This window comes from Anabas testudineus, chromosome 16 (genome assembly GCF_900324465.2).
Source record: "Anabas testudineus chromosome 16, fAnaTes1.2, whole genome shotgun sequence".
NCBI classification, from domain to species: Eukaryota; Metazoa; Chordata; class Actinopteri; order Anabantiformes; family Anabantidae; genus Anabas; species Anabas testudineus.
The window spans coordinates 15,669,271-15,813,449 of record NC_046625.1 but is presented as its reverse complement, the minus strand read 5'-3'; the positions used below and the strand labels follow the sequence as shown (position 1 = coordinate 15,813,449).

Here is a 144,179-nt window from a genome sequence, read left to right as displayed (position 1 = left end):
GTGGCCCAACGATATCGATTTCCATATCATTAGCATAATAGTTTTATTGTGGTATAATTACTAAATAAAAAGGCTCCTACCTGGCAAACCTTACTGCATATCAGGGACTCTTAAATGAGCAAAATGTTGCCTCACACAAGTAACATGGGTCAATTGCAGCCGGGGATAGTCGGGGGTAATGATTAGATCATTAAAATTTAGTCTATGCTTCACAGAGCATAGAGAAAATTAACTTCCCCCCACCAAGCTCATTTTTCTGCTGAACATGAAATAATGATTTTCTGCCAGTATAATTACAAAGCTAACATCTGATAGAGTCAGCATCCAGGGGGGATTATCACATGCATGAGTATTAGACCTCATTACCAGCTTGACTGCAAAATTATTACATCTTGTAATTGGATGGCGAGATTTATACACAGATTGGGCCAGGGTTCCTCGGTAAGATTGTAATTACAGGCTTCGCTGGTTCGCTACTTATCACACTGCGTGCAGGAGGGAGGAGGGCCGAAAAAACAAGCGGGGAAGAGAAGGAGGAAGGAGCGTTTCATTAAGCGGGGCCTACCCTATCAATGGCAGAACGGCGTCGTGGCCAGGCTGCGAGGATGGCTGGGGCGAGTGGGTAACATCTTCCCTCTCCTTCTCTATTTATGAGGCCAAACAGTGGAGGTGTTTGCAGAGAGGGGGGCGTGGAGGGGAGCATATATTATTACCGGGGTTCCACTCCCTGACAAATGGGATTTCATTTATTTAACCTCTGCTGATCTATTCCAGTGAAACGTATAAACAAGCCATCCGTTTTTTTACGACCGCCGCAGAGTCAACGCCTCAATTATCTAAAGGCTAACTGAGTGTTAAAGTGAGCCATCTGCCAGTGGGAAGCCCATTGATTTAATTTGCCTTGTGGTTTTACCCCCGATGCAACCGGGGGCCCCCACTTTGTGCTTACAGAAAAAAAAAAAGGGGGGCGACAAATACACATATCCCTCATTGAACTTGAGTTCAAAGAGAGTGGTCATGGGGTGTTTGCGCGCACGCGCTTGTTGCCATGTCACTGCATGCTCGCTAGTGGCTTTGCAGTGCGTGTGCACTTCCACCGCACCTCATGGTCTTCTGTGGGATCCGAGTGAAAAAGCACAGATAGAGTGAGAGTGAGAAACACGTGGGGGGGGGGGGGGGGGGGGGGGGGGGCTTAAGGGAAATCAATAACTGAGCTGAAATTTGATGAGAAGGAAGTCAGGCTGCCAATGGAGGGGACACCTTTGTTCTCCTGTAGCCAGCTAATCTCTGTCTGCACGCTGAGTGAATATTGACACAGCATGTGCGTGCGCATATCTGTGCGTGTGTGTGCTCGACTGTGTGAATTTGTAATGCCTGCGTAGTCCGTGCATTTCTTTATTTCTTTATTTTTATTTTTTTACCCCAGCACCTGACTAGGAGTTGCATCTGTAAGAATGCATTCGTGTGCACGTGCATGCGCACGCTTGCATCCTGGTGGGCTCCTTTGCAGCTAATTTTATAGTCGGCCCCACACACTAATCAGTGTGCCAGCAGTAATTGAGTTGTTATTGGAGTCCATTACAAAGACCTAGGTTGGATCAATGCTGGTATCAGTGTTCACAGATGCAGCTAGTTCAACCGACACAGAGATTCAGAGGGGAGTGTGTGTGTGTGTGTGTGTGTGTGCGCGTGTGTAAAAAACCTGCACAATACAAGTAAAAGCTCACAGACTCAGTGGTTGATTTAGCATCACTATCATTAATGTTTAAGAACGCAGTAACGCAATAATAAAAATACTAATAACAACTTGTAGAGGATCTTTAAAGTAAACTGCAATAATAATAATTTTATATTTAAACAGTTAAAACGTCTCATAATTTAGAGCTTTAAGTACATTTCAGTAAGTCAGTTTTGTTTTTTTTCCCCCCACTGCACTTCTTCTCACCCCTCTTCTTCTTTTCTTTCACCCTCCTCTATCATTTACACCGGCATCTGTCCCTAGCCCACCCCGCCCTTTTACCCTGCCTCAATTATTCATCCTCCGTCCTCCCTCCCATCCTTCCTACAGCTTTTCTTTCTCCCCGCGCTCCTCTCCTCCTTCTTCTTTCCATACTTTTTCATAGTTAGTTCTCATCGTCTTTCTCACACTGCTTCTTCCTCATCTCTCGGCCTCTCCTATCCTCTGCATCCACTGCCACCCCAGCGCGGCTCAACCCCACCCCCTGCTCACTCTCCATCTCTGTTTCCCCAGAGTCATTCATATGGCATTTAAGTGGAATGGGGCCCATTAACCCTGCCAGCTTGTGTCTCTTCTCTCCTTCATTGATCAGAATGCACACTGGAGATATTTTATTACTGCTGGTTGTGGCGGACTGACATAGCCACTTAAGTAACTCTTCATTTTTAGTCGTGATGGAGCAGGATAATCTGGCTGTGTGTGTGTGCGTGTGTGTGTGTGCGTGCGTGTAGATGAATATAGGAGCGTATGCAGACTGAAAGGAAAGATGCTTCCCCAGGGAACTATCAGGGGGAATTAAGAGCACAGTTAGGCCACTGAAAAGAGCATTTCAGTTGTTGTCTTTGCTTTTATATTTGCTTTTTGTCATGATTCATTTTATCAGTCATTCATAAATGTTGCTTGAACATTGATTTATATTGCTGTAGCAATTAATTTTTTCTCCTGCCTTACATGTAGTACAATGTATTTATTGCAACACTTAATAGGTGGTATTTTCCCTCTATGCCAATTAGTTTGACTTTTGTAAAATCCATAATTTATAGAAATGCCCATTCTAAATCCTATAAGGATTAAGGTAAACAAGAAAATTAAATGTAACAACAGAAATGTGGAATTAACTCTAGTGGACATATATTCAGCTGGACAACATTTAAAATTTTATACATTTGTCCCCAACTGCAACAGCATAATCTAGCACAGTAGCTCAGTCCCTCCCCACCTGTCTATACATGCAGCGTATTCCAACAAACACACTTTTACTAAAATATGTCAAAGTTTTACATCTGTAGTTTGAGACTGACACAAGGAAGCATGCAAATAGCTGCCAGTTTTTACTTTTTGTTTTTTTTTTTTTACTTTTACTGATGAAAAATTGAGTGGACATAATATTGGAAACAACTCTAAAACCACACCACAGACTACAGCAAAATAATAAAAAAAAAAGAATTAAAAATGATAATACAGATCACAACCAACATGCAAGTAAAACCTAAACAACATTAAAATAAAAATAGTACACTGAGTGTAGGAGCAAGAGACCAACAGTTGAATTATTATTATTTAGGAGATATTTAACATTTGCACCATAGTCATCTTCCCACTTACAGTCTCACTACACTACTGCGGGTGGATCCAAGACGCCACTGGCTAGTTCAGCGTGCAGCACGTCTGCTGATGCTTGAGGTGCGATTCGGGTGTGAACTAACGTGAACTATTGTAAGTTTTGCGATTATCACAGTGAATGGCTGCAACTGCAGAGGGGAGGAACTGGCAACGGCAGAGACAGATAAATGAACAGCACGCAGAGAGATTGTTGGGGAAAGCTCTCCAGGTAAATGTCAAGGAGGCTCACATTCACCTGCTCATAAGCCTGTGCAGATAAGATTCATCCCTGGCTCACACTGCAGCTCACAGGGCCTCTCTTATGCTATGGTGTGGGCTACTTCACCTGACCGCTTCTCTCTCTTTCTATCATGCTTATTCCATACCCTTCAGGCAGAACGGCATGACTGCAGAGTGTAATTCTGGGTTGATGTGCCATTCATTTATTAGATATACCAGGATTCCAGCTCTTCCTCTGTAATATTCAGTTGTTCAAAGTTGAAAGCGATGGTATTATTGTAGGTTAACTCCTCAGTCTGTGTTTTTGTTGCTTCATATAACCAGTTCTTTTACTTCACAAGCCTGCGGTGGCTGCACATACTTTTGTTTTTTCTTTTTTTTATGACAGCTACTGAGATTGAAAGTGGGTGTGTAGTACTGCGAGCCACTTCGGGGACAAGAACAAATGAGGAGATAATGAAAGAAGTGAGCCTTGGGAGAAAATCAAAACAGAGCCAATGAGTTTGGTCTAATTTCTCCTTAGCTCAGCAGTTCTCAGTGTGTGAGTTTGACTTGATTCAACATGAGGATAAACGTCAAAATGCAGGGATTTTTACTGTAATAAGCAAAAGTACACACAGAGCGATGCCAAAGAACTGAAACGCGGATTGGGCAGATCAGGCGCCCACATCATACAGTGTGCTCGCAAGTCTTGGGGAGATGCAGGAGAGTTGTATGACAGCTGAGAGCTGAAAGTAACGATTTCACCCAAAATAAATAAGTCTAATAGTGTGATATACATTTCACTTTAATAATTGAATTCAACATAATAACCAAGGAACCCTCCAAAGTTAGTACAGTAACCCAGGCTCTACATAATAGATTGCATTGCACGCTGTACTGTATCCCTTTGTAGTGCATATTGTACGGCGCCAGAGCAAAGTGAGATCTCAATCATTCACACCGAGTGGTGTTATTGTTATTGTTGCTGGCATCAAAGTGTTGACACATTGTGAGCAAGGAATGAGAGTGAGAACTTTGGCAGCTCGGCTGAACGTGGAAAAAAAAAAAAAAAAAAAGAAAAATCGACTTGATGCGGAGTCGGCTCAGCACAAGGAACTGGCCAATTATTTCTGAAATGGCAGGGGAGTTTTTGAAATGTGAGAACGTTTCCCTGGATATATACCACAGACATAAACAAGACATTCGAGTGATGACTTTTTCCTTCTTCCTTTTTCCCTTCACTCACATACACACCACACTGCGCAAAAAGGACAGAATAGTTTTTCTGAGATCAAAATTATTGACTCAAAAGCTCTGAGCGCTCAGTAAACACATTCAGAGCGAGTGTGTGCTTACAGCCCCTGCGCGTGTTTTTCAGTGTGTTTGTTTGCGTGTGCACACAAATTCCATTCACTCGAAGCAGTGATTCAAAGGTTGGCCCGTGTATCATAAACCTGTGCTGTTTGACATTTGATTAAATAGCATTACTGCCAATCAGCACGGCGAGATGCTGAGTGTCAGGTCACAAAGGTTGTGGATTCTTTCCTCTGCTGTTGACAGGCTGCAAATTATAATCCACAAATAAAAATGTTCACAAGTCTCTCTCTCTCTCTCTCTCTCTCTCTCTCTCTCTCTCTCCATGCGGTTTATGTTCACAATCAACTGGTTATACATGATATAATGTGTCATAACCAAGACATTTTTTCCTATATGCCAGTCACATACTGGACGTTCTTAAGGGTTACACACATTACAAAACATATTCAACTAAAGCCTGCAATAAGGTTCCAGTGCAGCTTTCTTTACTTCACAATATTCATAATAAAATGTAGATATTATTGCATGTGATTTTGATATTGAATGTTAAATTTAACTTTCCATACATCTGAAATATTTTAGAAACCCCTCCCAAAATAAATCCAACCATGTATATATATATATATATATATAATATTATATATATATATATATATATATATATTATATATATATATATATATATATATATATATATATATATATATATATATTATATACTATACATGGTTATATAATATCTATATATATATATATATATATATATAGTCCAAACCATATTTTTTTCTGATACAGGTATGATGTGGAGTTTCAGAGGTCTGTAGAAGGACCATAAAAGTTTCAACATATTTGCGCAAAACAGTTAATTTTAATTATTAATTATTATTTTTTATATTTTTTATTTTTTGTTTTAAACACATTCTTTTTTGGATTTTTTTTTATTTTTTTCTGTTTATGCAGTACAAAATCACTGTCAGGTAATATAGGAAAAAACAAGCACAGATCAAAACTTAAAGTACATTAGAACACATGTACACACATGCAAGTGTGCAGATACATATTAAGATTGTTTTAATTTATTTTATTTTTTTATCTGAATTAGGCATGTTGAAAATGGTGCACACATGTACACGTTTCAAACAGAAACATGATACATATAAAACACAGTAATAGTTAGGAGGGGAGCAGCAGTTGGCCAAACCACTATTAAACTTGGTGGACACTGACGGAGCATATGGGCTGAAAGCAGAGCAATGCTGTTAGAGGGGTTTCTTTCTGCATTTGACAAGCCAAGCAATACCATATGCATTTTTACATTCTCAAATATCAGTTCGCCCAGTGTCTACCCAGACGTCATGGCCAGCTGGTCCAGAAATAGATCCCACTTTCCTTGAACTATTGACAGTGTGATCACAACACAAGAGTCAAGTATCCGACCAAAAGTACCACCAGTATTTATTTGTTTTCCAGTCAAGCTTCTTCCACAATAAAAGGTTGACCTGTGACCCCTCTCTCCATTAATCAATGTAGAGATGAATAAAAAAGTGGAATATATGGCAGCTGGTGTTCCAACAAGCTGTCTACAACTGTCCAAACCACTTCAGAGTCGTTCGCCAAGCAGAAGCCTATAGATCAGCCAAATGGAGTTTGAAACCTAAAGAGTAACGAGGGGATTGGAGAGGAGACGATGGGATGATAGCATGGCAATCTGCTACTGGTGTGTGTGTGTGTGTGGGGGGGTGTCACTGGAGAGGGAGTATACACAGAGAGAGGAGAGGACGTGGGGGAGTGTAAAGAGGAGAGACTGAGGAAGAGTGCTGGAATATTTTGGAGGGGAGGTGAAGGATGGGTGGGAGGTTGGAATGAGAGAGGAGACGATGTGTAACAAGTAATCAGACAGAGATACTGCCTAATCTGTTGCTGTTGTGGGTGGTCTGGGGGAGGCGGCGAGGCAGAGAGGGCTCTCAGAGACAAGTGATATGAGCGAAGGTTGTAATGGTGGAATCCAAGTTAAAGAATTGGTCATTTGTTAAAAAGGGAAACAAGAAAAAAATATATACAAGTATAATGAGTACTTGACTTTTGAAATTTTTCATTTGACTCAATCAGGATCTCAGTTATTTAGACATTTTATCTGTCGCCTGCATTATGCTCACTGACGCTGTTGCTGGACACTGAAAGTGAAAGTGAGGAGATGGTTGGAGTATACAGATATGGGCGAGCACTCTTCTCCTTCTATTATTGATTATGATTCGAGCCCACCAGAGGCACCAGATGTCAACCAGGCAGTTTAAGTTTCCACTGGCCTGTTTAAAGCTTCCACAACTCACCTCCTTCTCTCATCTCCTCTGCAGTTCCCCCCATTCCTGTTGGCAAAATCTAAATGGCTGTTTTGTTATGATAACCATTCATTGCTGTAAAATGTGGAGACCAGGAGGAAACCTAACAAATAATGTTAAAAACTAAAGCAACAGATGCAGATACATGTAGATCTGCAGAGCGCACAGTGGGTTCTACAGTTTCCGTTTCAAAGCTCAGTAGCCTCGTTCATTAGATGATGACATCATCAGGATTCATTTCTCCAATTTTAGAAAGCTCCCTCTGGAGACTAGATGCATGTGGGTGCTGTGTTTGTGGGTTTCTTCACTCTTTATGCACTCCCAACAGTAGATTTGTTGTATCTGTGTGTGTGTGTGTGTGTGTGTGTCTTCACTGTACCACACAGGTAGTATCTGTAGGACACATCAGGACTGTCCCGGTGACCTGATCCTGAACAAATGAAATAGTAACGCTTCGGATGGGAAACAAGAGCAGCCACATAATTCTATTTGAAGACAAAATCAATTCAACACCAAAACACAGGTCCTCCATCCACCACTCCGTGCTTCTTCCGCTGTGGTTGAAAATAAAGTCATTGTCCCAGTATATGTGTTGCTGTGTTTGTAGTTGCTAGTTGTTATTTTGCAATTTACTTTCAGCGACAGAGGGGCATGCATGAGTCTCTCCCATTTCAGACCATCGCTCTACTCTGATTTATAATAAAAATGACAACGTGAACAAAAAAAAAGTTCCCCAGCTTTTGCACAAAGCACCGGGACAGAAGACATGCGAGAGTTGATCCTACCCTGCGCCAACCTACAAACTCACTGTTTCTCCTCATGGAAGTGTTTCATGTCAGACATAATGTGTCCACTGACCAAATACTTACAGAGAGAAATAAAACATTTCAACTTCACCTCGCTCTCATCTCATCTCTCTCTCTCTCTCTCTCTCTCTCTGTCACTTCATTGATTTCCTGACAGAAATGAGGGGGGGGTGTGGAGGGTCATGCAGCCTATTACAGACCAGTGTCTGGCTCTTAAAGGTTAACTAATCAACCGCAATGGAAAAGAGTCAGACACTTTTACCTCACCACACATGCACATTTTCTTCATACCTAATTTTTCATACAAAACTCTATTTACATGCGTGTGTCAGGTTTATACCCAGCTGCACTAAAATGAAAATGCAACAATACATATATGGTGAATGAAAGCGAGGGAGAGCAATAGATATGCATTTTTTGTGTGCATGTGTGTGTGTGTGTGTGTGTGAACAGGAATCTATGTGTATTGCTTTTTCGTACACGTGCGAGGATAAGCGTTGCATCAGACGCTTAAGTGGTATTAAATCAGTTTTGGGTTTGCATGGTGCAGATGTGATGTCCAGGCCCGTGTTTAAATGTCGCAGCATTGATACGGTGTGACTGGACTCAGTCAGCTGTTAAGGTTTTGATGTCGCATTATAGAGTGTTTAGTTCTGCGTTAATGGGCTGCTGCACAGGAGAATGTTACATTTACATCAATCAATGTATACCTCATGTAGGACATGGAGATTTATTTTTTCTATGAAAATAGGCATTATGCTGCTTACAATGTGCAGTGTTTCTTTCTTTTTGATAATTATGTGGTTGAGAAACAACAAGAGTTACACCTGCTGTTCAACACTTCTTCTAACAATTTAAGATTTCTAAATAAAATGTCCACTCTCTTGAATGTCTACTACTCTTCTTTCTTCTCATGAGCGCCACATTTTTGACACTTTTATGGTCACTTTTATGTTCGGGTCTGTGTTTCTTTGCTGGGCTCCTACAACACTAGCCCACAATGAATCCGGCAATTGTATTTCCTGATTTTCAACAGCACAGTTGTAATCCTTTAAGATACCAGGAGGTGGCAGCTCTTATTCTGTTTCCACAAGCTCCTGATCCCACAACTGAGGAAGCACATGCAGCAGCATCACGTTGCGTTTACTATTAAATAAAATGTATTATTATTATTATGATTATTATATTAATTATTTAAAATAATTTAGATGTTGCTTTAAGTAAGAAGATTTTTAATGTGATCATTCTCCACATTTGCATTATTTATTCTTTCAAACTAAAACAAGAAATAAATAAATGAAAAATGAAACTTGTCAGCTCAAGGTCTTTTTCAAAGTGATTGACCTGACTTCCAAACCTCTGCACGAGCACCATCATCAGATTTTGTAATGTCCTGCAGTGACCAGGGTGCAGTTACACAAAGAAACAATCAGCCGTAGCTGCTTCCATATACCTGTTTTAGTTACATTATAGGAATTGAGAACCTTCCCAGGGGGTGTTTTGTGTCCATTTAGTCCTCCTTCTTCCTCCCTGAGAGGTCACACACCCGCACAGCCAGTTTACATTTCCTCTGTCACAAAAGCAATACACTGCAGTCTCCCCCAGCACGAAATACCCCCTCTGGTCACTACCAACAGAATGACCTTTTCTTTCTGTCTTTCTCTCCCCATCACGTCTTTCTTTCCCCCCCCCTTCATGCAATTTAAACACGGACAATCCATCTTCAAATAAATATACACACATGTTTTATAGTTTTTGTTTTGTATTTTTTTTTAAACCCACCAATCCCCCTCCATCCATACAGGAATGGAAGATAATCCTTCTGAAAGAAACATAAAGCTTTTAGGAACAGGAGCCGAGGAGGAGGAGTGTGCATCTAGAAAGCAAAACAGGAGGAATTCATCGCTGACCTGCAGCAGAGGTGTGGATGGGCAACAGGAGCTATTCCCACCTGACTTCACCCTCTCCTTTCCACACTTCTCCTCTCCTCCCACCTTTTCAACCCTTTTCCTCCATCTTCCCCTGGGTGACTCCTTGCCTTTTCATACCCCCCCCCCCCCCCCCCCTCCTTCTCTACTCTTTATTTTTCACCACATTTCCCCAGTTTTTCTCTCTGCTCTCAACCTTACTTCACTTTCCTCTTCTTCCTCTCTACTTCTTCTTTTTTCTCTCTCCTCTTTCTCTCTGTGGTCTTCTTGTCTTTTCTCTACTTTTTCCCCACTTTTTGCCTTCCTTATTTCTTTTCCCTCTTCTGCGTCTAGCGGCCATTTCTCTCTTTTCCCCTTCCTCCCTATCTGCTCTTTCTCTTTGCTCTTACTTCACTCCTTCCCTCACGCACGCCCGCACGCACGCACGGACACACATAGAAAACTATTCCCTCTTTTACCCTCTCTCAGAATAACACAGGGTCTTTCCGGCCCACTGCCTCTCCTGTTCAAATGTAACAATGCTCAGCGTGATTTGATGATGGTCTCAGTCCACCAGCTTGGTTGTGCACTGTATGTGTGTGTGTGTGTGTGTGTGTGTGTGTGCTGTATGTACATCCCCATCACTATGGAACAGCTTGGAGCAGCTTTATTTAACTTTATTTTATAACCCTTGTTTATTTATTACATATTTTTCTTCATTATATTTATTTATATTTATGTGTTTTATGTTATTATGTGTATTTTTTTTCTTCTTCTGTCCATTTCTCATTTTTATTATTTCTTTATTATCCATCGTTTTACATCTTCTGGCGTATGTACAGTATATCGCAGCATTGTATAATGATGTTGTATGCTGTTTTCATGGCCTTTTATTGTGTGTTTGCATGTGTTTATGTGACTGTCTTACTGTTTCTGGCGGTCCAGACGAGCATGTTTGAGCCTTGAACCTGTGAATACGCTGTATAATATGAAACATATACACGGATTAAAACAGCTACAACAACTTCCTCACGTAAGTGCAACTTACACCACAGAGATAGAAAGTTAACTTTGATAACAGGATCCTGTGTGTGTGTGTGTGTGTGTGTGTGTGTGTGTGTGTTTAAAGGTGTTGACTCTATGCAAGTGCCAGCATTAAAACACATCAGGAGGCGGAGGAGGGGGGGGGGGATATTGACTAGGCTGTGTCTCTCTCACACTCGTGTTTGGTCGGCAGGCAATCTACCAACCGTCAATCAAAGAGAGGCGACCCAAGTTGGGAACCATCAAACAGCCTGACTTCTGGTGTCAGTGCTGAGGGGGATCTATTTCAGCGTGACACGCCATCAGCAGCAAATCTAAAGAGGGCTCCATTGTCAGAGAGGGATACACACACATATTCATGAGCACCTACATGAGCACACACTTGCATACTACACCTCCATGTTTTATTTCAGTATGATATATTGTATTGTATTAAATCTTCCATGGTTTGATTGGTTGAATTAAGTGACATTAATCCATAAGCCAGACTAAAAATGAAACTTCCTTTCTCCTGTTTAGGTCACTTTGAATGAGCCTGTTAATAAACCATCGATGCCCTCCAGCGTTTATGATCATTTGAAATCGATTGATGGAAAATTACTTCTCCTCCAGTAATAAAGCATCACACTTTGCTTAACCTTTGAACTCTTACCACTTTTGCCCCTGGCTGTTCAGCAGCCATACATGGTAAAGTTCACACATGACATTTGGGCATATTTAAGTGCTCTCTGTCTTTGAATACAATTATGAGCTTGCTCTGTCTTTTTCCATGAGAGTGACTGATTTAAACCTCATGGGGTATATGAAGTCATTAATGAATAATTAAAGGCCAGTGAAACGCTGGGTGTTAAATATTAGAACATTTTTGTTTTCTCTCCATGTGCATTAACACAATCTTAAAGAGTATATTAAACCATACAGTTTAATATACTAAGTAACTAATAACTTTTGCAGATGGAGCATATTTGTCTGCATAAACTCATCCTATGCTTATGAGTTATTAATTACCTTTAACCTAAAAGCTCATATAAATTCCCAAAGCCTTACCACTCTTAAGCCTTTATACTAAAGTCATGTGTATATAGTCAGTATAAACTGTGCATACACTGCACCCACATTAGCTAGCAACCTGTCTTGTTAGCATAAAGTATTACTTAAGCAAAGCATATTGATCCTAATTTAAATGTACAACTATATGCATATTGATTATCTGAAAACCATTAACACCACAATTGAATAAGCAGAGGCATATCTTATTGTTAATTATTTCTTGGACATAGATAGCAGGATGGGACAGACAGTAAGGTGCTTTAGCCCAATAATTACGAAGGGGCCAAAGGAGAGAGATAACTGTATGTTGTTTATGATGCATGAAGCACTGTGCTCTTGGAGAGACCTTGTGGGTGATTTGTCAATTGTGTTTTGTACACGCTAGGTAATAAAAAGGGAGGGAAAGAGAAATATTGCATTCCTAATATATGCTGCCAAAGTTTGGTGGACCACCATAGTTGAGTTGAGTCGTCTCCAGCGAGCCTGAAAAGTGGTTAACAGCTGCCATCGATCTCGCACTCATCTCTCAAAACACAGAAGTTCTTCCTTGTTCTAAATGTCTGCCAGCTACGTGAAGAATTAGAAGATATGCAAAATCAAGATACTGTATTGTGCAACATTCTCACAATAAAAAAAAAAAAAAAAGAGCAGGAGGCTTACTCAGTACATCCCGCAGTAAATGAGCGAGCTTCCATCAGGAGTGAATGTTGACAGAATGAGACATTGTACTTTTGAGCCATGAAATTACACGCTGGTAAGCCCAAGGCAGTCGCCAGGTGTGACTGATGCAATTGGGGCCTGCTTGGACAAATGCAGCAGAGTGCAAAAACATTCCTACTTGTCAATCATGTTATAGATCTCTAGGATATAACTCCTCACCAGCGCCAAAGATGAATGACGAAGGTAATTGACCAACTGATGCATATGTGTTCATAACATCCCAGTGTAAAACTCTATGTGTACAAGAATAAGTTCTCTATGGCCAAATCCAGCTGGTCCAGTTTCTTGGAGGTATTTTGAGTTCATGGTAACCACACGGATTGTCAATATTTTTTTCATTTGAGGTGATTTATTTTTCCCCTGCTGCAATGTTGCCCTTGAAAATAGATGCGCCACATACGCATGCACGTGACTGGGGACTTCTACAATGGCTACAGCTGTAATCCTTTTGAGTCCACACGGGACTGGCCCCCCTTTATGTAGTTTAATGTACTTGTACAGTTTCACTTGTCCTCTGTGCTACTCTGACAATTACACTGAGAAGTTTATAAATCGAACTAGCGTCAGTGCAGTCGTGGAAGAGAAAGTAACAATAGAAGGCACTTTGGTTAACTTATTGTTCTTACTTTAATTGTTCAAAGAAGGTATGTTGTGCACAAATTTGACTCAACCTAATTGCAAATTAATTCCATTGAGTACGTTCTCTTTAAAGGGTACTTACGTGTTTGGACAGGGAGGGGTCTCTGTGGAGAGGTAACTGTGGTGTTCTCCACCGTACTGTGACAATTACAGTGAATCAAAGCTGCTGTGTGGGGGCCTTTAAACCTCTACCTCTCTGGTTCCCACACCAGTCCTGAGGGCACCAAGATTTATGTCTCTGTCCTGCCGATGAAGCACCGAGGTGCTCACTTACAATACCGCTGTCTGTGCCTGTCTAGTGTATGCCTGTGAGTTTCTATAGTATATATGTGTACACAGGTATGTGAATGCGGGTGATACCACTGGGAGTCCTATATTGGGAAAGTTAAAACTTTGAATTGACTAATACTAAACTCAGTGGGTTAGACTGGGCCTTTAAAGCCCAATTTGTGCTGAAAATAAAAACATTTGAATGGATGAACACATTTAAGTTTGCAGAGTAAACAAGGATCAAAAGATTTTATGATGATTATAAGAAGAAACATTTATAGTGTCAATCACAGACTAATAACATCACTAAAATCAGCATGAGCATAAGGAAAACATCTTTAAGTGTGGTGTTAAAAAACAATTTCCTGTCAATAACTTGTACCTTCCCTGATAGCGACCTGTGTTCAAACTTGGCTAACATCCTCTTCAGTGCAGGGGAAAACAGTGGCCACTATAGCGCGTTCTCCAGATGCCAGCAACAATTAGACTCATCTCCTCCATGAGCTTTTGTGACAGTCTCCTGATGGTGATAATATGCTGTCCTCATAAATATGACTGGCTCTTCAAGGACCCACAGGACGCTGCTTAAATCCATCTGAAATATGCATAATGCCGCCCCCCGCGTCTCTCTCTCTCGTGTTCTATATACTGTAACAGCATGCCACCAGCTCGTTTAGGATCATAGTCCTCATTCACTCTGATGCACATAAACTATTATTGAAGAAATTCAAAAGGTCGTATTTTCCTTTACTTGCTTTCACTTTGGTAAACATGCTATATATACTATTTTATTATTTTAGGTGAATATTGTACCATTAAATAGATCCAACCCCAAAACCATGCTCAACATATAAACCCTAATGACTGTACAGAGCTCTTCGAAACAGTAAACATTCAGCAAAAGGAACATCCATTATTAAACTTCTCACGACTTTAAATAGTGTACACTGCATTAATGATAACATACAAACAACTCAGCAAACCAGACTTATTTTTAATATTTCCAGCAATGTGGAAGTCAAAATAAAGTTCGTCAAAGCAGGATGGAGGCACTTCGGAGATAGATGCCAGGCTATCGAGGAACTCAGTTGAGAGAGGAAATAGTGAGCCTTAAACTGTAGCTTTTAAAAGGTAAATGGAGTCAAAATGATTCAACCAATAAATTTGCCCCCAGAGACAAGAGGGAATTCATAGAGGGCAGAATAATACATGTGGGCGAGGAGGTAATGAATTGGAAGAGATGCCGAAAATGTGCAGTGCTGAGCGTGGCCTTTTGAAATCGAATGGGAATTCTCCAAAAATCCTGCTGAAATGGCCTCTGAAACATCTTTATTCAAAAGAGAGAGGACTATCATCCAGATGATCCTGGTGTCATGACTGGGTGTGTGCACGAGATAAGGTCTTGTTGTATATGTACATTGTTTTCTAACCTTTTTAAGCAGGTGATATTTTCAGCAAGGATGGAGGTGAAGGAGTACAGCTATGTGTCTCACAGTGGGAGCTTCCTATGTTCAGGGCATTTTAATCTATTGACAGAATTCTCCTTGATCTCTCTGCAATAGTTATCCCTTTCCTCTTTGTGCACGCCAATCTAAAAGGCATCGCCATTGGCAGAGAGACTACAAGGATCTATTGGTAGGTTACTAACCCACTATTACTGTTGCAGCAAGTAGCAAGTAGAGGGTGTGGAGTGTTGTTGCAGTGTCGGGCTGCCTGTGCTTTGTGGTGCTTTTGTTAAAATTAAACACACACACAACTTTGTCATACAAATTACATTGGGTCAAATGCTATAGTGAAAATATCTGTACCTAGTTAGTACCTCGGTCCAGAAATGGATGAATGTTATCACTGCTATGAAGACTAAACATCAGCTTTGTCTCCACTTCTTTGTGCCATGGACGGTTGAGAAAGGACACTATACCAAGTTTGACAAGCATCTGTAGTAGATCGCATTCTCTCTCAAGGTCCTCTGAACTTTTTTCTCCATGTCAACTAGTGAAAAATCCCTCTTACATTGAGGAGAGTACACTGACTTCGATTCATTAATTTGTTCCTGTTGTGTTTTAGATATAAATTTGTATATTCTGTATTATTCTATATCATTAAGAAAATATTTAATTTTGTTGCTTTTTAGTTGTCAGGAATATTTTTTTGTTGTCACCACTGGATGGATATGAGATTGACAAAAATTAACCATACTTTAGCACCTTGGCAAATGTACATACCATGGCAACAAACTATACTGCAAGGAAGTCTCAAGAAGCACAAGACACATGGCCTCAGTTGCAGGATATGTGAGATTCTTCCTCTCAGTATATGCAAAGATTGCCATTGCAAATTTATGACAAAGAATCTGTGTTTACAGCATGAATTTTCTTGGCAGAATACAATCCAAGGGTGACTTTGGGAATTAAACTCTGCTTTTATTTCTTTTTCCATTGGAAGTGTTGAAAAATAGATGGAATTGGGGACAGTGCAAGGTGTTGTATTCAATATATGGGCTTTCATGTGATAAATTGAACGTTATTCATATATGAGTGCACACTGTTTTTTTTTCTGTTATTCTGGAGAGAAGTTGCTTCTTGCTGCCCAGGGACCCTTTCCCTTTTAACTGAGAAGCAGTTCAGGAGCGGTTTAAGAGTGGAAGGGGTGGGTTGGTGGATGGGTGGGGAATCTCTACAGACCTTGATACAATTACTGTGCCTTCCCCTCTCCTTCCACACCACTTCAGGCCACACTCTCGCCGTGCCGCTGGGAATAGAAAGGCCCAACTATCTGGCAGAAGATTTGGTCAGTCAGGCATCAAATGCAGGGCCCTCTTCTCACACTCTGTGCTGGGGGTGGGCACACCATGGGACCTGCATTGTGCATTTTCACACACTTCTCTCGGAGGGGCAGCAGGAATCCTTAGCCTTCAGGAGGAAAAGTGTGCAGAGAGAGCAAGCGGGAGAGACAGAGACACATAGATGGAGGGAGAGGGAGATGAAGGGGTGAAAGAGGGAAAGAGAAGGAGAGTAGGTAGGAAAATAGGTCCAGAGGCTAGACAAAAACACAGCATCACGGCTGCAGGCAACCTAATAGAGACAAACAATAGCTCATCGGACACTAGAAAGGTTCTTTCTTTCTGTGTGATTTTTTTTTTTTCCTGTCTGAAACAAATCACACAGATCACCACGCCACCCCCACCCCTCTCTCTTTGAAAGGTAGAAAACGTTTTATTCAGGGCTTTGGAGAGTTGACCATTTGTAGGTGTGCGACAGTAATGGCTGGAGGCTATAGGGCTTAGGGTCAGGGTGGAAGCCAGGAAATGTATTTCTATTCATGGCTTCAGAGCACTATACTTGTTCAAAGACTAATGTCACACAACGATTTTTTTTTTTTTTTTTTTGTTATTATTTTGGAAAAAGAAGGTGTATAAGAAGGGTGTAGACCCCCGAGCAACAAATCTCCATCAGAAGGCCAGGAGACCCTCTCTATTTCCCTCAACTATCTCCAAACAAAATGTGATTGTTTCTCATATCAGCTCAAACTTTTTTTGACATGTAGAGTGAAAGGTCAACACATATTATTTGTCTGTGAGCACTGGGGCAAAAAAAGAACACAGGAAGCAATGAAGTAGTTTGTGAAGCATATCACAATTGAAATTCCTTATCTCACGCCCTTAGCATGCAAATATAGGAAAGTTTAAATGCATCAGAGTTGCAAAAGTAAAGCTCAGTGCTTTTACCTTTGACACAAAAAAGGTGGATAAATGAAAAACAAGTTTTAACGTGCAATTGGCTCATTTTGCACTCTTTTTTAAGTGGTGGTTACTATAGAATAAAACAATACTAAACCACATCTGTGTCATGATGCTTCCCAGCGTTACTTAGCCAGGTCTCTGTGACGAGGAATGTGCCCTTTTATCATTCTGGTAATAACACATGTTGGGGCCCATGTACACTAATGAAAGAAGTTTATGATAACAGAATGATGTGACAACCTGTCTAGCCTACCGTTCGTGTATTTGTAATCCTATCTAGGTGTGTGTGTGTGTGTGTGTGTGTGTGTGTGGGGGGGGGGGGGGGGGGGGGGGGTTATGTGGAGAAAGGTATAATGTAATGAGGATAAGGAGTGAATTAATTTTACAGACCACTAGGAAGTTGTCCATTATCAAATAATGCAGCGTCTCTGTAAATGTTACTACTTTGTCTACTTTGTGTTACTTGAACATTGTCAGTAATTACGCAACACAAAAACATGCTTTTAATATCCAAAAGAACTGTTAATATATACTGTACATCCATACATATACATCTGCTGCCTTCACATAGATTTGACAATGCTGTCAGTGATTATAGGATATTCACATTCCAACTTGTTTAACTGGCTCTCCATTCTATCCAAATGTTATCCTTGTGTTAATACAATACCAAAAACAGACTAAATATCATTCACATTGGATAAATCTCTGCTTCTAACATGCACATCTTTAAAAAGATTATCAAATCAAACAAAAGACCCCTCTTCTAGAGGTGGCCAGTGTATGAATACTATTATTGTTGTGCATCTCTGTGAAAAAGGGAGTGACTCCTCAGCCGTCTTTATTGCAGTGTTAAGGCCCAGGTAATGCCTCAGAATAATGCATGATAAGGCAAACATAGGCACTCCTTTCAAAATATTCAAATGTGACCGGCGGAGTGGAAAATAAAGGAACGTGGATGGGTGGAATGACTTCCCACTTCTCCACACTCCTTCATAATATTCATATCACTGCTCATTTTCTCTTTTGCTCTGTTCTTCAAAGTGACCCTGACACGGAGGAACACGCAATCCTACCTATGTTTAAGGAAGCAAGTGACGCTAATAGACCAGATGGAAATGTTAAAATTGTCAATTTGCCAATTTTATCCAATCAACTTTGTTGATCAACTCTGGGCTTGTGGCACAAGTTGATAGAATTTTTTTTGTTTGTGCTTTCCTTTTTTTGTTGTTGTTGAACATTTAAATATGTGAAAAAAACACATTGGATTATGCTGCTTTCACCCATGTAATCTGCTTTAATATCCAGTGTAAACACTTATAAAACTTATAAGTGGTACTGTTTGCTTGCTAGCAACACACACACTTTTTCTCTGTGTGGTTAGAACGAATTATCTGCACCCATTTCCCTAATTAGCTGGGTTTCTACTTTTGTAATGATTTTCTACTTTAGACCTGTTAAGCCATTGTGCTGCTTTTAAGTATCTACACAAATTTGGAATAAGCACAGAAATGCTAAATGGATTGAAAGCCCTATGCATCCAATAAGAAGAAAATATTGGCTAGGTCCATATTATTGGTTCAAATTGTGTAGACACTCATGTAAAGATGCTATGAGTCCACAGCTACATTTAAAATTACATGTCAGTGATGGATCATAAAAACTTACTTACGTATAGTTTTAGAATTATCATTACAAATTTATTTTCATTACTGTTTGCTAAGACTGAAATGAACTGTTTTCTGATGAAGAGAAGTGCTCAGCTGAGGGGAATAAAGAAGTGAGAGCAAAGTACTTTTTGTGGCCCAAATCCCTGCTATTTTGGAATACAGCAAAGACAACAGAATAAAGAAGAAAGCCAGAATTAGACTGCTGGGAGAGAGCAGCCCACTCAGTGAGTAAGATCTTAATGCAGCGATTAAAGTCAGGGAACGCTGCAGAAGTGCCTGGTTGAAAAATCATGTCATGCCCATAACTGCCACAGTTACTCCTGCATTACCTGCCTGCATTTTATGCAGAACTGCAAAAATGAGAGGCGCAAAAAGCAACTGCATGTTAAATAGATATTAAAATTGTATAGTTTTAATACATCCAGGTAGAGAAAAATATTTAAATGCATCTGTTCCCTCTTGTTCTGGTTTTGAGTGATTGAAGGAACTTGTGATTGGGTTTCCACATAGTGCCCCCATCTGCACATGCCTGCCCTTATCCGCCTTGATATTAACATGGCTCTTTCATTAGAAACCCAGCCCATTTTCTGGTTTATGGGTAAAATAAGATGCAGAATGAGACAATAAAGTGCATTTGTGTTTCAGTAGATGCATTATGAATAAATAATTGTAAGTGCCTGCCTAGGCTGCATCATCTTCAGGAAGATAATCACTGCCCATAACACATTCTCTGCCCTTTAACGCAGCTATGCTCAGTGTACTAGTTCTATTATGTAGGGGAATATTGAAAGAGGATCATGACTTTATAATATCCTTGTGCTTCAGGAGAAGAAACAAATGGAAAGATGGTAGAAGAGGATGAAAACAGGTCATTCATGGACATTCTGTCTGTGGTTATTTTCAAGTCTAGAAGAAAATGGGAAGGAGATGATAGGAAACGAAATTTTATTTTTAAAAGGACAGCTAACCTGACAGACAGTGTTCAAGTTATACCATTATCTTAATAGGTGTACATTGTTGACATTGTTTTCAGGCTGTGTTTAAAGCATCCTCTCATGTTTCTTTTTCAAATACAGTGGCATGAAATATTATGTGAATCATGAATTTTAAGGTTTTCTGCATTCATTTGTCATAAAATGTGATCTGAGTATTAAAAAATATAATGAGCCTAAAATAATAACACTAAAATAATTTCTTATCTTTCATGTCTTTATTGAGAACGAGCATAGAACCATCAAAGTGCCGGTGGAAAAGTATGTGGGTGTAAATATAAATGTAAATACTCCTAGCAAATCTCAGATGGAGAAAATGTATTCAATAACTGGTGGCTGCACGGGGCGTTAGCTGGGCCCACTCAACTGATGGTGGTCACAGGTGTTGGGGGAGTCGACAGAGTCACTGGTCTGGTCCGGGGTCTGTCAAGACAGAGAGAGCAGCCACCTGGCCCCCGCTTGTATGTGTGTACGTATGTGTGTGCATCACACTATACGATCATGTCATTCCAGTGTCTGACATGATGGGTTTGGCTCTGGTAAAACATGCAGACACACATACACACACACACACACACACACACACACACACACACACACACACACACACACACACACACACACACACACACACACACAGAGACACATTCAGGCAGAAACATGACTGACAAGCCTCATTGTTTGGCTGCCCAGCCTGTTTGCATCTCCCTTCCTCAAGAGTAGGAGAAAAAAATTATATTTCCTTAAATCCTCAATAAGATCCTTTGCGTTGATCGGCTCTAGTATGTTCTTGCCATTTTATTAAAAACACTCAAAGGTTTTGAGAAAGGTTTGTAGTTTAAGTAAACCTTCACTCTGTGTCAGCACAAGCTTCATACATGTGTTGTAGCTGCTCTAAATGATCTTGATAGTAGGCACAGGACTTATATATTCAGAACAAAAGCAAATTCGACTTGTAAAACATGGTTATTTTGAATCAAAATGTGTGTATCATTAAAAAAATATAAGAGGGTACAACATAATTCAAGTTTTATATAGAGTAAAAATTACAAGAGAAAAAGTTTTGTTTGGCCCACCTTTACCTGAAGCTGGCGTTTCACTGATCGTATTATGTTGTGGTTTCAGTTCAGTAACTGTTGATTTAATATTAGAATATGTTAGTTGTACAGTACAGTAAAAGATCAAACCCACTAAAAATATAAAAATCTCTGCCAAGGAAATATTCCCTTTAAATCACAGTGATGACTATGAAGAGCAGGTGTAAAAACCGATGTTACAAGATTGATCATTGTCATCCATATCCTGGACTGTGTAATGGGCAGACATACATACTGAGTCCAAGAACACAACCAGTGAACAAGGGGCCAACACCACGCTTTACAAGATACAATAGGTTCACATTTTTGGGTCTGGGGATTCAACATACAGTACTTTGGTGTGTCAGTCCCTGGCCAGCTGCTAAGGGAACACCTGCAGATAGCTAGTTAACTAAGTGCAGCGAAGATGCTCCCGTCGTGGTGATCAATTATGGATGAGCTGAGAGAACTTTGACATGTTAAACCTCTTAGAGAGGCCGTAGAGGAGGAACGGTGAGAGAGATGGAAGTGAGAGGAAGACAGAAAAGTAGATGAATGTCAGACATATTGTGATGGTGCTGTGAAAAACTAGGTCCACTTTCATTGAATATCACCACACGGGCTGCAGACCCAGCCTTCTGTAACATGTGAGGCATAATGAGCATAGTGTTATAATTTAAGGTGTTAATGCAGCATGATCTGCATAATGCATACGAGCATCCGCCTTTGTAGATGTGTAATATAACTTTGAATCTGTTCTTTTGTCTGTGTGAATGAGAAGTTACAGTTACAGTAGATACTGGTATACAAAATTACTTTTACTTTTGTTTAATCAGATAAACAACAATCAAGAATGTCTCTTTTCTTCTTGTTTCTCACCAGACACTAGTAATAATAATAAAATAATAAAAATAATATATACATAAAAATAAAGGCACTACCCAAAAAACTCTGTTCCTTATGTCACAGCCTTCATAGGCACTTAAAAATATATTGATTAATTAATTTGAAATTAATGGTTATTATTCATAACAATAAAAACTAAAATAACAATAATATACTTATACTTCTTTAAAGGTTCCTATTTAAAACCTCTTGAATAAATTGTTAACAATTTGTCCCCTAACATCTTCCATTTTTAGGACTTAGTACCTCCTATACTTATCTTCCCAGTAAACATTTTATTGGTACTGTGTTTGTACTAAATATCTAGATTGTAACGTGACATGTTGGTGAGAAATACTCCACAACTTCAAAAGCAGCAAATGAAAGCAAGTCACCTCGGCTGGTATGAATGTTGACTGACACGCACGATCCACCAACCGAAACCCATTTATTGCCACTTGGAAGAACCTCAGACATTTTCAGCGACAACAACGCAAGTCACCATTTTTATACAGAATGCCTGAAGCAGCCCAGCCAACAACCCAGCTCATGCAAAAACCATTAGGGCTTTAGGGCCAAAGGAGAAGAAGTGCGGGGGGGGGGGGGGGGGAATCATTGTGTTGCTGAAGAGAAGAAATAAGAAATACATTGAGAAGATCGTTTGAGATCAATATTCCATTTGGCCACCAAGACTGTACTAGACAGTGGATAGGTTAATGTTTTTGCTGACTAAGCAATGTGTCTATGTGTGTAAGAATGCTTGGACAGTATTTCTATGACTCCAGAAAGAGAAACATGGTAGCTATTGGAAAGCCTGGGAGCTGCTCGGGGCTTCATGTCACACAACAAGTTGGCCTGTGCAGCTGTCTCCAACTATTGGGGTCAGGTTGGCTTGCTACACTGCTGCTGCGCGAAACAGTGGACAAAGACATCAGAGCACTGGAGCATTGTCTGCGAGCACGGAGAAGTAGCAAAGGACTATTAGTTGATAAAGTTGGGACAGAAAGCATAAGCACTCCAACAAAACAGGGCAGAAGCTTATAGATCATAGTGCGCTTAACACGATTAAACGTTTTAGTCGTAATAATCGTTAGAGGAGAGGAGAAGACCAAAGAAGTGAAAAGAATGAGGAAGTCCATTTTGAAGAAGTCCACAAACTGAGTTCTTCTTTCACCTGATTCTAACCCACACGGGGGAATTTGAACATGAGCAGAGGTCAACATCAGCAATATCACTGAACCGCACTTGATTGAGGCAAGTTTCCCGTCTCGATGCTCACTCAACCCTCAGCGCGGTCCTCTCGCTCCTGATCTTAAGATGCTTCAGTCTAAACCTGTGGAACTGCAGTGAACTGCTCATTCGAACACACAGTGACCTCACTGAAAAGTGTGAGGATAATAAAATAAATAATAAAAAAAACTTTGAGATGTAGATGTTTTTGTCTTTGTTGTTGTTGTTCTTTCTGTATAGTGGTAAGTAAGTTGTTAATGAGGTGAACAGATTACATACCTGTAAATCAAGTCATGTCAGTTTAACTGCATAACCTCAAATGATTTATTTGTTAGTTATTAGTTTTTACGAGCTGTACAACATGGAGGTTCAGTTCAAGTTGCAACCACACAGGAAGACACTTATGTACAGTAAGTGCCTCCAAAACTACCCTACGGCATAATGTGGGGTGGAATAAACAAAACTGCTTCACAATAAACACAAAAATATAACTTTAAACCTTGACCACCGCCCATCACTTGATGCATGGTTGATATTTATTTTGTCCACCTTACTTTAAAGTCAGCTGCCTGGATTATGGGGAGAAAGGGGTGTTCTTCTCCTTTCACCTCTTTCTCTCTCTCTCTCTCTATGGCAATGTCTCACACACACACACACACACACACACACATACACACACATACTCACACACCCCTGCTTGTGGCTCATTAATCAACTACAGATTATCAGGAAAGTGACACCTTCATGATTACAATGTTTCTGGGGAACTTTTTAATATGAGTTTAGCTGGAAAGGAGATGCAAATTAGCAGGCATACTTCAGTGTGCAACACGGTTATTTTTTAGATGGCAGCAGTTTGAGATTGATGTCATATGGCAAAAACCGAAACTTAGACGAACAAAAAAGAAATTTCAAGAACACTGCAAAGTCTTGATGCTAATATTTATGACATACAGTCATAATAACTGTACCATTAGTATAACATTACATCACTACCGAACAGTGCAATCTGTCCTAATGTATACAGTGGCAAGAAAAAGTATGTGAATCTTTTGAAATGTTATGGTTATTTGTGGCTCTCTTTAAGTTGATCTATAGCATCTCTTTTGGGTTGAGGTCTGGGCTTTGACCTGACCACTCCAAACGGTGGATTTTGTTTTTCTGAAGCCATTCTGTTGTGGCCCTGATGCATCAAAGCAGGCCCAAATCATGATGTTTCCTCCACCATACTTGTTGGGATGATGTTTTAATGATTATATGCAGTGAGCTTTTTAGCGCTCTGTGTTCTTTCCAAATAGTTCAATATAGTTTTATGAGTCCACAAAACATTTTGCCAATACTGCTGTGGAGTGCCAATGTGCTATTTGGCAAACTTCAGGCTTGCAGCAGTGTTCTTTTTAGTAAGCAGCTGCTTCCCTCTTGGTGTCCTGCCATAGTTTGTTCAATGTTTTACCTACTGTACACTCATGAACACAGATCTTAGTCAGTTCCAATGATGCCTTCATATCTTTTGCTGTCACTCTGGGTTGTTTCTTTACCTCATTATTGAGACTTTGTTGTGCTCTTCGGGTCATTTCGACTGGCCGCCCACTTATTGGTAGAGTACCCACAGTCTCAAAGTGTCTCCATTTGTAGATTATTTGCCAAACTGTAGACTGGTGAGTCTCTAAAGTCTTTATTTATGATACTGTTCAGCTTTTTATAAATATTTTTCTTCATGTGAATTATTGATTCTGTTTTTTTTAGGTCATTTTTAAGGTTATTCAACACACATACTTTTTGCCATTGGCACCATGAGGTTTTTATAGTGGTTCTCAATAGAGACATGAAAGATCTGCATTTTTTAACTTATTATTTTAGGTACATTATTTGTGTTAATACTCTTGACTTAGATGAAGATCAGTAATGTAAAAAAACGTCAAATTCCAGAAGGTTCACATGGTTTTCTTGCCAGTGTAAAGTAAAAATCTGCTGGATTATCATGTTCAATTGAAGAACTAGAACAGAGAAGAAGGCCACAAAAAGCCAGGTTGTCCTGAACTTGAATAGTTCTTCCACTTTAGAACATCTCTGCGTCTTCACATCTGTCCAAGAAGGAAATACAGCTTCTCTTTTAATCTTTAAACGCTAAACAAGGATGAACGCCCGCCGTCGCCTTCATTTTCCGTCTAAAAGCATATAGTAGTGCTCCTAAATATTTTATCAAAGGCGCCCGATGACACTGGGTAACTAACGCAGGGGATAATGAAAAGGTATGAGCTGAAGGGAGGAGGGAGCTTATGAGGGCGGTATAGTTTAGTGAATGTGTCCATCAGATTCTCCGCTGTCTGCAGCCTGATTCTGCACATACAGGATAGTGGAGATCCATCCAAAGGGAGACAAACAAAGTTGCCTGAGTCAAACTGACCATGCGGCATGTCCCTGTGGGGAGAATGCGCGCCACCTCTGTGTGTGTGTGTATGTGTGTGTACGCGCGTCAGGTGAGCTCCCACTATACACCCCCCAAAAAAAAAATAAATAAAATCACCGTGTCAGCACTTTCACTTTTCATCCACTGGGTGTGATGGTTAAGATAAATGGAGTGACCCACCCACCCTTAATCCACTGTGTGTCGCAGTGGGCCCAGCAAGTTCTGGGAAGAAGAAAAAAAGATTAAATTAATAAGACAAAAATGAAGCTGCGTGTGTGTGTGTGTGTGTGTGTGTGTGTGTGTGTGAGAGAGAGAGAGAGAGAGAGAGAGAGAGAGAGGTTGGAGTGAGCGTATGGTTGAGTGGCTCAGGCGGGTTGTTAATGTTGAGGTGGCATTAGAGTTAATGCAAATTAAAAAGCCCTGGCTGAGACCCCCCCCCCCCCCCCCCCCTTTCACAGCGTTAATGCGGCCATTTGCTTGGAGGTACTAACCCCCTATAATTCAATTTGTCAAAATGAATGAGAGAACAGACATATTATACAGCCCGCCCTCCACTCCCACCCAACTTCCTCCCCCCCCCCAAAAAAAAATAGCGCAGCAAATTGTAAGATAAAAGTTACTTAACCGAGGCCCAGTCCTCTCCGTCTTTCTAGCTCTTCATTACTTCTTTCATCCGTAAATGAAAGCGAGCAATTATTGCAAGGTGCCGGTATCATATTATTATGTTGGCCCCGGTCCCCTAGATAGTCATCAATCACTCTCAATCGACCTGTCACCGGCAGGCAGAGATCCAGCTGGAGAGGAGAGGAGTCTGAGGAGGAGGGGGGTGAGGAGGAGGAGGAGGAGGAGGAGGACGAGTACATCATCATTAATTTGAGGAGTGACCCCCGGGGCTATCCACATGCCTCAACCCGGGATTCTCCAAGCAAGGTTGCGCGCACCGGCGTTGGCGCTGTGGCGAGCCAGTTTCAGGACTTCACCCAAAAACACACGAGATACAGTAGATAGATAGATAGATAGATAGATAGATAGATAGATAGATAGATAGATAGATAGATAGATAGATAGATAGATCTTATTCCCTCGCTGGGGTAATTACAACACGCTACGGTCTCAGTTGATCCCCGTGGAGTTTGACAGTGATATTAATCCAAAAGATGACGTGTTTGAAGTTGGTTCTTACATTTCAAAATTTACAGGAGGCTCCTGATGTCTTTAAATTTGTAAAAGTTCTGTCAAATCAATGCCACTGCTCAGTTTAAAAATGCTCTTTACTAATTCATTTAAAATCAGTCCAATTAGGTCTAATGCATTTAAACGGACACACACGTCTGCAGATTCAGAGCACTGATCGGCTTCATTGATTAACTGGAGCTGCAAATTAAACTTAACTGCACTTATATGATAATAAATAACAAGTCGTCATCCTCTTGTTTCCTCTGTGAGATTTCATTTTTCCACTGCTCCTTCTGTTTTTTTTTTTTTTTTTTTGCCGTGATCCTCAGAAAGACAACGCATATTAAAGTTGGTCATTTTTAGAGTGGGAAACTTCTGACGTCAGAGTCACCGCCGTTTAAAACAACCTGCCTCTGCTGCTGACGTCTTTTATACTACTTTTTTATAAGGCAAAATATGTATCTGACAACAAAGTGATTATTCTAGCGACACTAGCTCATATCACCTTCATTTATTTCTTTCCAGTAGACTATTAGAAGGAAAAGGGATAATTACAAGATTTCCTTTTCTTTATTATTATTTTTTTTATTTTTTTCCTTTGAAAGGGTTTGAGTCGGGGGCATTTTACACAAATTAAACATGCTACTCTGCTTCGCCCTATAAGCATCCAAGGAGTCTGTGCTTACCAATCAATTGGTACAGTCAAACAGAGCTGCAGCCTGCGTTAGAGTGGAGACCTTCAGTCTCGCTTCATTTCTGGATATTGGGGGACCTCTCTACCATGTCATATCCACAATTTGGATATCCCTATTCGTCTGCTCCACAAGTAAGTTCGCCTAACTGCCTTTGCCGAGTTCATGTACTGTTTTTGTTTTGATATTGTTTTGTTTTTGATTGATTATCACATCGATTCGTGCTCGATCCTTTTACGCACTTTGGCTAAGAAACACGCAGGCTTTCAAAGCGCTTTTGGGGATCGGAGAGGCATTGCGTTACAGTCAGTGATACCTGTGCTAAATAAAAAAAAAGGGTAATCTGAAACCAACGAGACCCCCGACTTATCGTGCAGTGATTTTTTTTCCGAGATAGTGGCCATTCTGTAATGTCAACCATATGTTTATCTGTGCTGGAACACACACGCCAGCTTGCTGCACACGCTGTGTGTGTTTTGCGCCACAGCCCAGCTGCTGTTTTGTTTTTGGCTTTGAGCCATAAAAAATCATCTGGGCATTACTTTGGGCATTTACTGAGCGATGCTGGGGAAACATTTGTATCTGTTTGTAATGCGCGTGTTTCATTTGGATCAAAGCTAACAGACGCCTCGTTTTGGACGCGTTTTACGCGCACATTAGCACGAGAATATGAGAATAAGAGGCGTCATTTCTCAGTAAAAATCAATCCCACTGTAGTTTAGTGTTTTGTTTTTTTCATATAATGACATTTGGCACAATAAAGCTGTGAATAAGCATCAGTAACTTTAAACTAAATTACTTATATTGTTTTTACTTTATCATAATTTCACTGAAGTGCTTTTAAAATAAAAAAGTTAACTTTGAGTTAAGTTGTCAAGCTGAACACTAGTTTTTGTTTTATTACAATATCAAATAAAGCATAATAATCATCACTCTTTAAAAGATACATTTTCTCCCGGTCTCCACCCAGTTCCTGATGACAACCAACTCTCTGACCACTTGCTGCGAGTCAACCGGCAGATCCATAGCCGACTCCGGAGTAGCGGCGTCCGGACAGACACCAGTGTACTGCCCCGTGTACGAGAGCCGGCTGCTGGCCACGGCCAGGCATGAACTCAGCTCTGCCGCCGCGCTGGGCGTGTACGGGAGCCCTTACACCGGCGGTCAAGGCTATGGGAATTACGTTACATACGGCACGGACGCCTCAGCTTTCTACTCGCTGGTAAGCTCTTCATCTGATCCACCTTGGCATTGATTAATGAAGCCGCAAGGTGCTGCGACTTCAGGCACACCTCTCCTGTTAATACCAACCCTGCACTGTTAGTGATTTATCCACATCTCTGCCTTCAAGACAACTTTTGTTTGTTGGTCAAATATTTTTCAGCATGACAAGAAATGTTTACTTTTTTTACATTGTGTTTTATTTGTCTTCTGACACAGTTTGTTTTATAAAATTATGCAAAAAGGTGTTTGCATTCAACTCAAATCATTTTGTATATGTACTCTGTAGACTGTCTGGTATTTAAAGACATTCTATTACAAATTAATGGTCAAATAAACCCATAGCAAACAGACCTGTAAAGCCCAAAAATGTTGATTGTTTCAGTTGATATTGTGTCAAACAACATAAAGTGCTGTCACTGTTCAATTCAGATTATTATTAGATAATTAGAATATTATCTATATTCTTTAATTCATTGCTTCTCCTGTAATAATTTAACCAGTTGCCTTTAACCAATTGTGTTTGTCCAGAATCTGTCACTGAAAAAAAAAAAAACTTTCCTACTTTCATTTGAAAAGCTTCTCTGTTAAAGCTTCTCTGAAAAGTCTGTTAAAGCTTCTTGTCTTTTGTGTTACACTTCCTCTAATGTAGTTTATAGTCTTCCATGTTTCATTTAGCTCAAGATCATTTCTTATCTGATTTCCTAAACAGACAAAATTAATCACATATAAACGTAAAATGATACAATCAATACACACATGCTTTGTGTATGTCCATTGTCAACATCAGGTGAGTTGTTGAATGAACCAAAATGAACTTTCTATTTCTGTCGGTGTTTTAAACGCTTGTTTTCATGTATGATTGCAGGGTTCCTTTGATACTAAAGATGCCACAGCTTCTGCACATGCAGGAATTACCCAGGCAACAGCCTACTACCCTTATGATCCTACCCTGGGACAGTATCAGTATGACAGGTATGTTTGTTTCTGTGCCAGCTATCTGGGGATGGTATTTGGAACATTTACATTTAGTCATTTGACACTTTTATCCAAAGCGACTTACAAGTGAGATACAAGGTACAAGGCAGGGTAAGTGATCTTACCACTACACTAATCCAGAACATTAAACCTCTTCCAATGAAGAATAACTTATGTTTACTTTAACGTCACATGCCAGAACTGATCTTCAGCCATGTTAACAGAGGTTTAAAAGCTTAGTTTAACTGTTTTAAGTGAAAGACATTCAGTACTTGAATATAATTTATAGAAAATAAGGTCACTCAGAGTCTTGTATGTGGTGTAGGGTGAGTTTTCCTGAGAGGTCGAAGCCATTCTCATCATGTCTGGCAACACTGTGTGATCACCTTTGTCTCATGACACATTTCCTTTCTGATGGGGTGAATTGCTTCAGTGACTATGCCCCTGTCAGCATCCAGTATGATGGTCCAAACATGTCAGCAGGAATCCTAATACAGCAGGGAAACATAAAGCAAAAGCTTAAAGCAGAATACATTCAGTAGACAAACAATGCAGGTCTACAGCAGTACCACTGGTTCTCCCCGTCTTTCTCCTGAGGGCTCATTATTACACTCAATAAAGCATTTTTACTGTCTATTTTGTCTAAAAGACAACAACACTGTGTGTGGAAAGGTGACAGCGCTCCTCCTCTCATTTTGACTCCCTTAGCAGTGCTGGACCTTCACTAAGCTACAGCATGTGGAGCAATGGAGGCCTCATAAAAGCCTCCTCTGAGAGAATTTCTACAGCTCACTGCTTACTGAAAATCAGCAGTGTGCATTTTAATATAGGCCTGTGGTTCATATTTGTGAGAGAGGAGCGAGTACGGAAGTTGGAGGGACTTGATGTTGTGTGCAAAAGGGCACCTACAAACCTAAATTGTAAAGCATACTGCATATTGTGCATCATTTCACAAGGATCTCAACCCTCTCATGCGGTTGTGTTCTTCTAATCAAAAGATATGGTTCCATGGATGGGGGAACAAGGCGGAAGAACGCAACGCGCGAGACAACAAGCACCCTGAAGGCCTGGCTGCAGGAGCACAGGAAGAACCCGTACCCAACTAAAGGGGAGAAGATCATGCTGGCCATCATCACCAAGATGACGCTGACGCAGGTCTCCACATGGTTCGCAAACGCCAGGAGGAGACTCAAGAAGGAGAACAAGATGACATGGCCACCCAGAAACAAGGGCTCGGAGGAGAAGAGATACGACGAGGACGAGGACGGGTCTCAGGAAGAGCAGATCAAAAGCGAGAACAACGAGGACGGTTAGTGTCGAAATGTCTTGTTGCTTCTATGAAAGTAAAGGGAGACTGTGATGTTTTATGCTTTGTCTGTGTATCCGAGGAGTATTTAGTCCAAAAAAGTTTGTTTAAAAAACAGCCGATTGTGTATTTTAACAATAGATCAAATGCACTCTGAGGTATGCTGAGGATGATGATGATGAGTGCAATGCTAATGACAAATGAATGACGAGGAGGACAGTAAGGATTGTGACAGCTTCACTGCAGCCTCCCATCATAAGAAGTTGGCTGTATTTTAACCATGAAATAATAATAAGGCATAGACTCTGTTTATCACATTATTTGACTTCTGGTTCTTCTGTTGTGTTATATTAGTGTGTATAATGCTGTAATTATTGATGCATTGAGGTAAAGAATTTCAATGGGAACCCACAATTTGTGAAATAAAATATTTTAATTAGATTTATTTTATTCATATTTGTATCAACTTTGTAAAAGAAAAAAAAAAACACTTTTTATATGTGATGGAAAAAACTGAACCTGTCAAAGGAATCAGGTGTTTAAAGTTTCAACAACAAACTCTCTGCAGTGGCCTTGTACACAGGTACAAGCTGTGGAGTCAAGTCATATAAACTCTCTTTAGACACGTTTACAGTGAAGCACTCCTTCTTCAGATGGATTAAAGTAATACTGATGTATTATAGGTGGGATTTTACAAGTGTAATTACAGGTTTAATGTTTGATGAGTGACTGGCTCAGCTGTCATCGTGTGACACATCTAATGACTACACATCACTGACGTGTCTGCTGTCTCCTTTCTCTTCAGAGACCAGAAGTCGAGCTGATAAGGACCTCCAGCTCAGCGACTTGGACGACTTCGATACGCTGGAGTCGGAGAGTCCGGAGTGTGAGCTGAAGCACCGATACCACATGAACACGCACATGTCGACGACAAGCGACTGCCCCACCGATCACATCATTAAAGACGCCTCTCTGAAACTCTCTATCCCCGTTCCTCTCGGAGGGGAGCAGGACTTGAGCAAAGGTTGTCTCAAAACCAGTCCGGAGGACTTCCAACCGGACAGCAGGCAGCAGGCGAAGGCCTGTTATAATCAGCAGCAGCAGCAGCAGCAGCAAGGGCACCAGATATTAGACGGTAAACCTCGGATCTGGTCTTTGGCCCAGACCGCCACGTCCCTGATCCAGACTGAATACCCATCCTGTATGCTGAGGTGCCAGCCGCCGCCCTCCCTCACCCCATCCCCCGCCGCTACCTCACCCGTGGCCGGCCTGGACAACAGGCAGGACTCCCCAGTCACAACCCTGAGGAACTGGGTGGACGGGGTTTTCCACGACCCCTTGTTCAGGCACAGCACTTTGAGCCAGGCCCTGACCAACACCACCGTCTCTTGGGCCACGAACACCAAAGGCGCCATCCTGGAGGCTGACAGGAGCGCGGCGGCCTTGCAGCAGCACCAAGACTCCTCCAAAGACAGTGCCATGAGCTTCCCAAAAACTATCAACAAACTGTTCTGCTCCTAACAAAACCAAAAGACCCTTTTGTTTGAAAACGAGAGACTTTTTGTGACTGGAAGTCGTCATGTTGATTCGTTTTTTAAAGCAATGGTCGATATAAACTGTGACATTGGCGTTACACAAGTGAAACATCCGGATCAGTTTGGCTTATTTGATTCAACGCACGCACAAAAATTAATCGAAATGTATAACTAAAAGTTAAAATATTGGGAAAAAAAGGCCTAACGTTTACACTATTTCTTTTTTATTATTATTATTATTTGTATTATTTTATTTCCTATGCGCATGCAAATGTAATTGAATATTATTTAGGTCTCAGCAGTTGAGTATCACTGTTAAAAGAAGAAGAAGAAGAAGAAAAATAATAATCTCACAAATGCACAGCTCTCCTAGGAAGTGGATGAGAGTGTTTCAACTTTGTTCACTGAAAATAAAAAGCAGTCGGTTTCTGACGAGCGCTCCTGATGTTGGGTTGATGGTGAAAGTTGCTCTGTCCATGGTGCTGAATCGCTGCCCTCGCTCATCTGTCCTCCTCCTGCTTTTTTCTCCATGTTGAACTGTGTCCAGTCCTCAGACCTGGACACTTGGGGCCTGCTACACGGCTGAGCGCAGACAGATACCATTTTAAAAACGCAATCTGCTGACAAATAAAGCAGCTTTACCAATCCCATCCCTTCTTAATGAGTCTGAACAGGCGCCATCTAACAACACAAGCCCATTTTATTTTTTTAGGGGAAGAAATAAAAAAAATAATAAAAAAAAAACATTCACTCACATTTAGTGACATGGAGAAAATGAGGCAGCTCAAGCCTCAAGACAGAACAATATCAGTATCCAAGATCTGCCTCATTAATTCCCTCTAAACAGGCTGTAATTGGGATGTTCGCAGTCATATTTCATGTCAGGCTATTGATTTCCCCTCTCTGCTCTCTGATAATATTATCGAAACATCTCAACAACGTCCATGATGCAGCTGTCAAAAGGGTAAGTTATTCGCCATACGCCCATTAATGGGTTCAATACGGAGGCCTCGCGAAATCATTTGAAGTGAGGAGTTTTCGTTTTGACACTAACCCCTCAATTTCCTCGAGATGAGCCCCCCCCCCAGCCGGCTCGCTGGCTCCTCTCCTCTGAGAAGAAGTGGAAGGAGTTTACGGCAGAGGCGCGCACGTCGTGGAAAAGTGAAAAGGGCAAAGGAACTCGAATTAGTTGTTGTAGATAAAAGGGCAAAAAGAAAGGAGTCAAGGGTACTTGACAGTAATGGCGAAAGTGGAGATCTCGGGGGACTCTGTCCTGCGAGAGGAGGGAGGGAGGGGAGGGCTCCGGTGATGAATTTTAATGGGAAAAAGCACAAACGATTGAGACCCCCCCTCCCCTCCTTCCCCTCCCTCCGCGTCCCCGTGGAAGAAAGTGCTGTGGTGGACAAAGGGGATTTTCTTTATACCGTAGTGAGGGTGTATTTTCTTTATTTCTTTATTTCTTCAGTTGTATTTGTGCTTTCTTACCTCAGAAAACCTCGCCTGCAGCGTTTCCAAAAGCAAAGCTGACATGAGCGCAAAGTAGAAACTGAGGAGAGACGCGCACACTACCACAGAACAGGTATCTGACAGGTGTGTGCACGCTTATTTAAACCACTTCAAATGATGTTTTTTTTAAGTGACGTGGGTCTCTGTATTTGCCTGCACACGCAGAAAAAAAGTGGTACATTTTTCATTGCTGCTGATAGAAAAATTAGTCGGAGAGTTAAAGTCTCCGCTAAGAAGACAATATAGCCTCCACGTTTAATTAATTCAACACGAAGACAGATTTTATTAGACCTCCGAACCAAGTGGCTTTTTATTTGAGAGAAAGAGGCATTGGGGGGGGGGAGACGCACGGTGCGCAAGCGGGGAGAGAGAGAGAGAGAGAGAGAGAGAGAGAGAGAGAGAGAGAGATGGAGAAGTCAGCTATAACTAAATCATTCAGCCGTGGCAAATACGAACACACAGAGGGAGCGAGATGGTAAATTAACAGGAGCTTTTTACATAGAGACCAAATAAAACTGTAATCAGCGACGCGTTACTTTTCATTAAGCGGGTTTGACAGCGGCATATTCAGCCTCTCCGACGCAGGGAGCATGGGGGGGGGGGTCCGGGGCTGAAATGAACCGCTCTCAAAAACGGAGAGTCATAAGATAATTCCTTAAGCTCCATTAACAACTCTTAGCCGCAGGAAATGGGCTCCCCCTGAAAACATCTCCAAATCTAAAAGCTTTATCGACCTGGCAAACCTCTGCTGATGGCTTCTCTCTCTCTCTCTCTGTCTCTCTCTCCCTCTCTCTGCCTCCTCCCCCCCTTTTCCTTTTTTATTTTTTCAAGTTAAGGGACAGAAACGTCCAACTGAGGTAATAGACTTTGACACAACACATTAAATGGGAAATGAGAAAAGGGAGAAGAAAGGGCACTCTTAAACGGCTTTTAAACGTTACCAATTAGAGGTTTAAAACTTGAATAAGATGTAGGCCTTTGGCATATGCCTGACTGATGGGACATTTCACTGAATACTTTCCCCCATTTGGTGAAAGCAGCACGTCACTGAGCACACTGTGTCGCCTGTGTAAGATAGGAGTTAAGGGAGCTTTAGCTCACCACCTGGAAAAGAGAAGGTCCACCTGTCCTGTGCAACTGGATTGGCTCCGGGTTCTTGCTTTTTTCTCTGTCACTCTACTTTAACATATATCCTAAAAACAACAGAACATCTTAGCTTTTCCTTAAAACAAACATCCTGCCACACACACACACACACACACACACACACACATGCACGCATGCTGGGTTCACAGTGGTCGGCCTGAAACCAGAACAATCAGCAGCACAGGAGACTCCCCAGAGAGAACGAGAGAGCCCGGGTCAGGTTAATACCACTGTGACCCTGAGCCATAAATATATTTACACATCATTACACATCAACATACACACACTCGAACCCGACAGCAGAATTACACTGAAACACACACACACGCACACACAAAAGTGAGCACGCATCAGGCTTAATTGAATATTTAATCTATTCATTGACTAACATTAATATCGTGAGAATAGCACTAATGCGATCAGAGCTTAAATGAAAATATGAAGCGTGACCACACACAATGAGTCTGGGCGAGACGCCGCACACACACACACACACACACACACACCAGTGGAAGGCACAGTTGTCGCGGCCCCTTTTCAAGAATCAATGGAATGGCCTTTTATTCCAATTAAAACAAAGAACATTATTATTAGAAAAATATACATTCAGGGCCACAATAAACAAAACAGCCTGTAGGTGTGTAATCACGTCCTTCCAAAAACATTTTTTTTTTTCCAGAGGATTAAATTGCATCTAAATGTCAGATGATGGGAACGCGTGGCTTGGTTGATCTTAGCAAATGACTATATTGATATACCACCGAATAATAAAACACCTAGAGCTGCAGATACGTCTCCACAGTCAAGAAGAAAGTTGATGTCATTAGAGTGAGGTGTAAAATATAACTCTACTACTTTAAGATCTCAAGTGTCTCCTTTTTTTATGTCCTCCTCTACTTGGAGATATGCCCTTTCTCTATGTGTGTGTGTGAGAGAGAGAGAGAGAGAGAGAGAGTAAAAGAGAGATTGTGTGTGTGTGTGTGTGTGTGTGAGTGTGTATTTTTGGCTGTATTCAGAGCCCAGCTGCCAAAAGAACATGTCCAGGATGTGGATTTAGGCCCCAGTGACTGGCCCCTATCAGACCCTGGCTGCCATCACCTTCGTGCAGTTGTTGTGCAGGTCAAGAGGTTTTAGCCTGAGGGGTGTCACTTTTCACCATCTCAATCGTCTCCGTCTGACTCGTTGAACTTTGAGTGTGTTTCCTAAATTTATAATCGCTGATGTTATAGCTACAAATCTGACCAAGTGCTGTTTGTGATACGCTCCACTTCCACAGTTTCTTAGATAAAAAGACAGCAGAGCTTTCTCAACAGCTTTGTTAAACTGGATTGTCAGAGTTTGGTTTAGCTGGTTACTTCACCGTGATTATCAATTGTTGTAGAGACCAGGATATAGCATTGGGTGACCCTCTTGATGTCCATGGAAAGGTCAAGAGGGTCTAATCATGGGTCATCACAACACTCTTGCACAGTAACCAACTCTGTCAGGCAACGTGGACTGACTTCAGTCTGAGACTGACTTGTGGTTTTTAATTTACAGCTCGGTATAATCCCAGTATTTGCCAAGTTCACGAGATATCTAACAGAAAAGGTAGTAGCATTTCAAAAACACATGATAATCAGCCAGTCTTTGCTTGCTGGGAATTAATAACACCAAAGTTACCACAGTTATCAAGCATATCGTTTGGTGAGCAGCCCAATAACAGGTCAAACACATACTGAATAGTTATTTGGCATAAAGAAAAATTGTTTCCATTTGCTTGAAGTGGTAATTCTCTTTTTATGTGTGGTGACACACATAAACAACAGCATCAGTGAAATTTAACTAAAATTCATTGTCATGCACTCCGGCTGCCTTTGAGCAAAATGTTGATGAAGCTGCACAGAGGAAGGAAAAACACAACAAAATGACACATTGTTGTTTCACCTGCTGTACCGCTAAAGCCATGTAGAAGTAATTGCTAAAGGTCAAAAGAGACTGTGTTTTACCAACACATTTGTGTTTATCATTCAGGACAGATCAATACAGTATTGTTGTTTTAAAGAACAAAAGCCAGGGGAGACTTAACACTGACCTTTGCTTCCATTTTCCATTGTGTTCAGGAGGGCCAAGAAAACATACAAATGAGGCCCTCAGGTTTCTGTAGGAACTATAGGAAAGAACTAGATAGTTCTGTTCAAAGAATATTCTTTAAAGCAGCATGTATGGTTTACAGTAGAGCAATGTGCAACATGTAGCAGTAGCATTACCAAAAAAAAATACTTTATTAATACAGTTTAATCATTTGTTTCCCAGTGATCTATGCAACCATATATCCTAGAAATGTTGTTAATGAATTTAAATACAGTATGTACAGTAGGAGGTGTAGGTGTGGAGTGAGTCCATGCCCATTCAAACTTTACATTCTCCTTTATGTGAACCATAAAGATGCTTCATCCTTTCTTATGTATATTATGCATAATTTCTAGTTCATATTTTTATTCTGGCCACTAACAAAATTGCTTTGGTCAATTTACAATTGAAAATAAATGTTTTTTGTTATCTGTTTTAGCTCCTACCTCCCCTGCAGGTGTGAGGAGCTATGGCGATAACACACAGGCACTAAACTGAGCTTTCCTTGTTCAACATTTAAAATGTGAACATTTGAAATCTAGACAAACATGTTCAAGCTAGAATCAGACTCTGTACATTCAGTGGAGCTGGTGGCCACAACTGTGGACCACAAAACAGTGGACGTAATCAACAGGCCGTCCCATATCGACGTTCTCGTCTGCTGCAGTGTTTTCACTGGGGTTGCTTTTCACATTCTCCTGCTTTTCGTGCATTAATGTGTAACAGTGATGTGCCTTGTTAGACTGTTTGCCAATTAATTTTTCAGTAAATTATCTGTGTTGTTTTATCCGTCTCATATGAATGTGAGGGGTTTTCCTTTAAGTGCTGCAGTGACCTTTTGAGTCTCATTATAAGTAAAGGTTTCTGCATTGGCACTTCCATTATCTGAAAATGGTGTACTGGTGTCATCCGACTCAGTGTAATGTAGAAACTATTGTTTAAATGAAGAATGTTAACAGTCTTATGGATGCTCAGAAACTCTTGCTGCCGTAAGGCTTAGGTAAAGCAAAGCCAATGTGCACAATTTACTAGTGCAAGTGTACGGTGACTGTGGGGCACAATTCTATTAACTTTGCAGAAAGCATTTCCCATGCACTCTTTAGCAGCTTCTTCATTTACTGGATGTCTTTGTGGCCATGAGGTATCAACATCATTGACAGATGAGTATATATAACTAGTTCAGGTCTGTAGCATGATCATGAACTCAAGTGCAGCTTTGTGGTCATGCATGAAAATGATCTCAAATTTCATCAAATTCCCTCCGACTGCTTTCCACCAGGAATGAGAATGTCATGAAGCATACGGTGCATCTCAAGGTGTTGTGCAGCAGTGGCAAAGTGAAGGCGAAGAGGTTCCAAAATAGCCCCTCTAACAAGTCCCGCAGAGACAGGAGAGCAGACACCTTTGTGGGCCCATTGCTCCTGGGCTACAACATGTAGTGTGACGACTCAGTAACTCCAACAGGTCGACTTTAGACTATTTGGAGAGTTTTGAGAGACAGCCCGGCCAACTGTGAGGATGTGCTCTGACGCGCCAGGTGATTCTCCACCTGCCGTGTGTCTCAATCAAGTCTAATGTCTGATTCCCGGCTACTCTATCTTTTTCTTTCTATTTGATCTCGCCTCTGCTCAGGTGGAAGAAGGGGGATTCATTTTCCCTCCAAATTGTGATGAGTCAGCCAAGCGATGTGCCTTCCACCTTCTTCAGAAATAGCTGTTCGACTACCTACAAGCTGTACTTTCTCTTGACAATCCAGAGGGAGAAGACAGAGGCACTGTCTTTGTTCACAGGCTTGTAACTGCACTGGACTGGTTGTGACGGAGTTTACAGTGTCCACAGACTGTCAGGCTAACTGGGACTTTACGATGGACAAGTCTCTTGGTTACTCTTTCAGAGTAATATTTTGAGCTTTTCTTGCTTTTTTTCATTCACAGGGAGGTCATTATGTTTACAGAAACACAGCGGGGTTGCAGTTACATTGCCCAGGAATATGTTGCACTTAATTTGCATTGAAATGTAATTTTTAGGACATTGCACAGTCACAAAACATCAACAACATCCTAACTACCTCCTGGTGATTCACTTTCCATATAATAATAATAAACATGGTGCTTTATTCATTGAAATATTATAAAGTCCGATGACAGTTGGGATTGACTCCAGCATACTCGTAAGGAAAAGTGGTTGGGATGATGGATGGAAAATGTGCATCTCTTGCATTTAAGATTTACTTTATTCTTTATAATTGCAATACTGAGTGGGATATGTCAAAAAAAAAGTCAGATAGTAGCAACGGGAGCAAATCATCATCATCATCACCCACAGATATCAATGAAAATCGGTGAAGAGTAATAATGTGTGTGTGTGAGTGTGGGTTGATACTTTTATTTATAAATGACTCAGTGACTGAGTTTTGCATGAGGTCAATTTAATGCTGTGTTAAGAGACTTTCCTGCTGAAGAAGTCTACAGTTTTAAGTAAAAGACCACAGCAGCGGCAGTCAGTTTCTCCCCGGCTCTGCTCTGGGATGTTGAGGTTCGTCTCTGCATAAGCATTATGTGGGACTGGTACAGTGGCTACGGCTGACTGACCTGTCTGCTCATTAAGGCACTAGCGAGCCCATTTGGCCTGCTCCTGTAATAGGAGCCTGTACTGTGTCAGAAACACTTATTTGCTCCACAGCCATCACAGAACATTAACATTCACGACAGCCAGTCACATGAGGCAGGGCTGGGTGGGGGGTCAGAAGGGTGTCTGAGAGGGTTTGCTCACAGCCCCGGCACAGTCACACACATACACTTATGCACTTACACACACACACACACACAGGGCCTTGAGGCATGTCACACACACACACACACACACTTCAGATCTGCATATCATACATGCACATATGCACAAACAAAACTCAAACTGCACATTCTACTCACCTCTCAAATACACCTAAAAGCCACAAAGCTGCAGCTTGTGAAAGCTCTTAGGTAATGCGTATGAACATTTCGATGCACGTGCACACACACACACACACACATGCACTTAGACATTTTCATTTTCTTAACACACCCACATGCTCTCTTTCTCATACACACACACACACACACACACACCCTTCAAAACCCTGTGTTCTCCCACACACTTAAGGAAACATGCGATCAGCCCTATAAGTAAAGGTCACATTTGCAATGCAGGTGACTCAAGCAGAAGGCAGCAGGTAATTGGCTGACGGGACGGGTGCGCTAATACCCCGCGTCTGAAAGATAATGTGATGGATGGGAAATGCTTGGCATTGGGGTAATTAGATGTGTTTGGAGGAGACTGGACCAGGCCAGGGCCTCCACTTATGGAGAGTGGGAGTAAAGAGGGACGAAGGGGAGGGCAGCTAAAGAGACAGTGGTAAGGCTTGGGAACGGGGGGTCACACAAGGCTTCCACTAAATTTAAGAGACAAAAATTAGAGAGAGGAAGATAAAGTAGGACACGATATAAGCTCTCAACAAGTGATATTTAAGAGAACACAGTGGGTTTTATTGGTATTCAGACACTACTCACAGTGGGACAGAGGATTAGCCGTGATCTGCAAAACCTGTAAAAGTGGAATTAAAATCATGCGCCCCAGAAGAGGGAGCAGCTCATAGAAAAGCTTTGGTGGTGGCGTCTTTGAGCAGTGTATAAAACTGAAGTAGCGGATAGTTAAAAAAAAAAAATCAGTTTTATACTGTGTTGAACAGTGTTCTTACTCTGTGTGAAAATGGTTTTGCGTTAATACTATATTTGATTTGTTTTGATAAAAGCGCACATAAGAAACTGAGAAAAAAAAAAAAAAAGCACAGGCGAGAAAGGAGAGAAAAGATAAGTGCAAAGCGTTCTAATTGAAGTGGGCCAGCTGTGGTGGGGTGAAACCCTTTAAGACACATGCATTATTTACATAGTGTGTGTAGATGGGTAGGCTTGTGTGTGTGTGTGTGTGTGTGTGTGTGTGTGTGTGCGCGCGCGCGTCTGTATTCCATCACAGGGCATCCGAGTGGAAACAAAGACTGAACCATTCTCCATATAGTCTATCTACGCGGCTAGAGAGAGGAGGGTCGAAATGGAAATGCTGTCATTGACACTGTACATAGCTGGGGCAGGGCAGGAAGGGAAGTAGAGAGATATTTCAAATGGGAACCTTGTGATAATAGAGTAAAAATGTAGGTGAGGCCGTGCAATATTACATGACTGACATCTGTAATACAGCTGATTGCATACACATTTCACATCCTGAAGTGATGATCCATACAGGATGTTAATGGTTAAAGGTCACTGATGAACTTATAGAGAGTAATCAGATTACCTTACTGACTAGAGGAGGCCTCGAAAAGAATATTATTCCATTATTATCCTCTTCTGTTATTTCTTCATCTCCTCTTCCCCTCTCTCCTCTTCCCCTCACCCAGCAGGTTATTGCGGCTGTGTGCAAATAAGATTAGCAGGTTGTATTTTCTCAGGTCTCTGCATTGAAACAGTAAGCCTAGCTGTGTATATAATTAGTGAGAGATTATGGCAAGGCCACTGCCAGCAACCGCGGCCAACTAACATTTCGTGTGTGCGAGTGTGTATGTCAGTGTGAACTGGCTGTGGTTGTTTTGTCGCGGCCTCTACGTAATCTCTGTGTAATTGTGAGCACGTCCGTGTGTGTGTGTGTGTGCGTGTGTGTGTGTGCACAGGACCACAGGTGATGTGTGAAGTGTAGCAGAGCCAGGAGCATGTAGACCGAAGTGCTGATGATATGCAGAAAAAGCTTTATGTGGACTGCGAGTTGCAGTTGTAAGAATGGCAGAATGACTGAGATAAATAGTCAATATGGCACAAATTAAAGGCAGGGTTACCTTTCCTTGATAGGGACGTGTTAAATTGCTTGTCAGCGCTTGCCCTTTGATACTCCAGGCTTCAAACTCAATCACAGTGTAAACATGAACCCCCGTGAACTTGGCAGATGTCTATAGTTGGTATCTATCCCCCTGATGGCCCGTGTGTTTGACTTTGACACATCAATATCCTGTTTACTCAGTCTGCATAGAAATAATCACTTCAGTAAATGTGTGATATTGTGGCGGATTTCTAGGTGTGTTGGTCAGAAGTGCTGTCATACACTGTTGTGTGGCATTTCAACGGTTCCAGAAACATTAATAAAATATAAGTGTTATTAATGCGTAATATAGGGCCACAAATTGAACTAGTAAAACCATTATACACAAAATAAATACTACGTAGAAGGCATTGTGCACTTTCTGTGCATTTCAGTTTCTCAATATTCTTTTTTTTTTAGGTTACACACAGTAGTTAAGCACACACTTTGCAGCTTGCCTCAGTTTACGTTTAATTAAACATGATTAAATACTAACAAAGCTCAAATACTTTCCTTTACATCTCCACTTCTTCAAGCGTCCACTCTGCAAAAACTGCGACTGCAAAAGCACAGAGACAATACCTTTCCCCTTCCCTTATTTTCCATTTGCTTCCCATCACTCCACGTTGCCTGAAAGTTACTAAATAATAGAAGAATTATGGGTATTTTGTTCAGCCATTTTTTACGCACAGTTTCACACAAATTTGCGCTTAAAGCGCTTTTCTAACTGACTGAAGAATCTTCGTAGTGGTTTGCCGTCGCCTCTCCTAAAAGACGCCTCACAGCTCCCCACTCGCACCTCTCACAATTAGTTTTCATTGAATGCTATTGATTTTTACCCTCTTTCAATTACACACACAAAAGTCAACCACATAGATGTTTGTAGTCATTAGGAGCTGCTCTCTGTGTCTCCTCCAACACTAATTATGTCTGGCTACTGTTATTTGTTATTCCCACAGACGAAAGGGAAAAATAAAACCTCCAAGAGAGAAAAAAAAAAAAAAATAGAATCACTACATGCACCAGTGGAGATCTGGGGTCCTGTTGTGTGTGCGCATGTGAGCGAGTGTCTGAGCGCATGGCCATCCTGCCACCGTGAAGCCCATGGAGAATACACCTAATAAAATAAATATGACTTGGATAAAGAAAAGAGTAGAAAGTGTTTGTCCCCTGGCATGTCTCTTTCAGTGTGCGTAATGTATTGTGTTTTCAATGTGGCCTGGCGTTTCTCCTGCATTGTTAAAAGAAACGTTCCCTGAAAATGCCTTTGCTGTATTTAATGCGAAGTAAATCCTAACATTAAATGTTTATTTCCTTCGAACATGATTTGAGGATTTATATTGAAATCTGTTTGGAGACAAAGCAGGAAAGGAAAGGAAAGGAAAGGAAAGGAGAGGAAAGGAAAGGAGAGGAAAGGAAAGGAAAGGAAAGGAATTTCAAATGAATATATATCATTTATTTTAGTGACTTAAGACAATAATTTATCATTCATTCATGACTGCTTCTAGTTTTTTTTAATTGTGGGCCTTTGATGAACAGCACATTATGTTTGTTCCTTCTACTCACTGTCCCCCTCTCGTTTCCCCATGTCGTCAAAAATGTTGCAGATTAGCGTGAAAGGTTGCTCAGGTCTGTGTTTGAACTAACCTCTGTCCTATATTTACTGATCCTCTAAACAGGAATGCCATGCATATGTACAGAACAGATTTGGCTAGCGTCTCTGAGTCGAAGCTTCATGCCCTCTCTGCTGCATGGCAGCTGTTCAATGATAGCTCAGGCCATCCGAGGGAATGGCTACGTTATGGATAGAAATGTGTAGAAGCTAATTCTGGGGTGTAGTTCACCTGCTTCGGAAACCCACATTTTCTTTTGTTGTGTTTTCAGTTGTCTCAAACATAAAAATTGTGTTATGCAAGTTTAAATACCATGTGGCCTGTTAAATTTCCAGCCCCGTGTCCTAAAAATGACACATTGAGTAACGATAACAGTCAATATTTGTGACCACTGTGAAACGAGAACTTAGCCAGAGATTGGTTTTGAATCAGATGTAGGGCCGTTTCTAATTGTGCCCCAGATCTGACATGAAAAACACTATTTATTTAGTTTGGTCAATCCTCCATGAAAAGATCAGATCTGAATCACTTGGTGGCAAATACATTCTGATTTGCATCCTTTCATAATTTAACTGAAGAGTGCAGATTATTTAAAGGCCTGTGGTACATTTGTAAAATGGTACTTCGTGGGTCGTGGCACCAAACATGAAAAGATTACTAAATCGTTCCTCCATCGTACTCTTTCAAGAGCTCTCTGGCCTACTACCAACAACAAATTCCACTTGCGACGCACAACGCTTTGTTTCGCGTGCACTTTGACTTACTTTGTACTTTATCACTAAAGGTTAGCGTTTAGTTCGTTTTCCTTTGGCAGCTAATTAGAGTAGCATGTTTGACAGGTGCACCGTTGTGTCTCAGGTACAGCTCTAATACATCAACTTGAAAAAAAGGATTCAGGAGAAAAATGGTTATCTGTTGGATCAAAGTCAGAGAAATCCTCTAATTATGACGAGGTTCAGACTGGGTGTCTCACTCTCTCTCTCTTCCTTCTGCTCCCTTGATCTCTCAGTCTTTGAGTCCGCACATCTATCAGAAAGTGTTTCTTTGATAATTACACGCCAAAATGACTTAAAACTCCCCCCCCACTAGGTGTATGGCATTACAGCCTGAATGACATGCCAGCTTACCTCAAGGATTTTTTAACAAGGTAAGTCAGGAGTACGCCATGTAGTCACTCACTCTCTTGCCCAATCATTCAGCAACACCTAATTACAGTCTTTCATAATTCCCAGACTCGTTATTTGACTAAACAAGTTCACAATGAAAACCACTGTGGCAGTGTGCCATCTCTTTCTTTCTCTCTGCCTCTCTATCGCTCTGTTTGTGTGTGTGTGTGTGTGTGTGTGTGTGTGTGTGTGTGTGTGTGTACTCAAACATGCAGGAAAGGAAGTAAGGTAGAGACAGTCTGCCACTCAATGAAACAGATAATTAACTGATGTACAGCAGAGTGGTGGCTTATTTATTTATTTTAACAGATTCGGCGGACAGGGAGGATCCTGTCTGTGTATTTGTCAGGCGATGGAAATGACACTTCAGGAGTGAGAGAGAGATGGGCAGAGAGGAAATAGAATGTTGATGGGCCAAATGCCAAGTCACAGAGTCTCTAGTGAGTTCTACCCGGACATACAGTGTGTGTGTGTGTGTGTGTGTGTGTGTGTGTGTGTGTGTGTGTGTGTGTGTGTGTGTGTGTGTGTGTATGTGTGTGTGCGGGGGGGTGGTTGCAATCCCCCAGAACAAGCCAGCAGAGCCTGAACGTTTGGCACATGCAGTTCATGTGTTAAATGTGGGCATGGTTGTCAGCGTGTATAGAAGTGTGTTGAACTTGCTTAGCATGTCCCACGGACACCTGCACACTTTGTATACTTTCACACAGCATGTCTGGGTTATGGACACACGCTTGCCTGTCTGGTTGCTTCGGTGCGACTATATGCAAGCAGACTAGGTTGGAAGTGGGTTTGAGTGTGTGTGTGTGTGTGTGTTAGTTTTTAGTCATTTGCATCTTGTTTGTTTCCATCTTTTGATGTTGACTGACATACAGTCAAACGAAAAGTTTCATTTTGCACGAGACAATGGACCCTTATTTTAGATTAAAATTGGCAACTTACATCAGTGAACAGTAGTTAAAATATTTATGGCCGTGCTAGAAAATGTGTTTTATGACTGCTGTGTACAAGTGATCTGTTTTTTCAGGATGTAGTCTGACAGGTGAGGAGTACTGACACAGGTTTCCGCAGAGGAGCCAGAGACGAGTGTGAGCTAAAAATGATAGCCTAAAGCCAGAGCTGCTGTCAAGACATAAATTCCAACTTGTTTTTGGTCTTCAAAGAGACACAGACTTTGATTTGGACCAGTCGCCTTTTTTTTTCAAGATGTGATGAAAGATCTTCATAAGTGAGCTTCAGGATCTTCCTTTTAGTAAGTTAACTGTTGTCTAGAGTCACTTGGTACTAAGAACAAGTTAGTGGAACATCTGAACTACATGGTTTGTTTAGTTCTTCCCTTTTTTTTTCTGTTCCATTATTACTTTGAACATTTACTGCTTATACATCTGTGCATTTTGCAAATAAAGACTTCAAGGTCCAAGGTTTCTCTAATGCTGGCTAAAAAACTTGAGGTATGTTCATTGTAGGACATTTAACCACATCAAGGGATTCCTAAGTGTTTTCTAAAGTGTTCGGGGTTAGTTTGAGGTTACATTTTAAGTGCTTAAATTCCCTTACAATTTAGAGACTATCTCACGTATGCATGAGCCTGAATCTCAAAACCGCATGCAGACACTGACCTGTCCATATGTCACAGTGGAAGCTAAAATTGCATTTTTATGTTGTATATTAACAATGCACTAAATATTAAAACGTTGAGATCTACTGGCACAGCTTACCAGATTGTATCTTCAGAAGGCATAAAGAAGGAGAAATATGCTGAGATCATAATATCATTTAATGATAATGTAAGCCACATTTCAGTTTTATCTTTGTGCAACTGTGTAGATCAAGATACAGTACTTAAAAGGGGATAGAGGCAGGTTTACATTGAGCCAATCTGTTCTAAGTAGTATGTAAAGCAACAGTGACCTCTATGGTTTAAAATGAGAAGAGCAAAATTGGAAAAACTATGAAGTTTGAAAACTTGGTTTTTAGACCAAGAATGGGTCGCAGAGCTGGCTGAAGTGTTATTATAGTTAAATTTACCCCCCCAAAAAACAGATACTTTAATTAGAAAACATGAAAATTTGATATCTGCTGTATATCAACAACAAATTTGTATGATTTAAACAATTTAAGGCAGTCAAAGTCAAATATTTAAAATATATATATATATATTTAATTAAAATACTTTTGCAGATAAACTTATTCATGAGATTGTTTTAGTGTGTCTACCCTGTAAAATGTAACTTGCAATTTGTTCTTCTAACACAACTAAATACTTTCTTGATGAAATATTGTATGCTGTGCAAACGTATGTCTAAGTTTTGTTGATTTAGATTTGTTAGTTCATTGAACAAGTTAGATTGTTGTTCTGATTAAAAATCTATTTTCGTTTGAACAATCTGCTGTAAATACATCAGCTTTGTTTGACTTAATCATTTCTCAGTTCCTTTGAAGAAAGAACTCTTCAAATTGAGTTAAACAATCATGATAGTGCAGCAATAACATAAAATACTGGCTTCTTCTATAAACATCGTTTATACTGGTGTGAAAATAAACAACTGTGATCTTATATATGTGTATTAAAGACACATAGCAAGCAGAGTATTATATTGACAAATGCCTGCTAGGATGCCTACGAATATGCTCATTTGTTTTGTATTTGTCAAAATTATAAGTTGAATTAGCTTGAAAATATAAAACTTAGATATTTAGGTTAAATTAATTGAAAAATACATGTAGTCTACAGAATGTGTCTGTCTGTCTGGTCTGTCCATCTCTATGACAATTATTGTCTATGTATGTGTGCATGTGTGTGTGTGTGTGTGTGTGTGTGACAGAGACAGAGAGAGAAAGAGTGAGAGAGAATGTCTGAATGTTAGACTGTCTATCTGTCACCACTGATACTAGCAGTTTGCTGGAGGGGAAACATCCAGATATTTCTGCTTGACCGTACAGCTGCCCAGCCAGAGACTGCCTCTTTTCCTGCTTGGCCCCTCTGCGGACTGCTGTGAGTGTGTGCACGTGTGTGTGTGTGTGTGTGCATGTGTGTGTGTAAAAGTCAGACAAAGCAAGACAATGTGTGTCCAGTTGGACAGTGATTTTGGAATCTGTTTCACCCTCAGGTGACTGTCAAGCTGTCAGAAAAGCAGGTGTGTTCCAGCTCGAGATGTACCTCGCCATGTTTATATTTGCAGTTATTTTCCCCTTTGAGTGCTAACATCTTGTTGACAACGCTGTACACAGAGCAGCTGGACAGGTAAATAAGTCACACAACTCTCCTGATCTGCAAGAATACTTCAAGAAGCGGGATTTGTAAGACAACCGTGTCGCAAAAGTTTAGTTTTGCTTTCTTTGGGTTTTTTCCTTTTTTTGGTTTGATCTGCAGCTTCAAAAAAATAAGTCGTTCAACAGGGAGAGCCAGAGAACAAACGCTCTAAGCTATGTAAAGTTTTCATTACAGCGATTTCAGCTAAATTCTATGTTTGAATCCAGATCAATGTGTTCAGATTGAAGCACGAGACCATGAGCTGTATGAGCATTATATCTGAAGCATTCATGTGGTTTATCTCTACAGATAATAATGAGCCTCTTAGTTTATCGTCGTACACAAGACAATCTACTCTGTTCATTGTCTCCTCTCCCTGGGCGAGTGCACCCTGCTAATCATTCCCTTGATCCCTCCAGCAGCAAGGACAAAGTGATAAAGGGACTATTTCTCACAACACCTGATTACCTATTATGCTTTCATCAACTATAGGCCAGCTTTCATCTAGCAAAACCGCAAACAACAAAGAGTGAGTGTGGAATTCTGGCATGAAAAAAACGCGAGCAACAAAGAGTTTGCTCGAACAATAATCCCAAAAAATGTCCATTTTTATGATCCAGGATTGTAATGAATAAAAGCATATAAGATTAGTTTGGGATTTTGGTGAAGCCTGTTATCAAAGAGGAACAACAATGGTGGCAAAAGATGGAGCAGGCTTGTGTGAAACAGAAAGTTTTTGTGTTCCGGTTTCCAAAGCCTTCCCTGAGAGTCACTCAGGGAAACAATCACCCTGACACAGGTCCATTGTTTCAGGGCGGGTATAAATACAAGAGGCCTAATGTGTCTGTTGTTTGTGATTTCTGGCTCTCAGTACTCATCACTTCCCAGAAGATAGGTGATCAAAGATAAAGACAACAGGGTGCCAAAGAGATATCACAGAGAATGTGAGGATTTACATCTGCACTACTCCTAAAAACCGGGCACTTTCACAATGGAGCGCCGATAGGCCCACAAGGACTGAGGAGCGATGTGCACTGCAGTGCATGCGTGTGCACAATGAATTTCCAGCTCCGAATCAGTCTCCTGTTATTATCTGCTGTACGAGGAACACCTATGGGAACCTCAACAGAAAAGGCGATGTCAACTATTTCGCACAAAGGATCCGATAGCAGAGCAACGCTTTCGAAAAATCTGTCAAAACGGATGTGCACGCAGGCACAAACTTGCACAAGCACGCAGCCAGACACATGCAATCACAGACCACGGAAGGGATAACAATATTTCCCCCTCTGCCAGATTAGACAAGATCAAATTATTCCCTTGTCTCGTGCCAGTTTTCTGCTGTTTAATGCCGGCTTTTCAAACAACACAAGGTTTATTGTGGGCAGCGCATAATGCGGCAGATTTCAAATTCCTGTCAAATGCGGTGTGACAGTATACAGTAGCCCTTCTCATATTCAGCAGGAGGAGACCCACATAGGCCACTTACATTGGCTACAGCTAAGCTGTTTATGTCCCCCATTCAGTGGTTACACAGGCCAGCGAGTGTAAACACAACAGTATCTTTTTAATTGTGCTGTTTCAAGCCTCGCTTCTCTGTCGAATTAGAGAGCGGACCACTCTCTGTCTCCCCCCCCCCCCCAGTCTGGCAGATTAGAGGCCTCGCTGTAAGGAAATGCCGGGGTGGCTCAGTTCGGGCTGTCACCGAATCAGCTTAAACTTTGCTCAGCAAGCATGGCGAAGAGTGATAACAACCCGGACGCTTGTTTGCAGTACAGAGATGATGCAGCACGGGGCGGTTGAGCGAAGGCGTGCTTGTATGTGTGTGTGTGTGTGTATGTCCAGCAGACTTTTTCTGATTGTTGTCCCCTGTATTTGTTAGAAGGCCATAGAGAAAGATAGACAGAGTAAGCAAAAGAGGCTGAGACTGACACTTTGTGTGTGTACGTGTGTACTGTATTCATGAGAGCGTTAGAGACGCTGAGCTCACCCAGGTTTTACAGGGGAAGAGATACAGTTTGCAGAGCAGTATATACTGAAAGGCCTTGCACAAATCTCATGTAAACTAATTTTCTTAAACCTCAAATTTGTTTTTTTCTGTTTCTTCATCTCGACCATTAAAAACTTCTCCAAGGTAGTCGCCAATGCATTTTTCATTGCACCATGTGCTTTTGTAGAACGATCAGCTGGAGTTAAATTGGTTAGGACGTGTAGTTTTTAAAATTTTAAATGCTGTCTTTGAAAGATGGGGGCAGGGATATAACCCTTGCGGTTGAAACGGGGTCTGCACACACTGAAAGAATTAACCTTTTCTGTATTTAAGAGCTGTGGAGAAGAGACAAGAAAGTCTCTTTCTGTCACTTCTGGCATTCAGGAGAGAGGAGAGAAGCGGGAATGAGAAGAGAGGAGAAGAACAGAAATGGGGCAAGAAAGGAAACTGAAAGCTCATGAATATGAAGATGACAGTGGTTTAATTTTTTTTACACCAGAGTTATCTTACAATCCGAACAGACCTTGATAACTAGACGTGAGAGTGACATGGTACTATATTTCACTAATGCAGAAGGCTGTGTGTGTGTGTGTGTGTGTGTGTGTTTGTCGGTGTATGTCTATCTTATTGAAAATGATTTGATTATTAGAATGCATAGAGACAGTTTCCCTTGTCAATGAGCTCGGATCTGTCCTGTGCAGTGTTATAAACCTGTGAAAATCCGGGTCAGAAGGACAGAACTTGAAGTTAAATAAATAAAAGCAAAAGAGTGCCTCTGAATGTTGCCACTAACTCTGTAGCAGCAGCAACTGTACTTAGCTAACACCGTGAGTTCTCATCTGCTTAGAGCTACCTTTCATGACCTCATATTTCATTGTTTTCCTCAAATTTCAAATAGATATCCAGGGGGGTGGGTGAGAGTACCAGCAACACCAACAAGTCCCCTGAAAATGAACATGTGAAGCTGTGTGTTGCACTACGACCAATCAAATACACTGTTTCTATGTAAAACAAATTTTATTTCTACCTGAACCTATGAGTTTGACACTACAGTATTGCATTGTAAGATAGAAGTTTATTTATGTTATTTGTTTCATTCATTTATTTATTTACTTTAGGTTAACAAAATGTTGTATGGATGCACGTTACTCTCGCTCTTGCACAGTTCAGTGTCTGGAGCATATCACAGAAACTGAATCCAAATGTGAAAATTGACTTAATGAGTCAATGAAGACTCAATGAATCATCTGTTAAAACCCAGCTGGTGTAGATGAAAAGGAAGAACATTGGTATAGGTCTCACCTGTGTGGATCTCAGAAAACACCTTTCATCAAATTGATTGTTAAATGTCATTGGCACTGTATGCTCTTGGTCAGGAATGATGTTTTAAAATACATAAATTCAACAGAAAAATGAATTTATATTAATATTTTCAAAGGCAAGGGGAAGAAATTGGGTCTGAAGAGCACTGAGGTGATGCCTATTAATCCTCTTCTATCCGACAGCACCGTCGGAAAAGGTAGAATTGTGAAATGACAAGCCCCTAAAAAAAGTGTACGAGCACACTTGAACGATTTCGACTACAGCTCCCCTCAACCATGCCTATGGTTTTGAAAAGGAGGCGAATATGGTGAATTCTGTCTGTAGGCTGACGCAAAGCCGAGTGGACAGGCAGGTAATAGGAGGGCGAGGTGGTGAAAGAGAGACAGGCATGGAGCAATCATGAAAATGAATGCAAATGGAGGCAAGGCGGCTGTGGGAGGTCCAGGAGGGTGGAGAAGGATGAACTTGAAAAAGATCTGCACAAAGCACAGAGAGGGTCTAAGCTGTTCCAAATGTACAGCAAATGAATGGATGTATTCATGTTTTTGTCTTAATTTCAAGTACTTAAGCCAGATAAATGAATGTAATTACACATCAAGTGCAAAGTATGTATGTGTGGGAAATCTGGTTTTAACTCATGTAGTGTGAATTACTGTAAGTGAATAAACCAGAAGTGATGGTTATAAATAAAAATGATAAAGGAAATGTGCCACTGTGCCTTAAACTTTCCTTTCCAACCTGCACGTTGCACTGAAAACACATTTGAAAAGCAGGTTTGCCTGTAACTGGTTCCAGTTCTTTAGGGTTTAGTGACTTTCCAGATAACTTTGAAGCTGCTGATGGTGTGGGCTCCTGATGAAGTGTTGGCAAACATGCATACATAATTCCTCTCTCACTTATCTGCCCTGTTTCCCCGCACAACAGGTTCTGGCCTTCCTGCAGCTTTGAACATCTCAGCTTGTGGTTCCAGATTAATAAAACAGGAAATTAATGAATTTTGGATTAAATCATCTCAGCTGGGGGCAGGTTGCTCCTCATTAAGGCCTGTATTATTGATCAGATTGAAAACACCCAGTACCTCTGGACCCAAACTGTTATAACCAGACACCCACATCCCCTTCCTCCATAAAGAATGCTAATTGCACAGAGGGATAAAGGATTAATAGCTAATTGAGCATATTTTCAGACAAATCATTGTCATGGCTTGACACTAAAACGAGTGCCTTTAATATGCATGGTGCCTGTCGCACACAGTTAACATTACCATATTGTGGGCATAATGAGAAAAGGTGCTGTGGGCTGCAAACCATACCGTACCATGGAAGGCTCATATTTCTCTTAGTACTGCTGAATGAGGGGAAATTACTGCAGGAAGCTTAAACAGTTTGATGATGCCACATGATTTAAAAAGCATGTTTAAATCTATCAAGTGGTAGCTTTCAGGTACAGTTTTAGTGTTTTACATTTTTATTGCTTACATACTGTAAGGTTTGTTCAAAATATAATGAGCAGTTATGAGAAACAGTGAAACATCAGCTGGCAAAGTTTCGATTCTGCATCCTTGAGGTTAATGTGCATTTTATTTTCTACGTTTTTCTGTCCTGAATCAACGAGGAAACTCACACAACACAGTAAATAGCAATATGTTATGAGAAACTCCCCTGCCACATAGTTGTGTCTTCTATGGTTCCATTTTGTTGTTTCCTCTTTGGTGATTTTTTTTTTTTTTTCAAGTAGCTTGCCATGAAAAATTCAATGGATGCTAAGTGACTAATGCATTTTCTCAGTCATGTGTTGAGACAATAAAAAATTAACAATAGAAATAATTAATTTTGATTGGTGCCCGCAGCACTAAAAAACTTGTGTTGTGCCCTTATAACTAATTCATATCTCATGCAAATTCTCTTCTTTGCTTACATGCAAAATAATGTCGCTTCCATGTTATATAAATTCTGAAAGACTTTTAACTTATGTTCCAGCATGTTGTGAATGCAATGAGCCTCGGTACACCTCAGCGCTGCTTTGAAATTTTATTTGCTTTTATTTTGAAGTTCCACCCATCATCTAATATGCATTTAACCAGAGGTAAACATGCATCCCAAGCAAGATTTCATTTTGTAACTATTAATTCTTACCTTTCTCCCTGGCATGGCTCATTGTCACACTATTGTAAACATCTCACGTTTTGTTTTGCTGTCTGCTACTTGGCATATTGCTACCAGCACTGCATGTCCTTAGATTTAACTGTCATTTAGCCTAATGCGGCATCCAGTTTTTCTGTTTTACATGATGTTAGCCTCACTACTACCACTGTGGTTATGTTACTTTGTCTGTTTCCTAAAGCGATTTAACAAATAGATTCGACGTTAACGGAATACGTACAGTACAAATGTGCGTCAGCATGTTTATAAGAACACAGCCTCTAATTACCTCAATTAACTGGTTTGTTATTAACGTTGCTGGAATCATATAGTCATTACTTGTGCTGGGGAGTAAACTGCTGATGTAATCTTTCACAGCTGAGTACAATACTACAACTGGACTAAAGTAAAATATTTCGTAAAGCATCTGATTACAGCATAACAATTATATACATTTCCCTTTAGCCCTGCCACCATCCAACCAACACTTACAAACTTACATCCGGTCCCAGTTGATTCTGATTTTGGATCAGAGTGTTTATTGTGCACAATAGTGCACAGATGACTGGAGCTTCGGCCACAAAGACTGCTCAGCTGGCTGGTGTTTAAATAGATACAGTGAATAAAGTGCCATTTACATTACGATCTATGGGAAAGACATCAGTAAATGGGGCCAGAAAGTGGGGTTAACATCCACAGGCAGTGGATGATGTCAGCAGGAGTAGCCTTGACGATTACGGGGATATAGTTTAAAAGAACAGTGTTGCATATCTCAACTGGAATTCCAGAGACGTGTATGAATCTGTTCTGGTGGCACATAGTGACCCCAACATGCTGCTAAAATACTTTGCTGTGTATTATTCTTCCTTTAATTTGGCACCTGTCTGTACATAGACATGTAAAGTTTCCCCTATAAACACCAATGACTGCACACACACACACACACACACACACACACACACACACTCATCTCTGCCCCTGATCCCCTTGTTATCCCCATATGGCATCTGGCTGAATGAGTGAATCCATCCTGACAACAAATGGGATATAAGACAAAGAGTATGTTTCCCTTCACTTCCCTGTATTACTAATAGATAGACTGTTGGGTTGCATAGCATAAATACTTTAACCACGTCACCTTCATTTGTAAGTGTGTTGCCCAAACAGATTCAAACAGGAACATATGAAATATAAATTGGCATTTTATAATGGCCCTTTGTGTGTGTGTGCATGTGTGTGTGTGTGTGTGTGTGTTTGTGTGTATATGTGTGTTCGTCTGAGTGTGTTATACTGCAGTGATGCTCTGCAGGGACTCTCCAGCCCTTGTAGACAAAGTAAATTGAGAATGAAGAGAGAGCAAGCTTTCCTGTGGGGACTTGAGTTGTGATGGCAGAGAGCTGTAGCAGACCAGTACAGGGAAAATGTATTTAATCCAGCAACATGTCTGCCCTTATTACCACCCAAACAAACACACAAGCAAACTCAAAAATGCCCTCTCAAAACACAGGAAATGCTGAAGTTATAGTATCTAAAGTAGTAGTAATTATAGGAAATAGAAATAACAGAAAGATAGAATAGAGAATCTAAATGTGAAATATTATTAAAAATAATAAAAAAAAAATTGTTGAGACTATGTCAGAGAGGAGTTGATGCAAAACAAACAATAATCTAATTGTCCCCTTACTTTGTCCTTGTATGTAGCCTTGCAGATCATGACATTTAAAACTATATATTATCAGAAAGCAAGTTAAACAGTAATATAAAAGTAAATCTAAATAATAAAAAAAGGGTCACGTAAAAGACTTAAGAGAGGAAGGATGTCAGAGACGAAAAGAAAGCTGCCCAGGGGTGGAAAGTGCTGGTTGCTTACCACGAGAGGAAACCTAGTTAGTTGAGCAAATGCGGAGAGCGTGTAGACCAGAAGCAACATGGTTTCGTGGAGCTTGTACTACACTCCTGTTGGACATCATGTCAACCCAGGGCTGATCCATCACATTCAACAAAACACACACACACACACACACTCTAGTTTTGCATCTCAGACCGCAGATCTGTCATTGTAAAGGCTGTAGAACATCTTGTCTATCTAACACACACAGAAGAGCTAAACTGCTGTACTACAGCTTAAATCACGGGTCCATCATTGTACTGGGTAAAGAACATCCAGCCTGTCTTGTTGCAAACCTAAGACTGCAAATTGAAGCAATTATGGCTTTGTGGATTTTACACATGCAGCACACACACACACACACACACACACACACACTAAAATATCACTTTATTGACCTGATGCATCATTACGCAATGACTTAATTACAAAAACACAAATAGCTAAATGAATACATGAATATGCTCTGGCTGGGGGACTCTAAAAGACCATACCAGCTGTTGTCTGGCATAAAAAAACACACTCACCGTAGTTCATACAATAGCCCTCAAACTATTGCATGTGGGAATAAATAAAAGCTACTCCCTGCTAACACATTAGAAGCATAAACTGACAAGCACAGAGTCTGTTAGTTTTGTCCAAATGAAGCTGAACATGTTTACAGTCAAACACACTGCAGAGGAGCCACATGTAAACTTTAATCCCTTCAAGTCTCTGGAAGGTGCAGCAAAGGAATGTTTCTGTATGGATTTAAAACACTATTCATTTCAACACACGTGTGACTATTAGGTACTCTCACTCCACAAGACTTCATGCAGTTCTAATCAAACCTTCCACCAACTCCCTGGTGGGACACGCTTGAACTTGACAGATATACTAAGCTCTTCCAGGGTCCACTCAGGGTGAGACCTGTAAGTCATCTCAAAGACTTCAGCTGTCTGGGTAAGATTGGTGTTGAATATACTCAGATCAGAAGCATACAAAGCGAGGGAAAAATAATGAACATGAAAGGCAAAGTGGAAAGATGAACTGATAGAAAGACAAAAAGAAAGAGAAAGAGAAAAATAAGCAGAAATACAGAATAGAGAGGAAGTAAACCAAGGGGGTGGGGAGGTAGAGGAGGCCAAAAGACAGAGAGAGTGCCTGTCCATCTGGCTCAGTGGAGAAGCAGTACAGATAGCGCTGGCAACCTTTGATTAAGAGATAATCTCCTTAAGTGGACATCGGATCTATCTGGAGTGACTCGCTGCTGCTCTCTGTCTGTCAGCCTGACTGTCTGACACACACACAGCCCACATATCTATACACTCCTGAAGCCAGAGCATAGAGACAAATAGACACAAACATTCAGAGCCACACATGTGCAGCAATACAGATGGACACACACTCTTCCTGTCCCCTCGCTTACATGCACACACACACACACCACACACTCAGACTGGTGGTCCGCTGGAGCAGCCATGGGATGGATAACGTCCCATTTGAACACTTAACAGACTAACTGGCTGTCTTCGTGTATCTCGTGTCTTCCTCTCCATGCAGCTGCTGTAAGAGACTGATAGATACTGCAGATGTTTTTACTAATGGACCAAAAGACGAATGGGGCTTTAAAACCTTAGGAGCGGTGTGGTCTGAGGAGATATATTCTTTGCCTGGTGATTTTATCATTTGCTATTTGTATTAGCCCAGATGAAAATGTATTCGCCAACTGCACATGTGCAATGTATCACACTGTTTCGCGTGCTTTATGATGTGTGTTTGTACCCAGTGATCGTGGCTGATTGGAAAAGAATGCATGCGATTTGCAGTTTGTCTATACATTTTCAATGTTACATACAATTTATTTTTGTGGAGTGAAATTAAGCACCAAATTGTTGTAAATCTACACACACTTCAAGAAATATTGACTGGAGTTTAGCATCAGCTCTGTAAAAGTTTTGGCATCTAATTTTAAAATAATTTTAATCGTTTACTGAATCCCAAATATATGATTACTGTGAGTAAGTTTTATAAAATATACAGTCAAAAACCTAAAAAGCAACATTTTAAACGCTGATAACATTTCATCTTCTTTAGCTGGGGGAAATGGGGGAAAAGGAGAGGGAGCGAGATCGAGAGAGAGAGAAAGAGAGAGAGAGAGGGGGAATGAAAGCATTAGTCAAATGTTATTAATGACTGGCCCATATGCATGTGCTGGACAATTAACCATTCACAGGTGAATGTAACCGATAGGCGCCTTGCTTCCTCCGCAGCAAATCGAATGAACTTTGATAACATCAACAGCATCCCTCTTTTATTCCTGCACTTATTCATTCTGCTCTTTTTCTTTCTTTTTTTTTTTTTTTTTGTTTGTGTGTGCTGTGTCCACAGCATGCCGGTGTCCCTTTGGTGGTTATCAAACCATCACCAAAATTTGCTCACCCATCTATCGAGGTGGAAAAAGGGAAAGGAGCGCAGAAGAAGAGGAGAGAGGGAACAGCCTAATTACTTTAGCCTGTTCCACTGTCAGGTCATTAATAAAACCTAGTTATCTTCCAGTGACGCCCAGCCAGGAGCCTCCTACAACCTTATCTTTTCCTTATCTGCTCTAAAATATTTGGAATATTTTTTTTTTCTTAGAAAATAATTCAAGATTTTTGTCTTGGTTTGGATATTAAGAAAACGGGACAAAATATTCTGGCCATGCCAGAGATATTCATGTCATAATGGAAAAGTCCCTCTAAGTGAGTGTGCTTGTGTCTGTATGTTTCCATGTGCACGTCTACGTGTGTGTGTGTGTGTGTGTGTGTGTGCGTGTGTGTGTTCCAGCTGGATAAATGTGTAAGAATTACACTAGCCTTGGCCTCATAAACATTGATGGATCTGGGTAACCTGCAAATGCAGATAAGGACTGTGGAAAAATCACTCGGCCAGCTTTTTACTTCTTGGCCGTTGTATATTTAAAAAGGAGTCTATATGCTACAGGATACATATGCATTACTTATTCCTTTTGCACACATACATCACTGACAAGGAAGGAAAAATGAATAGTCAATAATCGCATGGTGGGGATGTCCCGTGGAGTCCAACCATGCATATTTTACACCCACCTCTATCAAACAGAAATAGTTACATGATACCGAGTTCATTTCCTGTAGTGTAACCTCTCTGGCCTCTTTGCTCAGGGACTCTGCTAGATAGAAAACAGAGCGCAGAGTTTGTAAATCACGTCGGGAACATGGGGTGACACTGTTTTTTACCTGCTATTATCTGTCTAGCTACAAGCCTGGAACGGAGTTTACATTTTTTATCCGTGGCCGGCCGTATCAAATCGGGCGGACTGCTCAGTGGAATGCGAGGTCTGGGTAGGACCACAACAGTAACAGTCAAAGTGATTATTCATGGATATTATGTTCACCTGAGAACTTTGTCTCTCTTTGTTTAATGCGTATGAACAAAGTAAGTTTGTATTAGTCGAAAAGCCTCGCTTCAGTTCCTAAACTTCATTGCTTTAAACCTTTCAGACACCCCTCCCCAACCCCCCACCCTGATGACAGGTCATTTCCAGCTGCTTTGAAACTGTAGCGCCCTCAGCTGTGTACAGGTCTCTGATCCCACAAGAGCTGTATTCAGCGGGTAAAGTGAGTCGCTGGAGAGCTGGATGTGGATTAGAAAAGATGCTCGACCACTCAAAATATCTCGTCCAAAGCATTCCTGTGTAACTCTACGCAGCAGCAGAAGGACGAGTAGTGGGCGAAAACATGAACAGGTGTCTTGTGGTGATTCCTGGTCAAAGAGAGTTAAGGAACCACAGTTAAAAACAGTGTTTATTATAGTATAATAATAATAAATTCAATTTTATTACTATAATAATAAATTGTATTTTATTGATATAATAATAAACCTTTTCTGTCAGTGTACGCCAACTTTTCCAAATCCTGCCTTTAACTGTGGTATCCTAAATTTAACCGTGGTCTGAAATGATGTCCTCCGATTAGATTTGATATAGTACTGTAGATGTAGTTCATTATATTGTTTCCATAGCATGCATAATGTAATGAGCTCACTCCTGATGGTTCTGTTGCTATATGTCTGAATAGAAGCTTCTGTCTGGACTGTTGGAACTGCTGATCCAATATTAAAACACTGTTGCATTAGTTTTCTTACCAGTACTCATGACCAGGAAAGATCAAGAAAACCAAGAAGCTGCAAACAGTGCCATTGTTTTTTCTTGCACCTGAATGTCCGTAGTGGAGCCATCAATGCATTGTACTAATAACTATATTCACGATAGCTTCAGTGCACAAATTAATAAAATAAGCTATGGCTCACACGCCATAGTAACCACCCCTGCCAGTCCATCCGTATTTCATTTTCCCCTTGTGTCTGGCTTGTAACAATAATTGGCTGACTTATTTGAATGGCTCAGCATGTTGCTATCCTGAGTTGTATGGAATCATTGTGCAAACTTTCAGTGGCACATGGGAAGAAAGTTGACTGTGTATGCATATTTACATCAAGACATAGCTGTCTCTCTCTCTCTACCATGATGAGCAGAGATGGGTGAGTCGGATGTGTTGTCATAAAGCAGTTTCCACAAAAGATCTCTGGAATGAGACAATAAGTCTGATAATGCAGTAACAGATGATCCAGCAAAGTGTTATTTAAATATTCTACTGATTACAAAATCTAAAATATAAAAAAAAAACAAGAACATATGCTTAACCCATAACAACACACCATAAACTCTAAACGTCTCTCTTTCTAAAACTTGTGTCTGCCTGATGAAAAAACACATTTTAGAAATAAAGATCGCATGTGTGCTCTGTTTATCTCAGATGGCCCTCCAGATAAAGTCAGCCTCACAGCTGGTGCCCTGAGTTTGATTCAATCGCACAGCTTTCATCTAACATCCTCACACACACACACACACACATACAGTACCCACAAGTGTAACCCACCCCCTATGAGTCAGGGTCATCCATGCCCATCTCCTCTGCTCTGCATTTAGGACTCATGAATAAGTAATGACATCTCTCATCACCTCACAGCACTGACAGTCAGGCCAAGAGCTTTCATCTGCTCCAGCCCATGTTCAATGTTAATGTTTTCCTTCCTTCCTGATCATGTGACAGACAAGCAGCTGACCCGAAACCGCCATAAACAGTAGCAACCTGTAAGTGCATGACGGTGAGGAAATGGAAATGTGCAGTTCGATTATTTGATTTTTATTTGAAGTCATTATCAAGCTGCGTCGGAGCCAAAGTTTTTGAAACCCTATAGTAAAAGTAAGACAACCTCCAAAAAGCAAATGGTTTAGCATAAGGAGACCACAGACAAATGCTCTCCACTTATCCTTCCTGACTGATTCTTCTCAGGTTTTGGTGTTTTGCCAGTGTCCTTGCAGCGCATGCAGCCCAATCTGGCTGCACAGCTAATCCAGTTACTCCAACATGGTATGTCCATGCATGTAGTCACAAGAAGGTTTGTGACTGCATGCATGGGTTCCTGACACGGTATCACAAATTACATCAGGGGACGAGCCATTACATTCAGGAGCTCTTGGGAAGGCTATAGGAGGCCAACAACCCAGCAGCGAGACTGGAGGAGCACTGTGGGAGTCCTACAAAATGACCTCCAGCAGGAGGTCTACTGGTTTGCATGTTTCTGTCTTCAAATTGTCAGAAACATCTGTCCACGAGGATGACATGAGGGTCAGACGTCACCAGAATTGGCAGGTCTGCCATTGACAGGCAGCTTTCACCAATTAAAATTCTATACTCAATATACCAAGCTCTTAATTTAATACTGTAAATATCTCAGTGTCAGTTTCTGGTTCTTTGCATTTTTACACTCTCAAAGCAGTTACATAACACTTGCCTGCCATAATGTGGTTGAACTTAATTGGCCGCCTTCACCTGTTAGTTTCTTGAATATTATGCTACTTCGCTTTTACTGTAACGCTGTTTAGTTTACAGATTACCTGAAGACTGACTGACCCTGTGATAGACCTGTCCAGGGTTTACCCTGCCTCTTGCCCAGTGATAGCTGGGATTGGCTCCACCACCAGGAAAATTAGTTTTAGCTGTAGGTGTCCCTAATAATATATGTCTATATGAAACAGCCCTGACTGAAAGCACTGGCTTAGGTTTAAAAGGAATGAAGAATATAGAAATCAGTCAGTTATTATTGTCTTTCTCTGCTGGGCAGGTAGTGAACCCGAGGAGGGGAGGGGGCTGGTTTGGGAATGTGGGGGCTTTTGTCTCAGACAGTGCCCACCAGAACTTGTTCAGTTTTAAGACGTGACAAATTAGGCTCAATGATTAGCACACATACACTCAGCTTTTACTCTATTTGCTTCTCCCCTGCTGACTTGAACCTGAAGCACAAGTTGTCTTACATGCACAAAGCATTGTGAGTGTTGTTGAGCTCTGTGGATTCATCTTAAATACCGTTACACTGCTGATGTAGCGGTGGTGTAGTATAGGAACAGTGAATTAATGTTGTGGTTTTGCTCCAGTAGAATTTTTTAATTTGTTTAGTCATATTGAAAAAGAAAACATGTGGTGATGGATTTGCCTTAAAGATGCAGTAGGGTTTGTGGAGGTAGCTACTAATAATACCAAACTCATTCTCATCTGTCACTCCTCTTCATTCCCCTCTCCCTTTCTTCCTCTTCCTGTACATTTATTTTTCCCGCAGTTGTGTCGTGTTGAAGAGGCCGCCCCACCACCACTTTTGCATATTAATTTCATGTTAAATTGATGGATTAAGTTATCCCTGGCTCCAAATCAAGCATGGCTTGCTATTCCTTATTCCTTTACACTGGACAACAATCCCAGAGAGAGAGAGAGAGAGAGAGACGGGGAGGGGTTGGGGGGAAAGACCGGGAGAGAGAGAGAATGCATTGAGACACAGATAAGGCTCAGTCCCATTATATGTCATTTTAAACAAAGAAGCAAAGCAGCCTGTGGAGACTCCCTATCAGCTATTAAACAGAGACGTAGCATGCAGCCTGAGATTGATGATTAGCATTTTCTCCTGCTAGAATAAATATGCCGGCAAGCACCAGTGATAACCGGAGAGACTAAAAAGAAACGCTTCTCTTTTTCTTTCCCCTTTCCCCCCTTTTTTCTTTCACTGATTCTTTTCTCTCTGTTCTCGAGCCCATAACCATCCATATTCATAAACAGAAGTCTTTTTTTAAGTCTCTTTTCCTCCCCCTTTGCTCTCCTTTTCTCCCACTCCCATCACCCTATTGTTTCCCTTCATTCTTTCCCTCAATCTTTACCGAGGCAAATAAATGCGCAGGCCGTGTTGCTGTCCTTTTGTCTTGCGTCCTTGTGTAATCTGTTAGGAGTGGACAACATGGAACTCCTTATGTCACAGCCAGAGACTTGTAAGTCCTGGCCAGATACAAGACAGAATGACACAGAATGAAAGCAGGGTAAAAGGGGGGATTTAAGTAAGAGTTTGATAGGAGCGTGTAGGGCCATTGTTTTCTTTGCTGCAAGACCAATGTCAACCATTGTGCCGGGACAGTTTTAATGGCTTGTAAGGGCTGCGAGACAGCTGGGGTTTAGATGTAAAGAAAGGATGTTTCTGCTTGATAATCTGCCGCCTGTTGAATGTCATTGTAGACCGACACATTTTTTTCTTTTTCAGTATATTTTCTATTATTGATCAAATAACATTATTTTGAGCGCATTAAGTTCCCGACTGCGACGCCACAGACCTGAGTTTGACTCATAGTGGCTGTTACTCACAAACCACAAACTTTCTCTAAATTTAAACAAGCATGTTAGTGATTAAACATAACCATTAAAAGGTTAAATGACACTGTAGTCAGACAAACTGGATGTAGTGCTGCACGATTTGATAATTTATATTTATATATATTTATATTTGGAAATAAATAAACCTTGTATAGGAACATTTTGTTGATATGTTCAGTATTTAAGCTAATGACAGGGAACATGGTCTGGTAGCACATTACATATAAATATATATATTTGTGTTTGCAGTTTTGTTGTATAGAAATGCAGTTTTTTGGAGAAACGGCTTCTATTACTGTTTTCTATTACCATCCAGATTCATAGTACAGTGGCTAAACTTTACTGATAGTTGAAAAATCTTGCTCACTTCTTTAGATCTACAAGTTTTCAACCACTTACAGTAGCTAGAATGTGAATTCCTGAACGTCCCAGCTACAAACTTGACCGATACATGGAGCTGCACTCCTGACACAATCCAGAGTTCTTATGGTTTTTTGACTCTACCAATCCCCGCTTGTTGTTGTTTGTATGTTATAGTAACTTACAGGTTATCTTTTCTTGCACTAAAGTCAAGAGACATGCTTGAGATAAAATTCTTGCTGTTGTACAATCCGTCAGTTTTACAGTTTTACAGGATTGTTAATCAGACTAGACTTAGAACCAACCAAACCATTTGTAGACAGACAGACTGACAGACAGACAGAGCAGACAGACCTGGCTTTATCCCCACTAAGAGAGAAACACATCACTGTCCTTGTGACGAAAACAGCAGCCATACTGTAACTACTGCTGATTTCTCATTTCAAACAAAATACATATGCACATATTAAACATGAACATAAACAGAGGAGATTTGAGAGATTTGATCCTTTAATCCAATTGTTGTACACACCCTCTTACAGTATGGAGGATGTTGGTGTTTACAAACAGGCAACAACTTAATGTTTGTCCTGTGGTCTTCCCAAGTGGTCAGAAGAACATCACTAGAGCTCCTCCATTAGCTCACTGCTAGTACTGCAACAAAGACAAAAAATCTGCTTTTTTTTTTTTCTTTGTAACACGCAGAGGTATTTATTTCGATTTTTTATTCAGAATTCAGTGCATATATTTAATGTGACAACAGCCAGGTCGGAAAAAAGAAATCCTCAGACTCAAAACTCAAAAAAGTTGCATATATTAACCTGTGATAATGAGAATAAATACATCAGGAGATTATTACTGTTTACATGTTTAGAAACAGAACCAACCATTGTTATTATGGTAGAAACACTGAAGACGTTTTGTTTTTTTCACTTTGTCAGCACAAGTGTGCCTGTTGCTGCTAAATCACAGTAGTGGTTGTACATTCATATTTTTACAAGTCTGAGAATTAGAACTGGCACCCACTTTTGTCGCCAAAGGATTTGAACTACAGTAGAAGTCCCCCGAGAGGCGGAAGGAAGACGAGGAAATGACAGAAGGAAAGAGACAGAAAAGTTCAACAGGGAACGGCAGCGTGAAATCCAAATCCCATCGCTTTGATACCTTTGTCATCACCATAGATGGTCAATTAGACTAAACAGTATCTGCCGTAGAACAGAACCAGAACAAGACATGATTGCAGCATGAGAGACCGAAAGAAAAGGGAAAGGACGCATCTGTTGTCGTGCTGACAGACGTGGAGACAATGAAGGCAAAAAAAAAAAAAAAACTTGCCAAGAACATTTGACACAAGAGTCTTTCAACAAACTGACAGCAAATCCATCCTCCCAGGCCCCCTGCAATTCCTTCTTTTCTACATTTCTACATACTTGTTCCCATCAAAGCGGAGTCATTTAGTTTTTTTGTTTAAAATGTTTCAGTCGTGTTGGCAGGAGAAGAATTAACCCTCAGTTTCTCTGCCTCACTCGTCCCCTCTTTCCCTCCTTTTCTCTCTCTTGTCTTGTCTATTTGAAATTTGTTGAAATGTCTGTGTTAGTCCTCTAATATGTCATCTAATTGAACCATTGATGCAATGCTGCTGAGAGAGTCCCAGAGTCCCTGAAACTCACTCCTCACTCTCTAGAGGAAAATCATTTGGATACCACTTTAAAGCTATTGTTCATGTTTGTTGTTGTAGTGTGTATTAAAGATTGGATTGGAATATATTCAGTTATTTAAATTAAATTAGAGTTATTTCATTCTTTTAAAGCAAACCTCTTGTGCATCTCTTCCTCTTCTCGTATCCACACACCCACACAGACATACACAGGCACAGGTCACCAATGTCCTTGTGCCTTATCGTGGTCTTAGCACTGAGGCAGATCGGTGGTTTCTGTCAGCTAACACTCGACCCCTGATGATAGCACAATGTGGTGCGTGTATCTTTGTGTACGTATGTGTGGGCAGCATCAAGTAGTTTATCTGTTTCCTCTTCCTGCTCTCTATCATCTAGTCACATTCCAAAGCCGTGACCTCCCCCTTTCATTTCCAAGCAGGCTCGCGTCCGTTTTTATCCTCTCTCCTCTGTCTTTCTTTTTGTTGTGGCTTTCTTTTTACTGTTGCTTGCTGGAACACCAGTTAACATGAAGCTTACAAGAATATCAAAGCATGTTGAAGATCCTAAAACTCATTCAGTCACTCAGCCCAGTTCTCTCTCAAGGTCAAAGGCCATGTCTTGAATATCTCGGCAACATTTTTCACAAGTGTCAAAAGTCACATTCATGTGTTCAGCGTATCAGTCTCACCTCCTGAGAGGCTGAGTGTTTCGAGGCGATGATCTTCTCCATCCATGACGACTGTTCCTTAAGAGGCCACTCAGCACCACTTAGTGAATTCTTTACAGAGACAACACACGGACGCAAACACGCGCCTGCGTAATCCCCACGTTTTACATGCCTATGTTTTTTTGCTTGTGTAAAATTACAGTTGTACAGGTGTCCGGCCAGCAAAGACACGCTGACAGACGGGCACGCAAGAGGACAGCCAAGCACTTGTGTTCACCACAAAGATTTTTCTTGTCTTACAACTGGCTGTCCTGCCCAACATGTGGCTTTGGTTACAAAACCCGACTCTTCTAGCAGGAACCCCCTTCATCTCCCCGAGGAGCACAGAGGACGATGGAAGGTGCTTTTTACCACATGAGAGGCGAGAGTGGCTTCCTCTTTCAAAGAGCCGTGGACGTACATGGCTCGCGGATTCCTGTGTTAGCTGCGAGATAGCGCGCACCTGGAGAGGCCGGGCAGAAAGAGAGGACAAGAGACGGGGAGGAAAGAGATGAGAAAAACAGCAAGAAGCTGCTTATGATGCTTAGATGCGATGCCAGGAAAGGGACTGACAAGTCTCTCCGATTTCAAATGTCCATTGTGTGAAATTGTGGTTTCAAATGCTTACAATCTGGCTGCTTTCCCACGCGTACCTCCCTCATTCTCCATTTATCACCAGCATATCATGAAACGTGTTGATTTGCGCTCTCACAAACGCTCACTACAGTGAATTCAACCCCTACCTGTTGGGCCTTTTGACAAAATCCCCTCCCTGGGATAAATCTACAGTATTATTCTTGCTTTTGAGCGTTTTTTTTTTGTTTTGTTTTGTTTTGTTTTTCATCTTAGAAAACAAACGTCTCTTTCTCCTCAAGCCAGATGTAAAACAGAAAATTCATGTGTTTATATCACATTCAAAGACAAATGAGACAAAGAGGAAATGCCTTTGTTCTAGAAGCTTGAGACAGGGGTAAAACAAAGGCCTTTGGTGATTGACACATCCAGAGAGTCCCCTGCCAATCTTTTGCGAAATCCATTTCCTCAAGCCAAAGTGTTCTCTTTGTGTGTTGAATATGTTTGGGAACATGTCGGCCATTGATTGACATGGGCGCAGAGGCTGGTAAAACATTTCTGTGGTGTGAAGCAAACATCGGTCCGTCTGTCACTCTGCCTCAGATGTTTGGCCTGAGGGGGTGTACTGGTATAATAGTGGTACAAAAATCTGGACATTCACTCTCTTGTTCTTGTTCGCTCTCCTCTCTTACCCTCCCACTGCTTCTAGCTGCTCGAAAATAATCATTCTCATTTGTATTTTTGTCTTTCCAGCTCTCAACTGCGGCCTTCGGACTGTCTTCTACGTCCACTTTCTCCACTAATTGGTTGCCTGTATTACTTTGCTCTCTTTTGTTTTACAGCAGGACACTTGTCCAGTGGACAATACAGGAAGCTGTTTCAGTTTTGGATCAGGGTTTGAAGGGCATGTTTGCCATTATGCTGGTCCCCAGGATGTTAGCTATCATACCCCTACCACCTTAGAGTGTAGACAATAAATCTACTACAGCAACGATCATGTAAATTCACTGATAATTATCCAATTCTATGTGTTAAACTATATCAAACACGTGGCTCTTGTGTAGACACTATGTACAACAATGATAGTAACATATTTACACTTGTTTGGGATATTGAAACTTCCTCTTTTCTCTTTAAACAGTTGGAAGGCATAGTAGTGACACCCAGCGTGAGTCACCACCTTGAACCTTTTCTGTTTCCAAATGAAAACAAGAGGGGGAAAAAAATGCTGTATATATAAAATGTCCTGATACTTGTATATTTCCAAAATGTCATATGGATTGATTCAACACCGGCATTACAATTTTAATCAGCGGTGTAGAACCAGGTGTTAAAACGCATGCAGCAGCCCTCCAGGCCATAAGAAATTGGACAAGGCACCAGGAAATTGTGTCTCCTCCAGAAACAAGTGTTTTGTGATTGTTTATCCCATGTCTTTAAATTGCATTTCTTCCTTTTTAATTTAAGCACCTCAGCTGCGGGATTGAAGGAGGGAACGGGAGAGGGAAGGGGTTGTGGGGAGGAATGGGGGAAACCTATTCTGCTATTTGTTTTTTCTCTCCCTCCATCCTCTCCAGTGTTAACCCTGTCTGATGTGATTCCTGTCAAATGCAAATGTCACGACCTGATACGGTCAGCCCACGGGGCACTTTGACTACATGCTCCACACCCAAATTAAAATATGAAGTTGAATGGCACGTGTTGGCGTGTCCGCGCCTGCAGAGTGTGCGCGCTGCATGTTTGTGCACATGTGTGTGTCTGACTGGCTGATCGTGACATACTTGCAATAAGCCAAAACATGATTGCTCTGAGGATGCCAAGAAATCAAATGTGATAAAGTACACCGTCCAAAATAGAACACTTTGTTTTTTTTATCACAGTATGCTTGAGTACCTACAGTACATGAACATGCAGTCCAATCAATATGTTTGTGAGTGGGAGACTTTAGAAACTGCTGTGCAAGCAACATTTATCTTATAAACAGTAAGAAACTGTTGTATAGTTGAATGATTATTTTAGCTTTTAGCACAGTTATTTCAAAACTCATCTACATTTGACTCCAAAAGTAGGATTTCCACCCTGTCCGAAACTTCATTTATATATTTTTTTTTTCATATTTTTCATAGACATTCTGTCTAAATACTTATCTTGTATTGATGTTTCATCCATGCTCACGCCCTACAGTACATAGTCACACATTTACACTACTCCAAAACACAACTTACATACTCACATGCCCTCTAATCGGGGAGGTCAAAGCTGAGATCTCTGATGTCATTAATGTTTAATTTAACCAAAGTACAGTATGCTATATTAGGCTGGCACATGTACATGTAATTGACTGACACTGGAGATATCATTCAATCATGCATCGTTAACTCATTAAACTTATTTTTAAGGCACATGAAGGACAGCTTCTCTCTTTACACTGAGTTCATAACCAACCATTTTATGACACACAGTATGTGACTGTGGCTATTTTCCAAGGTTGAAATACATCATAACTGTACTGTGACGTTTTCACCACTAGAGGGAAGCATATAATCAGCTATGAGGAGCCAGCAGAGCATAATGTTTTTTTACTCTTTGGCTGAATAATCAAATGGCAGGTAAGGTTTTAAAAACAACACTGGCAATCCCCACTACATTTTGTTTCTTCTACACATCATAACATAATTTCTATTTATTTTGCTATGGGGCAAAACATTTCAGCAAATGATAAAAGACAATTGTCTTAGCAATTGTCTTTTACTGTCCTTTTACTTAAAGTTGCTTCTCAGTCCCTTAAGTATTTCTTCAATGTTCACAACATCACATGCACACTTTCCTTTTTCTTTATATTTTAAGTGTATTGTAGATTTATTTTGAAAGTGCATTTTCAAAATACATCTGATGTTGTTGTTCTCTGCATGGAGATAGAAAGTACATGGTTATTCTATAGTGTATATGACAACATCACAGCAGAATCATGCAGCAGAGGGACATGGCACACCAGACAATTCTTCCCTTGTGGTGCAGCCGGGGAGAATATCAGGTGTGAGTTGGATGAAAATCTGTGGTCAAACAAACAGGAGCGACATGATGTTCTGGTATCTAGCAGTATCTTTAAGCATACATACATTTGGTCTTACTCACATCTCCTGGTTTGGTTGTCATTTAGTAAATTTTAAATAATAACTTTATTGCTCCTGACAGTGAATTAATAGTCCAGCCTAAAAAAATTATGCACATAGCACATAGGCCTACAACACCATTTAATAAATGTGTATGCAGTATTTAAAAAAAAAAAACAAACTGTAACTGCATTTTTTTCTTCTGCAATGACACTTTAATGAAGTGTAATTATAGGATTCATGGTTTCACAAAACCAATGGGGTCAGAGTGTTAAACCCACTCAGTTGCGTACTGTATATGTGTACACACACAAACGGGGGACAGAAACGGCACATGTAGACTGTTCAGGCCATTCTCACCGAACTATCCAATAATAAACACCAACTGTTAGGACTCCCACTCTTCTGCTACACGAGGAGCTGGACACCGGTTCTTGTCTGCCAAGTCTGCTAATAATAGTTTTAACATTTCCCTTTGTTCTGTGCAAAGCACTGAACACTGACTCTTCATTAGCAGTCCTAGAAAGATAGATAGATAGATAGATAGATGGATAGATAGATAGATAGATAGATAGATAGATAGATAGATAGATAGATGATAGATAGATAGATAGATAGATAGATAGATAGATGGATAGATGGATAGATAGATAGATAGATAGATAGATAGATAGATAGATAGATAGATAGATAGATAGATAGATAGATAGATAGATAGATGGATAGATAGATAGATAGATAGATAGATAGATAGATAGATAGATAGATAGATAGATAGATAGATAGATAGATAGATAGATAGATAGATAGATAGATAGATAGATAGATAGATAGATAGATAGATAGATGGATGGATGGATAGATAGATAGATAGATAGATAGATAGATAGATAGATGGATAGATAGATAGATAGATAGATAGATAGATAGATAGATAGATAGATAGACGGATGGATAGATAGATAGATAGATAGATAGATAGATAGATAGATAGATAGATAGATAGATAGATAGATAGAAGCACATATATTTGATAGATGTATGTAGTCTACAGCCAATGGCCCATGTATGATTACAGTAAATGTGAAATTTCTATTTTATTGAATAACTAAAAAATAGTTTAATTTAATTTCTATTTTCCCCCTGTGTCTGTGTCCTACATATGTTGGACATATGTCCCAGCACTTCAAGAAATGGAAACTTGTTGGGCTTATTTTGTTTAATGGTATTTATATTTTATAAATATGGGTCATTGTTGTGTCCACGTCCCTTTCCTAACAGCAGAAAAGTATTTTTCTACTCCTCCCTGCACTGTTTAAATGACTACATGTCTTGAAGGCAGCTTTGCTCCGCGCTATGGGTGGAATGACTTGGCCAGGAGAGGTCCCTGCGCATGCGCTCTGCGAGAGGAGTGGAATCGTGGCTGTGTTAGCATCCAGAGCTAACGGGCTGGTCGGGGAAACACGGTGTGGAGGAAGGTGTCCTGCGCACTGTTAGACTGAAAGAGACCGGCCTCTGTAAATATCCCCAGCTAATCCTCGAGCTAACAATTATCCCCCCCCCTACCACCACCACCACCACCCTCCCCTCTCCATGCTGCTCGGTAAAGGAAGATAACGGGAACGATAACAACCCTGCACTGCCACTTAAATTAGCCCCATCGTGCAAGACGGACAAGGAGCGCTGCGTGAAGGAGCGTCCCCCTTCAGGCAGAACCGGGTTTCTCCTTTGAATCACCAGATTAAAGCCGCAGTCCGGAGCGAGGTGAGGCGCTGTAAGGATGAGGCTGCCGAGTAACAGACAGTGTGCGGTGGAAGGAGACGGACTGAAGATGGACCAAGCTCCTCCGTTCAGGAACCCGTTCGTGCACGTCTTGAAATTCACCCCTCTGGAAAAGGCTAAGGTGAGACCACCGCTGTGTCTCTGCTGCCGGTGCAGATGCGTCGATGCAGTTTTTTTTTTTGAACACTTTGAGCAACATTTGCACTTGAGTGCGACACCGTGAGGCTGCCACCATCATTCAACTGAGCAGTTTTTTTTTTTTCCTGATTGCATGCAGTCAGCTGAGCTGCTGCTAGCTAGTCGGCTAACGCTAGCTACATACATGTTGCTTTCTCCCTTTCTTCTGTCGTCCCGGCTTGTTGCCTTGCTTTAATGTGGCTGTACAGGGATGGAAGCCTTTTTTAAAAAGGCCTATAGTTGTGGGTAGGGTGTGTTTTGCCCAAATGGGTACGTTTAACATGAGACTGAACCCGTATCACCCACGGATCCGCTACCGACCCACTAAAACGAAACAGTTATCCGAGCATGGCCGCCTGAGCAGGATGGGCCTAGCTTGTTGCTCTCCAACTGTTTCAGTGGCTATGCTAAGCCAGCACGTCTTTCATAGCGTTCATGGAGGTGTCACGACCAAGTGTCACACGTTATCTCACACATGGTGGCCTTTTTCTTTTTTTAAATCCAGCTTTCCTCGCTTGTTTCTCTTTCTTTTTCTTGCTTTGTTGGCGTGTCTCAGTCCTCCAGTGGGCAGCACGTGTGTGAGTGCAGGGTGCAGAGTGACATGGAAACCTGACAGTCATCTTCAGTTCCCCTTCTACAATTTATATATATATATATATATATATATATATATATATATATATATATATATATAGATTTATATTTCCCCAGCTGTCAAAGCTTGTCTTGTTTAAAATATACCAGGTGGCTAATTACATTGTACAGACATGATGCCCAGCTTTTCCTCTCTCGCCTCTGCTGATAATCAGATTTAGAGATTTCAGGGTTCTCTTGAAATAAGCTGTTAACTTGCAGGCTACTGGTTTGATATTGTTTCTGAGCTTCATTGCTCATAAGAGAATAAACGTTTTTTGAACAATGCGGGATTATTATGATTCAGCCTGCGCAAGACGGCACAAGACGAGGCTTTAAAAGTCTTCACAATCTGCTTTATTTTGGTCTTAGAACAGATTTGTGTCTTATCTGCAAATATTGCAACACATTGCATTATGCACACATAATAGAAACCTTCACTCAACCTGTATAATGCTGAGCAGTGGCAGCAGTTTAGTTCATTCAAACGGGGACTGCTTATAAAATTAGAAGCCTATGTGCAGCCTCATATGATCTCTTTTTAGTAGTTGGAGAACTGTGTTTGTGTGTCCAGCATTAGACATGAGTTACCATAAGCAGGACATTACCGTGAACAGGTCCTGGTTCATTTGTACAGTAACATATGATTGCGATTATGCTGATAGGAGGAAATCGTTCATGATCTGTCATGTCTACTAGATATACTTGTTAAACATACAGCGTGTCATTAGGCTCCTGATGTCACTAAATGTCAACTTGAGTCAGGTGTTGGCAAACCTGGACTCTAATCAATTAAAGAAGCATGGTGGTGTTGTTAAGCAATATGTTGACACTTAAACTGAGCCAATGTGCTCTCCACCAGCACCATCAGCTGGTTTTAGCCATGGCTCACAAAAAGAGATCTCAGAAGACCAACGATCAAGAGTTGTTGATTTGCATGTAGCTGGAAAGAGTTACAGTGTAATTTCAAAGATGTAAGATATTGATCAGTCCACAGTCAGAGAAATTGTCTATAAATGGAGACAATTTGGTACTGTAGCTACTCCGTATAAGTGGGTCGAGCCGAGATCACTCAACAGGCATGGTGTCCATGGCACTGAGAAGGCAACTGATCTCCAAACAAAGCAGAAGACAGTGGGAGAAAATGTAGAATATTTTGGGATGAACACAAAGCAGTATGCATACTGTAAAAAGAGAACTATATACTAGCATTGAAAAGTTATTCCACAGTGACGTACAGTTAAGGGAACATCATGATCTGTGGTTATTTTGCTAAGACCTGGGCTGCTTGTTTTTGTGTAGAGGAAAATAAAAGTTTATAAAAGTATTTTACAAGATAAGGTGAGGGTGTCTGGCTGAAGGCTGGAACTCAGAAGAAGCTGGTTGATGCAGCAAGACAATGATCCTAAACATAAAAGTAGATCTACTGCAGAAAATCCACTTTTGAGTGGCCCAGTCATAGCCAGACCTCAACCAAATAAAGAAGCTGTTGTGACATGAAGAGAGCCAAAAACACCAGACATCCACTGAATATGGCTGAACTGAAGCAAACCTGTGTTGAACAATGGTCCAAAATCGAAATCCATTAATGTAATAAATCTTGTTAAAAGCGGTCTTTTTCTTTTGAAACATTCCAAATTCAGAAATTTGCAACCTCTACCCAAAGTTGCAGTTTGAGTTGTCCGTGTATTATTTATTCATAGTGTGAAACAATAAAACCGGTTTGTCATATAAATAGCCAAAATGTTTACCACATAGATGAGTACAGATGATATTTTGGGTTGTAGTATTGAAAAAGTGTGAGGTATTTTAAGTAACAAGTTCCAGTGTTATGGGAATCAATTTCCTTATCACTGCTTCTCTGGTGTAGCAGGTATGAGAGAGTATCTTGTCACAAGAAAAAAAGGGAAGTTTATGCATTTCTGTTCTCTTCGCTCTTCTAAATGTCACAATGTCTGGTGGGTCAAAACCAAGAGAACACATGTTTTTATCGTATTCCTAATATAACTTAAAATCAAATCAAGTTTTTAAGTTTATTTTTTTGTAATAGTTTATTAGTTTATTTATTTGAAGTAAAAATTTAGATACAATTTTAATTAAAGAACATTACGTCAACTTTCTCATTTTAACCTACAGTGTTAAATTGACAAACAGTTTTATTTTTCATTTTTATGTATAGCATTTATGTATTCATGCATATTGTTACCTTCTATTAAGTCTGAGCAGTTAGACATTTCAAATATGTAAAAACTGAGGTCGTGAACCAGTGGACATTGTGGTTCTAATATGACTTTTCAGCACATTGCATTGATGTTCACAGCAACACTAGGAAGTCATAATGTGAACCGAAACCATGAGGAGTAGAGTTAGAAGCTTTGTAACAAAACAACTGAGGGCTTTCTTACTGTAATAAACCTAAACATATTTAGTTTCTTTTGTGTGTTTGTGTGCTGCAGTGGTTGGTCATAAATAATAATCATTTGTTAAAATTGTCTCAAAATTATGTTTTATCAGGATATTTATTAAATCCTTCATACGGACAAGTTTTGTTGGATTAACCCAGTGAAGGATGCTTGGTGTTAGCCCATTATTAGGCTAAGCACAGGCTAAAAGTCTGCAAGCTAACAGGCGGAAGCAGAATTTTTACCTGTCCCGTTCTTTTGAGCAGTATCGGTAACCATTTTAATTCTACAATAGCCGTAATCTCTAAATGTTGGTAACTTGCCAAAAGACAGGCGACTGATGTTGATGGTAATTTAATTCCAGGCTTAGCTTTGACAAGTCTAATTAACATTCCTGCGTGATTTATTTTGGAAACCTAAAAAAAGACCTAAATCAGTTTGGATCCTGGAAAAGCATCAGTGAGTCAATAGCTTATTCCCACAGTATTGATTAGGATTTGTTTTTTTTTTTTTTTGGACTAGTGTCAATACTGGGCAACTCATGTGTTCTCCACAGGAGTAGTTATCCCAATGTATCAGACAGAATTGGAAGTTTTCTTAAATATCTCCCAGTAAAGTGTCCGTAGCCAAATATTACAACTGACACCCAAGGGCGTGCATGAAGCAAAGACTATTTATCTACTTTTGGCTTACAAATGATCATTGTTCAATGCAGAGACAGTAAAATATTTATTATTGCCTGTGTTTTTGTTTTGGGTGCAAAAATTCCCTTTCTAACGAGTCTGTGGAATTTAAAGCTTTGATACAGGTTCTCACTGATCAACAAAAAAATAAGTTGTTTGCATATGGTGGCATGTTGTTGCGTTGCTGTGGCGCAAACTGCAGATGGAGGACAGGAAGTGAGTTTTGTACACAACAAGCTCTCAAAGTCTTTCTCAAATTGATCAAGTCAACAAAGCATGAGGAGCTTTTATTGAGTACCAAAAATAGTTATTCAGATGGGAGGGAAGCAAGAAATTGAGGTGGCGCTGAACAGCATTTTGGGATAACCCACCCTGGATAACTTCACGTATCCTTCACAGAAAAAAATACCTTCAAGTGGCTACACTGGTTAATTGAGCTCTCGTTTTAGATAAGCCTGATTTGGATACAGAGATTCCATGTTCATTCTATGCATTATGTACAATATTCTGTAGGAACACAAGGAAGGAATTGGCAGCTTTAGTGCAATTTCCAAGTTGCTTAACTTCAGATAAATGTTAATTTATTTTTTAACACTGTAACAAGCTATATTGCATACATTTAAACATGCCATGAAGTACAATGCATGAATTCACTTCAACCCTGAAATAACCCTTTCTGTTTCTGTAGCCTTTATTTTAATTCAAAGTGACATTCATGCATTTTCATGCTTGGCTTTGGATAAATCGTTTAACGATACTGTTGGGGAAAGAAAGTACCACAAGTTGCTGTGTTTGCAACTCCCTCATCCTATACCAATCAATTCAGATAATGTCATGTCAGATAATGTAAATGTTGTTTCTCAGACCAAGGGTATGTGTGGAGGGTGGAAAATGTGTTACTGTGTCATCAGAACTTGTTCACTGGTTTTCACTTTTTTGACACTCTTTCATTTGATTGATTATATTCTCAGACAAAGATGAGATAACAAGCACAGATAGACTATGTGCTCTCCAGTAGTGGTTGTTATCAGGACAAATATTGACTGAAGATAAGCCCTTGTGTCAGTGAACGATTAGCAGGGTCAACAATCACGATTAGCTCCAAAAGATGAAGTGCCAGTTATATTGCCAGAACCTTGAACGACATAGTCATATGTAACTTTTACGCAGTAATGTTATTTTATGCCATTATAAGGGCCATATTCTGATCTGAAGGGGGAAACACCATCACATTTAAATTGTCTTAATAATGACACAGCTCTTCATGGTACTCAATTTTCTTTACATGCATTCAATGTGACACTGTTATTTATATTTAAACCTTGAACTGAACGTCTTTGTGGAGCTCATGAAAACCCTAGACTGCAGCTAAATGCATCTTTGACTAAACTCGACAAACGCACTACTACACACAGCTTTTTTCATGCCTGCAATATTAAAATGTGCGGGAATCACAACTCCTTGATTTTAGAGGAAAGTGAGGCTGTAACTGTACCATGATGTGTGACAACACTTGTAATGAGATGTGTTTTCTTTAACCAATTTCCTTTTCTCATTTTCCCAATCTCTTACAGATTGCATTAATGACAGTCACGTTGTTCCCCATCCGCCTACTTATAGCTGCATTCATGATGCTGCTGGCTTGGCCTTTTGCTTTCCTGGCCTCAGTAGGACGCTCTGAGGCTGCAGTGGAACCCCAGTGCCTCTGGAGGAGGTGGGTGCCTTTTGTACTTTACTCCACAGTGCTTCTTTCAGCATGAATAGAAAACACATTAGTCAAAATGTAAGTTCACATACGAGTTCAAAAAGCACTTGTCAAACAACACCGTGTTATATTATATTGTATTTTCTCATTCAATTGGCCACCTGACTATGAGTTGAATCTGTTTCTAGTAGTCCTTTACACACAAATAAAACTATAACAAACTTGTCCGATGTTATTCAACATCATCCTTGAGCAACGGACTTCCTTATAGTGTGATATGCTTCATAAGAAACTCCCACATCAGCTACAGGTTTCCTCCTCTTAGACACTTGTCTCAAAGAGGCTGAAAATAATGCATTAAAGTTTATTAAATAAGCTGGTCAGTAATGTCAAATTTTATGAGACTTGGATCTAGATGGTGCTTGCAGTTGCAATGTGTGGAAATTTACTGAGTGAATATCAAGTAGTAAATAAAAATGAAGATGCAGTGAGATGCAGACAAGACAACCAAGACACTAAGAGTCAGGATGCATCAGCTTGCTGCTTTAAAGATACTGTGTTTCGGACATGTTTTTTTTTTCAGTGAGAACTAATGGAGTGCATTGGTGCTTTTATAAAATGCTCATATAAAAGTTGAGATTATAAAGTGATTTGTTCCCAGTACATATACCTTTAGTGATATCCTTCATATCAAAACCATGGCAGACATGACAGTTAAGCTTTTCACTCAAGTTGTTAAACCTCATCAGTAATGACAATGAAGAAATGGCCAGCAGGCTAAATAAGGCAGAGGACAGGCAGAACATAGTCTCAGTGGGACAGACTGCACTAATAGCAGATTGTACATAGTGCCTCATAAGGTGTTTTTCTTCCACTCAAATTACCTGATTAATTTTATTTATCAATTGATAACCTTTTTCTCATTTGGAATTTTCATATCTATCAAATGTCTGATGAAAACTATTATAGCAAAATAAGCTATGTCTGGTTTGTTTTATTTCTATATACATTTTTATAACAAATTATAAGACACATGTATCATCTTGTTTCCAGACTGGTGGACATAATTCTGAAGATCATCATGCGGGTCATGTGGTTTGCAGGAGGTTTTCATTGGATTACTGTGAAAGGGCAAAGGGCATTGCCAGCAGAAGCACCCATCCTTACCCTCGCACCCCACTCCTCCTACTTTGATGCCATCCCAGTCACAATGACAATGGCCTCAATTGTTATGAAGGCTGAGAGCAAGGATATACCTGTTTGGGGCAGTAAGTAATAACATCTTTGTGGCTTTATCTTATACTATGAGAGAGAGAGGGAGAGAGCGAGAGAGAGAGAGAATGTGATGATACAGTATCCTCTTCTAGGATTTAACTGACAAGTTTTTGAAATGTTGTGACCTAAAATGTCATTTCCAAGCAGAAGCCTCACTGTTCTGAGTGCTTTACAGTTTGTTCTCTTCTTGTAGTAAGTGATCTTATTATTTCCCTCTTTGTGCTTGTTTGGCTTTTTAAGATAGCAACACCACGTAGCATTAGCAAAATCCCATCAGCTCTATACATACAAACTGTGACTCAAAGTTGCAGTGATATGACATAATTGCAAGAAATTCTCAGCGATTTGTTGAATTTGTTAATTTGTGACCACAAATTCCTAGAGAGACTAATGGTATATGGTAAGCACCTTGTGTGCTCTATCCCTTTGTAAATGGCTAATTGTACCAGTGTGTTTCATTTTGCTAATGTATCTGTAAACATTTTATTTTCCAATTTTTGTTCTTTTTTTTTTTTTTTTTTACACATCAGTTGCATGACCCCTGTTCATAGCAGTTGTAAACAAGGAAATGTTGACTATGTGACACATCACACCAAGCTGGACCTTTCAAAAAGCTATTCAGAGCTATTGTCTGTATCACCCAAGGCCTTGTGCAGAGGTGAAGTATGCAGTGGTCATTTGCACTCAGTATAAATAGTTTAATAACAGATCTTACTAACTAGCTTGCAATTTCACTTACCTTTCAAGTTGCTAATTTCACAATTAGTTCTAATGCACCTGGCAGCAGGTTGTATAGTAAAATAACTAGGTGTTATTTTTGTCTACAGTTCAATTCTACCCTCCTGCCAAGTCAGTAATTGGCCACTTTGTTACATCCAGACTGAGTGAAGCTTGCAAAGTTACTGTGGCCTTACTTCCTTGTATTGCAGTACAGAACCTACATTTAGACACATTTGTGCCTATTGACATCATATTGTTGCCTACAACAGCTAAGATAATGGTTTAAAGGAACAATGATGTGTCTGCTCTCTGGATATTGGACTATCTGGTAAACTTTAGTTTGACTAGTCCAGCTGGCACAACAGTAGGAACCAGGCACCAATGTCTGCTTGAGCAAGTTGAATCCAGAATAAACATTAAGACCTGATCAGCCACAGTGTGACGTGTGTAGAATGTGTCTCAGGGGACTAGCTAGAGCTATAATCCCTTCCTGTTGGCAGACAACTCTTGGAATCAATTCCTCCTCCTCATGGCCTCTCCCTCTTCTTTCTTCATCTTATGATATCACTCTCCTTAACTTATCTTTCCTACTTTCTTTTTTTTAATTGTATTTCTTGCATGTCTACCAGAAACATTGCTTTTATATAATAATAATAATAATAATAATAATAATAATAATAATAACGACGACATAGTGCTCAATAATAATAATCACACACTATTATTCCCATAGTAATGACACAAGGTGGGATTTGCAAGAAAATGTATCTGGAATCTGCCAAACACCTGCCGATCTTATCTAGAATATTTAATCTCGTTATCTCTCTATCTGGTCACAGTTCCCTTTTTAATGTATCTGTAACTGATTATCAACATAGCCATCACTCCAAAACTTGGTTGCTGCTACTGTACATTGGCAAAAAAAAAAAAAAAATGGCCCATTGAATTTTTCCTTTTTTTCCCCTGCATAAACTGCCACCTTGGCAGCATTAACCTCAAACAAGTGTTTTATGTAGCTGTGGATTAGACCTCCACAACATCAACAAGAGGAATTTTGTACTTCCTCACCTCCTTACTTTTTCTGCTTTAGCTTAGCCATATCCTTAGGATGCATCTGTTGCATCAACCAGCGTCTTCTGAACCTCAGCCTGCAGATAGTCTACCTGACCTGCATGCCTTTACATGCACTAAAGCTGGTTGCACTAGTAAACAGGAAAACTGGTTACTGTAATCGGAGAAGTGGATTAGAGAAATTGGATCTAGAGCAGTAGATGTCTCCCAGAGAACTCTGATTTCTCGGTCGTATACGCATAAGCAGGTTTCTAATGGCTGTTTACAAAAGCGCATGTGCAGGACAAAAGCTGCAGACACTCACCACTCTACCAGCAGAGAAACGGCAGATAAGTGCAGCTAAATGAAAGGGAAGATCATCGCTTGGAGCGTTGCTAACTTGGGACTGAAACCGAAACTAACCCAGAGTGCCCCACAGACATCTAAATGAATCACTTTCACAATGTATTTCATTAATTCAGTTTGAACCGTAAAAAGGAGCCCTCCTTCTCTGACACATCGTATCAAAAAACAAATGACAGGAAGCGGTCTCTTCTGTCTCTGTAGAGTTCAAATCTGTTAACTGTGCTTCCAAAATAAGATAAAGGTAGAGGAGAAATCTGAGTTTTAATTTGCTGCATGTTTACTTGGATTTCCATGTTGCTCTATATTCAACTTAAAAGGCTTTTGGTATATTTTTTTCAGCACAACTTCCCCTTTTAGAGTAATTTCTTTTCATTTTCATACTGTATTAAACATTGAACCTAAAAAGCACACAAGAAACATAAAATCTGAATAGAAAGCATATATTTTTCAATGTGAAAACCAAAAACATGTTGAACATTTCTTGGATTCCTTAACTGAGTTTCCCACAAAGTGTAAATAGGTAATGTAAAACAGACAAAAAACTATAGAAAACTATATACAGCTATATTTACTAAATTGTCTAAATCTTTTTTTAAATCAGTTACTACAATACAAACTTTTTTATTTCATTTCAGTTTCTGAAACAGTTCTGTCACCACATGATAGAACAGCCCATGCTGACTGGTTCAGTGAGTCTTGCCAGTGTATAAACCTAAGTTGATGGTGTAACTAGTGCTAGACACAGGACAGTAAACCTAGCAGGCACTGTGGATGTCATTATAAAGAGGCTTGATTCTGAACAGCTTGTTGTGCTGCATTGTTCGTTGCTTCTGATCATTTGTATGGTCTTCGTAGGGATCACTGAGGTGGAGGTTCCAGAAAATGGATCTAATCACTTTAGCTGGAAGGAGCACATACAAGATGTTGTTCTGTTTCCAGTAGCCCTGAATACTTGGGGGAGACCAGAGAACTTGTACAGCTCTCCAGCTTCAGTGTCAGCTCATTTGTACTTTTTCCCCAGTTCCTTGTTTTTTGCTGCATTTTTGTTGGTGTTGATGCAGGTGGTTCTGACTGTGTCAGTGGCAAAAAACAAGAGAAACCGGTCTCTTGGCAAACGTAGGAAAAGTGTGTTTAGCTGGAGTCCTTGTGTTTGGCATGGCTGGAACCTGCTGATTGCTGGAGCAGTGTCAGGATCCTTTCCTCTCTTTCAGAGCTCAAAGCTGTGCTGTGGCTGTGCTGCCTGAGCCAGTGGAGTTCTGGACCTGATAGACGTCCCCTCCTCTGTGGTGACCTCCAAGTACACTCTGTGTGTGCTTGGAGATTCTGCACACTGCCCCTCCTCATTTCTGTACATGCACATGACAATAACACTTGTAAAATCAATTGAAAAACATCTCAGCTTATTGAAAATACTGGATATACTCGGAAAATGACCCGCCATTCTCCTCATTTCCCCCATTTCCCAAAAGAGCTCTAAGTTCTACATTTGGCAAACGTTTCATTTTCCCCTTTTTTAATCACAAAAACTCTAAATCTAACACCCACACCAACTCTAATCTCAAACTCTACTCCAAACTCCCTAGAACTTGGTTGGTTGGTTTGGCTAACACCACACAGAAGAAAGGGGGTGCATCGACCAGCTTCTAATTGTTTGTTTGTTTTTTCTGTGCTGCTTCTTCGTTCAGCTAAGAACTTTGGATGGGTGGTTTTGCACATGTATATCCCTTAGTGGAAAGTTTTAGTTTTTTTTTTGTGAGGCATGGCTCACAACCGATGCTATCTGTGTATAGCATACTGACACTTTATATGTCAAGGTATTTCTAAGTCACACCTCCATATTTGTTTTATTGATTTAGACTCCAGGTTTACTTTGCTAACACCTGACTCCAGTTGACATTTAGTAACATCAGAAGCCTAGTGCTGACATTGCTTTTTCCACCATAACAGTGTATGTATAGTGAATGTGTCCAACAAACACATTAATGACTGCATTAAAAGTGATTGTGTTTTATCAGCTTAGAAATATTGTGTTTGATGATATTTGTGACTGGTGTAGATCAGATCACATTTTATGACCAATTTATGTAGAAAACCAGGAAATTGCAAACAGTACCATTACTTTTTCTTGTAATGCATGTTTTGCTGCTGTGTCACTTGAATTCATTAATCACCCCGTTGGCCTCTAAAATGCAGGCTGGATTGTCTCTAGTCTCAATAGAGACACCTTATTACTAACCTGTAATTGGAAAAGGGAAGTCAGACCTAAATAAAGTTGTTTTTATGGCATTTTCCCATATGTGATGAGGTTAGGCTAGCTGCTTATCCCTGCTTTGAGTGTTGTGTGTGAAGTATATAATAGCTGTTTTTAAGGCCCACAAACGCTGTAGTAGTGCAGTACAACACCTTAACTCAATACTGCTTTGCTCTTACAAACAGTGTCTTCTACATAAGAGGGTGTATATTCAACAGTGCTTTTCAGATATATAAATGTCAAATTAATATAGAGGAATGTTTGAGCACAACCACAGCAGTAGACTCTTTACCACTGTGCAGTGCTGTTGGTGTAATATGGATTTGAATCAATGCAGTTTGGAGGTTTACTCTCTCGAGACTTTTCTTTGCCAGTATAGAATATGTTTGTGCTTATGAATGTATCAGATTGTTTTACAGTTTACAGAATCATGATCTTTATTGTAGAGGGTTGAGGCGACATAAAAATGGCATGAACTGTTTCCCTCTCTTCCCACTCTAACCCTAATTAAACCAGTAAATGAAGTGTCTACCCATAATGCAGGAAAGGTTTAATTTCTTAATGGACAAAATAAATTAATTAGTTTAATGTATTTTTTCTTCCTTCTTTGCATTTCGATTTCAGCTCTGATTAAGTACATCAGACCAGTGTTTGTATCGCGATCAGATCAGAACTCCAGAAAGAAGACGGTGGAGGAAATCAAACGCAGAGCACACTCTGGAGGGGAGTGGCCTCAGGTAAGTCAACAGAAGTTAAACATATGAAAAAGTCCTTTTAGCCACCAAATGCATGGAAAACAACACTGGGTTTTAACATTAACAGACATCATTTGCCAAACAGTCAATAGAATTGGAGGAACAAACATCATAACTGGTTTACTGATTCTGTATGACATCTCTGGCAAAATTTCTTGTTGACCTATTTTCACATTTAATGTTAAAATGTACTGACTAGTTATGTATGACCTTATAATTAGACATATAAACAGCAAGTAAGTTTTTTTTTTTTTTTTTTTTTTTTTTTTTTTTTTTTTTCTCATGATCTAAACAGTATCCTCTTACTTACAGATAATGATTTTCCCAGAGGGAACATGCACCAATAGATCCTGCCTAATCACATTTAAGCCAGGTACCTGCTCTTCTGTCATCTGTCTTCTTCTACCTCAAACTTTCTTCTGTATTTCTGCTTTTGAAGTCAGCTGCTACCCCTGCCCTGGTATTGCATATAGTCTGTTATGAATTTATGTCCAGTTTAGAGATGATGGTAAATAGTATGAAAATGTAATATCACAATTATAGTGATAAGTTATAAGTAAAATTATTATATTATATTATTATATCATATTTATATTTATATTTATATTATATAAGTATTTCAAGTTTTTTTTTTTATTATTATTCCCCTAAGTTAATGTCACACCTTATGTGTAAAAGTGTTTAAACAAAAATGTAAAACAAATATAATCCCTAAGAGACACTAAACATTGTGTAATATACCTTAACCAAACTGCTGCAGTTTTGAGTTTCTCCAAAATTGGCAGAAATGTTATTGTGATTTCAGTTACCATTTCATCCCTAGTCCACTGTAGCTTTAAGTGTGATGTATGATTATAATTATTGAGAGGTGCGAACTAAAATTACTAACTAAAAAAGAGTTTAAATAATGTTGTGAAAGTCTAAGTTTAATTTCACGTATTTCCTTTCATAATGCAAAGAATTCTAAATATACAGTAAAAACTGAAATGGATATCTTTTTTTCACTAATCTAGGAGCCTTCATCCCTGCTGTACCAGTGCAGCCTGTGGTGATTCGTTACCCCAATAAACTGGTAAGTCTGTTTGAGGAATTGTATGGATTATTTAATTATATAAAGTATTTGCTGTAGGATCATTTGCAAGGCCTCTGTTGCGTGTGTCATAATGAACACTAATCATGCTTCACATCTTCCCAAAATCAAGCTCATTGGGTAGGTAAATATGTTCCTGCTCATATTGTGACATTGTATATATGTAATAACAACGCAGAAGAAAATGCAGTAAAGCAGACATGTACTGCAAATTTAGCAGAATTCAGTTTCAGTTTGGATTTGTCTTGTTCAATGCAAGCTGTCTGGAGCAGACGTGCATGTATTTTTTTTTGTGTTTGTTTTGTTGTTTGTAAGCTAGGAATAGTGCAGTAAAATGTATGGCTACCTACAGCCGTATATTTGGATGAAAACAGTGGAATGAAAATTAAACAACTGAAATGCCTTTTTGTGTCTGCTAATGGCAATTGTAACAGTAAGTGCCTCAAAATAATTAGCTCTTAAATACACATAATCAGAATTCACACTAGAAAATAGGTAGGGAATGTTTATAGCCTGCCCACCACCAGCCTTCTGCTGCAGCAGAAGGCTGCAGCAGAAGACATCCACAGACATCATGTGGATCTGTAGTAGTGTAGACTATGTAATCCAGTAGAGAGTTGTAAATATAGAGAATCAAAATGCTGGGGCATATTGTGTGATTTTGTTTATGAATAAAACCATTTACATCTCTTTATTCAATTATCGATTTATTCACTTTTACTTTGCTAGCTTTCTTTCAAAAAATAGCCCATGAAAACAATTATATAAAATTTATAGCTTTTACTGAGAAAATCTAGTTAAAATTTCACCAGCTTTCCACTAGGCAAAGGAGTTAAAGTTTGTGAGAAAACATCAGTGAAGTGTGAAGATCAACTTTCTGGAAATCAGGTTTCACTTACTCTTTACTGACTCAACTCTTGTGCTTTTCACAGGACACAATCACATGGACGTGGCAAGGGCCTGGAGCGTAAGTACACAGTTTCTTCTAATATTAATGAATATTATTAATAAATGCTGTGCTTCATATGCGACTGATTAGATCCAGTACAAAATATATCAGCATTTTCTGTTTTATTTAAAAGTCAAATTGTTAAATAAAGCAGTGGTCCCCGACCGGTCAATTGATACCAAGCCGCACAGAAAGAATACATAACTTACATTATTTCCATTTTATTTATTATCTGTTTCTGAATGATGTTTTTATTATAGGAAATTATCAGATTATATATATATTTTTTGTTTGTTTGTTTGTTTTTTGTATTTGTTTTTGTTTTTATTTATGCCGGTCGCATAATTTTATTTTGTTGTATTTATCCGCCACACCTTAAAGGCCGGTCCGTGAAAATATTGTCTGACATTAAACCGGTCCGTGGCGCAAAAAAGGTTGGGAACCACTGAAATAAAGCACAATTAAGAAAACTGTATGTATGATTGTATTCTGTAGTGCGGGCTCTTATTTTGGAAAGGAAATGAAGTCAAAAGAATTAATTTGTTGTCTTTCAAAGTAGAGACAAAAGCTGATTGCCAGACATGCTATTACAAACTGGGCTACCAGGATGGCCCAACTCCTATGAATGTAAATGGAACAGTATTTGAGTGACACAACAAAAGTCGACACGCCAAAAGAGTTTGTGCTCAAATCAATACTGTAAAAGACTGAGATCAAGCACTAATATTCCATTTAATTTTTTTTATTAGGAATTAGTGGCATATTCTGCCAGAAACTGATCACCGTTTGCAGGACTGTACACAACTTGTTAAAGACATATCTCCCGGTTTATCTCTGACTACAGCTGCTTATTTAGGTATCTAACCGTCATCGCCACCAGTGTTTGCACTTTCTTTAAAGTGAAAACACTGTAAATAAATATATCCCCGTGGTAACAGTGATGGTATGTCTTTGTAAAACTTGATGGTTCGAGTAAATTTTAACAAAATAAACATAGTAACAGTCAGAGAAACCCAATGTTATGTAAAATGCTTTAAGGCAGTCCTCGATCGTAACTGTGTTTAAACCTATGTCTGGATGTTCAAAGACAACACATTATTGTGTCTTTGTTTGTCAAGTTCATACTGCAGAGCCACTAATTCCAAATGAAAATGGAATATGAGTGTCTGCTATCTTTTTTTTTTTTTCCTTTTTTGATTTGAGCATGAAATCAAATCAAAATGAACCGTTATGTTTTTTTTAATTTTCATTTCAATTGAAAAACAAATGAACAAATGATACACGGATTCACTCTGGCCCACTTGCAAGGTGGAAGCAAAACAGCGACTGCTACTCTAAACACTGCCTTTCCATGCTGGTGTAATCCATTCACTTAAACCAATTATACGCATTTTTTTTTTCAAAGGCGGTAGCAATGTGAAGAAGACGAGAGGTTCGCTTTTAGCAAAGAATATGGACAAACGATTTTCCTTGCACACAACAGGAACAGTGTAGAGGGTCAATCTGTGGCTTAGTACACTTGCTGTCTGATTATGATTTAATCACACAGTGGTAGTTGAGAGCGAATTGGTGATTTATGAAAATTCAAGTCAAGTGCTATTTTTATTGATGACGTCCTGTTGTTATCCAGGTTTGATATCTTGTGGCTGACACTCTGCCAGTTGCACAATGAGTTTGTGATCGAGGTAAGTGTGAAAGTATCTTTTAATACACCACCATACACATGATTGTGACTATTTTAAACATGCCCTATTTACCCTCTCCACATGTTTATTATTCCATAATAAAGGTCCTTTGAATGTATAGCTGTCCATTCATTTTATTTACAAAATGTTCACTGCTTAAGGAATTAAGGAAGTAAATACTGACTTCTAATATGTCAATACAAAAATGTTTTTTTAATTTGACAGTTCCTTCCTATATACACCCCTTCAGAAGAGGAGAAAAAGAACCCTGCTCTCTTTGCAATCAATGTGAGACGTGTCATGGCTAAGTAAGTCAGATATTTAAATTCACTTCATACTTTTAATGTACCAAACTGTTGACAAATTATTACTTAAGACTTGAATTACAAACGCCTGTTCAGGACTTTTTCACGCAGAGCACCAAACAAGGGAAAGATTTTTCTGCACAGCCTTAATCTGAGTCTTAGTGGTTAAGACAGCAAACACAAACGGCTAATTCCACCATATCTTATTTTCCAAGTGAATTCTTTTTGCACTGGTCCTATATTGTAAAAGTTGCACATTATTGTTGTCGTAACCACCTTATCAAGACCAGAGTGAGACAAGACCAAGACTTTAAGCAGTCAAGACAAAGACCAATGCAGTGCGAGACCGAGAACACACGAGCAGACACAGGGCTATATAACACCAGGGCCAGATAAAGTCATTGTGGTTTAGGTACAGCATTTTATCGTACAGCACTTGCCTGACGTCTCTAGTCTTCTAGAAAGCCGCAGTTTCCCGCCTGTCTGTTGGGGACAGCAGAAAGTTACATTAGAAGTAGGACGTTTACTGGTCCACCTTGTCTGAGACCAAGACAAGTGCAAGTAAACAATGTGTACAGTTTCTACAACCACATGGTGTAATCTTAAAAAAAGTCCTTACAGAAAGTCTTGCGTAAGAATGTGTGCTAGTCTGAAATAAGAGCTTCAAAATTATTTTTAAGATGGGTATTGAGACTAAGACCTGCTTTGAGTACTACAACTCTAGTGCACATACTACCTGTGTACTTGTAGACTTCTATATACTATGCTTCATTGCTTTGTGTCTGTCAGCGGTAAACTTGCACTTTCACACAGCTCTCTCAACATCAAATTAGTCATATTGGTTACTACAGTTGCCTTTGAGCTTTAAGCAAACTTGGTATCGGTTCACACACACTGATGTCCCATCCTCTGTCTCCTCTGTGTTGTGGTCAGAGCCCTCGGGGTTCCCATCACAGACTATTCATTTGAAGACTGCCAGCTGGCCATGGCAGAAGGCCAGCTGAAACTGCCAGTCGACACCTGTCTGCTGGAGTTTGCCAAGCTCGTCAGGAGGCTGGGGTGAGTCACTCAAACCTTTCAATACAGACTACTAAGTGAGGGGCATAGGGGTGAGAATGGGGAAAAAAAAAACACCTAGATTACATTTTTGGCATTAGTATCTGTGGTGTCCACTAGTGAGCAATGCTGTTTCTTGAATATAAAACTGTGTAAAGTTTTGCATAATACTGTGGACCAATGATTTATTTTTCTTTGCTCATGCAAAACAACATACCACAACACACATACGTGTTTAGACCACTCTAAACAATGAATTTAATGCTGAATATGAACTGCTCTTACCAATTAATTGATTTCACTAAAAAGGCAGAGGCTCGGAGTGTCAGTCTGTTATAAAGGTTTTTAACTTTAACACCCAGGTTGGCATTAAAAAAGTTTGACGTCTATGCACCTGACATGAAACGTATATTGTAAATGACCAATGTCTGAACAACAAAAGCCATCACTTTAACAGACTGATGAAAGAAGAAAGAAAGAAGAACGAAAGAAACACCTTTATTTGTCATATGTCACATTTACATGTTACAATAAAATTTGTCCTCTGCATTTAACCCATCCCCCTGGGGGGAGCAGCCAACAAAGCCAACACTTTGTATCCCATGTCTGAAAAGGGCTTAAGGAAAGGCACAAAATCAAAGATTGTTCGTAAGATTTCAAGAATACATATTAGATCATTAAAATAAAAATTGGAAATACAAACAAACAGACTGTCCACTTCCTTTCCAGTTGAATTGGCAGAGAAAGGGACCACTGACAGAGCAGGGAAACAAAAGAGAGGAGTTAGATAGAAAACAGAGAAGAAAAAATACCATAGATTATCTGAAATACTAGTGATTCGACAATATCCGACAGTGTGAAATAATTGTTAGAAGTTGCTCCAACCCCATGTTGTAATCTTAAAAAGTCCTTACAGAAGTCTCTGTATTACTTTCATTTCTTGCCCGATGATGAAGTTATTCATTAAATAAAGTTTTCTTTCCCTCATTCATTCCAGGCTAAAACCCAAAAACACTGAGAAGGTTCTTCAAGAGTACGGGAACAGAGCCAGGAAACTGGAGGGGCAGAAACTGGACTTGGACAAATTTGCTAACTTCCTCGATGTACCAGTTTCAGACATGCTGCGAGACATGTTCGCTCTTTTTGATGAGGTATACAGAGGAGATCTTTTTGTTCCCCACTCACAACCATTATAATTCTACAGTCTTCCTCAGAAACTCGCTTTTGCTTCACAGTAACTATTTTATTGTTATGTTTTATTCAAATCCCATCATTACAATGATATCATTACAGATGAAGGTGGATTAAATACATTGATGCATTAGAAAATTGCAGAAAATTGATCACAGCACCTTCCTTTCAGAAAAATGTTAGCATCATATTATCCATACAAACAACAATCAAGGTTTCATTACAGCTGTGCACTTGTGATTTAAACAACACTCACACGTAGCCACTCTTGTGTCTTTTTTACATGCTCCTCTTTTGTAACACCTTATTTTCTCCCCCCTTTTTCCCCCGTCAGCATGAAGATAGCTGCATGGATATCAGAGAATATGTGATAGCCTTATCTGTTGTATGCAGACCTGCCAAAACTCTGGAAACGATGAAATTGGCCTTCAAGGTATGTTCTGTTTCAAGCTTTCTGCTTATCTAACCACCAGGCACAGAAGGGTTTTCTGTGCTTGTTTAGGATCAGCATGACATTTGCTGCGTTAAAATGTCATACTGTAGGTTGTCTGGAAAAATGCAATAGTTTCTTCCCGTCTTTAGTGAGTCGTATTCAAACACGTTTACACTTTTTCTCCCTGTTCACACTCAGATCTCCATCTCATACCATCTGAAAGGTGCAGTCCTCTTTGCTCAGACTCTTATCAGTGCATCCAGTCTGTTGTGGTTGCATGAAAATCAAATAGCTCAAGTTTGAATCACCACCATGTCTTTACTTGAATTTCTCTACAAAATTCTTAGTGTTGAGCAAGTTCTGTGACCTTAGGGCTCATGAACCCATCGAGTACACGTTCATTATTTACGTTAGGGTATTATTCCTGAAACAAGGTCTTTATATTGTACAGATGTTTGAAGCAGAGGAGGATGGGGCCATCACAGAGATGGAGTTGGCGGTTATACTGAAAACAGCTTTGGGAGTGACTCACCTGAGCGTGTCACATCTGTTTACTGCCATTGATGCTGAAGACACAGGGAAGATCACATTTGGTAAGAGAACACAATATACAATCCACAATCCCTGGTGTGATCTTAATATTTCTTACATTGAATATTTTATTCAACCCTGCTAGGTTATTAATTCAGACTCTTTTCTAGCTCTCCTGAGGACAACCACACAAGTCTCTGCTGGCTATTTGAAACCTCTGTGTAATGTTTTTCGCTGCCTCTGGCACCCTCTTGTGGTCTTTCAACAGAAAGGTTCAGGAGCTTTGTGGAGCAGCACCCAGACTTTGCTGACGAGTACCTGTACACGGAAAATGCAGGCCTCCACAGCGGCCCCTGCCATCATCAGCAACCAACAGCCAGCCTGTCTTCCCGGAACCTGCAAACCACTGCCCCCACCAAAACAGCTAACGGTATCTGCCCTGACTTCAGCCCCAGTGACGGCACAATAGATGGACTCCTCAAGAAACACAACTAAGTTACACATGTAGTGGTAGAAAACAAACACCTCTCCTGGAGAGATGGTGTTGTGAAAGGGGCGAAGGGTTGTTAGATACCTGTTACCTAGTTAAAAACTTCTTTTTCCTATTTTTTTTTTTTTTTTAAGTATGGGACTACATTTAAAAAATGAACATGTTTACCAAACCTGCTTTTTGTTAATATTGTGTCCAAGATATTTCCTGAGGTTATTTTCAGCTGGTCAACAGTTAAGTTTGTTATAAATTCTTTTTTTTTTTTTTTTTTCATAGCAAAGATCGTCATAATGCCAAACAGTGGCTGTTTCTGCTACAATGCTTGAGTAGTTGAAGGGCAACCACTTAAAATTCCCAAATGTCAATGGCAAATTTTATTCAACTTTATTTTCCCTTCAACATCAGACCATCATGATTGCATGATTTTAACAAGAGGGAAACTAGAGAAAAGAAAAACAACAACAAACACCCCGGTCAGTGAAGCGAACACATTTTAGTTAAATCAGTGTTTTTTTTTTATTTTATTATTTTTTTTTTTTCTCTTCTCTCTTTAATGGTAGCTGCCTTTTAAACTGAAAGCGCAGAACCCAGTATTGGGGATTATTTATCTAAAGATGGAAGGCCTGAGGCTACCAGTGACAATTGCTTGACCACTTGAGTGTTTCGCTTTAGTGGCCACATTTGAGGTGAACTCAGGTCTTTATGGGTCGATGTTCATCCTTCTATGAGCCTGTTATAAATATATACAATGATACATTTGATTTAGCTCAGGGTTCAGTGACAAAAATGAAAAATTTAACATGTATGATGTCATCATTTTTGACACTCACTGGGTTATGTGCACGTCTCTTTCTTACGTCATACCCCTCTGGCCAGTCACTCACCATTTACATGAACTTCAACATTTAGTCAGACTTGACTGACTCGTTGTCTTGTTTTGTTTTTAATTGTTGAAGTGACACAACGTGGACCAAAAATGCAGTAGGCAATTTAATGCCACCTCTCGTGTTTGCTCTGTCCTCTTCAGGAAGTGGTGTAATGGCTTTAAGGGAAACATCACAGCGTGTGACCCCCCCGAGAGCACATTCGCATTGGTGGCAAAATTGGGCTTTCCAAGGGCAAGGGCATACTACTACTCTTTGTGCATTACACCACTCATTACAATCATTCCTGCACTTTTCACCGCACATTACTGCTCAGACTGTTCTAGTTTGTTTTGAGTGATATAATAATGCAACACTGGCTCCTTGGTCAGCTGTGCATTTGGTCATTATGCTATTAATCTGATGTGCATTATTTTTACAATTGACAAAGAGGCATGTTTTTAAAAGCGAATCCAAGCACCTTTGCATCAAGTCACATTTGAGGGACCACTCTTGAATTAGAAAATATCAACCAGTGACAATATTTCTGCCTTGTTTTCTCCATTTGTGATAATGGTGGTATAATGGGCACAGGAATATTTGTCTAATGTGCAGCCTTTAATAACAGGCAGCATGGTATGCATCAAGTTTCACATCAATTAGAAGTAAAATGAAGGAATATGTAAGAGAACACGTTGTCTGAAACCAGGCAAATAGTGGTCTTTAAATTATTGATTTGACATTTTGTCCAGTATTATCTTCTGTGTTTTGCCCCTAATCTTAAAAATACAATCATGTGATCTTTCTTGATGTCTACTTTTTTTTTCTATTTACTTCACTTCACTTCATCTTCACTTCTTAAGCTGTTCATCTTTCTCTTTACACAGATAATAAGCGTTTGGTTATGCTGCAGCCTCTCTCTAAATGTATATACAGTGCTCTACGTCCTATCATTTTATAGGATTACTCATTTTAAAGGGAGAGACCTCAGATCAGATGAAATCATAAGAATCAGTTTGTAGCCGGTTGGGATCTGTGCATTCATGGTTCAGTTATGTAGACTTCTTTTTAATGTATATCACATCAGGAGTTACCATGTGTTTTTTTTTTCCTATACAATCATGTTAGTGAGCAGCAAGCTTCACAAATCTCATCACATTGAGGACCATGCATACTGTACATGTATCCCTGTTACGGTTTTCAGTGAAGCAATATTTCACATCCTCTAAGCCTTCTCGAGATGTATGCTTTTGAAGAGTTCTGATATGTATTTTGAATATTCCAAATGCAGGACATTTTGTGAATTTTTGATATACGTATATGAATGATTTTTATTTTCAATGCCATAACAGAGATCTGTGATCTTCTCTCCTCTGCAGATTGTATTGATAGTGAAAAATGAGCCACTTTTTTTTGTTCCTTTGTATAATACAGCAGTAGGTTCTTTTTTTTTTTTTTCCTGTATTCCTCCTACACAGTGTAAAGTTTATTATATTATTACTGTTACTGCTGAGTTGAGTGCTTAGAAACAAAATGCAGATTTCATATGGAAACCGATAGCCTTGAATCTATAGAATTTTTATGCTAAAAAAAAAGAGAATGTATAGACAATCTTTTCACAATCAGAAGCTACTCAAAGCTGATCTCCAGTGGACATTTTCATAAGAAATCATGGTTTTCAGATATACACTTTTAGCTTTTTGTCCTATTTGGACTGTCTCGCCATTTACTCCTTTTTTTCTGTTTAAAAACGTTTACTGCGTGCAGGTTGAACTAAGCAAAGTGTGAGTGTGTAAAAGTGTCAGGCCTTGAGGTGATCTCTGCCACCACATGACAGGCTGCGTCACTTAGCACTCCAGACTGTACGCACATATTAATCAACATGCGATCAGTTTTTTTTTGTATTGCCCCATTACTACTTTGTCTTTTTAAATTGTATTTGTGCTTGCACTTTAGATTATGTTCTTTATTTTTTTAACAAAATCTCCAAGGTTTGTAAGTATTGTTTGTTTGTTTTTCATGATGAGTTTTTGCATTCATATATTTGCAACAATAATGTGAGCACAGAGGAAATCGGAGGGAAAAAACAGAGGGATCACAAATTAAATGAACCTGTCCCTTGCCCTGCATTTGGTTTTATACTGTTAGAGAATTTGTCAGTTTCATTAGACCTACAGTACTTTTGTGCTTTGTCTCAGGATTGTTCAGATTGTTTAGCTTGAACGTGGCTTTATAAGCTTGTAGGACATGGAAACATCGTACACTTTTGAATGATTGAAACGTATCTGCACCATGGAATAGATAAGTATTAAATGTACTCCAAAGTAATGTGATTTTTACAGCAGGTGGTTAAATGTAAGATTCACTCTGTGTGTGTGAGGGAAACCATACTGTTAATTTGTAAATAGGCATAGGATCAGATTGTGAATTACTGATGCAAGGAATGGATAGTTCGAGACCTGACCTGAGTAAAATGTGAGCCACAGTCACCCCATATTCTGTTTTCATTTTTAAAGTGGACACTTCCATTTTAAAGTCTAAAGGCTAATTTTATACTTGATCAGCAAGTCAGATGCATTTGTACATATTCAGTATTCCCACCCACAACAGTTCTGCATTGGGGTTGAAAATACTGGGTGCAATTTGTTTTTTTGTTTGTTTTTTTTTTCACGTGTTTCACTTTATTTTAAAAGTCTGCAAGAGATAAACTAGTATTTATGCTACTGCTGCCTGCTTATCAGAGTTTGTCCAGCAGTGAGCTTAAGACGAAAGATGTGTGTACTCTAACGGTGCCATATTGTCTTTCTGATGGCTTATTGTCCGTGGGCCAAGAAACAGAACTCTGTAGCTTTACTTCCTGTCTTTTTCTATACTCAACAGGTTTTATTTTAATAATGCATTTTGATGATGAAGAGTCATTATTGCAAGCTACTTTGAATTTGTCTGTTCGGGACTGCTATGATATAACTTGTTGATGTGACTCTTGGATTGAATTAAAAAAGAAACATAGACACACACACACAGTTGTGTTTCTGTCGTAATGCTGATTGTGTGTGTGGGCGTGTGTGTGGTTGCATCATTTTGAGGGTGCATGATGACTTGTACTTGTATAATTCAACTTAAATTAGATTTCAAACAAATTGATATTGACATTAATTGTGGTAAATACGAATTACAATTATATACAACTATAATACAACAATTTACTGACACTAATGGCCCAAAATGTCTCAACCCCCATACACAGTATACTTACAGAACATCAATAGCAACCCTTTTACCTCCACACCTTCTAGCTCAGGGCATAAATGTCTCCCTCTTGAGGTAAGATGGTGAACTTGCAGTCCTTTTAAGTTCTCATCGGCGTGTTACCTGTATGATTTAATTTGTGTATGTTTTGTTTGATCCTAATGTTGCTGATCCGTTGACTATTCCTCTACTGCCTCTATAGAATGTCCTTTTGACTTTGTGCTCATCTTTTTATTTTTAACGGCCTGATGTTGGTCTTCACTCTTGTAATTTTGATATTAGGTTTGGTAGGTGAGATAAGAGAACAGGTTAAATTCTAACGGCCAGACGCCAGCATTAGACGGGGCACTTATTACTGAATCAGACTTCATCTAGAATCCCCACTGTAGACTTCTAATTGTCCTGAGTCAGTCGTTACAGTCGTGACTTCATACATAAAGAATTTGCCCTCATTCCTCTCATTGTGTCTATTATTTTATTTTACTCCTCCCAAGTGCCTCTTACACTTTGGTGCCTCTGCTTTTTAAACACTTACAGTACCTCCTTTGTCTAGAATATGCCACACGCTCTTCCTTTCAGCTCCTCAGGTGGACACTCATACATGTCCTGCCTACGTCGACTCCAACTGTACTTCCATTCTTGCCTATATTTTATGGTTCGGTCTCTCCTCACAGGTTGACAGTCTTATCTTCTAAAGCACAGCAACAACAAGACATATCTGCACTATTTCTAACTGTAAGGAGTGGACACATGACAGGAAATACACATACACTTCACCTAGTGTCTCATGAAACAGGGAACCTCATCATTGTGCATACACGACCAGTCTACATGAAGTATTAACACTATGCTTGTATATTGTAATTGCCAGATATAAAGTTCAGTGACTGAGTGACAGGGACTCGCTCCAGCTTTACAAGCCTAACTGTGATTGTGCTGTTATACACAACATACTGTAAGAAGCCAAGTATTCCTCATCTGCCTCACCCATCTCCTCCTCACCCTCTCTGTCTCTGGGTCTCAGCTGTTGCATTTATGAAAACAAGACACTCGATTATGTTCACCTCGGCGTTGTCTGAGCTCCATCGGAAACCTCATACATCCAGCGGGCTAACGTCAACAAAACAATTTCTGATATGAGGCCCGAGGCTGCTGATGGATGGCCGTACTTTCAAGGTGTGTGTGAATTGTGGTGTCATTGGGGATTAGTGGACAATTGATCATTATGATTGGCTCTCGAACAACAAGTCATTCCGGACACGAGGGTCATAAGTGTGTCCGTGGGGAGCGAGACGATTATGTTATTTGATGCATGACCCCTGTGTTGGTTGACTTTGAAATGGGAGAGTTGGGTGGGGGTGGGGGGAGGGGGGGCTGATTGTGTTTAGTCCCATTGGATATTTGGAGTGATGAGATTTCTGCCAGTTGACAAGCCAATTAGTAGGTGGGTGGGTCACTGGGGTCTGCTGAGGGGGAGATCAAGAAAATCAGTTTGAATAGAAAAGTTTGTTGTTGTTGACATCTGAAGATTTATTTTGTCACTAGTAGAAAATAAATCTGTCTCAGAGAAATTGATAAAATAGAGATTTGCGTTTTAAATTAGAATTCTTTAATTTACAGGGATAATGTAAGTTTTAAAAACCATTAAAACAAAAAAGAAACTGTTGCATTTCCTTTTTATTTTATTAATATCTGGTGCTTTTGCATATCATTTCAAATTGCTCACTGGTTTTAATGGTACGACTGTGCAGAATAGATCAAACTGGACATACTGCCTAACGGTACATTCAGCTGATGATATCCTAAGGCCGAGGACAATGGGCTGTGTAGAAGAAAAGAGAAACTTTAGTATGAAAGAAGGCAAGAGATACTAAACAGGACAAGGGTTCATAGAAAGGACATGAGTAGGAGATGGATTCTGGGTCTCAACGAGTGATAAACAGAACCGTAGTGAAGATTAATGGCCTCAATAGTCATGTTTATGGGACACATAAACATAGTTCCTCAGGAATGTTATGTACTGGGGCCCTGTGAAGGATAAGTATGAAGGTTGGAGAGATGTAGGGCAGAAGACATTTACATGATTGTTGTGCCGGCATGTATGTGTTAAATTCAAATGTTTCATCACACTGAGTCCTTCCTTGAAGTCTGCTAAGATTTTACAACATTTGGAGGAAGAGGAGGACATTTCTACGTCAGCTGACATTATACTGTGCACACTGTACCTTAGAATAAAGTATCTCCATCGCAAGATGCACAAAGATTGAAAAGTCACCCAGCACAAATTCAAATCAGGTGAGGAAATCTGCAATGATGGGAGAGAGAAGGGGAAGGAACAGACGAAGCTCGGGTGAAGAGGGAGGGAGGGAACTGACGGTGATGGGGGGGTGGAGGGGTGCTGTTGATTGTTTCTCATATTTCAAGAGTGGTCCTGCAGACAGATCTCCATACCAGACCACAGGGTGCTCTGGTCTGTGCGTGCCTGTTACTGTAACCGAGGAGGGTCACAGATCACCGGGTCCTCACTCATCTTTTTCTTTCTGCTTTAATCCTCATCTACTCTCAAACTGTGTCTCGTTCTGCTGCTTTCTTACAGTTTTTTTTTTTTTTAACTTACATATTTGCATTAGTCTGTGTCACAGTCTAACCTATCGAAGGACGGTTGGCGTAAATATGGTCACCAACAATTTGCAGAGCACTGAAGAACGTCAGCATAACTGGAATTAAGAGTCTAAACACACAACTGGAGGAGTTTTCATCGTTTATCGAAGGTGAGTGTTTTATTACTTAGAATTATAATTTGTCTTATTTTATGTCATGTTTGAAGAATATTTTTATAGAAAATATAAAAAAAAGCATTTTGGCACAACCTATGACAAGAGATTTAAAGAATAAATTAGCAAAAAAAAAATGCTGGCAACATTTTTTTATACATATAATTTGAATTTAACTTTAAATAATGGGAATTAGCTTGAAGAATCCAACTTAAATCTATACAGTGGTTTATTTTTCTATTATAAACTCACTGGCCACTTCATTAAGTACACCTGTACAATCCAACTCAGTCCAATACAGCAGCTCTGCAATAAATTCTGCTTTTACAAGTTTATCATTTCTTAATTTTAGTTGAAACTGTCAGAGAGGTGATACTTGTATTTTATGCTTATTAAGTTGTTAATGAGGTCACAGTGGGTGGTGGAGACATACTACAGTACGTTAATTTAAAAAGTGTTTCTAGTGTTATTTCCACTTTATTAACCTAATAAAGTGGCGAGTGAATGAGTGTTTAAGAAACTTTTCAAAAATATATATTTTAATGATGACTTTTTTTATATTTTATAAATAAATGGGACTTAACACTGATCCATTTTCTCATTAGGATCATTTTAGTGAAAAATCGGAACTAAATATATTGTGCAGCGCGTTGTGGTTAGACAATGGTTGTAGACGCTGTATCAAATCTGTAAGCAAAATGGCGATCAACAAGTGTGAAATGAAACGAGCACACTGTGATGGCCTTGATGAGACACTCCCCCACCGCTCTCTCCCGTTACTCTCAGCCCAGATCCTATCTTTCGCTGTTGCTTTTCTCCATTCTCCTGCTCTTTCTCTATTTCATGTAACAACCGTGCAGTACATGGTAGGAAAAATAAATCCAAAATACATATCTTTCATCACATCTTCAGCGTTTATTTTTTATAGTTTTATTTATTTACAGTAGTAACCTCATTTTCCATAAAGTGAATAAAAAGTTCCTTGTGTTTTCTCTCATCAAGCACTAAAGATAAACCAGCTTCACCTGCCTTCTTTCCTCTTCTAGACTTACCGGCTTTTCACTCCTGCAGTCTGTGCACAACTCTATGCTGAAAGAGAAAGCCCCAAGCAGCCTGATGTCCTCAGTCGTAGCCCCAGAAAAATCCACCTCCAACACTATGGGCCCCAAAGAGGTCAGTGTAATTCAGACTGGTGAAGAAAAATTATGCCATTGTGATCATGTGTTGGGACAAATAACTAAGTAAATAAAAATGCGAGAGAATAATGAGGGTGAGAATGCATGTAAATGTGATCTGTGCATCAAGACTGCACAGAGATGATGCATGATAACTATTAAAACAAAAGTTAAGATGACAGAAAACCAATGCCTGACCATGATTCTTCATGACCCCTAAAGGTGGAGCTGATCCTCGTAAAGGAGCAGAACGGGGTTCAGTTCACCTCGACCACCTTAGTGGCTCCGGCTCTGACTCAGACCAACTCCAGCGGGGAGGAGGAGAGGGAGACCTGGGGGAAGAAAATTGACTTCCTCCTGTCCGTGATAGGATTTGCCGTGGACCTTGCCAATGTGTGGCGGTTCCCCTATCTCTGTTACAAGAATGGAGGAGGTGAGATGGATGAAAAGAGTTGCAGGGGTGAGGCTGGTTTTGGCTCAAGTACAAAGGGCCCTTTAGTCTGCTGCCTTGAAAGATCATGAATAGAGAAGGGAGTAAGGAAACACAACGTAACGTCATGTCTTCCTCCTACAAGAACTGCTGGGAGAGAAAATTAAGAGGAGTCTGGTGCAGCGTGTGTGTAAAAAAGTTGCATTTGGCAGATTCAAAGTAAAATCTATTCCCATGTTTGATGCACAGTATCTACACACCTATGCCGATGTGTGTGTGTCTCAGATCTTTATGCATGCCGGGTTGCTGTTGCTGTGATTTTTTTTTTTTCCAGCCCTGTACAGAGATCAAAATAGAGGGAAAACCACCACAGCTGTTCCGAATAGATTAGCTCTAACAATCACTGCCACTAATTACGGCTGTTTAACATGGAGCTCTCATTATGTTTAAGAGCTGTAAATGATACCGTAGCCGTGGTCAAGGGTGACGCTCTGCTCCGGGGGACACCATATGTCTCCAAATTCAACATGTTGTCATATTAAGGGAGCTGTTACTGCATTTCATTTTAGGAAGTTAACCCAAACTATATTAAGATATCTGAGCAGTCGCAGTTTTTGCTTTGTAGCTGATTGTAGCGTCTCCATCAACCTTGAAAAGGCTGCTCGGCGGTTTAACATGGAGCAGCAAGGAAATAAAAGCAGGAGAAAAGAGAAATTCATACAAGTGTAATAATGATTTTCACAGTTTTGCTCAAACGTGTGAATAATATTCAAACTCTCGCGTGTGCATGTGTGTAGGTGCATTCCTGGTGCCCTATCTGTTCTTCATGGTGATAGCAGGCATGCCTCTCTTCTACATGGAGCTGGCTGTGGGACAGTACAACAGAGAGGGGGCAGCAGGGGTCTGGAAGATCTGTCCCATATTTAAAGGTAGGAAATAGCAGATCATAGGGCCCATATATGCAATCGGACACATGCACACACACACACACACACACACACACACACACCTGAACACTGGAAGATGTACATAAGCAAATGCACTCTCTTAACACCAGCTTAGTTTCACAGGAATGCTTGTGCATGCACATTGTCTGAGTTGCATTCTGGCTGGCTGTCCATCTGCCCGCCTGCCTGCCTGATAATATACTTCATTTAAAATCTACATGCCTTTCTGCCTGCTTCTCTTCCCTTCCCACATGCCTGCCTGTCCACATGCCAGTCTCCTTTGTCTGCTTGTCTCTGTGTTGAGCAGCGACAGGCATTATTTATCCTCCCAAAAAAACATCAGGTCCTGTTGGCACTCAGATGGAAAGCAAATGAAAATTGGGCTTTTAGACTCCTTGTCCCGATTGTTCAAATCCTTCTGTCACCCGGTGGCAGGGAACACTTTTTAACACATCAATAAACAAAGCGCAGTTTAGGAGAACGCCGTCCAGATGCACTAATGGAGAAAGAAACATTAAGACCAAGTCGCGTTTCTGAGCAAAGTCATTGGCTGGAATCATAATGACACACTTTGCTCGGTTCAACTTTTACTGATGCTTTTTTTTTTTATGATCATCACAGAAACACAGTATCAAATACCACTAATAGCATTCAGCCAAACCATCTGCTGCTTCACATTATAAAGCTACTCCGCTGCCTTTTGTTGATCATGTCAGTGCTGTAGGTGGCTCACAGCGTATAGATGCTATTTATTTATTTATTTATATATCTGTGTATGTGTGTGTGTGTGTGTGTGAACATGTGCCGTCTGTCAGGGTCCACACTGAGCATGTTGACATTCTAATCACACGCTTCGTTCTCTCTCTGTCTCTCAGCAGGGGGATAACAGTAATTATTCAAATACACACATACACATGCCCATATTGACAGTAATTATTCTGATCAACAAGCTGGTTTCCTCTCAGGATCAATGCATCCGAAGGGGAGACGGACAGACGGCGAGATAGCACGGCCGCATGCGGCGCCAACAGGGAGGCGTCGCTCCCTGGACAAATATCACATCCACATTACAAAGGAATCAATGAGGCACAGTTGTGGTCATGTCTCTTAGCAAAGGTTAACAAGTAATTCCAGCCTCAGAAGAGTGGACATCATTTCAGATTTACAGAAAAGGGTAGATGTGTTGATAATTAAAGCGTGAAGAGGCAATCTTTAGAAGTTGGGATGCCTCCTGTGAGACTGCAGGCGCGGATCGCAGGCTACTGTACTCACACTGAGCTGGAGATTGTGCTTTCTGCCGCGCACTGCTGTGCTGAAATCTGTTGGTAATGTTGTCGCCATTCGAAGGAGTGCTAACCAAATGAGAACTGTATGCAGGAACATATTACTTTTTAAAGGGTTCATGTTACAAGAACGTGCGAAAATGAGACTTTGTGAGAGAAAAGTTAGAGATTTGGTCCTTTGAGCAAAACGATGAGCTTGGTTTTTGTGATTGCATGTGATTTTTGCGTGTATCATCCTGCCACTGCATCTTAAGTGATGAAGTAATATGTACTGTAGATGACAAGGAACGGTACACCCATCTGAAACGCTTAGGACGCGGTGCCCCCTCCTCTCTCTAGCTTCTCTCTATTGTATGTCTGTCTTTCCTAAATGTCACTGCCGATTCTTTCTGCTCTCCAAACAGGTGTCGGCTTTACAGTGATCCTCATTTCCCTGTATGTCGGTTTCTACTACAACGTCATCATCTCCTGGGCGCTCTTCTACCTCTTCTCCTCCTTCAGCGGCGAGCTACCGTGGGTCCACTGTAACAACACGTGGAACAGTCCAAACTGCTCCGACTGGGCGGACAACAATTCAGTCAGTGACATTTACAAGGCCACGCCTGCTCAGGAATACTTTGAGTGAGTTGGTCTGGACTGCTGGGAACTTTAAAACAGCGATGTTTTAGTCAAATACAGTTTGTTTAACCTAATTATACATATGGAAAATCAGTTCCAGTTCAGTGCACAGTTTGTTTGGTGCAATGGATTAATACTATATATAATGCAGTGAGATAAATACATGATGAAGTAAAGGGGAAAAAAAGTCCAATATGAATTTCAGGTGCCTTTTCCTCAAAATAGATGATTTAACTGCTGCAGCCTCCCTCCTCACACAGAGGACCAGGTGTCTCCTTTTCCAACATATGAGAGATTGTTCTGTTGTGACAGTTGAGCTATTTCATCCGCGCTAGTTGAGATGGCAGTGTGCTATTTACACGGAGCCACCTGCACACAATTTGACCACATCAGTTGAACATGGGCTCATCTTGTTCCATCTCATCTGTTAGGCTGCCTGTTAAATGATCTGGATCAAATGTTCAGCGATTTCATGGTCTCTCAAGTGACATATGTGACATGATATGGAAATATGTGATTGTTTGTAAGTGGATTGTGCGCTGTCCTGACCAGAATATTCTCTTCCTTCAGACGAGCAGTGCTCCACATCCAGGACAGTCATGGCATTGACGACCTGGGTCGCCCGCGTTGGCAGTTGACTTCCTGTTTAGCTGTGGTGATAGTCCTGCTGTACTTTAGTCTGTGGAAGGGAGTCAAGACCTCTGGCAAGGTAGGGAATGGCACAAGTGGCCATGTTTTAACCAGCCAAGTGCTGTATGGTTCCTCTTTAAGTGACGCATGAGTCACTTTAACCCATTGAATTGCTTTATGGGAATGTGTGAAGTGTTAAATGCTGTGTTTTTAACTCCACTAAACATCTTAAGAAAACTGGATGTATCTACAGTATAAATGTGTATTCACTCTAACTTGTATGTGTCCATATGTGGGACTCTGTCTTTATGAGTTGCCCTCCTCTGTGTAAATGTGTGTGTGTGTGTAACGTGTGACCCATACAGGTTGTGTGGATCACAGCCACCATGCCCTACGTGGTCTTGACTGTGCTGCTGCTCCGCGGAGTCACTTTGCCTGGAGCCATCGATGGCATTAAGGCCTACCTCTCTGTGGACTTCCTGAGACTCTGTGATGCCAAGGTGACTGTCGATGCGAGAGTGGCACGGGTGCCAGAGAGAGAGAGAGAGAACAGCCCAGGGTTAAAAAAAAAAAAAAAAAAGGCACTTCAAAGGAATGCTTTGAGGTTTTTAGTTTTAGTTTTATTTATATAATTTTATTTTCTTGAAGAACCCTGAAAACTGCATTACTAACAAGCTCTAAAAAAACACGACAATTATACATTATAACATTATATTGAAATGTGCATGTTACATACTGGCAACTTCAACAGGTAGGTTAACATTATCTCATTCAAAACCAACTAGCAGTGGTATATGCACAGTACTAGTAGTGATAATGGTACAATAGAAGAGCTCAGCGTACTAAAGACTTACAACGTTAGGTACTCCCTCCTTTAGAGAGGAATGTCTTGTGGGGATATTGTTGCCTCATTTAAACCAATTTCTAATATTTCACACTATTATGTCTTTTAACAGTATCTCTTTTTTCTATTTAACCAGGCACTAAGGAGCTCAATAAGCAACGCTGCAGGACTAAATGACTCAGTTATGGAGAATGAGAGGGAAACCAAGAAGGAGAGAGACAGAGAGATGCATGGGAGCGATTGGAGAATTAGATTAGATAGATGCATGGAGCAGTAATTTGCAAAATTACCCCCCGTATTCACAAGCGTCTTTCATCTACTGCAGTTGAATGAGTTTCCTGCAATTATCCCTAATAATGCCTTTTTTTTCCCCCCTCTCCTGTGCTTTTTGTTTGCCGCTTCACACAAGTGTGCTTGTTCTGTTGCTCCCCAGGTCTGGATTGAGGCAGCAACACAGATCTGCTTCTCCCTGGGAGTGGGGTTTGGTGTGCTAATTGCCTTTTCCAGCTACAACAAATTCAGCAACAACTGTTACAGGTAACGCCACGCAGGGAGAGGCAGGACGGGGATTTACAGAGACAGGCAGGGGGCTGCTTCCACACACACACACACACACACACACACACACACACACACACACGTGCACGCAACAATAAGCAGGTGAATTACAATAACCTTTGAAGATCCTTGAATGTCTTTGACACCATGCTGTGCAGCAGGCAGCCGTAACACCAATCAAAACTGTCACACTCTTTGAAGCTTCGTGTACCTTTTGAAATGTTTTCGTCCTCGTTTTCAGTTTTACTCACTAACTTTTACAGCAGGGGAAGGCTGGACACAGGTAGTTGTCACATGAGAAAGTGACCGAGAGAATAACCATAGGTCAGAGAGTCAATATTTTGTTCAGCCTCATTTGTTTTGTTTTTTTTTTTTATTTAATTTTTTTCAGAGATGCTATCATCACCAGCTCCATCAACTCTTTAACAAGTTTCTTCTCCGGCTTCGTCGTCTTCTCCTTCCTCGGGTACATGTCACACAAGCACAATGTCGCGTTGGACAAAGTCGCCAGAGACGGTATGGTATTATTTTTTGTATGTAAATATAATGGTAGAAAATGTCAATCTTACTCGTCTTTACATTGATTTTGAAAAAAATGGACATCGCTCAGTTAGTTAAACTATAACAAACAGTTTTTTAATCAATTTTCTGTCATATTCTATGGTGTTTGTTGTTGCTCTTTGTATATTTGATCCCTCCATCGTTTTTCTTTGATGGGTGTTGGTGAATGACACTGAAAACTGCTGACAGTGGAAATGCTAATTCCAGACAAGTAAAAGCAGAATAACAGAACTTATTTAATTCCTCTAAGAGTCACTGTTTAAAATGGCTGTTGATGCCAGTGTAGTAGTGAAATAAAACCCACAGTGAACCCAGTTAATGGATTTAAAGTCCAACAGTGATGTTAGTTGAACTCGGTTGCTGTGTCATTTAAAAGATGATTAGAATTAAACATGACATACAACTCTTCTCCAACATACCTTCATTACCTTTAACTTCTATTGCCCTGACAGTCTTACAAATGTGCTGCATGTTGCTCTGTAGATCTGTAGCTATATCTACAGCTGTATGTATTCTGGAGGCTGCCTTCATAAATGCTCCCATATTCAATACTCTAGATGCCTAATATGTGTGTTTGTCTGTTTTGGGCTGTTTTCTACTTTCCCTCTTGTTCTTCAGGTGCTGGGTTGGTGTTTGTCATTTACCCAGAAGCCATTGCAACTTTACCTGGGTCATCAGTGTGGGCGGTTATCTTTTTCATCATGCTGCTGACTCTGGGCATTGACAGTGCTGTGAGTATGTTCTCACCCACCCATAGATACACAAAAGTATTTCTTTGCCAGACAGGTTGTGATGTTAATTTGAATGTCTCATGTGTTTGTGGGTGATTTAGTTTTATGCACTGTAATGCTGGAGTGAATGGGAGCATTCCTCCAGGTCACTGGACAAACTATAAAACAAAACCAAACAAACATGTTTTGGAGATTTGTTTGATTTGTTGAGACTTGTTGTTGTGTTTTCCATTAACTCTCGTGTCCCTGTTTTAGATGGGTGGGATGGAGTCTGTGATCACGGGACTCATTGACGAATTCAAGTTCTTACATAAGCATAGAGAGCTGTTCACGCTCTTCATTGTTGTTGCCACCTTCCTCATATCCCTCTTCTGTGTTACAAACGTAAGTATCACGCTGTGGAGCCTGTTGTTGCATGATGGTCGTGGTTGTATGGTTGCTGCTCAAGGTGGGGTGGATCTGCAAATGCAAAGATCTGACCAAGCCTTCCTTTGTCTCTCTCTGCATCTCCAGGGTGGGATGTATGTGTTTACCCTGCTGGACCACTTTGCAGCAGGAACATCAATTCTCTTTGGAGTGCTTATTGAAGCCATCGGCATCGCGTGGTTCTATGGTGAGAAAGACGGACGCGAGAAAGGACGAGGGGAAAAATAGATAATTCATTTCTTCATGGCCAGCCAACCTGATGCCAAATTAGGGGTGTGATGAGAAATCTGTTGTTAAAGATGTTCTGTGCCTCAATACAACATACTTTTATTAGATCTAAGATGGCTACTGCTAGAAGATCTATTCGCAGTAATGGTTTTGGCCCAGTCCCCACATGCACCGGCCTCTGTGCATGGATTGTTAAGGTACAAGGGTACAGTATAGCAGGGGAGCTCAGTGAGGTTAAACGGCCTGAAATGTGGCTGCTATCAGTGTTACCTCTGTGTTCACTCAGGAGTTTCAGGGACCCTATAAAGAAAATTGCAGCTGGGAAACTTTGAATTCTCATGTGTCATAAACAGGATTCAGTTGTCTAATAGCTACATTGTAGGTCGTTACGGGTGGGTGTGACCTCAAAGTCAGTTTCCCTCTGAAGATGTCTGAAGAATCCAGATATCTTTAACTCACATTAATGTTTCCATCATCTCCACAGCACTAAATGATTTAAGTTAAATTCCTTTAACAAACCATACACACCACACTATACACACCACTGCATGTGTTTGTTTAAGAAATCTTTTAGCTGTGTACAGGTGCTTCACAGGTGGATATTCACACCATTTCATACACTGTGAAAACCTGACCTCTATTTTAAATAACCAGCAAGCACAAAATATAATAAAAACAATCTAAATGTCAAGAAAAACAGTGGATCTGAACTCATGCTGTCTCATGTTGACTGAACCTGACTGTGGAGAGATTTATAAAGGGCTAAATACTAACCAGGCCGCAGGCAGTGGGGTCAGCATATTGCCCCACTTTGGTGGGTTTCGACCTTGGCAAGCCAGATAAATCAAGCCTAAGGCTTCACTGGGCCTTTTCCCCCCCATCATCTTAAGTGCTGACAGGAACCCTTGACCCAGGGCAACTGTGGTCTTTCGTCCTGCTGTCCACTACGTAAGTACCTTTAGCTGTGCTGAATACCTGGTTGTCAGTCTGGATATATTCCTCTTTAGTGAGAGATGCCTTCCAGGCAGGAAGGCATGAGAAAGAAGAAGTAGAGCCAATTTAATGACAAAAAGAAAATGATGATATGGTAAAAATGGGGCATGAGCTTATCACAAATGGCTTTGAGAGTCACTTTAGTTTGAGTGAAATTGTAGAGAGTATTTTAAAGCCACCTTTTGTCATGGCCGACTTTAGATTTAAACTGCATTTAATGCTCTTGACCATATAATTGTCACTACTATCTAATACTTGAAATATACCAAGCTCCCCAAACCTGTTCTTAATGTAACACACACAATACTGGTCGCGTGTGTGATGTACAGTATTTGTTATGTACTGAACAAAGTCTGTATGTATGTGCACACATTTCAGGGGTGGATCGTTTCAGTGATGACATCGAGGAGATGATTGGCCAGCGACCAGGCAAGTACTGGAGGTTGTGCTGGAAGTTCGTCAGCCCCTGCTTCCTTCTGGTGAGTTATTGTTTTTCAACCCATGCTAATGTTAATGCATTTGAGTCATATGCACCAGTTATGCGGTCACAATTAAGGTCAAGTAAGGGAAGGTGAACACAAGTCTAGATGGTCTTTCCTATTTATTCTCCATACCATTATATGGTATGAAGGAATATTCAGGAAATATTCTTGAAACACATTTGAGGGAAGAATGGGATTAAAGGTGTGAAGCCTTCTCACTGGTCACATGTTTTTTTTATGTTTGTTTGTTTTCTTATCATATAGTTTATGGTGGTTGTGAGCTTTGCCACGTTCAACCCTCCCAACTACGGCTCCTACATGTTCCCTCCATGGGCTAACATGGTGGGGTGGTGTCTCGCCATTTCCTCAATGACCATGGTGCCTCTCTATGCCATCTACAAACTCTGCACACTGCCTGGAAAGTTTTGTGATGTAAGTCTGAGCTACGTCTTCCTCATCCTCATCCAAAATGAGGTGAAACGATTCATGTCAATGTTAATCTTTCAACTTTAGGTTGGATGGAGCCCTATTTTTAGAGATCACGTAAAGTGTGCAACAACGTTGACTCCTTTTCTGTTGTTATAGCGACTGGCTTATGCCATCACTCCAGAGACAGAACATCATTTGATCGACAATGGGGAGGTTCGGCAGTTTACTGTAAGTGCCTCTTTGAACTGCAATTTCAATACATTTTACCCATTATGACTTGTACAGTAGCATAATACTATGTTTTATTTCATTGATTTCATTTTTTCCCCACAGCTGCATCACTGGCTCGTGGTCTGAGAGCCACATGTAGAGTGAGAGGGAGAGAAAGAGTGAGAATATGGGAAGTGATTGAGTGAATGCATGCACAGCAGAGGTCTGACAAGCCAAGAAGAGAAAGAGAAATAGCCATTTAAATCGTTATCCAGTCATAGTGGTGGCAGTGGGAGCAGTTTAAAAGTGCCAAGAACTAAAAAACAAAAAAACATAAACAAAAAAAACGAGAGACAAACATACAAACATAGAAATCGTAGTGCTCTTTGATTTCAGGTGTGTTAAGCTGTGCATTGGCCCTTTCCACCAATGTGTCAACACTGGTGAATGATATTCAGTCAAACAGTTCATGTTCACGTTAATGGTCAGCCTGCTACTTCCATAAATACAAAATCACCCCGCAGGCAAATAGTGTAACTTCCCGTCTTCCCTTTTAAGAAACATTCTCAGATTTTGTTGCATTACCTACTCATTAAATAAAACCTCAACAAAGCAGAAGCAGAAGGAGGCTGCACAGCGGTTTACTTTCCATTCACATTATGCCATGTTCAGTGTAGAGGAGGTGAAGGTGTTGAGGTGCTAATCACATCTCATTGAGAAGAGATAAAATGCAGGGTTTGTTTTTGGGTATCAATAGAACCGATTGACAACAAAAGTCTCACCACGTTCCTGCTTTTAGTTATGATCATTTCAAACTCTACGTGACTGCGTGTTTTTGATTCACACTAAGTTTCAGGTTGTGATTCAGTCATGTTTCCTCCACAAAGCATAAAGCTTTAAAAAAAAAAATGTTTGTTTTTTTTTCTCTGCTTACAGAATCTTTAGAATTTCAAGACTGTTTAAAAAAAAGCTGCTTTTTATTGAACTGCAAATGAATGGTGTGTAATATAATAAATGAAGTCATTTAAGTGATATATCTGTGTAAGTAAACGTAATGTAGAGGGGCTTGTATCGTATTGTAGTGTATGATATTGAAAAACAAGACCACCAAGATTATATATACACATATATATATGGATTATTTGGGTTATTGCTTTACTGTGAAGTTAATGCGTATTAGCCTTAAGGATATTGGTGAGAATTATGTGGAAAGTCCATAGAAAATTCCTTCTCCCAAATACTTCCTGTTTCATCAGGAACCGTAAAACCCCTGCTCAAACAGGACGGCAGTGACTTGTTCTCACCTTGTGGTACATGTAACACACTCAAGTGTTAATTATGTCCCAAATTGTATGCCTGTGCTGCAGTACTGTGGCTTGTGGTGTTTCTGACTCTGTTTTGTACTGTCGAATAAAATATAATTAATTGAATTATTACTTTTAAAACCACTTCCTTTTTCTTTCTTGTATAAAGTAATTCATGTTGCTGAGTCACTTTACGCTATTTATCACTACGGCGCCTGCTCTGCACACAAAAACACACACTACTACACATCAATGTATATATTTTTACCAGTGCACAGAACTTCTAGCAGCTTTCGAAATATTGTATTTCTGTCATCATAATCATAAATGTGGGATTCTTCTTTAACACTTTGAGGGAACAAAGTCAAAATGTTGTGGTCAATATTCCAACACAAACCGACTGTCTAGCCTTCGCACAGATCAATATGCATGTCTTCTGTCTAAACGTACCTGTAATTGTTGTTAGCCTCTTCAGAGTTGGTCGGCATGACCTTGAATTGACATTGTCCATTAGAGTAAGCAGAGAGTGAAACAGCCTGAGACAGAGGACCTGTGGAGGACAATATGTGAGGATGATTACAGTCTACAAAACTTGGGGATTTATTGACATCTGTTTTCATAGGCAAGCGGCCTGTTTATTACTCTTCTTTTAGAGATATTAATGGATTGAATAGATAATATTGATCTATTGCTATTTATTAACAGTCCAGTCTAGCTTCCTGCTGGTTTGTACTCGGAAACAGAATTGAGGAAAAGACAGAAATGCATTTTTGCATTTGTGGATAAAACGTGTAATCTTTGTCATCTCCTCCCGATCCTCTCCCTGAACAAGCACAAAATCCCTCCTCCATTTGTCCCTGCGAGACAAACTTGGATTTGATGTGTGATAACAATTACGCACTCAGCGAGTCTCCCATGATGGCGCATAGGAGAGATCAGAGGAGCTGAAAATGGCACCTACGTTCAAAGACATCAAACATCGTTTTGACACTTCAGACCTACTGTATATACGACTTGTTCTTGCCACAACCACAACGTGCGGCCATAAACATGCTGATTTCATTTATGACACCATCTTTCTACGACCCTCTATTTGTTGTTGGTGTGGTAAAGGGCTATGACAGATGTTTGCTCTTTGATTTTCTAGATGTTGTCAAGCTAGGACAATTGCAAAGCAATTTTGACCATGCAAGGACGGGGTTTAAGAGGTACGATTATCACATCCAATAAACAACAGCAATTATGTGTAATTTCATGTCTTGCTGCTGATGTTGAGACTGAAAGAATATCCACAAGGAGAGGCAGAAGGCACACTGTACTGACTTTGACTTGACATTGTGTCTCTAGCTAGTGTGTATGGACGATCAGCGAACGAGTGTTGTCTTTGAGTGAAAGATCTCTTGCTCTAAAATACTGAAAATGAATATGAAAAAGTGTATATCCATCTGATTATTCATAAAAGGATCTTTTGCTACTGTTTTTGCCTGAATAAGCAAGTGATTCAGAAAGAGCCAGACAGCAAGAGACCTCTGACATGTAATTTTATCACCATAAAACCATTTGATTAATGGCAAATATATGGTGCAGTGGATTTAAACTTATCCTCAGGACCATGTCCGAGTGTGTTATTGGTTGAACACAGCCCTCTACTGGTGAAACAGAGACTCTACATATCAGTGCACCCTCGCAAATCAGTCACCAGCACAATATTTTAACATGTTCACACAACTTGCTAGATGCATAAAAGTTTATGCCAGGGGTATCAGCACGTGTTCCATCCACAATAATGCCTGGAATTAGATTTTCTGTATCACTTTATATGATCATACATGTGTCAGACATGCTTCTGTATTTAATGTTTTTGCTCAAGCAACCATACAATTTTCAAAAGAAATCAGTATTTTAATTCTGAAATATTAAAATCTTCAACATGTTTCTATAAAGTGGCAACTTATGGGCCTACATACTATCATAATATAGGCCTGCGTTTGTATGTTTGGTAATATTTGAAAAGACAACAAACAGCCCAGTTGTTCCTGGTCAGAAAATTACAGGATATCTACAAATAGCACCGTCAAGTGGCTTGATGGGAGAAATGCATCTGATGGGTGGTCTACTGCAGAACGGGGTGCTGCAGGGCAGGACTCTCTGCAGAGCTGAAGTGGATGCACAACATCCCAGGGGTAGATGTAACCTACCACAAGTTTATTTAACGACTTCCTAAACTAGGAGAATATTTCCAAGTAAATATCGACACCACCCTTTAACGTATGTGATCTATATTCTATGAATTCCTTTTGGCTTTTAATTGTTTCAAGGGGAACGAGCCGCCTGGCAATAATGTGCAAAACGACGTAGAGGGGGCAGATATGTCCCTGCTGTGCAACACAATTAGTCCACAAGACAAACATGTTTTTTTGTCCCTTTTTCAGGATGTCACCGGCAACCCGGCGTTTCAATTGGTCTCTTGATGCCCAATTAACTTGCTCACCTGGCTGCTGAAAAGTTTTACACCGGCTAGAATTCGTGCATATATATTTTCTCAGCTCTTGGTGCGTATTTTCTCGTGTTTTGTGCCAAGTGGAGGCGCGTTTATAAAAACGAACATGCTGTTTCTCAACAGTTAATGACTGACTAACTGTTGATTACGGCTGTGCGAGGTTCCTTGTAATCGGTGAGAGAACAGCGGCGTGTTCCCATAGATACATCCCAACAGATGAGCTCCCATGATACTCAGCCTGTATCGTGAGGGAACTACAGAGACCCGTTCGCGTTTAGCACCACCTGTAACGTAGCGGCGCACACACGGAGAGGACACCGCTGCACGGTTTCCTCTGCAGCGCGTTGAGATTCTGCAAAACTTTGGCATTGTTGCCTCTCTAACGCTGGAAAACCCCAACAGCCGCATTGCATGTGTGCATGTTTTTTGTTCTCAACCTTCTAGTTAACTCGTGCATAGCCTCTTGCTCTGGACGCTATTGCGTCCAAGCCGCTGACCTTTTTCCAGATCTGCGAGTGCCGCGCTCTCAGCTCCACTGAACCCTAAACACTTGGCCAGGACGGAGCAGCTCTAATGTCATTATAATGGCCTATAAGCTCTTGGCTCGCAATTGGGATCAACATGTTGTAAGTTAATTATAACAAGGATCTCTCTTCCTCGCGCGCCAGCCTGCTTTTTTACGCACAAAGATGAGCTCGGAGAAGCCAAACTTTCTGGCACAGCCCGTCGTGAAAAACATTTTTATGTTTAGAAACGGGGATCCATACTACGAGGCTCGCCGGATAGTGATAAACGAAAAGAGGGTGTCCAACTTTGAGACTTTGCTGAGAGAGGTGACCGGCGGAGTGCAAGCCCCGTTTGGAGCAGTGAGGAACATCTACACACCGAGAGAAGGTCACAAAGTGGACTGTTTGGATAACCTGCAGAGCGGAAAGCAGTACGTGGCTGCCGGGAGGGAGAGATTCAAAAAGCTGGAGTAAGATGAAACTAATATTTCACCTACATGTCACAGTGATATTATTGTGCAGAGTCTGTTTCCCCCCTTCACGTGTTTAGCAAAAGTTACTAGTGCGCGTCCTGCGGCGCATCACTCGCTGGGCGACACGTGCCAACAATAAAACATATGAAGCTGTGGGATGCAACTGTGCACGAACACTACTGACTCATCGAGCTGTAGGGTTTTGCGCGCAGCAGTGCACGGTGGTCAGTTGATCACGATGGCGATCGTGGCGCACGCAGTCACACACACGCACGTGCATAAAATCGGCAGATCTGCCGCGTTAGTCATTAACTTAAAGTTCGTGTGACTCAACAGTTCTGCACCTGTGCTTAGTCAGAGCATGAGGCACACGAGCCCCGGAGAAGTGTGCTGTGGCCGGGCCTAAAAATAAGTCGACTTATACTGCAGATAATGGGATTTGTGCTGCGAGTTAATCATAGAAGGCAGCAGTGAGAAGGGATTCTGGAGCCATCAAGTTTGTATAGTGTCAGCATGCTCTTTGACAGAGGTGCTTTTAAATAGCCAGTGAGTATATACTGATGCCAAACTAGAAAAATATGCACTCTTTCAGTTTCCATCCTGCTGCCCCTATTTCTGCACTGAGGGATTGTGAGGGAACATCTAATGCAAGAGATGATGAATACCCACACTATTTATACAGTACACACTTATTTACACTAAATATGCTTTCACTTATCCACTCTATATAATTCAAAGTCTTTTGATAAGGTCTTAAATGTCTTTCATATATTGAAACACTGGCCAGTTTGCAGCAAAGACAACACAGGCTGACTATACATTACTGCATTTCATCCTGATTGATGCAACATAACACATTTCCTTGTGTGTTACTCCTCAGGTAGAATCAGAGTGGTGTGTATGATTAACTTTGACTTACTCCGACTTTTATCTGTAGCTACCAACAGATTGGTTCCAGGAAGAAAAGGATGCTGCAGAGTCTTCCGATGCAGGTAAGGAGAAAGTAAATCAAACCGCTCTCTGATTTTCATAGTTGTTACTGTCATCTAGTTAGTCAGGAGAGTTAAGTTGCTGCATGCACTGAAAGGCCTGATGTCTGTGTGTGTTCTGTTCATTTGCTACATGTATGCAGTGCAGTAGCTTTGCACAGCATGATGGGCATCGATACGATCTGTATCTGCTAACCCCAACTTTATACAGAGATTTCATTTAACTTCAACATACACGATCATTCACTAACTGCATCGTCTAAGGAACTGTCACAAACACGCCGCGACGCAGCTACTCTGGGGTGTTATTACACCACGGCCGCTAGCTGCGTCTGGAATTGCCAGTCATGATATTTAGCATCATATGAACACAATCTGCAGATATGGAATGTGCTTGCATAATTTATACAGACTTGTAAATCATCCAGGCAGTAATAAGGTGTGGTGCACACTCACCTGCACTTGAAGGTCCACAGGTTCTACCCCACCGGTCCTTGGCAGTGCCCCCACACTGGTGACTGGACAACATCTTGACAGTGAGCTAGTATGGTCATGACCGAGTTACAATTGATGCTGCAACATATTCAAAAAACATTGCATTGCTAATATTCAGCTGTAAACTACATTAAGGCTTCATATGCATGTGTAATAATGTGCGTATTTTAATTCTAGACACATTTCTTGTGTTGCATTTTTTAAGTCTCTCTTTTGGAGATGAATGCAACCCTTCAGCAGCTACGTTTTCGAGGCAGGGTTTCAGTTACCACATCTTTACTCAATCCAACTCGTCAACATTTGAAACTGCCACTGAATGCAAGATACATGAGGATTTGGGAACATCCACTCTGCACTCTTGTGCCTACAAACAGTGTAAAGGTTATAGATAGATCATTTAGGCAAGGTGTAATGTTTACCATTGCTCTCTATTGTTCTCTGTGAAAAATAAGTTTGGTGTTGTCTCGATGGCCATGAATTATTGATTTATGGATCATAATCATCCCTCCTTTTAATGCATCTTTAAACACCAGCTGTAAAGTCAGAGCACAACAAGAGCAGCTTAAAGTCAAACTCATCTATTTTCAAAGTCAACCGTAGGGCCCTCTTTCCAAGTGAGAGTTCATTTGCGCTATAATAATCACATTTACTCTGGGGCTGGCACAGATTCTGGACTGTATCCATTCTCTCACCCTAATATCCCAAACTTTATAAACCCCATTGACTTTGTTATGAGGACAGCACGGCAGAAAAAATCAGACGTGCAAAATACAGTATCCCTCATGCTAATTTCACAAAAAGCAGTGGGTCACACAGGAGCTGTATTTTTATTGACTTTTCTCTCCGGCCCGGTGCTAAAACTCAAAAAGTGATTGTCAGTGTTCGCTGCACCTCTCTGAACTATAACATGCTAGTCATACAGAAATAATCAGGATCCACTCTATGCGCTCTTGATTCTGTTTTACCACCCACAAGCAAGAAGCGCTTTCATCGCAGATAACCTTGTTGGTGCTGCTGTGATTGTCTAGTGAGGATAATAAGAGGCAATTTATTGTACAAGAACCCTGTTTCCCCCTCACTGCCCCACTTAACCTGCATGATTGTGTCGATTAGTGATGAACTCTTAACTGGCTACAGAGGCAGGCCAGGCGTGCTAGTGGAAGGAGGACAGAGCGAGACTCAATCGTAAAAGAAAAATAATATTATCAGTTTAAGATTAATATAACAACTTATAATATTTATGTATGGATTGGAATCATAGTAAGGAGTATGCTTTTTGTAATTGAACTTTGTGATGTACCTAACATCATATTATATCATATCATATCTATTATGTCATTGGTTGTTTTTTTTTTCTCATACAATCTAATATCATGGTCTGTGCATTCTGTCGAGGTAAACTAACAGCAGACATGGGTTAGACCTACTCATAAAACACCTACACCACACCCTGACCTGCTTTATCGGCCTTTCTTCTTATAGTTTACCATCAAGGGGGGTTAAGTGGTATCAGACACACATCATTGTAAGGGTGCTATAGTGCCAGCAGGATACATAGCCCGATGCATGGAATTAAGTAATAAATAAAATAGATATATATTTTTTTATATTTTGACAAATTTGGTAAAATGTATATGTTATTTGCAGTGTTTTTAGTTGTAAGATATTGGGTTGAAAGTCAACAATAAGAAAGCCTCTGTGTCATTGTAAGTTGGTGCATGCACCTTGTATGTTACATAACAAAAACAATCACATTACGTGAGTATATCCTAAAACCTTGTTGTGTGATGTACATTTATGACTTGTGCTCCTGGCCTTTATGCATCTGTTACCAGGTTGCACTCCCAAACCCCAGAAGACTTTTAATACGCCTCCTCCCATAATGCTTTCTTTCATAGGATCTTAATCCCAGTCTTAGACTCGCAATGGGTTGCCAGGTGTTATGGGACAGAGTTCACTTTGCTACTTCACAACCTCAAAGGATTACAGAGTTCAATCTTTTGAATGAGAAACACATTCTTTTAGTGTGTAATAACCGTTTTGTCTTTGGCTTTCGGGTAAATTTGCTATCACACAATCTTTTTTGTATTCTCACAACCAAAGGAAAAAAAAGCACAAGTCAATCTAAAAGTGGAGAGATTATTCCCAGATGCAGAGGAGCACACATTATATCTACACCACATGTATAGGCCTAATGCCATATGAAACTGAGGCCACTGGTGGTTCTGACTCTGCAAGCAGTTTTGGCTCTAGAGGATTACTGTACTTGCCCTGTTGACTGCCTTGACATGTCCAGCTATATTTAGGAGCTGGTGTTGGTATAAATGTTGTCCTCACCAACCAAAATATCAACACTCCACTTAGTATTGGTCCCTAAAGCAAAATTCCCTAAAGTTTGGTCTGTTCTTCTGAGGTTCCACTGGGAGGCAAGGACTGTCCTTAGATCCCAAATGGACTCACTGGTCTAAAAAAACAAGCTTTCCACGCATTGATAATTCTAATTTTGTTCAGGACCCAGAAATATACTGTGCAATAGTGCTTGACCAATTTCTTTTGGCCGTTTAAATCTGGTTGGCGCTCATGGCGGCTGATTAATAAAAAAAATGCGACATATCTGCAGCCTATACTGAGAGCTTTTGATGCACATATGTGAGAAAGTTATTTGGGTGTACCAGTGCAAGTAAGCTTGCATTTTATTAGCACTTGAAGAGAGCAGTGAGTGAGTTTAGCAGATCTATAAACTCAGTTACGGTGTTTATGCTGCAGTTTCTCGTCTATGAACAAGGGCAAAGGTCAACATGCATTTTAGTAGCAGCTCCCTGACTGCTTCAAATCCGCATGAATCCCACAGCACAGCGTGTTCGTCAGAACAGTATGGGGGGATAAACTTGTATAATATCAGATCACACATTGTTAAATCTATCTTAAACATATTGTCTCATGTATATAAAATGACTTTGGTGCCGCTAGTAATTTCTGAATTAGAAAGAACGAAGAAAAAAAAAATGTATAGTCACTCTGTTCTCGATGTAAGCGAGAAGCTATTTTTTACATATTGTAGTTTTACAGGCTCTAATGAATTAATCCTGTATCACCTTTATCATCCCACTTTTCCAGGCTAAGCCACTACCACATAATCGAATCATTGTGTCAGCTCGGTTCCTGAAACCCATCAAGGAGCCGTGTACAATATTGTAAGTTAATTTCCCCATGTTTAACACAACACATTGTACACTAGAACGCTGCAATCAGAACCTACAGATTTTTAGCAAATATAATAATGCGACTGTCAATACCAACTGTCCTTGCATACAAAAGCAGCAGATATCATCACAGACTGCAGACTTTTACACCTGTAATCACACAACTGAATAAAAAAGAGACACTTTTGACTGAGGCAACATCAATGTTCTCTCTAACTATTTGAAAACAGTATTTTCTTTACACAGTGTGGTAGCAAACGGGGATGTCCTGAACCCTGCAATGAGGATATTGATCCACCAGAGGCTGCAGGGCCAATTTGACAGGATTTTAGAGATGATCACAGAGAAGATGGGTCTGAGAGTCCTGGGAGGTGTTCGAAGGTATCACTTGGAAACTTATGCATAGTGAACATATGGAGCATATTTGTCTTATGACATTATGACGTAATTTCTGAATGTGCCTATTAACAAAAGGAATGAATACATGGAAGCTTCAGAATTCTACCACATGTTCTTTCATTAAACTATAGCAGATGATCTCATTACATTTTCTTGCACCTTGCTGCATGCATTTGCATATAAATGAAAAGAGAGGATTTTCTTTTGAGTGCTTCAAGTCATTTACGTTAGCATAGACTTGTTTTGAATAACACTGAGTAAATTCTACATCGTACTGAATATGCCTCTTAGAAGGACGACTAATTATTCAGGTCAACATAATAAATGACCACGAGGATAGGAGGAACGTAATCAGCAGCTTAGGAACCTCTTGTTTTAACAAACTGGTACAAACGCATTACAAAAACTGTCTGTTGTTTAGTCTCTACACTTATGAGGGCCACCAGGTGACTGATGGGACTCAGCTGGAGAGTGGTCAACTCTATGTGGCTGTGGGGAGAGAGAAGTTTAAGAAGCTGGCTTACAGTGACTTACTCTTCACCAAGCCCAGAGGAAGAAGGAGGGTTAATGGGTAAGCACTGGAGTCTCAAGACAGATAACAGCAATTCTTTAATGGCCAGTGCTTTATATGAGTTTGTCTGTTTGATCTACAGAATGAAGGCTTACTCTCTTCCACCAATCTACAGATTCTCCAAGCAAAATGGAAATGTAAGAATGGCATGTGCCTTTTTTCATTCAATATTTATATCAATTATATTTAAATATGGTGTTTTAGAAACAAAACACAGCAGCCAGTCTTTAAGTGTAAAAACTTTTTTGACCAAACTAAAAATCCGTACTTCATATTTTTTCCATAATTGCCTTTTGTTATTAGTTCTCACATGTTTCTCATCAACTGACTAGACTTCCCCTTATAAGAGTAAGTCCACGACTCAGTGCAGTGAGAATGGAGATGGAGACTCCAAGGCCTCTCCTCCAGGCCACAACGGCAACAACAAGGAGCACCTGTCCTCCATAGTCCGAGAGATTTCTCAGGCCAGACTCATCACGCTTAGGAAGAGGAGGAGCGGACAAAGTGAGATCCTTGGCAACTCTGACAATGGTAATGCAGGTACAAATAGAACTAAATAGAGAAAATAAACCGAACAACATGCTCATTTCAAAAAACTCATTTCACAAAAACTGACTACGTACATTACATATGTTGCTTTACAGAGTAACAGACAGGGCAACTGTTGGCATTATACTGTAATTCATGAGCCATGTAATAAAATAACAACTACAAAAGAACATCACAGTACAGTGATACAGTACATAAATTAAATCCTGCTGCACACAGTACGAGGGCAGATTATAAAAACTGTTGTCTGAAGTGCTGTGAACACACAAAAGATACTTCTAGAAGTTAACAAAGGTTTTTGGGCCACTGACTATGTGCACCAAATGTACGCACAAATGTATATAAGATACATCTGAGCATGAAAAGCATAATATGAGAATGCAGTTGTTCGTCTGAAGGTGAATTGGTTGAAACATGCAGTGAGGACAAACACATTACATTAATAAGAATAAAAATATAATTTGAAATACCTTTCTGTTAGTAAACAACTACTAACTATGCTATATTAATAATACAGTTCAAATTTAGAGTCACCAAAATTAATATCACATTACAATATATATGATGAATATGATGGAGAGGAGCATGTTAAAACTATTGAAATTTGTATCTGTAAAAATATACATTGGCAAGAAAAAGTATGTTCTACATTGATTTGTCCTAAACTGTGATCTGATCTTCATCTAAGTCAAGAGTATTAACAAATAGGATGTGCCTAAAAACACAACAATATTCTGATCAGTTACATCTTTATTGGGAACAACCATAAAAACCTCATAGTGATGGTGGAAAAAGTATGTGAACCCTTGGAATTAATAACTTGTTAATGTTTCCTCCACCATACTTTATGATTGGAATGATGTTTTCATGATGATATGCAGATGTAGCGCTCTGTGTTCTTTCCAAATTGTTCAATACTGTCTCATCAGTCAATACTGCTGTGCAGTGCCAATGTGCTCTTTGGCAAACTTCAGGTGTGCAGCAATGTTCTTTTTAATAAGCAACAGCTTTCTTTACGGTGTCCTGCTATAGACACCCTGCTTGTTCAATGTTTTACTTACTGTAGACTCATGAAAACAGATGTTAACCAGTTCCAATGATGCCTTCATATCTTTGGCTGTCACTTTGGGTTGTTTCTTTACCTCATTAATGAGTCTTTGTTGTGCTCTTGGGCTCATTTTGACTGGCCGCCCACTTATTGGTAAAGTACCCACAGTCCCAAAGTGTCTCCATTGGTCTTTGACATCACTTTACAACCTTCTCCAGCTTTATGTGCATCAATTCTTGATCGTAGAACCCCTGAAAGCTCCTTTTGGCCAGACATTGCTTACATAAGCATATTCTTCTTGTGCGGCGCAAACTTAAAAAGTCGTGTTTTAGTTAGAGGTATGGGGTAGAGTGTTTTCTGTCACTCAAAGTAGCTCTAGTTTACACATCTTAATTTATGATCTGACTCCAATGAACTTTTTTCATTTGCACTGTGAGGTTTTTATAGTTGTAGTTATAGTTATAGTGAAATGTTTTGTTTTATTTCTTTAGGCACATTATATTTTTTAATAATCTTGACTTAGATAAAGATCAAATCACATTTTATGATAAAAACAAATGCAGAAAACCATGAAATTTCAAAAGGTTGACATACTTTTTCTTGCCTGTATTTTAATCTAGTAGCCTATTGCAGCTCACACTTAATATCTACACAATGTATTTAACCATATGAAATATATGTGTGTGTGTGTGCGAGAAAGGGAGAGGATACACATGATGTTATGAATCCATAATGAAGTAACTGTAATTGTCTTTAAAGACTCTCCTTCTCATTCACTTCCCATCACTTCTCAAGACTATGTTGAAGTTGCCACCTGCCTCTCTAATGTCCGCATGTCTGAACTGTGTTCCCCTACATAACATGTGTCACGAACACCTCATACACTTAAGATTATACAACACAGAGACATACAGCATGATGTAATGCATGGCTTTTGAAATCTTATGTAACCTGCTGCATTGTGAAATGCCCACACAGTGGCACTGTTGCTCTGCTGAACGACATAGCAAGAAATGTTGAAAGTAGGTCCAGTATGATGACATTAGCCTCTGCTACAAGAAACACATTACATCATCTCCTGAGCTTATGATCAGTCTGTTATAATGCCTTGCAGACACTCTGCATCTCCAGTTAAACTTTACTTTTGTGCTCATTGGCAGCTGAGATTCGATACGACATTAATAGGCTTTGATGCTCTTGGACCTCAACAGATGTTTTCCATGAATGGTATATGATTGTAAATGATGAAGGAAGAGAGAAAGAGGGGAAAATAGAAAACATTTCCTTTTCTTTATTACCCATTTTATTTCACAGTAAATAGCGTTTAGATTTTCTGCAGACTGCCGCTGACCATGTTGTAACTGACCGTGCAGTGGTATGAATTGCATTACGTCATCTTGTGGCTCATGATAGATGTTGCCTGTTTTCTCCTCTGGCAGCAGAGTTGACAGCCTAAAGGAGCGTGGAGAATTGTGTCTGTGGTTCAGGGGAGCTGGCATTTTGCATCAAAAGAGAGGAACGCGTGGATGTGCATGTCTCTTTGTCTGTGTGTATGTGTGCATTTGAAATCTGTAATGTCACCCTCAAAGTCCCCTCTACGTCGTCTTGTGAGGCACGTCATCTCATATGCACTGAAAAGCATGTTGCATTATTGGACCCCCTTGGGTGACATTGACCAAAGATTGAATTAACAGACAAACAGCTAAGAAAACAAGATCAGACATTAGACAGAATTAGAGGGCATATCACATTCTCATGCAGCCTTCAGTATTTGACCTACAGTTTTCTGTACTGCAACAACTGCTCTACTAGAAATAAGTCAAATATTCTTAAATAAAGTCTAAAAGCTTGACTAAAATTCTTAAAACTAGCTTAAGGTTTATTGCAACTCAGGGGAAAGAATAATATGAAAGTTGACCCAATCATTTTCTATCACATAAAGCTCTGTTATGAAACCAAAAAGCATAAAATACAATAGAATATTAGTTTAGGAACAACTATAGCTGCTACTGCTACAGAGCCAATCAGAGCCAAACCACCTATACCACCTCTATATTTTCTTAAAACATGCTGTACAAGATTTGTTTTTCTTCTTAGAGAGAAAACAAGACTTATAACCCAGAAACAATGCTTTTTTTCTATCTTCTTAAAAATCCTTTCTCATTAGAAATGAAACCACGCTAGAAGGCAACATTTTGTTGGTGATTGACCCACTGGTCAGGGATGCCTGCCCCAACCTCTTAATTTGCTGCTTCATTCTAAAATGGACAGATAATGAATAACCAATGTATTTATAGAGACAAAAAAAGTACAGCACCAACTTTGGTGTTTGGTGCACAACCATAGAAAAGTGTCTATTGACATTTTCAGATCAGCTTTATGGATAGGAGCGCATTTCTACAAGGGGCTCCAGGTCTGCAGGCTCTGACTAGCAGTTAAAGTCTGTCACTGTCCATGGTGCTAAAGAGACTGTACTATAAAAAATGTACAGTAGGTTGAGGTGTCCCTAAGGCACCTTTCCCGAAGCACAGCAGTGCTAACACGTTCATTTTGCTTCTCAAAGGCAAACATGGGCAGAATCCTATCTGCCCTTTGTGTAACAGAAAGGTTCTGTACGATTTAGAGTTGTCAGGGCAGGTAGGTTTTAGTGTTATGGTCACATTTGTTTAAGTTATCCCCACAGTGTTTATATTACATTTGTTTACTGGTTCACAACAGTACAAAGGTGTTTTTTGTCAGATTTTTCTCTTGGGGAAATCCTGCCCAGGCTGAGGTATGAGGTAAACACACTCTGGTCAGGTGCCAAAAGGAGCACGGCCAAGAAGATGGCTGACTGGCACTGGCTGTGGAAAGAACACACGTCTGTGGTGTGCTGGAAGGTTGGAACGAAAACAAAAGATTATTATAAAAGTGTAATAGCATTATAAATGTATTTGTGTGTGTGTGTGTGTGTGTGTGTGTGTGTGTAGGGGGTGGGGTCGGCAGAGTGACAACGTTACTTGAGATGCGCCCTGTGTTCTGGGCTGACTATGTTGTGCCAGGGAAGTTGGAGCGATTATTCACTCTCTATCAGCTGCTGGGAATCAGAGTGAGGATAAGTCCAGCAGTTTGTGTCTGGTGGATTGTAAAGCTTTTGACTTTTCTGCTTCATTAGAGTGAACACAGTGGTGAGTGACGGCAGAGACAACGGGGAGCAGAGCGACAAGTCATGCAGCAAAGGTCATGGAATGAATTTGAACTAACTGTAACAAAGACATTCGGCTTAAAAGACTCAACCAAACAAGACAGTTATATATGGTTCACCCAGCAGAGTGATACTTTATGTTAGCAATTTTGAATTGGGTTGCATGAGCATTTTCTTTCAAAAATAGATTTTACAGCCAATCATCAGTTGCTCCTAACAACGAAACAGGTCAAACTGTGGTTCTTTTTCATCATCTCATTTATTTGCATCCTTAAGTCCCTTAACCCATTGAATTCCATCCTTTCCTCCTACTCTCTTTAATTTTCCTTCCTCTATCCACGCTGTTCTTTCTTATATCTATCTGTACTGGTCACAAAGGTGCTTAAAAAAAAAGAGAAGGGCTGAAAGGGTGAGGAGATGAAGAGAGAAGATCATTATAGAGGAACAAGAGGAGAGAAAGAATGAGCACAGGTGAAATCAAGTAGTGAATATGGCAAATAGGCATAAAGATGGTGGGGCATGAGCAACACGAGTGGTTAAAAAAAGGGTATTGAAGGGTGATGGGATGGGTGGGGTTTGGATAATTGTCTTTCATTTGGATAATTTCTCCATTTAGAGTCATCAAAGCAGAATTTGACTTGCCTCTACCCCTTGCTGAGACCAAATCGCTGCTCTAAAAAGTCAACAAAAGAGCCTCGCACTTGAAGAGGGAAGGATGGACGGACAAGAGGGAGATATGGACAAGAGGGAGAGGGGGGATAAGCAACGAGAGAGGTGGAGAAGGGAGCCTAATGACAGAGAGGGAAATGTAATGTCTGCTGATTATTACTGTGCACGTGGACATGTGCATGCATTAACGAAGGAGACACAGTTGTGTGTCCTTTTCAGGTCTAGTCTAAGGTAGCTCAACCATTCTACGATAGCATTGAGATACTCCATGTAGGTGCTGCTTTCATTTGAGTCCAGAAATCACTCAAAGAGCCCATCGCATGCAAATTCCACTTTTTATTGATTTTTGAACGTGCACTGGGTTTCTTGTCTTGTCTTGTGCACTGATTCCCAAAGTCTTGCAACAGGCCACCCAGTGTTTTCCTTGTGTGCCTGCTTTGCCTGAAACGCCACGTTATTGCTTCAGCCCCAAAGTTACGTAATTTTGGGGTTTACTGATGTAAACTTATGGAGCAGGAGCTAGTCGGGGATAGCTTCATAAGCTAGTGAAGCATTCATCAGACTAAAGCCCAACAGTAAAAATGATAAAAACACATAGCCTCTGTCAGTTCTACAAATAGAGCATTGAAGTAGGCAGGTTTTATATCTCTAGCATTTAAACCTCAAGGGCACCCGCTTTCACAATTCCTCATGTTCTGAATAGTCTGCCGCCTCTCTTTCATGCCCTAGAACTCATCTTTGATTGCACTGGAGCAAGCCCCAATTCAATTTATGCTGCTTGATGGATCCACATTATGTCAATTCCTATTATTTTCCCTTGAAGGCACCCTTAATTTGAAGTCAAAGAAGTTTAAGTTGATGCATCTTTTTTTTTTTTTTTTTCAGGAGAGAAGTGTAATTTAAAAAAAAATCAAACTCAAAATGGAAACATTCTTGGTGTTATTTGCAAGCAGAGCAGAAATGAATACTGCTGAATATGTGAGCATGCGTCTGTTATGTGTTTATGTGTACCTTTGCACATGCACCAACCACCATCCTGCCAGATCAACCTTCTGCTTCTGGTGTCATAAAATGTGATGCTGCCTTGGGGAATTAGTCCTGTTAGCATATGTATCTATAATGCCTGTCAGAATGAAATAGGCTTCAAAACAGCCTTGGGAGGCAGGAGACATGTACACAGAGAAATCGTGTGTCTTAAATCTTGTGTGCCTGTGTCAAAAAAAAAAAAAAAAAAAGAGGCTGAGCAGCGAAGGATGAGAGACGGCAACATTTATAGAAAGTTGTTGTTTTCCTTGCCAAGTTTTTCGAAAGTGTGGCTTGCGAACACTTGTGTTTAGCGCATCTATGTGTGTGCAGCGTGGCTGTATTAATGTGCACTCGTGCACGCACGCGCTTGCATGTCACATATTAAACAACAGCCACCCTCTTTCCGTATCCCTCTTTCGTTTTTGCTCTGCTTTCATCTCCCGCTCTTCACTACGGTAGAAGCAGGTTCTTCGTGACCCTTTGATGCAGGATTATTGGATTAAAGAGCAGGGTAGCTGCACTAATCTGCCACATTAATCTGTTAACAAGTGTTTCAGTTGTGACATACAACAGTGCCAGCTGTGACATCCAAAGTATAGTGTTAGCGCGGAGTGTGACACTTTAAATGACACAAATTTTCTTAATGTCTGTCGTTTCCAGTCTAGTCTGCATATTTTAGGACTTAGGTCGAGCTGGTAGACACATGTGGAAGAGTTGTGAGCACCAGCATCTGCAGGGTTTGTATCAGCCTGAGAGTTTGACATATAACCTAAATGGCAAAAGTAAATATCTGACATTTGTAGGGATCTGAGGTTTACGTCATGTTTTAAAATGGAGCCATCTGAAGTTTCTCAAAATGCTGTATGTTCATCCCACAATGCAGTCACATATAGTTAATCAAATGTTGCTCATTAATGTCATTTGCCAGTTTAGTCCCAGTAATACACTTCAGGGGCCACAGAGAATTGCTTACAATTGCAGAGAAATGAAATCACATCAGCACAATGCAGAATTCAAACGATCAATGAGAATTATTCCACGGAGTGCTTTACATATCTCGAATTAAAAGACAAAATAATTTCTTTCAGACTGTCTTGGTTTTAATGATCAAATACTCCATGCCATATTCAATGTTACCGAAGTTATTGGTTAGTAAGGCTTTGCATATTAAGCAGCCACATTTTACAGCATGCAGTCATTGCGTGTGCATGTGTGTGTGTGTGTTGAGAAGAGAGAAAAAAAAAAAGAAAAGGCTGTGTTTTAATACCTGTTACACTGATTAGACCGAAGCAATTCGGAGTAGAACTTTAATATAATGAAGATACTGGGTGGTAAGGTTTCAGGCAACTGTGAGAAAAAAAAGAAACAGAGCAATCTCCATGAATTATTAAAATATTTAACTGAAGCCATGACCTTTATAAATATTACTGCGGCTGTCTGACGGCAACATTGTTAAGCAGAGCTTTTCTCTGATTTAATGTCAAAGCTATCTGAGCACAGGGCTGCACATCAGAGGCGCTTTCTACACCAGTGAAAAAGTTCACTCTAGAGAAAGTGTATTCGTTTATTCAGATGCATCTTGGAAACTTTAGGAAAGGAAACATTACTGTAAACGATCTTATAGCATACAGGACATTATATTTCATAGTGTAATGAATAGAATTGTTAGCAGAAAGTAGTGTACGCACCTTATGCACTGCTGTTGGGACTTTTTAGTCACGAGCGTAGCATTCATGAAGGATTGGCTATACAAATATAATGTGTTAAATATGCTCAGCTGTGGTATGGTGACTGTTTATCCCCAAATCAGGTTGTTTTATCAACATATAAACCTATAAATTACATCAAAACAAACTTAGTACATGCATTAAGGACGTTGGTCAGTGACTGTACCACACTTGCTGCACACTGCTGAGAAGCAACATGTTATAATTGCCATTTAGAGTTACTACCCATGTTGTTTTACAACCCAGCACAACTCAGACGAGTGCTGAATGTGGTAAATCAGTGGGCATGTGTAGGCTATATACTGCAGTATATGGTGATATACAGGGGCGGTTTTGTGGAGTGATTTAGGCAGATTAAGTAGTGCATCGATGCCTCAGTGTTTAATTTACACTGCAAAGCTAAAGCGCTCCAAGTAGGATTGGCTTTGGAAGGACATGTCAACTGTTTTTTCATGCTTTGGTTAAAGAGCATAAATACACTGTAGTCAAACAGAGACTGGTGTTTATTTAAAATTGCCACTTAGTAATGGATTTTTCAGAATTAATATACAGACAAAACACCATAAATCAATTGTTTCCCATGAGTTTCCGTAGCGTGTTCTTTAAAAACCCTCACTAGTTGTGTCTCAACAACAGTTTTCTTAGTGTCACAGCACTGGCAACATCTTATAATCCCAGAAAAGAATATAACAACTTCCTGAGAAACTTTATAAGAATAAATGTTTTGCGCACCATTAAAAGCAGCAGGCTACTCCAGCATAGTGACTTCACAGCCGATCAACGTAACATACATCCTCGAAGAACCTATTTGCGGTTCCATTTGCAATGAAAAAAAAAATTATCCATACACTGGTCTGCTACAGATTTCCTGTGGAGCCAAGAACTTGATTGCCGTGTATGGCTTTTACTCAGAAATGCTTCCTGGAAGAGTGGAAACGCTTTTAAATGTGATATTAGACCCCACAAGTCTCTGCGTGGCATGGTTACCCACTCCAACTGTGCAGCGGAGAACTCTGATGTAGTGCACATCGACGTTTTCTTATTTTCCATTAGGGAAGGGGTTTTTCATGAAAAGGTATAGGGATTAAATATGCAATCTTGTTTTATTAATTCCGTTCAACCGGAGCCCTATTCACGTGTTGGTTAAACCTCCAGCTCCCTGCTGAGTTCCAACTCACCGTTACAACTCTGTCAACAAGAGGAGATTGGCAATAATCCCTTATCTCCTGTAGAATAGATGAGAAGGTGTATCTGTTTGCTTACACTGTGCCAGGGCTTAAATAAAACATGAATCTTCTGGTGGTGGTTTGTTGACGACGTTGTTCAGGTTGAAGGTTCATCTGAGAACACAGAGATACACAGATACAGGAGGTTGTTGCCATCCATATTGTTCTCAGAAGAATTAAGTTGATTATTATAATTGATACATATTTCATGGACTAGCACTTATATTCTCTTACCCTGTGCACAGGATTATCCCAGTGTGTGTTGTGAAATTGGATGACCAGCTCAAATGGAAACACAGCAGCACATTTTTACCGTGCCTGCGCGTGCATGTGTGTGTGTGTGTGTGTGTGTGTTGCCGCCTACTATCACTTCATCTTCCTTAGTGTTTTATTACACCTCTCTGCAACAACACTCATTTATAACTTTACTTTCCAGAAGAATAGCAGCAAGCACCGTTTGCATGAGTAATTACACCCACTTAAAGTTGCATCCTTGTTTGAATGAATGAATGGACGGATTAAATGGAGCATTAGCTCTTACGTGTGGATGTGCGCCGTCTGTGTTTGCGTGCCGTTGGTGTGTGAGCATGAGAAAGAATGTGTGCATGTGTGAGGGTCAGACACGTGCAGTACTCATATTGAAACCTGTCCAACAGCAGAGCCTATAGACCGTATATAGCATTCAATGAAAAGCAAGACGTGGGGGGGTGCAAATATTTTACTTAACTCGATTTAGCATTTTCATGATCTTGTGCTTCACCCTGAAATCGCATTAAGGTGTTTAGAGTTGTAGCAGCTCATCCACTGCCTACTGCTGACACTCAATCTTTCGGACCTCGCCGTTAATGAATGTGCTTGATTTCCATAAAATGTTCTTAAAGAGGTCAATTATTATTACCTTAACGTTTCATCTCCCACCGTAGCTAAACTTCAATCCGTTTTGCATTCGAAATGCATTAAACGTCTCCGTAAACTCTTCTAATCTCTCCCCGAGTCATTTTTCTTCTCTAACTGGTAACTGTGGAGAAAGGGAAACCAATATTAAAGACATTAATTATGCTGTTCTCTTCTTCTTTTCTTTTTTCCTCTCGCTCTCTCCCACTCTTTTGTCACTTACTTCTGATTGGAAATTTTAGTCACAACCAATGTTTCAAAACAAGTTCGCAATTATGTTGTTTATCAGAGCGTATAGTCGTATTCCTCTTATGATGTTTAAGGTTAATTACTTCAAGGCCTTTGATGCACATGCTCACATGAAAAAAAAAAAAGGAAAAAGCTCCAGTAATCATTATGCACTCCAACAGACCTGCCTTGCTGAGCTGATTGCTTCAATAGAAATGAGTGCGAAGTTGGCATTGAGTCATGGTATGATGTCTTTATTTAAACACCAGGATCCAGAGTAATGACAGGTGTTTTCTCTGGGGCCCAATGGAATATATTTTCTCACAACGGAAGCTACTCTTGTGGTTTGTTATTAATGCTCATAATGTTGCTTTTTTTTTTCTTTTTGTCTTTTTATGCTACACCCTGCTACAACCTTTAAATACTTTTTTAGTCTTGTACAATGCCTCTCAGGCAGAATAATCTTGCAGCCTGCACCTAACAAGGCTTTAGCAGTAGAAAGCGGTTATCTCTCCACGGTAATCACACGCAGTGAACATTGAACACCTGTACCTGTTCTGTTATACATAAGCCTTGGTATTGTGGACCTGAAAGAATATTTTGAACAGGCTTGGATTATGTTTCGATTTGGGTTTTTGTGGAAATGTGCTGTATTACTTAAAAGCTAAGTGTAAGATAGAACAGTATGTGCATTGATTAGTAAGCTGAGTGTGGCAGTAATAATGATGATGGATACGCTGCTGATTTAATGTCACATTTGTATTGTGATGACCTTCAACTTCCCTGCTGTGCTTTCACCCCCCTAGAGCCTGTAAAATATTTACTGGCTCTCCTTGGCACTTGTCCATTGTCTGGGGAAGTTGTTTACTTGCCTGAAACGCTGATCTTTACCTCTTTACCATCAGGTGTCACTCTTGTGCTGTGGTTGTTCAAGCCTGAAAACACAGCAGCCAAATAAAGAAAAACTGTGCCATTCACTTACGTGTATAAAAGCTCTCTTATTTTTAAGGATGTTAGGAGTTTCTGAAATAGTGGAATGAGCTCTGACTGAGGAATTCAGGCTTTAAGGTCGTATAAACTAATGAGCACACAAAGGAGTATTTAAATAGCAAAATTTAATTTAAGAATAAGAAAGAAGCTGATGGTATAATATTTCTATTTAACAAGAGTGATCAGAATTAACCAACACATTGCCTGTTTGGGATTGTTTAAAAGTCATACACAGTGCTATAATGTGTTGAGTTACTTATTCTTCCTTCAGTCCTATGGAGCCTCTTTAAAAAACAAAATCTAACTTATTCATAATAATCAATTACCTCTTTGTTGTGGTTTTGTCTGATTTGGCCTAGTGTAAGATTCAGTTATTGTCTAGTATTAACACTACACCCATCACTCAGGTGCACTTTTGTAAAATCAGCCTTCACTTATTTTCTGTTCTCATTTCAAATTCACCTGCCTCTTCTTTATTCCCCAGATGACCTGGACTCAAAGGCTGATGATGGAACCACTGACAACAAGACCTCTCATAATCAGCCAGATAACAAGGTCAAGATTAAGTTCTACAATGTATACATAGTGGACAGTAGCAGGAACCAATCACCAAGCAATGACATATTTGCAGGGATGTAGCTGTATACAGGGAGGTAACCCGGGGGTTCAAGTTGTTCTTTCTCTCATGTTACCCAGAAAATATACAAGACATATGTTTTGTTTGTGCTTGTATAGATTCATAGTGAGGATTCAGCTTGGCATGTATTTGTTTACTAATGCAGTAATATATAATATATACACTGATATAATAATGTAATACTTGTTACCCATTATTGGAAACCTGTCCATATTATTTAAGGCTCCACAGAGCAGTAGAAAGTTCAGATACCTGCTGTTTCGCCACAGCGTGTTGCAAATTTATTGATGACAAAATTAATTAGGCTTAAGTGGGACACGCTGTCCCTCTTTTGCAGAAAAGTGCAGGTGACAGGGAGAATTATTAAGAACAAACCAATTATGCTATATAGCTGTTCAAGTAATAAGAGCTACGAGTTGCTTCTGTTCTTGTATTACAGCAGCCTGCAGATGAGGGTGAAAAAGCCACAGAGGAGCACACTGGAGAGAATGACGAGGCCACTGTTGAAAACACCACAGAAGAAGAAACCACAGCTGACAAAGAGGGGGAAAACCAGGCTGCAGATGTTGAAAACGAAGAAGAGGAAGTAAATGATGGAAGCGAGCCAGATGCAACAGTAGGAACTGATGAAAAAGAGGGAAAAGAAGAAATTAAGGGTGATGAGGAGGTTAAGAGTGAGGAGCAGGGGACCAGCAGTAGAAACAGTGATAAGATCCAGGACAGTGAGGAGAAAGCGAAGGGGAGCCATTCATCTTCTGAGGGCGAAAAGGATGAGCAAGACACAAACATGGAAGAAGAGAAGCAAGATAAAGATGGTGGAAACGAGGAGAATGGCGGTAATGACCGAAATAATGATGTAGACACAGGGGAGGAACAGACAGTTATCGAAAACGGCAATGACCCAGGGAACACTGAGACAGATAATTAGACAAAAGAGAACGGCAACAGCAGGAGTAGCAGTAGCAACAGAAAGAGGGAAGAAGATGGGAGCAAAACTAAAGAAGGAACTACCAAAGAGCCTGGAGAGAGAGAGAGAGAGAGAGAGAGAGAGAGAGAGAGGTGAACGGAGAGGTCAGCGGAGAGAAGATGATGAGGTGGAAAGTGAAGCAGAGCTGGACATGAAGGAGAAAAATACAGCCAGTCGCACAGATGCTACAGCAAATGGAGAGAAAGGGGAGTGATGGTGGCAAAGAGACTAAAGATAAAAGATAAGGGAAGGATTAGGAAGGAAAGAGAACATGTTAGTTACTGGCTGAGTGCTGAATATAAGGAACATTTAACACAAGTATATATATTTTTAATGATTAAGTGAGCGTCTTGTTTTAAAATATACAGTAGATAGATAGATATATATTTTGTATGTATGTTTTTTTTTCTGTTTCCCCAAGCAAGCAAGTGATATAATGATCTAAGAACAATAAGCTATGTGTAATACTGCACTGTATGTATCTGAACATGAAGCTAAATTATATGATCTAAAATAGTGCGAAAATCATTGTAAAGCTATTTGAAATAAGAATTCTGTATTATTAGTCACTAAATGTATTAATTTGTTTGTATTTATATTTTACTAAATGAGGAAATGACACCTTTAGAAGATGCTTTAATGAGACTTGTGTGCATATCTCTTTGTTCCCATCAGATCGTTACACAATATGTCAAATATGTCAAAAGTAATACAAATAAAAACATACCTAAAACATATGATGTAGGTTTATTATGGGACGAACCCACAAACCTGAGTGTTGATCTGTAAAGGAAATGGTAGCAATAATAGTCTGATGTGGCGTAAAAAGTATAATATTTGCCTGTGAAATTCTGTGTATGATGAAACATGTACCATTGAAACTGATATAGATAGATAGATGTGATCCCATAGATACAGTATGATTCTGTAGTTGTGGTTGGCTAAAAATCATTGCAGCACAGGAACATGATAGTTATTTGTCAAACCCTAGCTCCAAACCCAGCACAGAGCACAACAGTGATGGCGTGAATGGCGATAGGTCACCTTCTTCCTAGGCCGGAACACGCCGGAAACACCGGCGATGATCTTATCGTGGCGTTTCATCTTCATTCATCAAGCTGCATAAACTGCCTCCCACTGGTGGAAAACTAGCGTGAACCGCGGCTCTCATCCCCTGGAGCTGTTTGAATTGGGATTCATGCAATCAATGTGTCTGTGACTCACCCCGTCTCACAAGAGAGCGCGAGGGAGAGGGTGAGCTAGAGGGAGAGAGCAAAAGAGCAGGAGACGTACAGAAAGGCGCAGGAAGCAGGGGCTGGTGTGAGCGTGTGAGTCATACAGCCTGATTGGTCGAGGTGATGATCCTCGACGTGCTATTTTTGGAGTCGCCATCCATTCAGTCTTATCTCTTGCACCAGCTTCTTTCGGTGTGTGTGTGTGTGTGTGTGTGTGTGTGTTAATAAGGCCCTGAATAGCACAGACAACCCTCTGCACTGCCCCTATCTAAATGAGTCCCCTGATGGATTACAGTGAGAGTCTCTACGCAGCGTAATGAAGGCACAGCATGTTAGAACACAAATGGCTGTTGGGAGTCTTTTCTTTTTTCATCATTGACAACCAAACTCACTACAATTACTTAAGTTTGTTCCCTTAGCTTTTTTCTCTATGAAGTGAAGTGACACAAAACAATCTTGAGGAGGTTTTTTAAAAGGATAAAAAACAATCTTCACACATTCTGAGCTGCAGAGATTTGAGTTGTATTGTGTTCTTTGAAAAAGAGACATAGTGTACGTACAGACAGTGATATAGTATGGGTGTCCTTATCCAATGCACCTTCCAATAAGTACACACAACAGTACTGTACTTTCTTATTTATTGTTACATGAGCAGACAATTAAAGTAAGAACTAGAAGAATAAAAGTTCAAAAGTGACAGAGCATTTCTCAGATTCAGAGCAGTAACACGCACATTGTGTTTCAGGGATTGTAAAGCAGAAGTCAACTTTGGTCAGTCAAAGAGGAAAAAAACAAAGATGTGTCAGAGGGTCAAGGAAAAAAAAAAAAAACACAATGCACAGCATAGAACTACAATTCAGCACATTTAGTGATCACCTATTACCATTCAGACCACACTGGAAGGTTTGTTCATGATAGCTTATTGAGCATCTTTCCTCTTTATACTGGAGGTTTGCAGCTTCAGTGCGTTCCTTGAAATCAACCTACTGATTAGTTATAGGTGTGTGTGTGTGTGTGTGTCTATCAGGTCGACTGTGTTGTATCTGAGACCACATGTGCCAAAGTTATTTTACATCTTTTATTTTTGTTTTTTCCCAAGACAAGAAAGAGGAGAGTGGAGGTTGTGGGAATGATACTCAAAAGGTCAACTTACATGGATATAGCCAACAAAGCATTTCATTACTTCATACTGTGGATATCCATCCTTGTTGCTGCATGAATGTGAAGAGGAAGGTTTGGAAGGACCTGTAGCACTGGTGTACTGTAGGAAGCATGGAACTTTATGGCACTTGAATATCGCTCTAACCAGGTAAATTACATTGTGTGTAAGATTTTAAGGTTTTAAAAAGCAGCAAACTTACGGTGCTTCTAAGTTACCGAACGTATATCACATTTATCCTTGTAATGAATTACAGTGGATATGCTGTTATCATAATCTATGTTACGCTGTGACATTTATCACATCATTGTTTCATGTGTTGAATATAAATCCACCATCTCTCCCTCAGTGCAGGTTTGTGGTGCTGCCCTGTATGTTTGCATTTCACTACTCTACACCATCCAATCATCCGTATTGTGTCCTGCAGGAAGTTCTTTCCATTTGCCGAGCTATTGTAATGGCGAGTGACTGCACCAGAGCAGCGACATTAGTAATGTGACTGGATGAGAGTGCATTTATTCATTATCACGCCCTCCGTTTTATATTCCACCTGAGCCAGCCTGTTCGTGCTTTGCCGTGTTCCACATCCACACATGAAATGCGTTTGGGAACACACACACACACACACACAGTCTGTACACCCAGGAACTACAGCTTGACAGTTCAGCTCAGTTCAACATACCTCCTGTGTATAAGCACAGAACGGTAGTTAATGTATCTGCATCATCTCTGAAGCTTCACAGGCTGAAAACAGTGAGCGGAGCTGTCAAACAGGATGTATCTGGGGTGATCTCACTGGAGAGCTGAATGTGCTCCCTCATCCCTCTGTTATGTAACGTACGTGTGACTCCATCCTTATTTTAACATCCAGCACCTGCACTTTTCTTTTTTTTTTTTTTTTTACCATTTCATGACTTGTAACTAACAAATAAAGGATAAACAAGGGAAATGATGTGTTTAGGGGACAAAAACAAATTGCTGTTCTGCATGATGCATTTGGTTAAATGCGGCTTCCTGGTCTCTTGTCTAGCAATTTGGTCTGATGATTTACTGATGGAGACAAGGTCAGACTCCTAACAAGACTGGTGAGAATGTCAATGTGAAACCCACCTTTCACATTACTCCTAATTAGTGTTTGTCTAGTGTCTTGCGGTTATGTGTGAATGTCTGGAAGTTTCTGTTGAGACATCCCTTGGCTTGTTGCATGTAAACAGTAATTATAGTAAGACATACTGTACACACAGTACTTGCACTGTATTCTGTACACACTAACACTCGAGACAATAAGCAGAGATAAGGGTTTTTGCATTCAGAGCTTCATTTGCAAACCCTAAAAATTATCATTGTAATACAACTATACTGCAAACACAATGACATGTTTGTATGGAACCAAATCAGTGGTTTAAATTATTTTCCATTTATATTTGAATAAATGAACTGCTGCATTTTGGAAAGCAAGTTGCAAAGTGATGGTAAGGATGGATGTCGAGCATAGGATGTGCAGGAGTGTCACACCAAAGACTGGTGTTGGACCCAGGAGTGTGCATGTACTGTAGGTTTATAAAATAAAAGCACTTTGGTTAAGGTTAGTGGTGTTGTTTTAACATCAATAGTGGAAAGTCACTGTTACATCACTGACCACGTGTCATGAGTATCTAAACCCAACCATAAAGAAGTGTAATAATGCTATGGTCACAAAAAGTGGACATTGTACTGCAACATCAGATCTATCACCGGAAATAATTATGTTGATTATAGGAGCATTTTATTGACATCGACATATTTGTGACTTGCCATTTACTTCAATAATAAACATATTTTCATTATGTTCATAGACAGTATAATCTGTTTGCAATTATGTTCCCTGTAAAAACATAATTGCATTTGCAGTTTAGTTTTACTGGAGACGGCATTTTTATGAGACAGGTTTTGCTTTTGTTCAGCTGTGATTCGGGGTCAATCACCAATAACTTTCAAAACAACAGTACATCTGCTGCTCTACACCCTCCTCCTTTGCAAAACGTGAATTCTTCGTGCAAGAAAAAAAATGCTGGGAAACAATGGCAATATTCAGCGGCTGTATTCTGTTGATATGTGGTTTGTTTTCTGAGTAGACATCAAGCCCTGCATGTGCTTTGTTAGCTTACTCTGACTTTCAGAAAACAGATTTTTAAAGGAAAATAAAAACTGCTCAACTATATTAACTCTGAACCTGTACTATAATCTTAAAATCAAGCTTTAATATCAAATACAGTACAGTAACATAAGATGAAGAACCGGTACTATAAGTCGTGTAAGCTGACCTTTCAGAAGAGAAAATGCACACACACGTGTACACGCTGACACACAGTCCACACCAATTGCATTTCATACACACTTTATGGATTCGTCTGGACTTCTGTCAGGTCTCCGACTTTGTGGTTGATGGCTGAATGTTCTGGACTTTGGAAAGTGTGACGGGCACTTTGCCCTCCCCGGGGGTTGGTGCTCTCATTATGGGGTTACCTGTCGCAGAGCAGTGAGCTGTTACTGTACTGTCTGAGGGGTATTCATTCATAGAACAGTACAACTACAGTGTCACAGTAAACAATAAAATAAGTGTAAATGTATTTTTAATATTTAGACTGTGTCCAAAACCACTCACTCTTCACTTATTCACTACTCCCTATTCTGTTTTTTTGGGTAGACATCAAGCCCTGCATGTGCTTTGTCAGGTTACTCTGACTTTCAGAAATACTTCTGCAATATAACTTGCAAATTGGGGGTGATTTCAGACACAGCCATGCAGAATGAAATCTTACCGACTGTTGCGTGCAGATCTGCCAACCTCTCCTTAAACTTCTGCTGCAGATACAGTTCTTCTTTGGAGTAGCTTTTGGCAAAGGCAGACAATAAGAGACCCACAGCCATAGAGGTTCCTCCCACACAGAACAGCACAGCTCCAGTCAGCTTACAAACGTCCAGTGCACGGTTGAAACTAACAGCATGACTGTAAAAAACAATATTTGTGCAAGTAGTAAGAAAAATCCACTCTCCATCATGATCAAGTCTTGGGGGTATTTAATAACTACACCACCAATAACAATTATTTTTTAAGTATTCTTAAAGATCATAGCAAAGTAAGACTATTAAAGATCACGTCTATTATTCTGCATCTAATCTGTACAGTATGCTAAAATCTACTTTAACATACCTGTCGACAAAAAGGAGATCGTCCTCGCCAAATGCCTCGATCCTGGGTGGAGTGGCATAACCCACAGACACAACAATGAGGCCTGCAAACAAGATCAGGGTGCCGAACACGAGACAGACCTGGTGGAGAAAAGAAGATGGAGGATTGAATGTTTCTGTTCTGATCACTAATGATTGATTGCAGAGGGTTTCAAATTCCACAATGATTTTCCAAAAAGTGTGTTTTTCTTTGAGCAAAGTGAGGGTTAACCTAACCTTCCAGAGTAAAGAGCTCCACCTGCTAGGCGATCTCTGAATCTGAAAATCTTCATCGCGTTCCCAGATAGAAGCCGTGCACTCCTCGTAAAACTAGACAGATCAGAAATGCATTTTACAATCCAGATGTGAAACATGAATGGCTGATATTTGTAGTTGAATGCTTTTTGCCTCTGTCTTTTCTACAAGTTTAAATGTGTGTGTGTCTGTGTGTGTTGTACCTGGTGTAGGTAGGAGCGGACTCCGTACTGCTGGTAGTTCCCGCTCCCTTGGGCTTGTTCTCCATACTCCGACCCGCAGATCTCTGAGCAAGACGTCATCCTTCACATTTGTCTACCTTGTTGAGGAAACGCACACAGACGCACACAGACGTACATGCATGAATGCATGGATGCCCACAGGCTTTGAGAAACCACCCACAAGCTCTGTTGACAAACTCCCTCCAGCCTTTTACCCTGGCATAGACATGCAGACATACCTGTACAACACCTTTACATGCACAAGCATGTAGCCGCACACACACTGCCAGAAAATTATGTAACTTTGTAATCATGGCACGGGGTGCCTTCGTACATTGAGATTAATGATGCATTCTCCCCGACCCCTCTTATGAAATAAGCTATGAAATATGACATTGGTCTTTCTCTTTAGATTCAATCAGGCGTCAGCTGAACAGAGAGGTTGTTTTTAATGAATCAGCATCAGCGGTGGATCTGCATTCAAAGCTCATTTACTCAAACCTGTGTGTTATTATAGGGCCAAACTGTATCATATACAGCAGTAAAGTTCATTCAAAGGATATAACCACATATTGTGTTACAGCTTTATTATATCATATGTACACTGCTACCCCTTTCTTCAGTTCTGTTGCAATAAAACAAACTCCTTAACACTTGTAAGTCCCCCAGTAGCTGTTTGAAATCCAGAGGCGTCACACAGCTCAGTGCCTCTATACAAACACACATAAGATGTTTCAAGTTTTTGTCAGCTAGCACTCAATCTCAGCTGCTGTTTCTGTGGCACCACATCATCGTAATAGAAGACGGAATGAAACATTAATCCCAATGTTAGTTATATATCTTGTAAATGAAACGGCAAGGCGCACATTGCAGCAATATAATGATATACAATATGTAATGGTCCCAAAGCAGGGCGGTTAGGACACATGTGACAAATTAACGAAGTAACTTCCCTAGAATCTAAACTAGTGGCTTAAACCTGGTGGTTTTCTGGTTCATTCTGATAAGTATGCAAATCATCTAGAGACAGTGGGCGGTGTAATGCTACAAAAACGTGCAGGTGAGTCAATAAATCATTTTAGTGCCGATTTAATGTGAATAGTCATAATGGTACATGACAGCATGTAGTGAACAGAAAATCATCTGTATATAATTGTTAAAGTCACCTGTATCTGTCTTATTTGTTGGATCTTTGGCACCTGACAAGGCCACTGCCATTTACCTCAATGCAATTTTTGGCATAAGTATATAAATTAAATAGAAATGTCAACAGCTCTGATGATTGGATAATCACTGTACTGGAGATGAATTGTGACTCGACATGTGATGTAACGTGAATTTTCACTCTGTGCTGTGACAGCTTTTCAGTCAGGTGACATCAGATGGTCACGAGGAGTAAAATGCTGCACTCAGAAGGAACACGCTGTTCCCTGGAACATCCTATTAATCATATTACTACTTAATTTGTCTCATAACACGTGGCTCAGCCCAGATGCTGTGAAGTATTTTATGTGCCAATGATTTAAAAAAAAAAGGGTAAATATCCACCACCCAGCCACAAAAACAAAAACAAAAAGGATAAAATACAAAGATGCATGAATGCTGATGAGCTACAGTTAACACAATATTCAGGATTTTACATTTTCTTTTATAACGATGTGTTTTTGAAACAGTTTTTGTAGAATAATAATTAGTGCCCTTGACCTTATGTGGGCCAGGACAACAAGTCCTATATATATATATAAATGGCAAAACTGACACTACAGATTAAGAAATGTGACCTAGTCATACATAGAAATACTGGGTCGGCTGTGGTTAAATAAAAATTAAATAATTTCACCAACACAAATGGTAAATATTGGTTAAATGTGCAGCTAGGAGAGGCAGGTGCGTCCTCATCCGCAGCACTCCGGTGTGTGTCCTCTCCACCGGGAGCTGGCCGTGGTGCTGAACGCCATCATCACCAACCCGAACAGCAGATGACACACAGACGTAATATGTGACGCCAGTCTGGAAACAGACATGCATCCGTCCTCCCAACCCCCGATGAAACGCAAATAGAACAGCAACACGCGTCTCGATTCAACTTGGACAGACAGGCGTCTCAGCAAATCAGGTCGAATGACGTTCGTGCATATTATGAATTAAAAAAAAAAACAAAAAAACACGCACTGAGCATCTGCAGGTACGAGCCTGCAGTCTTATATTTTAAGTTTTGTTCCATTTGATTGAGATAAGAGTGCGGGACACGTCTATACAATAATAACAACATCACTCAATTCACTGAAAGGATGGCAGCGCAAAGTTTAAAAGCAAACAAACAAACAAACAAGCAAACGTTTCGCTGCTCCACATGAAAGTCACTTCCAGATGTGGAAGAGGACATCGTGTGCACGGATGACACCGTCGATAGACTCTTTGCAGGAAATCTAAACACCCCCCCCCGATATGCGAACGACCAGCAACTGGAGCTGTCACAGCGTCGGGAACATTAGGAAATATAATTCAATTCGCTATTTACCTGTCATCACCAGCTCGGAGAGTGATCACTCGCTGCTGTTTCCTCAGCCGGGTCCCATCACTCTACAGTCACCTCTCTGGCTTTCTCTCTCCCCCTCTCCCTCATCCCCTCTCTCTCTCTCTCTCTCTCTCTCTCTCTTTCCATCGATGATTCAGTTTTTCACGCTGTCTACTGCGCACGCGTCACAGCCATGAGAATATATGATTCAGTGGTGAATATTTATAACCATGCAGGAGGCATTAATGGGATGATGAATGGATGAATGGCTTAGAAGCCTTTTGTTAACAATGGTAGATAGATAGATAGATAGATAGATAGATAGATAGATAGATAGATAGATAGATCCCTACCATTTTAGAAAACAAGGTCAAAGGTGCAAATGCTTCACCAAATGATAACCTTAAACATAATCAGAGGACAGAGAAGCTAGGATGAAGTAAAGGCATCTGAGTCACCGAAATGCTCAGCAGGTACACACTGCTACAACGCACACACATTTTATTTTTCTCTATTCCAGTCACATTCCAGGACAGTCTATTTTTGGCACTGTCAGTGACACACACGGTTGAATGAAGTGGTATAGTCACCTAGCCACCTAAAAAGACAAAGCACGTCACGGCTCACGTAAAGAAACCCACCGGTCTGTGAGGAACGAGCCTGCTGTTCATTCAGTCAGAACTTCACCTCAAGTTAACAAAGTTAGCCTCGTCTTAACATTCAACGAGGTCAGTTTAGAAAAAAAGAAAGCTGTGATTAATTCCCTCCTCCCATTACTATTCCATCAATGAAGTTTTGACAGCCATGACGAGTGAGCCACACTTGTACCTGCATCAGTCAACATTTATAAAACTGTGGTGGCTATTAAGGGAGTGGAAATATTATTGGATTGTAAATTTGCTATCCTAAAATACATTGAGGAGGCTGTGCATGTGTTTTGAATGCCCTGTGGTTATAAATAAGTGGGATTATGTCTGTTTAATATTGATTAAAATGATCCACATCCAAAAAATATCGGTACATGTGGAATCACATTGTGCATTGTTTAGGAAAGGAAATGTTCTGTTATCTGTTTGTCTTGCTCTTTTTTTTTTTTTTTTTTTTTTTTTCTCTGTTATGGTGTGCACAAGCTGAGCATCTCTGAGCAGAGAGAGGTGGTTTCTATGGCGACGTGGAAAGGTCACCTTCAGGAAGTTCTCTGTGAGCGTGTGCAGAATGCCAGTTGGATAATCAGGCTTCCTGTAATGACTGATAACAGACACCACAGCTCATTAGAGAGAAGGAGAGGGAGACGGGGTTGGAGGGAGGGTGGATCGGGAGAGATTATTAGTCATAGAGCGAAGAAACAATAGCACATTTATACTAATGGCTTGCCACACACTCACACACTGTGTGTACATCTGTTATTCGAATGTGTTTGGCTAACAGCCTGTTCAAATGCTAATTCTCTGTGCAACACAATCAACGTGAAATGCCTTGCAGTCTTCTCTTTAGGGAAGCTAGGCTCCGAAATGTTCACTGTTGCCTCTTATTCAAAAGATGATGACATGCTGATCCAGCAGCAAGTAACATGACCAAAAATGATAATTGTATCCGCGGTAATGTATTTATTGTAGGTCACGGTCGGGACATTGAGATAGAAACTAGCCGACTTGACTCCCATGTAGGGCGATGCTTCCTGGCTGCATGACAGAACATTGTGACCTAAATTAGCAGCACCGGAGCGACGCTGTGGCGAGAGACATCTCTTCGGTACACTGCCCTGACAAGAACTGTTTTCAAAGACAATAACAGCTTGAGTAAAGAAAACCAGCATATGGGTTACCTCCTCCTCTTCGTGGGTTGGCCGGCATTTGGGGAGGTCTACTCTGAAGAGAGGTCAACAGGTTGTTCACCAAATTGAGGTTCAGAGGTTAGATCCCCTCCTGTTAACAGTGGTCAAGGGACTGAACCCTAAGTTGTCTTAGTCCCTCAAAAACGACAGCTTACCCTAAACAACCACCATGTGCTGCATTGGTGATGAACTTTTCACTTTTCACGTGAGAGTGATTGTACCTCAACCAGTGATTAATGTTTGTGATCATTGTCTTCAGGTCAGTGGTATGAAGAACTGTTTTCAATACACTAACCACCTGGGTAACCTGTTCAGAACCAAAACATAACAATAACAAGAAACAACCTTGTATGATTTACCACAAGTTACTCCACTAAGTATACTTAGTGGTCAAGAGCACAGCAAGTTGTGGTTAGAAAACAAAGGTTTACCCAGTAGAGGCTGGCTGTACTGGTTTTACTGGCAGATTTTTCTCTTTTGATTGAGACATACGACCTTCAGTGCACCTTCGCATTCAAACATTTCTAGGCCAAACATTCTAGTTTTGAAGTTCAAGTGTTCCACATCTCACACAGGTTAATTAAACTAACTGATTAAGAGAAATAAAAAAGGTTTTATTCATTGAATAACATTTGACAAAAATGTATGAAAATTCCCTGAACACTGCCACAGTGAGCAGATGAAGTCATAGATTCAGACTCATTCAGATTTCCCATCAGAACCCTGACTCCAATGGCTGTTCCTTTGTATTTAGCTTTTTTCAAGTAAGCAGTTGGAAATGTCTGATCTCCAATGTGGCCTTGAATGCAGCATTAGATATAAAAGGGCAGAGCTGTAAGCAGGCAATGACAAAAAAAAAAAAAAAAAAAAAAAAAAAAATGGCTGATCTTTGTGTCCTGGTTCATTTAATGTCTGCACATGAGAGGAACACTGTGGGAGCAGGGAAATAATAGGTAAGTGCAGCCACCAGGCAAAACTGTAAACTGAAAGTATATGCGTGTTAGTTGATTATGTCTGTTATGAAAAGGTAGGTAAATGTTTGCTAATCTGGCAGCATGCTCCTCTGGTTTGTTTGATTAGCTTTGATAGGCTGGATGCTGCTTTCTAACATGATATATAAAAGAAGTTTGGCTTGTATTTGAAATGTCTGGTGGCTCAGGCAGAACCATGGCTAACATGGCATGTTGTTGGCATGCTCTCCAGCTTGTTATGTGGCCTAGTAGCCCATGCTTGATTGGCCTGTTTGATGGATGAGCAAGGGAGGATGCAATAATGGAGGGTCATGTTTAGTACGGGGGTGCTGGTAAAGACGGGGTTACGCCACCAACTGTGCATCTATCTGTCATTTGCTTGCTTCTTTTATCAATCTAGTGCAAAGAGTGACAATTGGTTTGTGTATGTATGTATTTCTAATGAATTTAAACCTTCAGTACATGTTTCTGTTTAAGTTCTG

General features: G+C 40.2%; 5 protein-coding genes across 6 annotated transcripts; 4 read left to right on the top strand and 1 right to left on the bottom strand.

The window, feature by feature from the left end:
* The first annotated feature begins 27,616 nt into the window (after positions 1-27,616).
* Positions 27,617-32,553, top strand: irx4a (iroquois homeobox 4a). The gene is made up of 5 exons (XM_026372696.1): positions 27,617-27,661; positions 28,498-28,749; positions 29,617-29,723; positions 30,725-31,035; positions 31,838-32,553. The coding sequence occupies exons 1-5, from the start codon at positions 27,617-27,619 to the stop codon at positions 32,551-32,553; spliced, it is 1,431 nt and encodes a 476-aa protein (XP_026228481.1).
* Positions 32,554-71,175: 38,622 nt separating this feature from the next.
* On the top strand, positions 71,176-95,160 carry LOC113170752 (lysophosphatidylcholine acyltransferase 1). Its single transcript, XM_026372989.1, has 14 exons — positions 71,176-71,652; positions 77,001-77,140; positions 78,185-78,399; positions 83,418-83,530; positions 83,861-83,921; positions 84,562-84,620; positions 85,571-85,605; positions 87,218-87,272; positions 87,498-87,580; positions 88,511-88,636; positions 89,631-89,784; positions 90,159-90,257; positions 90,709-90,850; positions 91,057-95,160. Exons 1-14 carry the CDS (start codon positions 71,530-71,532, stop codon positions 91,281-91,283), a joined length of 1,632 nt encoding a protein of 543 aa, XP_026228774.1. The 5' UTR covers positions 71,176-71,529; the 3' UTR covers positions 91,284-95,160.
* Positions 95,161-97,870: 2,710 nt separating this feature from the next.
* Positions 97,871-110,112, top strand: slc6a3 (solute carrier family 6 member 3). The gene is made up of 16 exons (XM_026373370.1): positions 97,871-98,161; positions 99,211-99,337; positions 99,562-99,772; positions 100,567-100,698; positions 102,404-102,620; positions 103,188-103,326; positions 103,613-103,747; positions 104,525-104,628; positions 105,041-105,165; positions 105,829-105,941; positions 106,197-106,325; positions 106,455-106,554; positions 107,967-108,067; positions 108,335-108,502; positions 108,656-108,727; positions 108,833-110,112. The coding sequence occupies exons 2-16, from the start codon at positions 99,251-99,253 to the stop codon at positions 108,854-108,856; spliced, it is 1,857 nt and encodes a 618-aa protein (XP_026229155.1). The 5' UTR covers positions 97,871-98,161; positions 99,211-99,250; the 3' UTR covers positions 108,857-110,112.
* A 2,630-nt stretch (positions 110,113-112,742) lies between these two features.
* On the top strand, positions 112,743-132,555 carry LOC113169147 (doublecortin domain-containing protein 2). The gene is made up of 9 exons (XM_026370326.1): positions 112,743-113,489; positions 114,430-114,484; positions 118,094-118,170; positions 118,426-118,560; positions 119,000-119,149; positions 119,232-119,286; positions 119,482-119,689; positions 131,175-131,245; positions 131,767-132,555. The coding sequence occupies exons 1-9, from the start codon at positions 113,203-113,205 to the stop codon at positions 132,253-132,255; spliced, it is 1,527 nt and encodes a 508-aa protein (XP_026226111.1). The 5' UTR covers positions 112,743-113,202; the 3' UTR covers positions 132,256-132,555.
* Positions 132,556-134,974: 2,419 nt separating this feature from the next.
* nrsn1 (neurensin 1) lies at positions 134,975-141,022 on the bottom strand. 2 transcript variants are annotated; one of them, XM_026370262.1, is made up of 6 exons: positions 140,896-141,022; positions 138,357-138,472; positions 138,136-138,228; positions 137,882-138,000; positions 137,490-137,677; positions 134,975-137,193 (listed from the first exon to the last, which is right to left on the bottom strand). In XM_026370262.1, the coding sequence occupies exons 2-6, from the start codon at positions 138,453-138,455 to the stop codon at positions 137,090-137,092; spliced, it is 603 nt and encodes a 200-aa protein (XP_026226047.1). In that variant the 5' UTR covers positions 138,456-138,472; positions 140,896-141,022; the 3' UTR covers positions 134,975-137,089. The 2 variants fall into 2 exon arrangements, with proteins under 2 accessions (XP_026226047.1, XP_026226048.1); XM_026370263.1 differs by having other exon boundaries at positions 138,357-138,468; positions 140,896-141,019.
* Between the last annotated feature and the right edge of the window lie 3,157 nt (positions 141,023-144,179).

Excerpts from the sequence above, each read along its gene's own strand:
- slc6a3 (XM_026373370.1), top strand. The coding sequence starts at position 99,251 with ATGCTGAAAGAGAAAGCCCCAAGCAGCCTGATGTCCTCAGTCGTAGCC. Across the intron at positions 99,338-99,561 it reads ACACTATGGGCCCCAAAGAG|GTGGAGCTGATCCTCGTAAA; the intron begins GTCAGTGTAATT and ends TGACCCCTAAAG. Across the intron at positions 103,748-104,524 it reads TGAGACTCTGTGATGCCAAG|GTCTGGATTGAGGCAGCAAC; the intron begins GTGACTGTCGAT and ends GTTGCTCCCCAG.
- LOC113169147 (XM_026370326.1), top strand. The coding sequence starts at position 113,203 with ATGAGCTCGGAGAAGCCAAACTTTCTGGCACAGCCCGTCGTGAAAAAC. Across the intron at positions 119,150-119,231 it reads GGAAGAAGGAGGGTTAATGG|AATGAAGGCTTACTCTCTTC; the intron begins GTAAGCACTGGA and ends TTTGATCTACAG. Across the intron at positions 131,246-131,766 it reads ATAATCAGCCAGATAACAAG|CAGCCTGCAGATGAGGGTGA; the intron begins GTCAAGATTAAG and ends CTTGTATTACAG.
- nrsn1 (XM_026370262.1), bottom strand. The coding sequence starts at position 138,455 with ATGACGTCTTGCTCAGAGATCTGCGGGTCGGAGTATGGAGAACAAGCC. Across the intron at positions 137,678-137,881 it reads GATCTCCTTTTTGTCGACAG|TCATGCTGTTAGTTTCAACC; the intron begins GTATGTTAAAGT and ends TGTTTTTTACAG. Across the intron at positions 137,194-137,489 it reads AGATCTGCACGCAACAGTCG|GTAACCCCATAATGAGAGCA; the intron begins GTAAGATTTCAT and ends GCTCTGCGACAG.
- LOC113170752 (XM_026372989.1), top strand. The coding sequence starts at position 71,530 with ATGAGGCTGCCGAGTAACAGACAGTGTGCGGTGGAAGGAGACGGACTG. Across the intron at positions 71,653-77,000 it reads CCCCTCTGGAAAAGGCTAAG|ATTGCATTAATGACAGTCAC; the intron begins GTGAGACCACCG and ends AATCTCTTACAG. Across the intron at positions 88,637-89,630 it reads AAGCTCGTCAGGAGGCTGGG|GCTAAAACCCAAAAACACTG; the intron begins GTGAGTCACTCA and ends CATTCATTCCAG.
- irx4a (XM_026372696.1), top strand. The coding sequence starts at position 27,617 with ATGTCATATCCACAATTTGGATATCCCTATTCGTCTGCTCCACAA. Across the intron at positions 27,662-28,497 it reads CCTATTCGTCTGCTCCACAA|TTCCTGATGACAACCAACTC; the intron begins GTAAGTTCGCCT and ends GTCTCCACCCAG. Across the intron at positions 28,750-29,616 it reads CCTCAGCTTTCTACTCGCTG|GGTTCCTTTGATACTAAAGA; the intron begins GTAAGCTCTTCA and ends GTATGATTGCAG.